The 143,176-nt window shown below is 52.7% G+C and overlaps 1 protein-coding gene, 1 long non-coding RNA gene and 1 other non-coding gene across 5 annotated transcripts; all 3 read right to left on the bottom strand.

Moving 5' to 3' along the window:
• Nucleotides 1-13,433: 13,433 nt before the first annotated feature.
• SHF (Src homology 2 domain containing F) lies at nucleotides 13,434-78,886 on the bottom strand. 3 transcript variants are annotated; one of them, XM_054043065.1, is made up of 7 exons: nucleotides 78,456-78,886; nucleotides 46,403-46,532; nucleotides 37,842-38,060; nucleotides 34,282-34,419; nucleotides 26,433-26,586; nucleotides 25,211-25,330; nucleotides 13,434-14,479 (listed from the first exon to the last, which is right to left on the bottom strand). In XM_054043065.1, the coding sequence occupies exons 1-7, from the start codon at nucleotides 78,855-78,857 to the stop codon at nucleotides 14,293-14,295; spliced, it is 1,350 nt and encodes a 449-aa protein (XP_053899040.1). In that variant the 5' UTR covers nucleotides 78,858-78,886; the 3' UTR covers nucleotides 13,434-14,292. The 3 variants fall into 3 exon arrangements, with proteins under 3 accessions (XP_053899040.1, XP_053899042.1, XP_053899041.1); XM_054043067.1 differs by lacking the exon at nucleotides 78,456-78,886 and adding an exon at nucleotides 77,976-78,082; XM_054043066.1 differs by lacking the exon at nucleotides 13,434-14,479 and having other exon boundaries at nucleotides 25,216-25,330; nucleotides 26,513-26,586.
• A 39,166-nt stretch (nucleotides 78,887-118,052) lies between these two features.
• LOC128844359 (uncharacterized) lies at nucleotides 118,053-122,482 on the bottom strand. The gene is made up of 2 exons (XR_008446465.1): nucleotides 122,360-122,482; nucleotides 118,053-121,403 (listed from the first exon to the last, which is right to left on the bottom strand). It is a non-coding gene; the product is annotated as an uncharacterized LOC128844359 (long non-coding RNA).
• Nucleotides 122,483-126,738: 4,256 nt separating this feature from the next.
• Nucleotides 126,739-126,810, bottom strand: TRNAH-GUG (transfer RNA histidin (anticodon GUG)). The gene has a single exon. It is a non-coding gene; the product is annotated as a tRNA-His (tRNA).
• Between the last annotated feature and the right edge of the window lie 16,366 nt (nucleotides 126,811-143,176).

Genomic DNA, 143,176 nt, shown 5'->3' on the forward strand with positions numbered 1-143,176 from the left:
GGGATAGGATTTATTTCTGGCCTGCTGCGGGCAGTGCAAGTGGCAGAGTCTGAAAAGCCAGTGCATTGGCAATCAGATTTCTGTGGGATTGATGTCTGCTCCAACTTACTGATCAGTTACCCCTCCAGAAACCCCCTTCCACCATCTCCAACCCATCCCTTACCCCTCTACCCCTGAGATCGTATCCCACATCCAACCCATCCCTTACCCCTCTGCCCCCAGATCCCCATCCCATGTCCAACCCCCAGGGCTGCTGGGGGGGCAAGTGGGGCAATTTGCCCTGGGCCCCACAGGGGCCCCCACGAGAATATAGTATTCTATAGAATTGCAACTTTTTTTTATGGAAGGGGCCCCTGAAATTGTTTTGCCCAAGGCCCCTTGAATCCTCTGGGCAGCCCTGTCCAACCCATCCCTTACCCCTCTGCCCCCAGACCTCCACCCCCATGTCCATCCCATTCCTATCCCTCTGCCCCCAGACTCCTGCCCTCATGTCCAACCCATCCCTTACCCTTCTGTCCCCAGATCCCTGCTCCCACATCCAACCCATCCCTTACCCCTCTGCCCCCCCAGACCCCTGCCCCCATGTCCAACCCATTCCTTACCCCTCTGTCCCCAGACCTCCACCCCATGTCCATCCCATCAGTTACCCCTCTGCCCCTAGACCTCGCCCCCATGTTCAACCCATCCCTTACCCCTCTGCCCTCAGAATCCACCCCCACCTGCAACTCATCTTTTACCCCGCTCTCAGACTCCTGCCCCCACAACCAACCCATGCGTTACCCCTCAGTCTCCCCAGACCCACCCCCGACATCCAATCCACATCTTACCCTTCTGTACCCCCGATCCCTGCCCGCATGTCCAACCCATCCCTTATTCTCTGCCCTCCCAGGCCCTGACCCCACGTTCAACCCATCCCTTATCCCTCTGTCCCCAGACCCCTACCCACGTCCAACCCATCCTTCACCCCTCTGTCCCTCCAGACCCCCGTGCCCATGTCCATCCCATCCCTTACCCCTTTTCCCCCAAACCCTCGTCCTGCATATCCAGCCCATCAGAGTTGGGAGGCTGGGAACAGTTATATTAACAAACATACAAGTATCACAGCAGAATTGCTAGTGCGGTGTTCCTGGCAGCCAGCAGCAGCGCAGAAGGAAGGGTGGCAATGGGGCGCTAAGTCTCCTGTGAAAAGCGAAACTGACAAAGTTTCTTCAGGCCGTCTCAGTATTAAACACTAACTGTTTTAACCAGTAACTTTTCTGCTTATAACAATCATTGGATAAAAATGTGTTTGTCTTAATTTAAAATGGGTGAGAAATGGTTCTGTCATTTTAAACGATCAGGTTATACATTTAAATATAAAAAATGTGGTTTTGATTTATAACGAGGGTCGCACTCAGAGGCTTGCTGCGTGAAAGGGGTCGCCGATCCAATATGTTTGAGCACCACTGCTCTAAGCGCAGCTTGCCACCTGAAATGGGCTGACCCAGACCATTGAACACAACACTGCATTGGATTAAACAGTAAAAGAAGTTTTTTCATAAAAGAAAGGATTTTAAGTGAGTACAAGGAATGAGGCCTAAAAGTCCAAAATGGTGACAAGAAAAATAAAGATTCAACACTTCCCAGTGCCTAACTTAACAAACGTGAAGTCCTTACCACTTCTTTCCAACATTACTATGGACCACACTTTTTAGGCCAGGGCCCCTCCACCAAAGTCCAAGAGCTGTTTCTTTTGTCTTCGGTGCAAAGAGGGAGGTGGACAGGGAGAGTGATCCCTTGGCGTGTTTGCCCCTCACTTTTGTAGTTCAGCCCCCATCATGCAGTTCTATCCAGCTGAGCAGGTGCCATGGCGTCTAGTGAGGAAAGATGCTTCCTGCTGTTTTCTTTCACCTGTGTGCGCCGCGGTACAGATTTTCTTTGTCTCCTTGCTTTACTCTCTCGCTGACTCAGGACTCTGTTTACAATTTATATGCCAGCTGAGGGAACCACACATTCCTTTGTTTGAGACCTGCTTGACAGTTGTGCCTAATCAGGGCTACAAGAGTTTGAACATGTCCCTTTAATATTTTACGGGGGGGAGTTCATAACTTTACATATAGTGTTGCTACATACTTTCACCATGATATTATTGACCAGTGAGTTGTTAGTTTTCAGATGATGATGCACGAAGCATATTTGGTACAATGATGATTACACTAGTGTGCAGGGTGTGAATACAGGAGTGCATTTGGTCACTGTGGTGTATTAGCACAGTCCATTGGTAGGGATGGGAATTTTGGGAGAGAGCTGGTCTCTGGGACCAGTGTCCCCTGGAACTATCTCAGATTTGATTAAGTTTATTCACCTAGAAATTACCTGAGATCTGGATGGCCAGCTGCTTGGCCAGATCCTCTTCCAGCCTACACAGCCCTTCCTGCCTCGTCCCAGTCACAGCACCTCCTCTGCTCAGGGCTGGCTCCAGGCATCAGCTGAGCAAGCAGGTGCTTGGGGCGGCCAAGGGGAAGGGGCGGCACGTCGGGCTCTTCGGCGGCAATTCGGTGGAGGGTCCCTGTCCCTCTCGGAGGGAAGGACCTGCCGCCAAATTGCCGCCGAAGAAGAAAGCGGCGCGGTGGAGCTGCTGCCGATCGCGATCACTATCGCGGCTTTTTTTTTTTTTTCGCCGCTTGGGGTGGCAAAAACCCTGGAGCTGGTCCTGCCTCTGCTTGACCATGACCGTTCCTGCAGCCCTATCTGCCTTGGCCCCCTATCCTGACACCAGTCTAAGAGGGACAGTGCGTCAGGATCCCAGCAGCACAATCTGGGTTCCGCCTGCCATATCTGTTGTCACAGAGTCACAGGGTCTGGTCTATGCCCCAGCCTGTCACCAGTCTCCTGTGAGTGACCCCTCTAGTACGCCAGGCCCTATAGACCCACATGGTTCCACCAGGGCAGGCTGGTGGCCTCCAAGACTGGGCCTTCAGCACCAGCGTTCCCTGCCTCTCCATGGCTCCCTGCAGCGAATCCAGCCAAGCCAGACCGCTGCGGGAGGTCCCCTTCAGGAGGTGATAGACTCTCAGTGTTTACAGCAACACAGGAAGATTTTGCAAAACATGGGAACCATTTATCAGTCACTTGGCTACAGAATCTGATGGGCCTTGGGTTAGCACAGAGAGGCAGAAGTTAAGCCACAGTCCAGCCTGGTCAAACCAGTGCCATGATGGGCCATCCAAGCTGCGATGGACTCCAGGTCTGGCTCGCGCTCGCTGTTCCCCCTTTGTCTGGACACCCTTCTTGGGGGCTGAAATTCCTGGGGTATGGCTGTGCGAGCCCCACTGAGCACTGCTCCCTGCCACTCTGGGATATTTAACTGATGGGAAATGCCACCCTGGTGCATGAAGAGCCAGGCCAGGCACCCCAGGAGCAGCGCCAGGGTTTTTGCCGCCCTAGGCGGCAGCGCTTCTCCTCAGAGCATTCGGCGGCGGGGGTCCTTCCGCTCCGTGTCTTTGGGGCGCTTCGGCAGCGGGTCCCGGAGCGAGTGAAGGACCCGCCGCCGAAGCGCCCCGAAGACGTGAAGCAGAAGGACCCCCGACACCGAATTGTCGCCCCCCAAATCCTGCCGCCCTAGGCGACCGCCTAGGGTCGCCTACTGGAAGCACTGGCCCTGAGGCACCCCATCCTGTTCAGAACACGCACATCCAGAACAGGAACAGACGAGAAACCTCAGCCGTTCCATAATGGCCTTGAGCGGGCATGAGGCAGACATGCTGTGTCCAAGGAGGGTGTATGTCCCAGTCTCCACTGCCATAAAACTCTAGCCACAGCAGTGCAGTGGTTAAGGAATTCAAGGAGCTGGAGAAGCAATTTCCAGCATATTTGTCACTCCTGCTGAGCCCAACCCGCTGCACCACAGAAATCTCCCCATACCCTTCCCTCTGACACCCTGTCTGTAATATGGGGAAAGTGTAAGTGTGGGGGGGGGGGGAGAGCACAAATAGAGACACACTTTTTGGATGAGAGCCCACAGCTGATTGGCCCAATTTTGCATGCACAGCACTTTGCGACCCTGTACACACTGTCCTGGCCTTGCTTGCACAGGTAGGAGCTCGTTGGACCCAGGGTGCTGGCTGGCTGGCTCCCAGTCTGCAGTGTTCTTTGCATGTGAAAATGCAAGGACTGTGCAAACACAAAACTCTGCATGCTCAGACACGCCGGCACGGGTGGGGCTGGGAATCTGCGCCAAAGAGTGGCAGGCTAGAGACACTGAATGAGTAGGTCATGCGAGCAGGAGCTGTTACTGGTGAGCACCGAGGAGTTTAAAGATACTCAGTGGAAACTGACTAATACCCTTGTCCCCACAGCAGCCCCACAGGCCACTCCCCCGATCACCTGCCAAGAGAAGGACCCCTGAGTTCCTTCCTCTTCGCTTCCCCGTCCCTCTCCAGGGAGCCAGAGCCATCATGTACGAGAGAGGAATTTAATAGCCAAAGTACAGCAAGTTCAGAGTTAAGGTTGCCCTGCAGTGGCAGCGCGTGCTGGAAGCTCCCCCGGCGCCCATACTGTGGCCCTGTCCCCACTCAGCCTCTTCCCCTCTGAGGCCCTGCCCAGAGTCCACCCCCCGCTTCACCCCAGGCCACACTCACACTTAGCCCCCTTGCCCTCTCGCCACATCCCTCCTCTCCTCCAACCCCTCCCCCAAGACCCCCCTGCCCGCTGCTTGCTGAGTTGCTCCAACCCCCACCTCTGAGAGCCCCCCGCACCTGCCGCTAACCGCATCCCTCCCCCCCTCCTCTCCTCTGAGCCCCTGAGTGAAGGAGAGGATGGACTCAGCAAGCGGCGGGGGCCTCAGCAGAGGTGTGGAGCAGGGATGGGAATAGGTGGAGCTTGGGGGAGCCATGGGGGAAAGCGTGAGGGGGCCTTGGGGTGGAGCGCAGGTGGGGCCACCACAGCCCAGGTGTCCGTGCTCTTGACACTCTCAAAAGCCATGGGGCGGCAACTGTGCCGCAGGGGAGGCTTAGCCTCCCCTGGCCTATTATACCTGCTATGTTGCCATAGCAATGTGAACCGTGTCCCTTGCATGGCCCTGCTCCTTACCCAACCCTGGGCTCCGTCACTACTCCTAGGTGATGACTCTGTTTGCTAAAGGGGGGTTAACTCTCCAGGCCCGCAGAGCCATGGCAGCAGCTGTCCAGGGAGTGTGGGAAGGCTCAGTCAGCACTCAGTGCACAAAGGGGGAATGCTGGGTGTATGTGTTGCTTAGTCATGAAAGCAGCCAACACCCTTCCTCAGCAGGATCAGCTGGAACATTGTCCTGTCCCCTCCCCCAGGAACAATCCAGGGACTCGCTCAGATTGCAGGGGAGAAACAGGCCAGGCCAAGTGCAGCCCCCCACCCCCCAATTCACTGCACTTCACCAGGGACCAAGAATGCTTTGAATCAGCCCTGGGGCCCAAACTCAGCACTGGGAGCATGAAAAAGACCTGTGCCAGCCCCAGCTGTTGGGGGGTAAGAGCTGCCCAGTCCAAGCAGCGCATCCCTGTGTGCCTACATGCTGCGCCCCGGGCTGGGTATCTTCACGGCCACAGTGCCACCTCTCTATGAAACTTTGTAGTGAAGTTGACGGGACAGCCCAGCCTGTGGGAGTTTGGCTGGGCTCCAGCTCAGCTCCCTTTGACTTCAGAGCCATACAGTCCTGTGAGACCCTTCGGGCTGGATGCAAGCAGCTCACCTCACACCGGTGACCATGAGCAGCTGCAGCGTGATTCTGGGGGCACATGCAGAAAGGCCAAGAGTGTTCTTGGCAGGGCTGGCCATCGAGGCGCTCGGAGAACTTGGACTCAGAGGGCTCCCCACTCATTAGAAGAATCCCCATGATGAAACACATCCCTTTGGTAACCGCAGGGAAGAAGCAGGCAGGCTGGGGCTCGTTGGCTGTCAGGGAGGGTTTGCTACTCATCTGAAGGGTCATGGCAGATGTAGGGCCTTTCTTTGCAGATTGATGCACTAACCAATGTGGACCGCAATGCCCCCCGACCCCGTCCCCAGATGAAGCCGTGGAGCTACAGGGGAAGCCCCAGTGCCCCCAACCCCGTCCCCAGAAGAAGCTGAGGGGCTACAGGGGAAGCCCTCATGCCCGACCCTGCTCTCCAGCAGAAGCACTGGGGATGGCAGGGGAAGCTGTGGCCTTTCACTACCTACTGTGGCCTCAGGGCCGGGGAGCTCTCACGCCGCCGTGCTGCAGCCTGGGACTATGGGCGGGAGGGGTTGGGAAGGAGACAGAGCTTCTATGGTCTTAAGCCCACAGTGGGGGGGCAGAATGGGGAGACACTGTGTGGAACAGGGGCAGAAAGGGTGGTGCTGTGGGAGGGGCCCCCCCACTTGCTCTGGCCCAGGGCCACAGGAAACCGTAATCCTCCTCTGCACGTGGCTGAGGCTGGGAGCTGCCCCAGGGGGGCAGAAGGGCTGCTCTGAGAGTTGTTACACACTGGGGTTCCTGCTGGTCCCCCGGCCCCATAGCAGGCCCTAGCACAAACCCTGCTGCACTTGACCTCTGTACAGCCTCCGAAATGCTATAGCAGCTCCCGTGGCTCAGACTGTGCCTGGCTGGGTGGGCAGAAGCCATTTCCCTGGAACCCCAAGGGATTTTTGCCCCAAAACGTGTGTCTGTCCATGCTCCCTCAAGGAAGTGGGGGGCTGTTATATCAGCCTGCAGGCACCCAGGGTGGAGCCCTAGGCTGACCACCTTGCACTACAAAGACCCATCACCACCTGATGAATGAGTTTACTGTTCCCCCCAGAACCCTCTGGGATTCCTTCTTCCCTGCTCCTTGCTCAGTGTCTGCAGCTCTGGTCAGTTTAGTGTCCCCCCAAATCTCTACCCAGCACTCAGAGCCCTCACACACACACTGTGCCAAGCCCGTGGCGCCCTTCATGTCCATGTACGGCAGCTGGACTGTGCAGAATGATTCATCCACACGCTTTTGTGTTGGGCTCCTCGGCTCTCTGCCATCAGAGCAGCTTCCGTTCCTGGGAGGGTGTGGGGCCTGGGGCGGGGGGGTTGACTCATCCCAGAGGCAGTGGGGTCAGCCTCTCTTCCCTGCAATTGCAGCAAACCCACCCGCTAGCTGCTGCCTTGATTGTAGAGATCATGGGAGTGGTGCCCCTTATGTCACTCCCAAAGCCAGATCCCATCCCATGCATGTACCAGTACCCAATGCAACACTCAGGGCTGAAGCCACAGGGGACACCCAGAGATTCATGGATGGCTTCTGGCCCACTCCTCCTTGTGCCTCCCTGCCCACCCAAATCCAAGATCCTGCCCTCTGGATCAGCAGCGCGAGCTCTGGCCGCAAGCCACCAAGTCATTCTCATGCTCAGGGGTCAGCGTGTTCAGCTAGGACAGGGGTAGGCAACCTATGGCACGTGTGCCGAAGGCGGCACGCAAGCTGATTTTCAGTAGCACTCACACTGCCCAGGTCCTGGCCACCGGTCCGGGGGGCTCTGCATTTTATTTTAATTTTAAATGAAGCTTCTTAAACATTTTAAAAACCTTATTTACTTTACATACAACAATAGTTTAGTTCTATATTATAGACTTATAGAAAGAGACCTTCTAAAAATGTTAAAATGTATTACTGGCACACGAAACCTTAAATCAGAGTGAATAAATGAAGACTCGGCACACCACTTCTGAAAGGTTGCCGACCCCTGAGCTAGGAGGTGGGCGGTAGGAGACCCAGGTTCAAATCTGCTAGTCTTCACCGGGGGGATTATACCTGCGGCTCCACACATGAGGTAAGTGCTCTAACCATGGGGCTAACGGCTCCCAAGGAGGCCACTACCTGGCAGATCATGTCCTTGAGGCCCAAACTATGCAGCAAATTTGCCAACAGTTTGAGGTCAGCCACAGCTGCATTTTTCAGTGACTAATTATTTTTCTGAAAAACTGTTGCCCAGCTGTAGCGTGGCCCCTGCTGGCACACTCCCTGCGCCTCTCCCTGCAGTTTGGGTGCATTCACCAACCCATGCCCTGCCAATGCCACAGCTATGGCAGGGACAGTGCACCCTGGCAGCTGGAATCTGCTGCCCTTTAAGAGCCATCTGATTTTTCACTCTTTATCCCACCCATGGTTTGTTATTGTAAGGTTGCTGATGATCTCTAAGCTGCACATACAGGTTTGTTATTGTAGGGTTGCTGAGGAGCCCTGGGCTGTGCACGCTGGTTTGTTATTGTAGGGTTGCTGATGAGTGCTGAGGTTTTGCCGATTTCATTTTACAAGAAGACTAGAAGCGTGTGCTGAGGGCAAACGCTACGTTAACGAAGGACAATGTGGGAGAATGGGCAGGCTGCCCTTTGAGCTGTCAGTTTCCAGCTGGGAGTTTTGTGAGCACAACGTCCAGCCTCCAGACAGCACCTGAGACCAGCACCTGCCATGCAGCTCCAGGGACTGGCTTGGCCAAAACTCTGTGCTCTGGGGCTGGCTCTAATGGCTCAGCCTCTCTTGAATGGCCTGGCTGGTGACCCTTATGCTGCTGGGACACCTGGCACCAGCTGGCCCCCAGGGAAGGCCAGGACAGTAGCATAGCTCACCCAGTATCAGCTGGTAAATCCAGGTGCTGGTGTCAGGAGCAATATTTGCATATTGGTCTAGGCAATAGCTCGTGTCCCAACAGCGCCATCTGTTGGGGTCCCCTGCACCAACACCGTCAGACTCCCACCAGAGAGCAAAGGGAACCACCAGTCGCCACAGCTGGGATATTCAAAACTTGTGGCTGGCTTGTGCCAGCTGACTCAGGCTCAGGCTAAGGGTCTGGTTCATTGCAGTGTAGACGTTCAGGCCCAGGTTCTAGGATCCTGCGAGGTGGGAGGGTCCCAGAGCTCGGCCTGCAGCCCAAGTGGGAACATCTACATGGCAATTAAACAGCTTCTTAGCCTGGGCCAGCCATGGGTGTCTAACCCCAGGCAGTTCAGCAAAATTTGCAGGGGGGTCCTGCAGCTGCCTGGCCCAGCTGTGTGCGTGTGTGTCAGGAGTGGGGGAGGGGGTCAGCAAATCAGTGACTGACTTGCCCAGATGGTGGAGGGAGTGTCAGTAACTGACTGACTCTGATTGGGGGGAGAATCAGGGACTGACTAGCCTATGTTGGCAGGGGGAGGGGGGAAATCAGGGACTAACTGGCCCATGGTGGTGGTGGTGGTGGTGGGGGGGGGAATCAGAGCTAACTGGCCCAGGTTCGGTGTGTGGGTAAGGGACTGACTGGCCAAGGAGTTTGCATTTCTGTCCCAGTGTCCTGCCTCCTGCCCCATGTGCTGGGCACCCAGACTGGGGCTGTGCAAGGGTCAGTGGGGGCTGCGACCTGCCGCTTGTATTTCTGCTTGTCTTCTCCCATGGCACTGTCACTGGAGCAGGACTCTGCGCATGGGATGTGGAGCAGAACTCCACCACGCAGTGTGTTTGACATGGACACTTACCCTGCTCACCCACTACAGCCCGTTTCCAGGCAGAACAACTGCAGCTGCCTCGCCCCGTGTCCCTACCAGATTTCTGAGCATGGATGAGGTTGGCTGCTTCCTCACGTGGCTGTTGCTATGCTGCCTGTACTCTCTAATGCCCGTACGGCCCCACAATGCATGGTCGCGGGTGGGGGCTCGCGAACATTGACTGGGATTCTCTGCCATTTTCTTTCCTAGATACCAAAGCCAGAAAGCCCAGGGTGACCATCTAGGCATGCCCAGCACAAGCCAGAGACTCTTCCCAGGGATTCCTACATCCCCCTCAAGAGCTAAAAAGAGGCCCAGTCTTCACTGAGCGACCCCACGTGATGGAGACTCCCAGTGTTCCTAGGGGAGCTGCTCCAGTGCTAAATTCCTTTCCCTGTTCAACATTTGGGCCTTGTTTCCCATTCAAGTCCATCCAGCTTCACCTCCCAGCCGCTGGCCCTCACTCTGCCTCTGGCCGCGAGATTAAAGAGCCCTCAGCTGCTAGAAAGCTTCCCCCCGCTCCCCATGTGGGTACATGTCTCTGCTGAGCTAACCAGCTGGCGCTCCATTAGTCCCTCACTGTCCATTCTGGTTTCCCACCACCAGGGCCAGCTCTGGCTTTTTGGCCACCCCAAGCAAAAAAAAAAAAAAAAAAAAAAAAAAAAGGGGGCGGCCAGAACGGCAAAGCAAAAAAAAAAAACCTGCGGCGCGGCCAGAGCGTGGGTGCAGGGACCGGCTGGGGGGGGGGAGAGGGAGCAGGCAGGAGAGAGAGAGAAGGGGGCGGCCAGGGCTACAGCAGGGGTGCTGCCACGCGGCCCCTCCCGCTGCGCCCCCTCCTGCCGCGAGGACTCCGCTCCGGTCGGCGGGGAGGGAAGAGGACTGCCCTGCAGGGCGCTCTGGTTCTCCGCGCCGCCGCCCTACAGGGCAGCTGGAGCGGAACAAGAACAAAAAAACAAACAAAAAACAACGGGGCGGCCAGAACGGCAAAGCAAACAAACAAACAAACCTGCGGCACGGCTGGAGCGCGGGTGCAGGGGGACCGGCTGGGGGGGAGGAGAGGGAGCAGGCAGGAGAGAGAGAGAAGGGGGCGGCCAGGGCTACAGCAGGGGCGCTGCCACGCGGCCCCTCCCGCTGCGCCGCCTCCTGCCGCCTGCCGCGAGGACTCCGCTCCGGTCGGCGGGGAGGGAAGGAAGAGGACTGCCCTGCAGGACGCTCTGGTTCTCCGCGCCGCCGCCCTATAGGGCAGCTGGAGCGAAACAAGAACAACAACAACAAAAAGCGGCCATGCCGCCCTAGGATTGGGCAGAATGCCGCCTCCAACAATCTGCCGCCCCAAGCACCAGCTTGCTCAGCCCTGCCCACCACCTCTCACTCCCATGGCTCCCTCAGCAATTTGTCCCTGTGCTCTTTGAAGTGCCGCATGGAGGTCAGCATCAAAATGTTCTCTTGTTGGGAAATGGTGATTCATCAAAGCCAACTTTCTGTTTCAACCAAACTTTCTCAGGGCCAGAATGGAATTTGTGGGCAAAAACTTTCGAGATGCACCCCAGATGAGTCAACAGCTCTGCCTGATTTGGAGTAAGGCCTTCAACCTGGGGTTCCCATGTCCCAGGCAAGCACTGGGCTGCAGAATCATTTGCTGCCTTTTGCTTGTGGCCAATGACTATAGAGTGATTTACACAGGGAACAGCTTCAACAAGAAAGATTTAGCTCTATAGCCCGGTGGTGCATGGGGTATGGAAGATGCAGGTTTAAATCCCTACTCTGCCTGATTCAGAGGAGTTCACGGGGCTATTGGCCATGCTGGGGTAGTTTGCTGTGACAAATTCTGATGCAGAACAAAACCTCAATGTTTTTTGTGAAGCAGCTGTCTTATTTTCCAAGCAGCGCTTCCCAGTATGGGTCTCCCTAACCCCTTGGTTGGAGGGCACACCAGCTCCCTGCTCTTGTTCGGCATTCCCTTGTTAATGCAGCCAGCTCTCCCATGTGGCGGGAGCTCATGTTCAGCTGTTTGCAACAATGGCTCTTTTCCATTGTCCCTGGTGTCTGGGATCCAGGCCCCCATTCTGCAGGGATGGTGAGCATTCCTAGATGGATGACCTTGCATTTGGCTCTCTTGAGACACATTTGTGTCTAGCTTGCTGGGCTCACTAGAACTGGCCAGTTATTGCTGTTATTTACCACCTAACTAACCTCAGCGTCAGCTGCACCCTTTGTCAGCCATGAGTTGGTGTTTCGATGAAGATATTAAATAGCACTGGACTGAGAACACACCACCAGAAACACCCCAGCTGTCAATTCTCCATTGACCATGTTTGGGGATCTCTCAGCTTACTCCAGGTAACATGGGCTACAATGTTTGGAGCCAGCTGCTTCCGCAGGCAGTTGTGCATGCTCGGTCCCACAAACATTAATTGCTCCTGGACAGTAAGTGCAGAAGGACACAGGCCCTGTGGGAGGCCAGGTGACGAGGGACCAGCTGTCCCTATGGGCTCATGGTGATGGAGGTGGGTGTGCCCCGGTCCCCTGCCTGGTCCTTGCACAGTACCTAGATGAATGCTTGTGTTCAGAAACAATCATCAGCTTTGCTGCTTGCTGTACCAGTGATGAGCAAGCTGCCCATCTTGACTGTGTATCTATCGGAGCCCAGTCCATCAGCCAGACAGCTTCATTGCCATTCACCAGCTTCCTGTGCAGCGAGCCACTAGCCGAGCGGGGTGGGGAGGAAGAGCCTGGAGAGCACTGTGGGGGCTAACTCATTGCCCTGTAGCGGGTGGTTGCAGGATTGGGGTGGGGTGGGCAGAGAACCCCCTGCTCCAGCACAGGGCTCTGGCAGGGGAGGGGTCAGTACCAGACAGCCCCCCCCCCAGATCCCTGCACTGCCCGTGACTTTGCATGCAGTCGAGCTTGCAGTGGTGAGGAGACTGGCATCAATCAGTGCCACAGTCAGGAGACCCCTGATGTGCCCAGCATGGGATCTGCCAGCCCAGGACTGCCCTGCCCATGAGACAGGCCAGAAACCCCCTTGCATCTCCCAGACCCAGAGGCTGCAGTGGAGTGGGGTCCTTCCAGAGTTCACCCCCATCTGTCCCTAGCCACCCCCATCTGTGCCATCTTGATCCTGGCTGGATGTGGGGTGGGAGGCCCATCTTGAGGGGGATCTGGGAGGGCACAGTGCTGCAAAGGATGAGGAGTGGGACCCTTGGGCCAGCAGATGCAAGGAAGTGTCAGTCATTGCAAAGGGTGGGCTCAGCCCCCCAACCTCCAACCCCGAGAACCCGCCAGGGGCTGCATCTGCAGAGGTCAGGCTGATGCGGTCAGGTGCTTCCATAGCAGTTTGGGCCCTATCTCCCCAGGCCAGGCTGGGCACACACCAGGGCAAATCCTGCACCAGATGCACATACCTTTTGGTCTGCCCCATGCTTGGGGGTTGCTCCTCAGCATGGACCTGGCTGGAGCCTGGCTCATCCCAAGCTTGGAGTTTGCTCCTGCTCAAGCCCCACTGAGGACAGGCTGCAAGGTGTCCAGGCCATCTCCTGTCCAGAGTTGGGTCTCCTGGCCAGCAGCCCTTGGCTCCTCTCCATCCCCACAGCTGGAACAGCTGGAGGAGCATGGCCCTCGGTCCTGGGGGGGAGGACCCTCGATGCTACGGGGCCAAGTGTGCACTGATGGTGAGACAGGCCTGAGCACTGGCCCTGTGACCCAGGCCTTGCCACCCTCCAAAGGGAAGGGCCGGGAGACTCCCACTTGGGCAGGTGACGCTGCAGGAATAAATCCCCCCGCCCCTCCTCAGCCCCAAACTGGGGGAACAGACTGCCACGCAATGTCAGGAGGGGCAGGCTGTGTCCCTCAGGGGAGGGGCAGTAACCTTCTCACAGGTGTTCCCTCCCAGCCCAGCTCCCCAGGAAGCCCCATCATTTGAGACCCCATGAGCTGTAGCTGCACAGGTGGACGCGAGCACTGCATCTCACAGGGAGGGTGGCTGGCACCTTTGCATGACTTTATTGGGTGCTGGTACAGCACACTCAGTGTGTACATTTGGCCAAGGAGGGTGGCGGATTGTCCCGGGCCCATGGACCCAGTTCTGCAGTGAGCTGTGCCAGCCGGCCACCTGTCCTGTCCCACAGACCAGTCCTCCTCCAACAACCTCTTCCATGGTGAAACAGTCTCACAGTGGCAGCCCAGCGGGCTCGATCTGGCTCTCAGGAGCAGGCCCAACACCCCCCACCCCTGCTCTTATTCCTGCTGTGGAAAAAAGTGTTAGGAATTCTCTGTGATATCTGAGGGAGATCAAGGCATACACAGCGGGCACATCCCCTCAGCTCCTTCACACTCCCCGTAGGCAGGCCAGCGCTGCCAGGGGCCTCAGCACCTCAGGAAAGGGGCCACTTACCTGCCTTAGCAATAAATTATCTCCCAATTCCCCCCTTGGTCCCTGGGACTCCACCAAAGCCCAGGCCCCTGTTCTTTTCCCAGCCCTGGAAACGGAAACCGTGGGAGCCACCGGGGCCAGGCCTGCAGGCAGGAGGAGACCGGCGAGAGGGTGGTGGACACAGTGATAGTCGGACCTGGCCCTTTCCATGGGGTATGTACACAAGCTGGTCCCAGAGAAGGGGCGCATCCCCTAGGGTTTGGGAAGCGCCATACCGTGTTGGCAAGAAGCCAGAGTGCAGCTAGTGGTCCGGCCACTCCCAGCGCCGGGCCCAGAGCCAGCTGTACCAATGAGTCTGTACTTTGGCCAGCTGTCCAGAGCCCTTCCTTGGCTCTGCCTGGGAGAGCTGCGCGCATGCCAGGCCCAAGCTGGGTGCTCCCTGGGCACCTCCCTGCTGCACAGCAGGCTATAGGGTTCGGATAGCCACTGGGTAGAGCAGGGACATGTGCTCAGCCCCCTTGATGGGCAACTTGTGGCTGGTGTAGTGGTGGATGATCTTGGGCACACTGTCAAACAGGGGGCTGTTCTGGCCCAGCACGTATTTGTTCTCCTGGGTGCGGGAGAGTTTCATGTGCATGAAACCCTGGCTGCTCCTGGGGGGAGAAAGAGACAAAGCCAGGATTAGAGCGGTGCAGTGCCACCCCCCTGCTCTGCCCAGCACCAGCACAGCATGCCATCCACACAGCTCACTAGTACCACCTGGCCCTGCCCCCCAGCGTGGGACCGTAGTGCAAAGGAGTGCCGGGGCACTCAGCATCGGGGGGCTGCCGAGCTCCACTCACCAGGCTGCATCAGCCCTGGCTGGCTGCTACACCTGCAGCCCCCACGCAGCACTAAACTAACGCAGAAAACAAACATCCCAGTTATCGGGAGTTCCTGCCTGCTGGCCCCCTGCAGCAGGGTCCTGGGTCCAAGGGCCACTCCTCATTTGTGCCAGGCCTGTCGAGCAGCCGTCTGAGCCGAGGGTGCCTTAGTACACCAATGACACCAAACAGGACTTTTGGGTTCAGGCAGAATCTGCACAGCCTGGCGCCCAGGCAGCCTCAGCAGGTACTGAGGAGCAGGGCTTCGCCAGGAACACAGAGCTAGCAGCACTTTGGAAAGTAGCCAATTCCCTTGTCTGGATCCCCGGGGGGGATCTAAGCCCTCCCGGCACCTTCCCACAATCCTCTGCTCCCTCCCCGCTGTTGGTGATTGGATTACAGTAGCTCCCAGGGGCCCCATTGAGGACCAGGCCCTGGGCACTGGCCAGACACCACTCCCTGCTGTGAGAAGGGTTCTGCAGGCCCACGGGCAGTTGTATGGCCCAGCGGCAGAACCACTGGGTCCTTACTTGCTGTGGGACAGCATGCTGATGGGCACATGCTCTCTTAGCATTCAGGGAGCTCTCTGCGAGCTCTGTCACCTGCTGCCCTGCTGTCCACGACCCCCTCCCCCAGTAGGAGTGGGGAGCGCGCAGTCTGTCACTGCCAGCCTGAGGCCCGCATGCCAGGAACACCTTGCCCGTTCTGGGCAGGGGCTTCTTCTCTTTGGGCCTCAGCCTGACCCAGAAAGCAGGTCCTGTCACGTCTCCGCTTCTTGCCTAGGCCTGTGCAAAATCCCATTAGCCTCCCTCAGGAGCAGCGAGGGCCCAGCGCCGGCTGAGCCACGTGGGAAGATAATGCCACAGCCGCTGATTCCAAGTGACGGGCTAATGGCCCTGTTGCTATTAATTTGTGTCTCCGAGGAGAGCCACAGCCTGTCTGCAGCGTCTGGAATGCACATTACCGCAAAATATTGATAGCTTACGAGCAGCCTCAGCGGCTAGGCTGAGCCATCTCCAGCTCTGCGCTGCGGCCAGTCCCCTCCCCCATGCCGCCGGCACGCAGCAGCTGCGACTCAACCGGAGGCCGTGCCCGCGATGGATTGATGGCTGCATTAGTGGAATGGGTTTCAAATCCATTTGCAAGCTCAGGAGCTGAGCCATTCCAGGGTGGGGGCTGCGCTGCTGCAGTGACTGAGCTGAGGAGGGTGGCTCCCAGGGAGGGGAGGCAGGAGAGGCCTGAGGTGAAGCCCAGCTCCGTTCCATGCACTGCACCAGCTGGGGCTGCACCAGTCCTGCAGGAAGCACTAATGCCCAGCCCCTACTCTGCCCGCCCGTGGATCATTACAGCACTCCAGGCACTGACTGCCTGTCCACATTCGCTGTGCCTCCAGCTGATGCTGGCTGCTCTCTGCCCAGCTCCAGTCAGCCTGGGGGCTGCTCTGAGCTGTGCCAGCGAGGCATGGCCCCTAGGGACTGTGTGCCAGCTGGGGACTGCCGCAGTCCTTTGTGGGCAGGGGGTGTGAGGAGGGAGGTGGGGAAGCAGAGCCTGCCAGCTGGGGACTCACCCACGCTGCAGGGCAGAGCAGAGCCACTCTCCCTAGCCAGGTTCTTAGACCATGCAAAGCATTATGGGAGCTGTCTGGGCACTACTGGGAAACCCAGCCCCATGCACCTGGCAAGCCACTCTCCTGCAAACCGTTGGTGCTGCGGCGGGGCAGTGGAAGTGCAGCAGGAGCCCTATGTGAACACACCGAGCATACCCAGCAGCAGCCCAGCAGTGCGGTGGAAGGTGCTAAGTCCCAGCCCCCCCTCCTCCCCCAGCTCCGCTCGAGAATTGTGCAAGGGATGCTCAGTTTGCAAAGGGGTATCTTGCCCCTCTCCTGCAACTCACAACAGCTGCAGCTTCCAACCAATGCTGCTCAGAGCCGAGCCTGGACAACAGCAGCCTGAAAGGCGAGTATGGGAACTTTACCCGCGATGGAGCCCAAAGCACAGCAGTAACTGCAGAATCGCTGGTGCTCCCTAGAGGAGCAGGCAGCAGCAATCCCTGCCCTAATAGCTCCTCAGAGCCAGGAGCTGCCCCCCGACCGGGAAACTGACCCCGGCGCAGCAGAGCGACTTGTGCCAGGTCACATGGATGGCTCCAAAGGGCAAGTTCTCAGCCGCCCACCCTCCCTCCAGAGCTGACCTTCCTCTTCCCTCGGAGGCTCCCAGAGGCAGACAACAAAACCCACTTGTAGGGGTGAAACAACTCTCATGTGAGGAGCCCAGCTCCAGCCTGGGTGTATGGGGGAGACCCCTACTAACACCTACTGCAGCTGGAGCTGATGTGTGGATTCCTAGATGTTAAGGCCAGAAGCGACCATTGTAACCAACCAGAGACTGTCCCCAGCGAGCCCTGCATCCAGCCCAGAATGCCTGGCTCAGCAAAGACATAACCCCAACTACCCTCTGCCCATGCCTGGATCCCTGCTGGCAAACACGGCGCAGAGGGTCCCCAGGACATGGGCAGGCAGCGACGCCAACGCCTACCTCTGGCACAGGGTACCTGTGTGTGTGTGTGAACATGGGCTCCGGCTAACCACATGGGTTATTCCAAATGGCTCATACAAACTGCCTGCTTAATTCCTGATGGAGGAGATTGGGGAACAGAAGGCAATGGATTAGGCCTGCAGGCAGCCATCCCACACAGTGACTTCCAGATACCTCCGTGGGGACTGACAAAGGGAGCAAAGAGCAGGGCTACGGCACCGGCTGCTGAGCAGGGGGAGCATTCCTGGTGAGCCCCTGCGTGGGGGCACATGGAGGAACGCCCCAGGGGTCAGGGCTAGAATCCATGGCATTCAATTGGTCACAAGAGCAACTTCCCATCTCTCCCACTGCCAGCAGACCCTCACTAGCCCCACTGCCCCTCACCAGGCTCTGCAGCGACTCACTGGTCAGCTAGGGGCCCACTCAGCCAGCCTGCCACTGACCCCAGAGCCAGAGGGGAGAAGGAAATCCAAGCACTGAATGCCCCAGGGCTCCAGGCAAGAGTCAGGCCAGAGGAGAGGAGTGGTGCAGCCTGGAAAGCAGGCGGCCAGGGAGTCCATAACCTCGATTCTGCCCAGGGCTGAGCACTGGGGTCTCTATACAGCCGTAGACACTCCAGGCAGGAGGAAAGGGATTTCACTGGCCAGGTAGGGAGCCACAGCCAGATGTTGAAGGGTAACACATCCAGGGCACATGCTGGGGACCGCTTCTGATGCTCAGGGCACTGAGCTAGAGGAAGAGGCACCCAGCCCCGCAGTGACGTGCCTGTGTTGACTGGACCACATGGGCGTTCAGGCAGAGATCCCGCTGCAGAGATCCCAAAGGAAGCCTGCTGGGAGGAGCTAGATAGGGCCTGCCCAGCGATAGGGCAGCTGGGTGCCCCAGGTGGCTCGAGATTCAGCAATTCCAAGGCCAGCGAGCACCACTGTGACCATCTTAGCCGAGCCCTCCCCCGAATCCATTCTTGGAGCAGATCTGGGCCCCTCTCTAGGGTAATGTCCCACAATTGGTCACCGTCCAGTCCCAAGCTGTCCAGACAGGCCCAGTGCGAGGAGGAGCTGAAGTAGCAGCAATGCTCCAGGGAAGCCCAAGGGATCGGTGGCACATTACTAGGCCGTTTTCCCACCCCACCAGTGAGAAGAGCCCTGCTGCTGGGTTCAGAACAGGAGCCGCTGGCAGCACGCACAGGGCAGTGAGATGGCTGGAGCCCTGCTCCCCCTCCAATGAACAGCTCTGGGACAAGTGTTAGCAACACAGAGCTGCTCGCTGCCAGCAGGCACGCCACAGCCCTGCTGCTGCCAGTCACACTGACTCACCAATGCAAGCAGACCAGAAAGACACCAGAGTCCTCCTGGCATGTGGGCTCACTGTGGCCAGCTCCGATGCTCCAAGCAGCTGAGCAGGGAGGGAGTGACTTGGAGTTCAACCCCTCTGGGGGGGTCTCCTTCCCCTGCCTGGCCCCTCAACAGCCAGAACAGAACAATGCAGCTTGGCAGAGTGGCTTTATTCTGCACCCCGGCCTGCATGATGGCACCATCCCACAGCATTGGATGGGGCTGGGCAGGGCTGCAGCCTTCCTCATGCTAAACAGCTCCGCTCCCACCCCAATTCACTCCCCCCTTGCAGGACCTGGGGAGCTGCGCTGCCCCATGCAAACACTAGAGGTAGCCCCCTGCATCATTTGATTGGCTTCAGGCTCAGGAGGCCACAACTGGCACTGGCAGGGCTTTCGTGGCTGCCTGTGCTCGGTGCTATTTGCTCATACTCAGGCCCCGTGTCCCTCCATTCAGCAGGAGCTGGGAGTTTCCCCTGACTCGGGGCACTGAGACTGTATCAGAAGCAGGCAATCTCGCAGGAGCTGGCAGCACTAGCCCTGCAGTGTACTGCAATGGCATAGTGCATGGGGCCCAATGCAGGAAGATGGACATTGCATGTGGAGCCCCTCGCCTCACACACGAGGCCCCCTAGCTCTGTCATGCTTCAATCGCCACACTGGCCCCACCTGCCCTGCAGGGCTCATACAGTCATAGATTTGAAGGCCAAAAAGAACCATTGTGATCATCTAGTCTGACCTCCTGTACCACACAGGCCAGAGACCAGCCCCAAAATAATTCCTAGAGCAGAGTTTTGAGAACAGCTAGTCTTGACTGAAAAATTGCCAGTGATGGAAAATCCACCACAACCCTCAATAAGTGGTTCCAGTGGTTAATGACTCTCGCTGTTAAAAATTTACACCTTATTTCCAGTCTGAATTTGTCTAACCAACTTCCAGCCATTGGATGGTGTTAGACCTTTCTCTGCTAGATCGAACTATCCATTATTAAATATTTGTTCCCCACATAGGTACTTATAGACTGTAATCAAGTCACCCCTTAACCTTCTCTTTGTTAAGCTAAACAGATTGAGATCCTTGCATCTATCACTAGAAGGCAGGTTTTCTAATCCTTTAATTATTCTCATGTTTCTTCTCTGAACCCCTCTCCAATTTATCAACATCCTTCTTGAATTGTGGGCATCAGAATGCACGCAGGATGCCAGCAGTGATCACAGCAGTGCCAAATACAGAGGGAAAATAGCTTCTCAACTCTTACTCAAGATTCCCAGGTTTGCACATCCCAGGATCACATTGGATCTTTTGGCCACAGCGTCGCACTGGGAGCTCATGTCCTGCTGATTATCCACCACACCCCCTACGATCTTTTTTCAGAGTCACTGCTTCCAAGAATAGACTCCTCCACCCTGTAAGTATGGCCTGCATTCTTTGTTCCTAGATGTATCCATTTACATTTAGCTGTATTAAAACACATAATTTGCTGATGCCCAGTTTAACAAGCAATGTAGATCACTCTGTATCAGTGACCTGTCCTCTTCATTATTTACCATTCCCCCAATTTTTGTCTGCAAACTTTATCGGTGAGGATTGTGTGTGTTCTTCCAGGTCATTGATAACTATGTTAAACAGCATAGGGCCAAGAACTGATCCCTGTGGTACCCCACTGGAAACACATCTGCTCGATGATAATTCCCCATTTACAGTTACATTTTGAGACCTATCAGTTAGCCAGTTTTTAATCCATTGAACGTGTGCCATGTTAATTTTATATCACTCTAGTTTTTAAATCAAAATGTTATGTGGCAACAAGTCATATGTCTCACAGAAGTCTAAATATATAATGTCAACATTAATATCTTTATCAAGCAAACTTGTAATCTCATCAAAAAAAGACATCAAGTTAATTTGATAGGATCTATTTTCCATAAACCCATATTGATCTGCATTAATTACATTACCCTTCTTTATTTCATTATTAATCGAGTCCCGTATCAGTCGCACCATTATCTTGTCCAGGATCAATTCAGACTCACAGACCTGTAATTACCTGGGTCATCCTGTTTACCCTTTTTAATAATTGACACAACATGAGCTTACTGCCCTATGCTCCAAGACTTATTGCAAATCAACATTAAAGGTTCAGCAACCTCCCGAATCGGCTCTTTTCAAACTCTTGGCTACAAGGTATCTGGACCTACTGATTTAAAAATGTCTTACTTTAGTAGCTGCTGTTTAACATCCTCCAGAGATACTAGTGGAATGGAAAGAGTGTTCTCACCACCACATGATGAGACTATATCATGTTTTTTCCCCAGATACAGAACATAAATATTTATTGAACACTAGGGTTACCATTCGTCCGGATTCCCCCGGACATGTCCGGCTTTTCGAGCTAAAAATAGCGTCGGGGGGAATTTGTAAATGTCTGGACTTCCCCACCCATCCAGAGCATGCGCGGCTAACAGAGCAGCCGGCCTGATGGTGCCACTTATAATAGGCTCTGACAGGCAGAGAGAGCCCCTCCTCCACCTCCCCTGCAGCAGAGATCACTCCCTCCCTCCCTGCATTCGCCTCTGGCAGTCTGGAGCTCCTCCCCCACTGCTGCCCAGCATGCCGGGATGAATGGCTCAGGCCGTTCCTGAGCAAGTTCACAGAGACATTAGGCGAAGGCCAACAACAAGAGGGCCAGGGGGTCAGAGAAGGGGCAGGGAGGTTTTGTAGGGGGCAGTCAAGAGATGGGGGGGGTCGGGAGTTCGGGGGGGGCTTTCTGGGGGTGGGGGTGTGGATAAGGTTTTGGGCAGTCAGGGTACAGGTAGGGGGTAGGGTCCTGGGGGGCAGTTAGGAGCAGGGGTCCCAGGAGGGGGCAGTCAGGGGACAAGGAGTGGGTGGGCAGGGCTGTCAGGTGGCAGGGGTGGGGAGAGGGATCGGAGCAGTCAGGGGACAGGGAGCAGAGGGGTTTAGATGGGTCGGGAGTTCTGGGGGGGGCTGTCAGGGGGTGGGGAGTGGTTGGATGGGGCATGGGAGTCCCAGGGGTCTGTCTGGGGGTGGGGGTGTGGATAAGGGTTGGGGCAGTCAGGGTATAGGTAGGGGGTAGAGTCCTAGGGGGCCAGTTAGGATGGGGGGAGGGTCTCAGGAGGGGGCAGTCAGGGGACAAGAGGCAGGGAGGCTTAGGTAGGGGGTGGAGTCCTGGGGGGCAGTTAGGGGCAGGGGTCCCAGGAGGGGGCAGTCAGGGGACAAGGAGTGGGGGGAGGGTTAGCGGTTCTGAGGGGGGGGAGTGGGAGGGGCAGGGGCGGGGCTAGGGCAGGACAGGGCGGGGCTAGGGCGGGGCTCCTCCCGTCCTCTTTTTTGCTTGCTGAAATATGGTAACCCTATTGAACACCTCAGCCTTTTCTGCATTATTATTGATAATTCTACCATTTCCATTTAGTAATGGACCAGTACCATTGTCAGGATTCTTTTTGTTCCAAATATTGTTTTAAAACAAGCTCTTTCTTATTGTCCTTAACTCTTCTGGCCATAGATTTTTCCTTGTGTCTCTTGGCTTCCCTTATCAATTTTCTATAATTCCTAACTTCTGATTTATATTCATTACTATCAGCTACTCCTTTCTTCTATTTTTTTTATATAGGCAGCTGTAAAAATATTTATTTTTATTTTTTACAGCTGCCTTCACTTTCCCTCTAAACCAGGTTGGTTTTTTAACCAGTTCAGCCTTCTTTCCTCAATTGTGAGATTGTGGCTTTTGGAGCATCTAGTCAGGTGTTTTTAAATGATTCCCAATTATCAGTCATATTTTTCTGATTAAATTCTTCCTCCCAGCTGATTTGGCTCATAATTGTTTTCAGCTCTGTGAAACTGACCCTATTAAAGCACCAAAGTATGTGTGTGTGTGTGTATATATATATATATATATCACTGATCTGGACTTTATTTTGCTTGCACATTATAAACGTGATCAAGTCACGATCATTTACAACTAAGCTACCATTAAGTCTTAGTTCTGTGATCAATTTCTCTTGAATTGTCAAGATGAGGTTTAATACAGAATTCCCCCGTGTTGACTGTAACACTTTCTGTGTTAAGAAATTATCATCTATAATGTTTCGAAATTCCAAGGCTGTTTTATATTGGGACCATGAAAACTCCAGTATTCATCACTCAAATTGAAGTCCCCCATGATCACCAAATGTTATCCCTACACATTGTAGACAGGTGCATAAGGAGCCGGTCCTCCTGGTCTCTAGTGTGATTTGGTGGTCTGCAGCAGACACCAACTAATATCTCATCCTGTGCTTTATCTGTTAGGACATTGATTCATAAGCATTTAAGATCATTTTCTTCCAAATTATCAGTGACTCAGAAACAGATAAAGCCATTTTTGACAGAGTGCCCCTCCCCCTCTCCCCACTTGAGCCGTCTTGTACAGGTTATAACCGTTGATTTTTAACATTCCAATTGTGTGACTCATCCCACCAGGTCTCAGTAGTACCAACTAAAATCAAAGTTATGCTCATAAATGAACAATTCCAATGTCTCTTGTTTGTTTGCTCTTTGGTAGAGCGGTCCAGCGCCGCTCTGTTCTCTCGGCCGTCCACCCGGCAGAACTCTCAGTCCCACTGCTTTCCCTGGCACGAGGCACAGCAGCCAAGGGTCAGGGGAGGCAGGTTGTGGAGCCAGAGCTACTTTGCATGGTGCCATGGGGTTGCGAAAGCACCTGCTGTACTAGATGGGGAGCGAGGCTGGGCAGGGAGCCCTCCCCAAAGGAGCCAGCACTGGGTGCTTCAGATCGCTCTGCCCAGACTCCATCATGGCTGGTGGCACCAGAGACCCCGATCCAAGCAGCAAAGTCATCCCACAGGCAGGGATGCTGGGGTGGACTGATGACAGAGAGTCACTTCTGGAAGCACCCCCCACAGTCTCCTGTGAGGCCAAGGAGTGCAACAGACCATGTGCTGGCCACTCTGCCCTGGGCTGCATGCAAGGGAGGGAACTGAGCACTTCCGAGATGTGTCATAAGAGCGGCCATACTGGGTCAGACCAATGGTCCATCCAGCTCAGTGCCCTGTCTTCTGACAGTGGCCAATGCCAGGTGCCCCAGAGGTAATGAACAGAACAGGTAATCATCAAATGATCCATCCCATTCCCATTCCCAGCATCCAGCAGTCACCTAGTGCATGGTTTTGTATCCCTGATCATCTAGGCTAATAGCCATTGATGGACCTAGCCTCTATGAATTTACTGAATTCTTTTTTGAATCCAGTAATAGTTTTGGCTTTACAACATCCCCTAGCAATGAGGTCCACAGGGTGAGTGTGCATTGTGTGAAGAAGTACTTCCTTTTTTTGTTTTAACCCTGCTGCCTATTAATTTCATTGGGTGACTCCTGGTTTGTGTGTTATGTGAAGGGGTAAATAACACTTCCTCATGCACTTTCTCCATCCCATTCACGGAGTGCGTGCTGCATGTGACAGGCCCAGTCACAAGGGAACTCAGCAAGCCCCCTAAGACAGTGGCTGTGCGGGCAGATCCAGGGAGCTGTTTTGGCCCTAGGCTATCTTGTAGGAGGCACTGCCCAGACCCCAACGCTGTTAGAGTGGAAATAAGGGGTACATTTTTAACAGTGAGAATAATTAACCATCGGAACAACTTACCAAGGGGTGTGGTGGATTCTCCATCACTTTCAACTTTTCAGTCAAGACTGGATGTTTTTCTAAAAGCCACCTGGCATGGCTCCCTCTCCACCCAGCACAGCGCTGAGCTCACTGCCCTAGAGGACAGCTAAAGGGGTGGGGTGTTATAACTGAAAGGCCTGAGGAAGGCGGGGGAGGGATGCCAGGGATGGTTAAAAAAGCTGTCTGTGCGTGCACATCCATGTGTCTATGTGTGTGTGTGCACGCGTGTCCGTGCGTGTTTCCATGTGGAAGTACATGTCAATAATAACAATACACGCTAATTCGTTTGCGCCTCCTGCTTTACTGAGCATGTTGTTCTCCCTACTCTTTACACCCATACCGCCATCTGTTCTGGGGCTTTCTTCACTCCCCAGAACAGCAGCACTCCCAACCAAGAATGCAGTGTCCCGGGGTGTGTGCATGTGTGTAACGAAGTGGGAATGTTCTTAATGTCTTCTCTGAATACCGTGTGCGTGCCTCAGTTTCCCCTATTTGTTACTCAAGTGTTTAGGTGGCGGGATGAGTGTGTATGATCATTGCAGTGACCCCCAGAGGGCAAGTGTGACTGCTGGCTTGCCTGAGACACTAGGTGCCGCTGGTGGTATCCGTGCAGAAAGGCCCATCCTGCAGGCCTGAAGCAGCAACTCTCCTGGGAGCTCACTGAGCCATGTGCTGACAGCACTGCTCTCATGTGCCTCCACATACCCAACCATTCTGAGACAGCGCCGCCCTGGGGACAGCTGACAGCAAAGGGCAAGGACAACATCACGGGAAAGGGAAACAACAGCCTGGCTTCCCCTCCCCTCCCCTCCCGCAGCCCCACGCCTGGTGCTTCCCCGCACAGGGGACAGACACAGTTTGGTACACACAGCAGCAGCCTGGCCAACCACTGGTCCTGCAGTCCCCCATCCCTCCCCGTACCCTGCTCCAGCACTTCCAGTGGGGGAAGGCCCTGCCCGATAGCCTGGCCAAGCACACTCACTTGAGGGAGAGAGAGAAGTCATTCTTGCTGGTCTCGCTGTTGCGCACCAGGTAACTGGCCTCCTTGCACAGCCTCAGCAGGGTCTCAGCATCCGTCCGGCTGATCGTCCCATGGTACCAGCTGTCAGGGGAGAGAGAGGCTGGCTCAGGGGCACTGCCCAGGCATGGAGGGATGCGGTGATGACAGGCAAGCCAAAGCCACAGCAAGGAGCAGGAACAATTTGCTGCAGAACACTGGGGTTCTCTGCGTGGATCTTGCAGCAGCAATATCAGTGAGTGCCCTGGTGGGATCTTATGCATGCTGATGCCCAGGCCCTGTGTAGTGAGCTGCGCAAGGGAGAGGAGAGCTGGGGGGCAGCGGACTGGGAAAGGCTGGGGACAGTGCCGCACAGCTCCAGGAAGGATGGATGGGTGGCTGGCAGCACGACTCTCTAGTCTCACAACAGGCTGAGGGAGGCAGAAGGGAAGGATGCATGGAAGGGGACAGGCTGTGAGGAGGGGTGGAGGGGAGCGCTATGGTTCCCAGGAATAGAGAACATGGAGTGGGGCTGGGCATGAAAGGAAGTGAAGGAGCTATGGAAAGACGTGGGGGGGAAGCAGGGCAGGGTGGTGGGAAGTGGGGCATGGCGGTGGGGGGAGCAGGGCACGGCGGCGGGATGTAGGGCGAAAACGGGGCAGGGCAGCGGGAGGGAGCGGGGCAGGGTGGAGGGATGCAGGATGGGGAGTGGGGCAGGGCGGCGGGGGTCGGGGGGACTAGGGCAGGATGGCGGGAGGGAGCAGGGCAGGATGGCGGGAGGTGGTGGGGGAGCAGAGCAGGGCGGCGGGACACATAGGGGGAGCTGGGCAAGAAGGAAGCAGGACAGGATGGCAGGGGCAGGAAGGAAGTATGGCAGGGCAGCAGGGTGGCAGCACACAGGAGCAGGGCAGGCTTGCGGGAAGCAGGGGGGAAGCAGGTCAGGGTGGCAGGACGCAGAGGAGAGCAGGGCAGGGCGGTGGGAGGAAGCATGGCAGGGTGGCTGGACACAGGGGGCAGGGAAGGTTAGGGAGCATGGCGGGAAGGCCACTGTTAGGGTTCCCTTGTGCTCAGTCATGGTCCCGTGGCCTGGGGAGCTAGGGGCCAGCATGACGGATTAATGGCTTGGCCAGTGCCCAGAGGCCAGGCCCGCAGGAGCAGCAGGGCCGGTTGGGGTGCTGGTGGCGTCCCTGCCCGGTACAGGACTCACCACTGGCTCTCCAGAGGCAGGGTGGGGTTGATCCTCTCCCCGAGGGCCGGGCTGGGCTCTGTCTTGGGGTTCCCACTCACGTGTCTGTTCGCAGTTCGGGTCTTCTCCTCCCTGCTGGGCGACGAGTGGCCATGCCCTGGCCCCTCACAATGGCCTGGGAGAGACAGACGCAGGGTCAAGGGGCAGCTGGCACACCCTGGGTACCGCTCCCCTCCCGCGTCCTGCTGCCCTGCCCAGCTTCTCCCCCACGTCCCACCGCCCTGCTTCCCCACAGTGCCATTCTGGGGCACTGAGCCAGCCTGCCAGTCCTGGCTCACAGGCCCCAGTAGGGACAGCGTTGCTGGGTGTCCCCTGCACACTGAGTGCTGCACCGGGCCTGGGGGCATGAACCCCCACACAGGCCCTGGGGCACATGTATGCCAGTCCCCATAGAGATGTGCTGCAGAGGGTTCTGTCTGGGGAGGAGGCGGCACATGCTGCCATTATCAGCCTCCCTGCAGGCACAGGGGAGACGCAGGCCCTGCACAGTGCACCACCGAGAGGGTGCAGTGCAGCTGTCCCCCGTGCCAGGCCAGCCGTGCCCTTGCTCTAGTTTCACACTGCTGTCTGCAGCAGCACCTGCACCCACATTGCAGTTTGCAAAAAGCCTAAGTTCCAAATGTATTTTCTTTCTTTTTTGTTTTTAATAAAATTTACCTAAGAGGTTTGGGCACATGTTGTTTAATTAGCTGGTGGCAACACCTGATTTCCTTTGTTTTCTTTCTCAGCCCTTCCCTGGAGGAGGGGTGAAAGGGCTTGAGGGAACCCCACAGGAAGGAATTTCCAAGTGCGCCTTCCTGGGTTCTAAAAGGGTTTTTTGGGTGGTGGCAGCATCTACTCATCCAAGGTCAGAGAGAAGCTGTAACCTTGGGAGTTTAATACAAGCCTGGAGTGGCCAGTATTAATTTTTAGAATTCTTGCGGGCCCCCACCTTGTGTACTCGAAGTGCCAGAGTAGGGAATCAGCCTTGACAGCTCCCCCAACACAGTTCAATTACACAGCCCCCTCCAGCTGCACTCACCGCCCACGGCTCATCCTCCCCACAGCCCCCTCTGGCCACACTCACCCCACACAGCCCCCTCAAACCGCGCTCACCCCCCACACCTCCATCCAGCCACGCTCAACGTCACAGCTCAGCCTGTCCCTCCCCTGGCCACCCCCTCCATGGCCCCCTCCGGCCTCGCTCCCCCGCCCGCCACGGTCCCCTCCAGCCATGCTCACCCCCCACGGCCCCCTCCAGCCATGCTCACCCCCCCCCCCCAGCTCATGCCCCCCACAGCCCCATCCAGCAGCGCTCACAGGGCCTGTGTTTTTGCAGCAGTGAAGCTACAAGTGAAAATCACAACCACAGACCAAAGCTGCATTCTCTCTCTCTTTGCTGTTTTTTTCTCTCCCCCTTAGTGTGTGTTTCTCTTGTTCTGTCTTCTAGGAAGCAGGATCAGACTTTAACCACAGCAGCTCCAGCCCAGCTCAACTAACTTCTTCTCCGTCCCCAAAAAGACAGTTATTACCAGCTTTGATACCATCTAAGAGACTGCCAGACACGGGGGTTTCTCGCTAAAAACTCTCTCCAGTGACAGGGAACAAGGGATGCTAAAATAAAAGCCTGATTTAATATTGAGAGGGAGAAGACGGGGAGGTAATACCTTTTACCAGATCAACTTCTGCTGGTGAAAGAGACACGCTTCCAAGGTACACAGAACTCTTCTTCAGAAGTTGGTCCAATCAAAGATATTATCTTTACATTTCAAAGGCTTTAACTGTTTTTCCTTCTTTTTTGTCTCTTTAATAAAAGGATAAAAAGGATTTGTAATGGTGCTTTTGCTGTGCTACGAAGTAGGCTGAGGTCTCTTTATCTCCAAGCCCTGAACTTTGTTTGATGCTGTTTAATGCTGGACAGTGACTGGGTTAATACCTTTGCCCCATATATTCCAGCTAAATCAGTGGTTCCCAACCCACGGGCTGCTTGCGGCCCAATCAGCACACAGCTGCGGCCTATGTGACATCCTTGGGGCCATACAGGTAGTGTATATATATATATATATATATATAGTGAGACTGCGGCCCACATAACACATAGAGAGCTGCGTATGCGGCCCACAATGGTAAACAGGTTGAGAACCACTGATTTAAATCAGTACAACAGGTTCCCCTGGAGACCCTACCAAAACTCATGGGTTTGTATCCTATGCCCATCTGGGAGCCTGTGCCCCACAACTCTCTGGGGAGCACTCATTGCTCCCTCTGCTGCAAGCCAGAGGATGAGTAGGAGGGAGGGGAGGGCAGGGCAGAGCCATGTGCAGTGGGATGGGTATGTCCAAGGGGGTGGGACATGCTCCGAGTCCCCCTCTGCACTGCAATGGCAGTGAGGATCTCAGCTCCAGGCACTCCCAGGAGCCCCTGCTGCCTGCTCCTCACTGGCAGCCAGAGCTGCTGGGAGCGTCCCAGTAGCTTATGGGCCTTGGGTTATGATGTGCTTGGGAGGAGGGAGGACCTGTCCCATGACCTGCTCCCAGCAAGATCATTTTTTCCTCTAGCCTTGCCACATGCAACTTTGCCCCTCCCATAGCCATCCCCAATGCCCCCACAAAGATCATTTCCCAGCCTGTCGCTTTGATCGTGTCATCCTCATCTTTACATCCCTCCATGGGCTGCCCCGTCTCTATCGCATGAAAAATAAGCTACTGGTCTTCACTTTCAAGGCCCTGCACGATCTAACCCACCCACCTGTAGCTCTCACTCTCTAGCAAGATGTCAGCTCCCGCGATGCCGGGCTCCATCGCACCACTTGTTACATTTTCATACAAGCTGCTTGGTGCCCCTCTTTCTTTGGAGTTTGTGATTTACACCCACGTGTTCACACCAATATAATGATTTTTGCACACAGTAGCATTTGAAAACTCATCATTTCCTGGTCAGCGTCACCCCAATAAAACGTGTGTGGCAACATTGTATGTGATGTTCTAAGATTCCCCTGTGTGATCAAAACTCATACAGCAGCAAACTGGTCATGCAGGCCTGTCTTGGCCCAAGGAGTGTGTGTTTGCCTTAATTTGCATTTAAACAGAGGCACCAAGCAGGAAGGGAAAACAAAGGAAGCTCAAAACAGGTGAAAAAGAAACAGCAGGGAACATCCTTCCACACCGACTCTTTGTCTCCTAGTGCCCAGCTGGAAATGTTTTTCAAGAAAGGGACTGAATCTATAAAAAGATGGGGGCTAGCACCCCAAGAGACCCTCCCACTCCCTGCCCATTGCATTCTCTGCACCTGAGAAGACAAAAGGAAACAGCCATTGGACTTGGAAGCAGGTGGTTTCTGACCTAAAGAGTTTGGTCAGTAACCTTGATGGAAGCATGTGGTGAGAAATTTTGCTTGAATTTAATATAGCTTGTTAAGTTAGGGCCTAGGAAGCATTTTACCTTTATTTTTCTTGTAACCATTTCTGATTGTTGTGCCTCATACCTGTCCTCACTTAAAATCTCTCTCTTTGTAGTTAACAAACTTGTTTTACTGTTTTATCTAATCCAGTGTGTTTAAACTGAAGTGTCTGGGTAACTCTATTTAAAATAATAAACTGGTATATTATTCCCTTAAACAGACTTGAAATATGTGTACCGTCCAGCAGAAGACTGGGCAATAAAAGACATACATTTCTGGGGGGAAATCCAGGTCTGGGGGTGTACTGTGTTGCAATTACACACAGACACTCAGGGTGTGGCTTGCACGCTGAAAGGCTGTTTGTGAGTGGCCCAGGTGGAAGCCACTTCAGCAAGGCATTACAAGGCACTCCAGGGTGCAGGGCAGGGGCGACACAGCCTCCCACTAGTCTGGCTGTCAGAGTAGCTCCCCATAAACATCCCCTCCTGAAAACTCTCCTTTGTCATGATGCCTCCAAAAAACTAGACAACAGCCAGGCCATGGTGTGCTGAGCTCACTGCCCATCATGCTGCCTAATACACTGTTTCCTTGTGCTCCCTCATTGGTCTGTTGGTATCCAAAGTAAGATATAAGTGGGAAAAAGGGGGAAATGAAACCCATATCAATTAGAATTCAGCAACGGCAGAAAATTAATAATTGAAGCTAAGGGCATTAGGGAAAAATCCGTGGCTGGCAAGGGTAAGGACAATAAGTTTTTAAACTATATTAGCGACAATGAAATCCTAGCACTGGTACAGGCCCATTGTTAGCTAGATATGGGAACGTTCTTTACAATGAGACAGAAAAGGCAGAAGTGTTCAAGAAATATTGCTGCTCTCTCTATTTGGAAAGAAGCAGAATGACCAAATACTTTCTAGTCCATTAGTAACCAAGGAGGACGTTAGATAATATCTACGTAGTCCTGCCTTGAGTGCAGGGGACTGGATTAGAAGACCTCTTGATGTCCCCTCCAGTTCTATCATTCTACTAGGGATAAACATTATTAAATTAGCAGGTCTGGATCACTTGAACAGCAGAGTTCCAAAACAGCTGATTGAGAGGATCTCTGGCCAACTGATGTTAATTTTTAATAAATTTTGGAATACTGGGGAAATTCCAGAAAACTAGAAGAGTGCTAATGTTGTGCCAATATTAAAAAATGGCAAGCAGGATGAGCCAGGTTACTATGGAATGGTTAATACTGCCAAATGAAAGTTATATATCAAAGAACAATGAGTGCAGGCCATGCCTACAGAATGGGGGACTATATCCTAGAAAGCAGTGATCCTGGAAAGGATTTAGGGGTCATAGTGGACAATAACTGAACGTGAGCTCCAAGTGTGATGCTGTGGTAAAAAGGGCTAATGAGATCCTGGGATGTATAAACAGTGGAGTAATGAGCAGGAGTAGGGCAGTGATTTTTACCTCTGTACACAGCATTAGTGAGACAGACACTGGAATACAGCATCCAGTTCTGGTGCCCACATTTGAAAAAGGATTTTGAAAAACTGGAGAGAGTACAGAAAAGAGCCACAAAAGTAATGAAGGATGGAGAAAATGCTGTTCAAGGAGAGACTTAAAGATCCCAATCTTCTTATCAAAAAGAAGATTGAGAGGTGACTTGATTATGGTGTATAAGTACCTTGCTGGGGAGAAAAGACTGGATACTAAAGGGCTCTAGAATCTAGCAGACAAAGGCAGAACAAGAACCAATGGCTGGAAGCTACCAGACCAATTCAGAGCAGAAATCAGGCACAGATTGCTAACAGCAGAGTGAGTAGCCACTGAAACAAACTAGCACAGGAATGTTGGCATTTGTCTCTTGAGGTCTCCAGATCTGGTCTGGGGCCTCTGGGAGATGGTTTAGCCCAACACAAGTTATGGGGTTCAATAAAGGGGGAAATGTACTGGCTGGTGTTATATAGCAGGTCAGTCTAGCTATCGAATGGTCCCTTCTGGCCTTAAACGCTATGAATCCACAAATCTGTCATCTCCTGTCTTAGTCTGTAACTGTGCGGGCGAGGGACCATTTTTTCCTACTTTCACAGCTTTTCAGGCTGGCGGGGGGGACCTTAGATCATCGAGTCTGATCTGCTGTATAACACACAGCAAGTTACCCCTGCACTGAGCCCAAGAACTATAGTTAGATCAAAACATGTCAGTCCTCAGGAGGCTAAATGGTTGTGAGCCACAGCAGAGAACAGGAGTGCTGAGGCGAAACAGTGTCTGAGGCCCCTGCAATGGTAGGGAATTGGTTAGGTGGGATATGCTCAGATGATGCTACGCCCCAAAGTCCCTGCCAATCTGACCTGGGAGGAAATTCCTTCCTGACCCCAATCTGATCACCCTGAGCATGTGAGCAAGACCCGCTGCCCATGCATCTAAGAAAGTGCCACCTCAGAATGCTGGTCCACCCCATCCTGTGCCCCAGCTCCAGCTGTGGCCAATCTCTGGTGCTTCAGAGGAAAGTGAAATAAAATTCAGAATACGTGGAGCCAATTGTGCATGTGGGGAAAATATTCCTTCCTGACCCCTGGCAGCGACTGGCTGAAACCCTGAAGCATGAGACTGGGTTACAGCACATAGCACAATGGGGTCTTGGCCCGTAACTGGCACTCGTGGGCACTAGGGCAACACAAATCAGAACAACAACTTTTCCCTGCCAGCACACTGCCCCTTGTGGGGGGGGACAGCAGCTGTTCTGCACCCACTGCCCCATGCAGCCCAGAGCCAGCTTTTTGCCTACATTTCTGACAGCCCCACTGGGCATCTGCGAGAGGCAGGAATGAGCTTAGAGCCACCCCAGAAATTGGCCGGTTAGTGGACATTATTTCCTCACAGGATGATTCTCGCTCCCCTCGCCTCCTGAAGGTTCATTATCATTACCCAGCAGCACAGCAGTGTTGCACAGGTGCTCTATTGATCGCCCAGCCATGACAAGATTCCCCTTTGTACTCTCCTGACACACTGGTCCTGGCAGCCCCACCAGTGGCGCAGATCCACAGGGAGCAGGACTGCTCACAGGATCAGCCTCCTCCACCACCACTCGGAGCGGGGTTTGGGAAGCCTGGTCCATCAGTGCCATCCTGCAGCACAGCACGGCAGATTCCCCACACACCCCTGCAGGAACTAACCCCCACTTCCTACCTTTCTTCTGGGGAATTGGACAAACACTGCCCTTGTCCACACTGCCAAGCGCGACCAGGGTTCACTCTGCACCAGCCCGACTAATTCATGGCAGGGCCCTTCAGCCACGCTCAAGCTGTCCTAATCCATCTCCACTGCTATGCCTTCTGTTCCCAGCACAGCTACCAGAACAGTGCATTCTGGGGGATTCGGACAGGGCCCCAGCAGGCCAAGGAAGCAGCTTGGTTTGATCAGTGTCAGTGCGGGCTGCCTGTCTCAGACCAGAGCACTGGGCACGTCCAGGGGCGTTTGGGGCACGTCTTGCTGCAGCAGTAGGTGCTCCCAGCATGCTGGGTTATGAGCACTACAGCCGGCGTTGGACGCTGCCCGGCTTGCGGAGTCCCAGGTAGTGGGACTGTGAGGCTCAGTCCCAGCCCTGATCCTCCCATTGCAGCAGGGCGGCCCACCTGGGGAGGACGGCTCTGGCACCTTTCTGTACCAGACCTTCCTTTGGTCTCTCCCTCCTTCCTGGCACAGGCTCAGCAGCGCCAGGCACAACGGGGTTGCCCCTCATTGGCTGGGGGCATCAGAGTTACCCAGTCAGTAGGACAGCCAGGCCTGTGTGCCCTGAACACGGGCCACAGCCCTAGAGGCCCTCCCCAGCACGTACACACCCAGCTGTCACAATGACCCTGCCCCTCCCCCGGGCGCTGCGTCCCCCTGGCCGTGATCCCGCCCCTCCCCCGGGCGCTGCGTCCCCCTGGCCGTGATCCCGCCCCTCCCCTGGGCGCTGCGTCCCCCTGGCCGTGATCCCGCCCCTCCCCTGGGCGCTTCGTCCCTCTGGCTGTGACCCTCCCCAAGGCGCTGTCTCCCACCCACATACCATCTCCTTTCTGAATCTCATGTTCACTCTGACGCCACTCAGGTCTGGTTCGGGGTCTGGGACTGCACTATGCACCCAGCATTATGGGCACTGTGCATCTGGCTTCCTGGGGGTTGTGGTCTGTGCCAGGCAGCATGGGGCCACACTCTGTGCTGCAGTGTGCGCCCCTGTCAGGCACTGCACCCCCTCCCTCCGCAGCGTGTGGTTGCTGCCAAGCAGTAACTCAACCTCCATATCCAGCTCTTGCTGGCACCATTAAGGACATCCTGCGAATGGGTGTGTGTGGGGGGAACCCACACTGGCTAGAGCTTCCCAGCCACCCCCCTTCCCCCCACCCCCGGTTGTGGGAGCGCATGGCCCTGGGCACCGTTGAGGGCAACCCACCGTTGGTGTCTTCGTGGCTGTGCTGGGGCTGGCCGGGGTGCGCAGGGGCGTGGGCCTCGCTGTCGGGGGGGCTTGCACCGCTGTCAAGCTGTCCCACAGGGGGAGGCCATGGCAAGTCTTTGATCACTTTGATCTCAACTGGACAGAGGAAGCAGAGAGAGAAAGAGCGCGCATGAGCTGGCTGGAGTTGTCCTGGCACCCAGGGTCCGGAGGAGGTGGGCAGGAAATGGTGTGGGGAGAGAGGAGGGTTGGGGGAGGCAGCCACATGGCCATTCTGAGTCCTCACATGCCCTGCCCCACACTTGGCTTCCAGCTCCTCTCTGCAGGCTGGCACTCCCAGGCTGGTCAAGGCTGCAAACCAGTGTGCAGGGCATGCCCAGATGGAGCAGGGTGGAGACACAAGGGGAGTCACGGGAGATACCTGGATCTTCCTGCTGCGCCGAGGGGCCGGGGCCCATGCAGTCGCTAGGGCGGCGCTATACACACCTGAGAGTCCTCAGCAAACTGCCCTGCTGCACCCACAGCCTGGCAGCAGCTGCCCCGTTACAGACCAGGGCAGGGGGGCTGCCCAGGCAAGGGAAGAGCCAGGGACAGATCGTTGGCGTCCCAGCACACCACACATCTGGCTCTCGCAGCACTGTGGCTCCTGGGCGGGAGCGTCTGGCCACCCAGACTCAGTGTCCCTGGCTGAGCCCCCCATCCACCTGGGCTCTTACCAGAGAGCAGGGGACACCCAGACCCTAAATCCCATTCTGGACAGACGCAGCGCCCCCTGCACTGCACCCACCCCTCCCAATCACCTCATCTTCCATGGCAGCCTTGTGGCCTCTTCCAGAGCTCAGCACAGACTCCCACAAGCCCACCCCTCCTCCCACCTGGCTGGCGCCCATCCGCATTCCTACCATGCTCCCTCTGCTAGGGCCCTGCCCCCTCCACAGCTCAGCAGCTCCCAATGCAGCCAGCCCCTGGAGCACTCCTGTCTGCCCCTCCCACCTGCAGCCCAGGCTGGCCACTGGCCCCTAGCTCCGTGCTGGGGAGGCGGGGGGCACCTGACTCCCTGGGCTCCCTCCCCTTGGCCAGTACCACCCAATTCCATCTCAGCACCTCTTGAATCCTATCTCAGAGCATGGCCATGTCCCCCTCTCCTCAATCTCCCGGCTGGCCTCCCCTCTTCCCAGGTTCTTCCTACCCCAACGCTCCCAGATGGCCAAGGGGGATTGTGCTGTGGTGCTCACGGCTGGTGCATGGCTGCTGTGGGCCAGCAGAGTGGGCAGCAGGATTGGCGGCACCCCAGCCCCGAATGGTGCCCCCCCTCCGGGGACAGTGCAGTGGCCCAGGAAATGTGGCCATGCCCATGGGATGGCTCTGGGTTAGTGCCGAGCCCTCAGCTCCTCTGGGGTGCAGAGCCTGGTGCTAAGGGAGTGAGCACAGAGCAAGCATTATCACACACACTGAGCTCAACTGAGCGAGCAGAGCCCCGGGGGATGTGCCACAGCAGCTACTGCATAGTACGGGACCAATCCCCTCCTGCCACCCCAGGCTGCTGTTACAATGTGCCATGCCAGCCCCAAATTGCTCCTCCAGATAATCAGGGACAGCAGCAAGCCAGCCCATGCCCAGGATGCCAGCCCCTGCATAGCCTGGGCACAGGGGAAACTGCCCCACCCCTTCTACTGACATCTCTGCAGGGGGCTTTCCTTGGGGGGTTCTGTCCAGGACACTGGGGCATGGGTGTACAGGCAAGTGGGGCCCAGCTCCCTCCTGCCCCTGGGTTGACAGGACTGCGGGGAGCGGTGGAGGGGACTCGCCCAGCCCCTTGGCTGCAACTGGCATGAGGAGCAAGGGACATAGAGGCCCCATCCAGCTCCACTGCCATGGCTGGCTGGTTGGAAGGGAGAGGCCCCATGTCCCCCACCCCAACACAGTGCACAGGGAGAGGTGCTTGCAAAGCCAGGCAGGAAGCGCCTGATTTGAGGTGTTTGAGTGGGCAGGACAAGCACTAGGTTATATTCTCAATAGGGGGCCAGCCTTCCCCCTCCCTCTACTTGTAGGACTCAACCCCCTGTGCCCCTCTTAACAATACCTATAACAAAGCACCTGCCTGAGGAATGAGATCCTTGCCTTGACAGCATGTTAACTCTGGTGCCTAACAATGGCCACTCAGACACTGCCTGTGGGATGCTTCACTGCTGGCCACATGATGCCAGGATTGATTCATTTAGCACTAGCACCAGCTCGGTGAGTTTGGGCCCTGCCCCACGGACGCATGCTGCCTGATGGAAAGATGGCGAGACAGGGCTTTGAGACCACCCCGGCAGAGCTGGGGAGTAGAAGGGGAGCCCAGAGCTGTGACAGCAGAGGGCTTTGGGCTGGGATTGCTGGGCACCAGCAGAGCAGATTCCCACCCCGAGCAGGAGCCAGGAGCTCCAGGGCAGGGCATGCAGCGAGGCACCTGTTCTGCCCATGCTATGGGGAGTGGGACGGGTGCAGGCCCAGTGCCAAGGGGAGGGCGTCACCCCACTGCCTCACCAAGGCCTGGTGGAAGAGTGGGTGTCTGCCAGGGAGACGGGCTGTGTGGACCCAGAGAGAAGGGGATGGGGTTTTCAGGCAAACCCAGGGAAGCTGGGGAGTTTCCAGCAAAGCTGAGTGCAAGAATCAGTGTGGCTGGTGCTGAGCCCCAACCCTGGCTCATGCCCGATGCCACTGGCACCCCGCGGCAGAGAAGGGTGCCCAGGCCCACGCAGCCTTGGTCCCCATCACTCACTCACACGCCCTGGCACAGCTGCAGCTAAGATAAGAGCCAGACAATTAGTGAGCGCTGCTGGGGGAGCCGGGCGCTAATGCGCTGCATGGATTTCCCCATTAGCCAGCCCAAATGCGATCAATCCCCAGCAGGGAGATAAATGGGGGGGGGGGGGGGAGGAGGGAAGCTGGGACTCCCAAACCAAAGGCCCAGAGACAGCCCAGGGCAGCGGCTCCAGGGCAGGGAAGCCCAGGAGGGGGAGCTGTGGAGGTCCTGCCCTTGGGGCAGTAGCACTATGCAGGGAAGAAGGGAACAATAAGATGGCAGTCAGCAGGGCCCAAGGGATCTGCCACCTGCCCCCGCATTAGGGGCTGAAACTCTGGGGTCCGTGATCAGCCAGGCGGAACATGCAGGAGTTGGTTCCCAGGGAGGCCCAGAGCAGACAGGCAGCTTCACCACGGACACTGCCAAACAGTTTCCGTGCCAGGGCCCAAGTCCAGGATTCCCATGCGAGTGGCACGGATGCCCATGCCCCACCGCTGGAGGGCTCAGAGTCACACCAGGAAGCCTGGACACTGAGTCAGGCAGCAGAAGGCAATGAGTGTGCATGTGAGCCCAGGGGCAGGGCAGGGCAGGCTAGGCTGGAACTGCCCCATGCCACACAGATGGGGAGGCCACGGGAAGCCCCTAGGGATGGGGTTCCTGGAGCATGAGACCCAGGGGAGTACTGGCAGGGTGAGGCCTTTCCAGTGTAGGGCCCCCGCCCCGCCCAGGGCAGCTAAGCCCCATGCCAGGGCCCTACCCCTGCCACCCTCACCTGCAAAGGCCTTGGAGATGCGCTCCTTCTTCCACTCCCAGGGCTGGTCGTACTCCTCGGGTGGGCGCTCATCATCCTGGGGCAGCCGAGACTCCCGGGGCCGGGCACAGGATGGGCGCTCGCTGTCTGGGGGTAGCCCATTGGGCACCGGCTCATAGGGTGTGTCGTACAGGGGCAGCGGCTGGCCAGGGGCCTCGAGGGAGCCCTTCAGGCGGATCTCTGGCAGGAGGGAGAAGGGAGAACACCATGAGCTCCTTTCCAAGCCCTGACCATGTCACTGAAGGGCTGAGTGCCCCGCCCCGCATGGCACAGGGCTCTACTACTGGCTGCAGTCACAGCTTGCCAAGTCCCCTCCACGCTGGGCCAGGGCTGACACCTGCAGTGCCAGGGTTGGGGCTGGAGACACAGACAGAGACCCAGACGGCATGAGAGACATTGGAGACATTTCGCTAAACAAGACCGAGTCTCAGAACCTGCCAGCACATAAGGGAGTTACCTTTGACATGCCTGGGTGCCCTGAATGTCCCTGTGACCCACATCCCAGCCCCTGATCCCAGAGTTCCCATGCCCCAACCTCGCTTCCCATAATCCCCAGCCTGCAAGGCAAAGAACCCTGCACACACCTTCCAGAGAAGCCAGGAACTGTAGAGAGGAATGACTGGCCCTGGAAGAAGAGTCAGGGTTTTTTTCCCATAGATTCTAAGGCCAGAAGGGACCATTGTGATAATCTAGTCTGACCTCCTGTATAGCACAGGCCAGAGACCTGCCCCATCATAGTTCCTAGGGAAGATCTTGTAGAAGAACATCCAGTCTTGATTGAAAAATTGATAATGATAGAGAATCTACCACGACCCTTAGTAAGTAGTTCCAACGGTTAATGATTCTCACTGATAAAAATTTACACCTTATTTTCATTCTGAACTTGTCTAGCTTCAACTTCCAGCCATTGGATGGTGTTAGACCTTTCTCTGCTAGATTGAAGAGCCCACTATTAAATATTTGTTCCCCATGTAGGTACTTACAGACTGTGATCAAGACACCCCTTAACCATCTCTTGGCTAAGCTAATCAGATTGAGCTCCTTCCATCTATCACCACAAGGCAGGTTTCTAATCCTGTAATCATTCTCCCGGCTCTCTAACCCCTCTCTAATTTATCAACATCCTCCTTGAATTGTGGGCACAAGAACTAAACACAGGATCCCAGCAGTGATTTTATGTTTTCTTCCAGGTTATTGATAATGATGATAAATAGTGTAGGGCCAAGGACCAATCCCCTACTAGAAACACACCCAACTGACAATGATTCCCCGGTTACAGTTACATTTTCAGACCTATCAGTTGGCCAGCTTTTAATTAATTCAATGTGTGCCATGTTATTTTATAGCTTTCTAATCCAAAGGTCGTGTGGTGTCAAGTCAAACGCCTTAGGGCAGTCTAAGCATGTTAACGTCAACACCGGCACCTTCATCAACCAAACTAATGATCTTATCAAAAAAAGATATCAAGTTAGTGTGACAGGGATCTATTACCCAGCGAGCAATCCCCTGGGGATGCCCAGCCTTCACTAGTGTCAGTGAATCGGCACCTGGCTCTCCAGGCAGAAGCATGGGACAGCCCTGATGTCACTCTGTGCAGAATGACACGTTCATGTCAGACCATGCCGCCCATCTGTGGCGCTGGGAACAGGGCCAGGGGCACAGCTCGAGCTTCAGGTCTCCCCGCGGCGCAGGGCAAACGCTGGCTACCAGGGGTTTGAAATACACTTGTGGCCCCTGCCCCTTGGCTCTAGTGCTCTCTCTGAGGTCAGAGGTGGCACGTGCACCACTATGGAGCGTGGGCAGCCGCGCGGCGGGCAGGCATAGCCGTGCCAAGCAAAGTGCACCTCTGCTTTCCCCTACCCCATGCCAGGCCCAGGAGCGGCTGCAGATTCAAACAGGGAGGCAATTCTGGACCTGTCAACAACGCTACAAGGTCCCAGACTCCAGAGCAAAGGTCCCCGTGTAGATGCTCCAGGGCATCTGGGGCACAGTGACCAGGGGCAAACAGTGCCAAGCAGGCCCCCAGCCCAGGCTGCTCAGCACAGCGCCAAGGGGCAGAGCTCTGCCAGGGAGGAGGAGAGGGGCCTATGTCCCCAGTGTGCTTGCAGTTGCCAGAGTGAGTTCACCCCAGTGGAACCAGGAGTGTGTCTGGGCTGCAGGAGACAGGCTGGGTAGGGGCAGCAGGCGAGAAAAGGCCTGTGCAGACAGGTGAGAGGGACCAAATGAACACAGAGCAGCTGTCTCCATCTCCAGCCAGCCAGCGCCCCGCATGCAGCTCCCTCCCCCCGTTCGCCACCGAGCACTGCGGGCAAAGGCAACAGTCGAGTTTGCCCCATGTCACCAGGCAGCGCTGACTGACCATGTTAGCCAAAGCACCCCCAATAAAAATCGCTGACAAAGTTGCCCTGATTTATTAAGTTAGTATTAATTTGTCTTATGAATTAAAGTAGTAAATGAGATGGATTTGTTTCAAAATCATGATGCTCTGTTACAAGGCTGCTTGTTAGAAAATTATTCAACAGTCTCTGTGCTGTTTCCTCTAATTGCTTAGTAGACGGATGTATAGTTGTTCTTTGTATGAGTGAGGTATGCAAGGATGTGAGTAAATAAGAGAGGCCAGCTGAGCAAATGGGCCTAATCGCAAGAAGAAGGGAGTGAGAACATAAGACGCGGCGTATTGCCTTATCCCCTTTTAAAAAGATTCTGTGTGCTTCTTATAAGCATAACAACCAGGGCTGCGCGTGGAACGGGGGTCTCCCTCATTGCAGCACAATCCTGGTACATCACAGTGCAGCGTATCAGTCCATGGGGCCCTGGGACGAAGTAGGAATGTTCTTAATGTTTTCTCTGAATACTATGTGTGCCTCAGTTTCCCCTATGTATTACTCAAGTATCTGTGGTGGGATAAGGGTGTGTGATCGTTGCAGAGACCCCGAGAGGGCAGGTGTGATTGCTGACTGGCTGCCTGGGCACAGAGAATGGCCAACACTCTGTAACCCGATAACTGATGGCCGGGCCCGCTCCTCTGCAAGGAGCCAGCCGAAGGTGTTGGAGAACAAAAAGACCAGGTGACCTAGTTGCCCTGGAAAGAGACAAAGGATGGAGGCAGGGAAGCTGGGCATGACTGAGTCTGGGCTGGGGGAAACTGGTCAGTCTCCTGGTTTGGGACGGGGAGGGCCCCCCAAGATGGACTTTACTGAATATTTCTGTGCTAACAAGATCTGTTCTACGCTATGTTCCCGTTGACTAATAAACCTTCTGTTTTACAACACTGGCTGAGAGTCACTGCTGACTGTGACATTGGGGTGCAGGTAGGGTGATCGGGTGTCTGGTTTTTGACCAGAACACCCGGTTGAAAAGGGATCCTGGCGGCTCCAATCAGCACCTCCCACTGGGCTATTAAGAGTCCGGTTGTCGGTGCTGTGGCGCTAAGGCAGGCTAGTCCCTACCTCTGGCTTTGGCTCCGCGCTGCAACCTGGATGCGGCCAGCAGGTCCAGCTCGTAGGTGGGGGAGCCACAAGGCTGTCCCCGCCCCGAGCACTGGCTCTGCACTCCCATTGGCCAGTTCCTGGAGCAGGGAAGGCAGCGAAGCAGTGAACAATCCCAGCAAATGGCAAAGAGGGCAGAAGACCAGAGGAAAGGGATCATGGGGCCAGACAGGCACGAGTGACAGATGGAAGCGGGACCGAGGTGGAGGGCCAGACAGGGGCGAACAGAGATGTGCCAGAAAGGACACTGGACGTGACCCAGACAGACCCGTTTGCTGGAGGACACAGGGCTCTCTGATCTGGCCCCAGCCCCCCAAACAAGCCAGGTGCTACAAAGCACAGTGGGTACCAGGCACCCTGGTCACTCCCACAACCACACGGGGCAGACAGGGCCCCCCGTCCAACGCCGCAAGGACAAATCCTGGACAATGATCCCTCACTTTCACAGACCTTGGGAGGCAGGCCAGTCCTCGCCCACAGACAACCCGCCAACCTTAAGCATATTCTCACCAGCAACCACACACCGCACCATAACAACTCTAACTCAGGAACCAACCCATGCAACAAACCTCGATGCCAACTCTGCGCACATATCTACACCAGCAACACCATCACTGGACCTAACCAGATCAGCTACAACATCACCGGCTCATTCACCTGCATGTCCACCAATGTTATATATGCCATCATGTGCCAGCAATGCCCCTCAGCTACGTATATTGGCCAAACTGGACAGTCACAAGAGGATAAAGGAACACAAGTCAGATATCAGGAATGGCAATATACAAAAACCTGTAGGAGAACACTTCAACCTCCCTGGCCACACAATAGCAGATGTAAAGGTTGCCATCTTACAGCAAAAAAACTTCAGGACCAGACTCCAAAGAGAAACTGCTGAACTCCAGTTCATTTGCAAATTTGACACCATCAGATCAGGATTAAACAAAGACTGTGAATGGCTATCCAACTACAGAAGCAGTTTCTCCCCCCTTGGGGTTCACACCTCAACTGCTAGCAGAGCACCTCATGCTCCCTGATTGAACTAACCTCGTTATCTCCATACTGATTTATACCTGCCTCTGGAAATTTCCATTACTTGCATCTGAAGAAGTGAGGTTCTTACCCACGAAAGCTTATGCTCCCAATATTTCTGTTAGTCTTAGGGCAGGTCTTCACTACAGGGGGGGTCGATTTAAGATACGCAAATTCAGTTATGCGAATAGCGTAGCTGAATTCGACGTATCGCAGCCGACTTACCCCGCCGTAGGGACGGCGGCAAAATCGACCTCTGCGGCTTCCTGTCGATGGCGGTTACTCCCACCTCCGCTGGTGGAGTAAGAGCGTTGATTCGGGGATCGATTGTCGCGTCCTGACGAGATGCGATAAATCGATCCCCGAGAGGTCGATTTCTACCCGCCGATTCAGGCGGGTAGTGTAGACCTAGCCTTAAAGGTGCCACAGGACCCTCTGTTGCTAATTACAACCCAAACACCCCCATGTTGTGGCATGTTGCTGCTCTGAAGACTGCACGCTCCCAGCCATTGGCTGGGCAGAGCAAATTCTCTTCCTCCTTTTTGCCAGAGCATCGGTCACGCCAACAGCGCAGGAGGTATCACGAGAGCACCAGGAGAGTGCTGGTTCTCTGCAAGGCACTGGGCCTTGTTTGGATCTGACCCAGTGAAATAGTTGACTACGCCACTCTTCCAGCCTGCGGCCACAAGGATCCCACTCAAGAGGTGCCCGCTCCGCCTGAACCTCAAGGGCGATCTGCGCAAACAAGACCACTCGAGAAACCCTAGTCGCTGTCTGTATTGGCACGTGGTCCCATTTACTGAAAAACAAGGGCCGATGCTTTGGAAACAGAGAGCGCGAACAGATGGCGCTTCCCTGGAAGAACATATGCTGGGGCGCTTGCCAAGAAGAGAATTCCCCCTCCAGGTCCCATCCTTGAACCCCCGCTGCATCTCGCCGGCGCTAGCACAAAACAATTTCCCCTCCCAGGAGCAGTTCAAATGTTCCCAATCTGTGTGGGGCTAGGAAGCCACCTGACTGCAGTGCAGCGAGAAGGGCTGGAATACACACTGGCACGCAGGCCCAGCATGCTATGAGCACCGTCCATAGGGGGTCACACACTCACTGGCCTCTCCTGAACCCTGCTTTCAAACTATAAGCCTCCCTGACCCTAGTTCCCAGGGGTCTGGCGGCCCGTCTTCTGGCTGTTCAGAAGGAGCAGGAGGGTCCATCCACCTCCAACCCCAGCCAGCAGTGGCCCATGCCTGTGGGACTCAGGGTCAAACTACCATCATTCCTCCTGCTGTACCTCATCCTTCAGTCTCAGCTGAGCACCCGTCCCTCGCCAGTCCGAAGGGGATGCTGCCACTGCCAGCGGAGCAGCACTGGGAGGGACACACCCAGCACCAGTCACACAAGGCAGATCTCTCAGTGGTCTCCAGCTGTGACGAGACACCTCCACCTTCCTTTCAGGCTTCCCGACACCTCTCCCTCGCCAGCAATTCTGCAGCTCTGCAGGTCCCTTCACGGCGCCTTCTCCTGGCCACATGAAGGGCCCTAACCCGGGGAAGCGACCACAGCTGGAACCATGACACCATTAACGTCCATGGGAATGTCCATTGCCCTTTTTCATGGCATGAAGTGGGTGAGTTTCTGAGATCCTGGCATCGGGGGCCAAATGCATGTTATTGACCCTGCCCAGGTGACCAGCTACGCCTAGTAGGACATGGACCAACACCCCTTTCTCTAGATGAACTCGAAACCCTGGAGGGGGAGAAAATAACAGGCATCTGGGTCCCAGCAATGGCCCTGTGTGACACTTGTCAGGGTTACCTCAGATCTGAGATGAACTGCTACCATCTACTCACAGCAGGAGGGAGCCCGTCTATGCCCCCCCAAGGAAACTCTCCCCAGCCAATGGCTGCAGGCAACACAGGCACTTCACTCCAGGCTCTGTGAGCCCCCCTCTTTCTCTCTGCAGGCTAGCAATGTACACCCCCCTGCTCTGTTACACTCGCATGGCCAGTCCCCCTTCTTCTGGGCGCCCGCAAGCTACACCGACCCGCTGCCTCCACAGAAGCAGCGCCCCCCATTTCACCAGCTTCCGCTCAGTTCAACATCTCCTCAGCACGAGGCACTCAGACATCTCTCTAGTGACGTTTGCTTAAGAGATCTCGAAGTGCAGATTCAAAATAAAGGTGAGGAAAAGATCTGGACAAATCAGGCTCCAAGTAAAAGAAAAGCGTAAGACGCAAACTAGCGCCTCCTCTTATTAACAAGTTCCTTTACTGTCTGCTCCAGGATTTCTCACCCCAACCGGTTCTAAACAGCTCGTGTCTGCGAGGAAGCTGGGAGCCAGCGCTCCTGAGATGGCTCTCGCTGGCAAAGTCACCTCAGTGGAGAATGCCTTGTGCTCTTTGTCTCCTCTTACACAGTGACAGACCGGTGTCCTTCGACCCGGGGTCGATGGGGGAGATATTCTACGTTACGTAGCTCTAAAATTGTTGCAGCTTTCGGCAGAGACTCCACCCAGCCCCTTCAGTGACACACTGAAAACACGGCTAGATCCAGGGGTAATATACCCACCTGGGCAGGTCTGTGTCACTCCCCTACACATGTTGGGAACCCCAAGAGCTTACAGCTGCCACCCTCCTGTGCATTGCTTGGGCAGCAGCCCATGTTCCCTGCCAGCAGCACCGATACCTGTTTCACCAACATGAAAGCAGTTGGATACTGACTGGGAGCAACTGGGAGCTGGGGCTTCGTCACGGTAACAGCCATGCTCATCCCCTCAGAGGAGGACCCTTGTGTTGATACCTGGAGCTGCAGCTCTGGGGGTGGGGGAGGGGAGAGAGGACAGCACAGCCATGCAGGGCAGTGGCCTTCTGCAGCCCCTGCTGCTCATCCCAGCTCTGCCCCATGAACTTCCACCCACGCCTGCTGCTCATCCCGGCTCTGCCCCATGAGCCCCCCACCCGCCCCTGCTGCTCATCCCGGCTCTGCCCCATAATCCCCCCACCCGCCCCTGCTGCTCATCCCGGCTCTGCCCCATAATCCCCCCACCCACCTCTGCTGCTCATCCCGGCTCTGCCCCATAATCCCCCCACCCGCACCTGCTGCTCATCCCGGCTCTGCCCCGTGAGCCCCCCCACCCGCCCCTGCTGCTCATCCCAGCTCTGCCCCATAATCCCCCCACCTGCCCTTGCTGCTCATCCCAGCTCTGCCCTGTGAGCCCCCCCCCCCCCCCCCCCACCTCTGCTGCTCATCCCAGTTCTGCCCCATGAGCCTGCCAAGCCCGTACTTGCTTGTCGCCCAGGCCAAGAAACATTGCTCCACCAACTGCAGCTGGTCTAGGAATACATCCAGGAACATCTGCCTAGGTCCATGTGTCTCCCCTGGGGGTAGCTGTCTGGGGTGGCACCGTCATGGTGATCGACAATCCCACCCAACGGCACCCAGCTGCAGGATTGGCAGGGGTTGGTATCCCAGCGCCCAGCAGAGACTCCTGTGTGCTGCTTGCAGCTGTTTGAACATGGCCTGGGCTCCTGGGAACCAGATGAATGATGGGATGCAGCAGGAGGAACAATGGGAGTTTGTCTCAGAGTCTCACACAACGCCGGCAGGCACCCCGCAATGTGTGAAAACTACCCAGAATGCACAGAGCCTGGAAGCAGCACTTTGCCTCTTCCCCTCCCCGACTCCGAGTGCCCTGTGCCTGTACCAAACCAGCACCGCACTGCATGGACACAGCAGTCCCTGTGCGGAGTGGCTGAGCAGGGCATGCCTGGCAGCACGGGCTCTGCCCATCAGGCTAGCTATAGCCGTGGTAGGAAAGTCGTGCGCCAGATCAGGGCAGCTCCCCCTGCAGCGAGGGCCAAAGTCTATGCAATGCCAAGGACCCTTCTCCCCTGCAGCCCAGCACAGGCCCTTGTCCCAGGCTGCATGAAGAGAGGTCAGCAGGGACAGCCTGGAGCCAGCGAAGCTCAGCAGCACCACTCCCGTGGTACAAAACACTCCCCTTACCGGCCATCATCTTCTGGGCCTCGTAGGGCTCCATGTACCCATCGTTTTCTGCCACCTTCTCCTGCCCCGGCTGGCCACTGGCTGCTTGCTTGGCATCGAAGGGATCCGCATAGTCCTCGAGGACAATCACCTGCCAGCAGGGAGAAGACAAGAAGGGTTAGAGACCTGGACCCCGCAACAGCCAGCCCCCCTCTGCCTAGCATGGACACTGCCCAAGGAGTGGGTAAACTCCTCAGGCTGGGTAAACTCTCTACGCCCGCACAGGTCACAGAGAGAGTGGCGAGCCTCAATAAATATGCTCATGGGCCATTGGCCAGAGAGCTGCTGAAATGTCCGAGTCAGTTCCTGGCTGATGGACAGCTGCCCTCTCCTGCTTCGTTCCAGCTGCCTGGCATTTCTCTGCTGAAGGTCGCAACCTGCCCCTGCCTCTCAGGCCCACAGGGTCTCCCACCTGCCATGGGAACCAAGCAGGGTGGGGCAGTGTGTGCGTGCAGTGTAGGATGAGAGTGGTTCATACCAGCTCTGCTGACGGTACATGGGATCAGGCAGCTAGCCGCCGGAGAGGGTCCCTGGGGAGGGGGAGGGACAGGGGCTGGCCTCTAAATGATCAGTGTCCAGCAGAGCTCCCTACAGTGTCTCAGTGCCCACGGGGGGATGGGGGCAGCAGAAAAGCCTTGGAACATCCTGTCCTCTCTCCATCCCTGCAAATCCAGGGAACTTCTACCCAAGGGCTTGGGTCCTTCCCACTGGCTCCACCGCCCCAGTACTAGTGATGTGGGGAGCTCTGCTGAAGAGAGGCCCTAGCTCACACCATTAGCCACGATCCTGGCTCCAGGGAAGTCACTGGCCAAATGCCCAAGATGTCCCTAAGCTCTGCTTGGAGCAGACTGAACCTCTGTCCAGTATGGAGTGAGCTGCTGAATGAAAGGGGATAGGGGGCCTGGGCAGGTCTGCATGGCCTGGAGAATGGCCAGCAAAGTGCTCAGCGCACCAGGGAGCTAACGGGTCATGGATCAGGAACCGCCGAGAGCACAGGCACATTCGTGGGCAGAATACGCCTATCACCCACTGATCTGGGCAAATGGGGCACTCCCACCTGTGTCTGGCTCTGGGCCAGGAGCCAGGCTGGCTCCATGAACCAAGCAGCAGGGCAGATCGGGACACCTTGCAGCCAGACTGCATTCCCAGACGCCAGCCAGAGGCCCCAGCCATGGGAACCATCCAGCTTTTGTCCCCCAGCAATCTGGCTTGGAGACCAAACAGATGAAGGCACTTTTATTAATCAGATGCTCACTGATGACACAACTGTCAATCACACAGCACCAGCACTGGGCTTTCCCAAGCACACTCACTACAGCGCTTATCTGCCTGGGGGTGCGCAAAGCTGGGTTACTGACTGACCTACCACAGGGGCTGCAGCACCAGGAGCTGGGCAAGTTGCTTCCCACCGACTACCCATAGTTATGTGCAAGTCTGGAAAGATACATGTGCACGCACACCTTGCCGCTGCCTCACAACAGACACAACGCACAGTCCTCCTGCACACACTGGGGGGCAGGCAGCTCCACATCAAGAGTACTGCAAACACCAGTTAGGAGAGGTGGCACGTCAACAATGCTCTCGATGGGTATTTTCTAGGGCTCCCTCCAGACCAGCTTTGAATATCCCAGCATTTGCACCACTTTGGGACAAGTAGGTATGAATTGGCTTCATGACAAAGGCAGCAGAGCCCGTGAATGTGTTTTTATTTGCATCCCTGGGTAGCAAGAAGGTGGGAGATGTGGGAGCTCCCAGACCCGGAGTTCTGGATAACACAGACCAGAGAGCCCACAAGGGGTGGGGAGGGTATTCAGAAAGACAGTCCAAGAGTTTTATCTGCAACAGAAGAGATGGCGGGACACCCAGGAACCAAATTACAGGGACAGAGCCAAAGAACCAGACAGACAGAGCCTTGCCAAAGGGCACTCCTAGCAGCACCTGAAGGGCAAGAACAGGTAAGAGATAGGGGAATTACAAGGGGGTTAACTGGGACTAATGGGATGGATTTGAAGCTGCGAACCTTTAGGCTAATTAGCAAGGGGCGCTCTGTGCCAGGAGGCTGCAGACAAACTGCTCTAGGCAAGTAATGGAAGCCCCATGGCGTGGGATCCTTAAATTCAGACAAGCCAGTGTGCTGTGAGGCCGGATTCTGCCCTGGGCTCTGGCCAGTTTAGGCATCGCCTGCTACTTGGAGCAGGCCCCACCGCACTAGCCCCTCAGGCAGCTGTGGAACATGGCAGCTGCCACTTGTGGCCTGCACAACAAAACCAACAGCTGCCAAGCCCAGGCAGAGCTGAGGGCGTGGGGGCCACAAGCCTCGCTCCTAGACGCAGAGATGGGGGAAGACGCTATCTTAGTGTGAGGGAGGGGACAGGAGCCTGAGCCCCAGCATTATTGCTGGCAGGGGCTGAAAGCCCTGGCTGTCCCCTCCCCTCTCCTCAGGGTGAGGCTCTTGCAGAGCTCCACTGAACACTGCACCTGAAGGGAGGGCTGCTGCACGGCACAGAATCCCTGCCTTGGCACATACAGCCTGGGTTGGGGCAGGGGAATCCCAGGCTGAACGAGGGGCTGCAGACATGCCATTCTGCTCCAGCCACTGCAGGCCCCCGTCTCCTTCTCCCCACAGGCTGGCAGAACCCACTGCCCAGCGCACACAAGACAGGATCCCAACCTGCCAAGGTCTGTCTGCAAACTGCTGCACAGAGCAACAGGCCCACTGGGAACTCCCCCCTCCACAGAGGCCTTTGCCAAGAGACAGAACTGGAGGGGGGGGCCTATGGGGTGAAGGGCAGGGCCCAGGTCCAGGCTCTGTGCCCAAAGACCACAGGTGCAGGCACAGCCAAGAAGCGAGTTGAAGCAGCCCTGGATGGGAAGGCACATTCGTCCCCTTAGCCCCTGCACCAGGCTCAGCACCTGCACATGGGGCCTGAGTAGCAGCCACACCCCCTTAGGCTATAGCCTCAGCGGGTATGGCTGAGCCCAGAGCAGAATCCGATATCTGTGGCACATCCAGACTGGCACTGATAATGGTGTTAGGCAACTCAGCTACACCCCTCCGCCAAACTCTAGCCTAGCCAGACTGAAGCCAAGCCCTGACAATGAACTGGGCTGGGCTGTGGAATCACCCCACCACCGCCCAGGAAAGGGTGGAAGCCCCCACCCTTGTCCCCAGCACAGGAGACCTGCAGTGACACACTGCAAGGCCCAGGCCTGCCCAGACCCAGGGAAGGTGCGTGAGGTGGGAGCTGATGGGTCTATTCCAACTCTGGATCTTCAGCCCGCATCCGCCCTGGAAGCCAGCCAGTGCCCCCAGACATGGCACACAATCTCCCCTCCTCAGACACCTGACACTGGGATCTCCCATCATCCCAGGCAGAGGCTGGCTACAGGGGTCACACCAGTCCACGCACAATGCTGCACTGGCTTGCTCCAGGAGGCACATGGCCGCTTTGGGAGACACCCTGGATCTGCCCATAGGACCAGGATTCACGATGGCTCAGGCAAGGCCATGCCCCTCCAGGGGGGTCTAACACAGGGTCCTCAGATGTGGGCTGAGCACAGGCCAGGGCTCTGTGCTCGAAGTCTGGTTTCCTGCAGAGCCTTCCTTCAGTTAGAAGCCCACACTCAGCACTGTCAGGACCCTGCCCCATCCCTTTTGTCCCATGACCGGATGCCTCTGAAGACCCCAACAAAAAGTGACCAGCCCCAGGGCCAAAAGGCCACACACTCCCAAGCCCAGATGGCCCCAACATCAGTCTGAAACCCCGCCCTGTCTCAAACCTGCCTCATCTTCCCACACCATGAATATGACTCGTCCTCCCACTTGAGATGATCGAACCCCATTGCCTCCCACCTCGGGGACCGTGCCGCCATCTTCCCAGCTTCCCTGACTCCTCCATTGTCCCCTGCGAGCTGTGCAGAGTGCAGGGCAGTATCTGACCTGCCTTGCCACCTCCACTGGCCCTCCGAGCATGATGCGCTTCATTTCCACTTCTCATCTTCATCTCCAGGTGCAGCACGCACTGGATCTCCTGTGGTATCGGCTCTGCGCGGTCATCCCAGCCCCACAGCACTCACTGGATCTCCTGCGGTATCAGCACTAAGCAGTCACCCCTGCCCTCTGTGCGCAGTGTCATATTTGTTTCAGCATTTCCACTTCAGATAGTTCTCTCCCTAGGGACCAATGCTGCATTCAGAGGATACATGTGGACGAGGCCCCTGGGTGCCGCAGCGCCATCCCACGGTCACTTGCTGTGTGACACAGGCCTGGGCTAGTCACAGAGTCAAGTGCATTCATTATAATCTGTTTAAAACAAAACCTTTTCCTCCTTCCTGTCCTGTGAACCGAGCAACAATAGCCAGAGCCTAGGAACACAGCAGGAAAGTGAGCAGGGCCCCATGGATGGGAATACCTCCCATGCTGTCCATTCTGAGCCCTGCAGCTCCTACCCTACCCACAAAGGGCCCCCAGCTCACCATGGGATTCACCCGCCCCAGAGCGCACTGGGACATTTGCATTAGTGCAGGAAATGCGTTTTCTGTCAGTGCAGGAATGTGTACATGCACACATATTTGGTCAGTGATGTGGCAAAACACAACAAAAAGGAGGCTGACAATTTATTATTATTATTATTATAAACAATATCTTACATTTCTCTAGTGTTTTCCCTGCCAGACTATCCTAAAGCTCTTTACAGAGAACAGTCAGGAATCATTCTACTCACAGCTATGGTTGCTGCAATGCTGCCATGCCTGGGGAGGAGCACAGCCGCTCTTTAGCAGCACACAACATCTCTGAATAATCGGCCACACGTACATCGGAATGGAAGCTTGCGGCTCAGCCGCATGGCCACAAGTGGTCGGATGGAGCTGCAGCAGGCTCTGGATCTAGAGCATCCGGGACTCACTCTGTCTCTATCCAGAGAAGCAAACTTTGGCAGGAACAGCCCCCATTTTTTGTTGGTGGACTGAGGTGGCGATTTCACTTCAGAACTCTTGCGTGAATACCATCTGGTCCTGGTGACTTATCACTGTTTAATTTATCAATTTGTTCCAAAACCTCCTCTAATGACACCTCAATCTGGGGCAGTTCCTCAGATTTGTCATCTAAAAAGAATGGCTCAGGTGTGGGAATCTCCCTCACATCCTCTGCAGTGAAGACCAACGCGAAGAATCCATTTAGCTTCCCTGCAATGGCCTTGTCTTCCTTTAGCATCTTGATCGTCCAGTGGCCCCAATGATTGTTTCGCAGGCTTTCTGCTTCTGATGTACTTAACATTTTTTGCTGTTAGTTTTTGTCTTTTGCTAGTTGCTCTTCAAATTCTTTTTTGGCTGGCCTAATTATACTTGCCAGTTTATGTTCCTTTCTATTTTCCTCAGTAGAATTTGACTTCCATGTGACAAGTTATGTCCCTTTGGAAGTCACCTGCTGTGCTGAGATACCACTGAGTCTACCTGTTCTGCCAGCATAGGCCCCCTTTAACCTGTCTTGCTGAGCCAGGCTATTAAAGCCTCTTCTAACATACACACAGGCAGGGCCACACCCAGCTGCAGATCAACTCTGGGAAGATTCAGCTTAAGGGACTTGCCCCAGCACTCAGGTGTCCACCTCCCTGGGAGTGCAGACCCAAAAGGTATATTATGAAATTTGCCTCCTTCCTCAATTTTCGCCTCCCCCATACCCCAGTTACAAATTACAGAAACTGGGTTATATTATAAACAGAACAAATTTTATTAACTACAAGGCAAATTTTAAGTGGTAAAAAGGGTAGACAACAAAACAAAGATTACTAAGCAAATGAAACCAAACACACAAACTAAGCTAGTTTCACTAAAGAAATTGGTTACAAATATTATTTCTCACCCAGATATTGTTGCAGGCAGATTACAGAAAGTCCTGAAAAGCTGCTGCACTGGTCTCCCTCGTGAGACCTCATGTATTATTACTCACAAGCTAGACGCCCTTCCAGCTTGGCTTCAGCCCTTCTCCCCTCAGTTCAGTTTTTGCTTCCTGGTCTTTTTCAGTGTCTCTTTGGATGGGGAGGCAGAGAAGAACCACGATGATGTCACTCCCCTGCCTTATATAGCTCTTGTGTAAGGTGGGAACCCCTTGTCTTCTAGTGGAAAACCACTGGCATTCCAAAAGGGGAGGAGGGCTATCCAGTTCCAGGTGACTCGGACCCTGGTCTCAAGCATTCGTAAAACTACAATACCCACCTGGGGAAGTGAGGAAACAGATTGACAGAGCAAGACGGGTACCCAGAAATCACCTACTACAGGACAGGCCCAACAAGGACAATAACAGAACACCACTGGCCATCACATACAGCCCCCAGCTAAAACCTCTCCAGCGCATTATCCACGACCTACAACCTATCCTGGAAAATGATCCCTCACTCTCACAGACCTTGGGAGGCAGGCCAGTCCTTGCTTACAGACAACCCCCCAACCTGAAGCAAATACTCACCAGCAACTACACACCACACCACAGAAACACCAACCCAGGAACCTATCCCTGTAGCAAACCTCGTTGCCTACTCTGTCCCCATATCTACTCTGGCAACAGCATCAGAGGACCCAACCACATCAGCCACACCATCAGGGGCTCATTCACCTGCACATCCACTAATGTCATATATGCCATCATGTGCCAGCAATGCCCCTCTGCCATGTACATTGGCCAAACCGGACAGTCCCTCCGCAAAAGAATAAATGGACACAAATCGGACATCAGGAATGGTAACATACACAAGCCAGTAAGTGAACACTTCAATCTCCCTGGTCATTCTATCACAGATTTAAAAGTCACTGTCATTGAACAAAAAAACTTCAGAAACAGACTTCAAAGAGAAACAGCAGAACTAAAATTCATTTGCAAATTCAACACCATTAATCTGGGCTTGAATAGGGATTGGGAGTGGCTGGCTCACTACAGAAGCAGCTTTTCCTCTCCTGGAATTGACACCTCCTCATCTATTATTGGGAGTGGACTACATCCACCCTGATTGAATTGGCCTTGTCAACACTGGTTCGCCACTTGTGAAGTAACTCCCTGCTCTCCATGTGTCTGTATATAATGCCTGCATCTGTAGCTTTCACTCTATGCATCCGAAGAAGTGAGGTTTTTACTCACGAAAGCTTATGCCCAAATAAATCTGTTAGTCTTTAAGGTGCCACCAGACTCTTTGTTGTTTTTGTAGATACAGACTAACACGGCTACCCCCTGATACTTGACAACATGCAAGGCACTAAATTTAGCCGTATGGAGTGGAAATCCATCAACCTCAACAAAAAACTTGCACAGATACAGACAGACATCATCTTCCTCTCCAAATGCAAACAGATGGACATCATACCAAAAGGACTGAAGGTAAAAAATCCATTGCAATCAACATACTACACTGAGTATGGTGAGAGACTGTGCCACACACTCTCAAAGAAACTGAGGAACCACCTGATCAGCATCCTGTACAGCAGACAGGAGAAGATCAAGAATGAGCTCTCAGAACTGGAGACTCTCATACAATACCAGCCTTCTACACAAACTTCAACGTGGCTGGACTTTACAAAAATGAGACAAGCCATTTACAATGCACATTTCACTTCTCTACAGTGGAAAAAGGACTGTAAGCTATCTAAACTAATACCTGCTACTGGGGGCTATAACAATGGTACCCTCAACTCATCTAACAACATTGTCAATCTTTCCAACCACACACTTAGCCCAGCAGAAGAGTCTGTCCTATCTCGGGGACTCTCTTTCTGTCCCACCATCCCCACGAACATGATACAGTTCTGCGGTGATTTGGAAGCCTACTTTCGTCGTCTCCGACTCAAGGAATATTTTCAACGCACCACTGAACAGTGCACTGACCCACAGGAACCTTCCTACCAACACTACAAGAAGAGGAACTCTGCGTGGACTCCTCCTGATGGTCGAAATGACAGACTGGACCTCTACATAGAGTGTTTCCGCAGACGTGCACAGGCTGAAATTGTGGACAAACAACATCACTTGTCCCATAACCTCAGCCGTACAGAACGCAATGCCATCCACAGCCTCAGAAACAACTCTGACATTATCATCAAAGGGGCTGACAAAGGAGGTGCTGTAGTCATAATGAACAGGTCAGATTATGAACAGGAGGCTGCCAGGCAACTCTCCAAGACCACATTCTACAGGCCACTATCCTCTGATCCTACTGAGGAATACCAAAAGAAACTACACCATCTGCTCAAGAAACTCCCAGCTACAGTACGGGAACAAATCTACATGGACACACCCCCAGAACCCCGACCAGGGGTATTCTATCTGCTACCCAAGATCCATAAACCCGGAAACCCTGGACGCCCCATCATCTCAGGCATTGGTACTCTGACAGCAGGATTATCTGGCTATTTGGACACTCTCCTCAGACCCTATGCTACCAGCACTCCCAGCTATCTTCGAGACACCACCGACTTCCTGAGGAAACTACAGTGCATTGACGTTCTTCCTGAAAACACCATCCTGGCCACCATGGATGTAGAAGCACTTTATACCAATATTCCACATGAGGATGGACTACAAGCTGTCAGGAACAGTATCCCTGATGAGGCCACAGCAAGCCTGGTGGCTGAGCTTTGTGACTTTGTCCTCACCCACAACCACTTCAGATTTGGGGACAACTTATACCTTCAAGTCAGTGGCACTGCTATGGGTACCCGCATGGCCCCACAGTATGCCAACATTTTTATGGCTGACTTAGAACAACGCTTCCTCAGCTCTCGTCCCCTAGTGCCCCTCCTCTACTTGTGCTACATTGATGACATCTTCATCATATGGACCCACGGAAAGGAGGCCCTTGAAGAATTCCACCTGGACTTCAACAATTTCCACCCCACCATCAACCTCAGCCTGGACCAGTCCACACAAGAGATCCACTTCCTGGACACTACAGTACAAATAAGTGATGGTCACATAAACACCACCCTATACCAGAAACCTACTGACCGCTATACGTACCTACATGCCTCCAGCTTCCATCCAAGACACATCATACGATCCATTGTCTACAGCCAAGCCCTAAGATACAACCGAATTTGCTCCAACCCCTCAGACAGAGACAAACACCTACAAGATCTTTATCAAGCATTCGTAAAACTACAATACCCACCTGGGGAAGTGAGGAAACAGATTGACAGAGCAAGACGGGTACCCAGAAATCACCTACTACAGGACAGGCCCAACAAGGACAATAACAGAACACCACTGGCCATCACATACAGCCCCCAGCTAAAACCTCTCCAGCGCATTATCCACGACCTACAACCTATCCTGGAAAATGATCCCTCACTCTCACAGACCTTGGGAGGCAGGCCAGTCCTTGCTTACAGACAACCCCCCAACCTGAAGCAAATACTCACCAGCAACTACACACCACACCACAGAAACACCAACCCAGGAACCTATCCCTGTAGCAAACCTCGTTGCCTACTCTGTCCCCATATCTACTCTGGCAACAGCATCAGAGGACCCAACCACATCAGCCACACCATCAGGGGCTCATTCACCTGCACATCCACTAATGTCATATATGCCATCATGTGCCAGCAATGCCCCTCTGCCATGTACATTGGCCAAACCGGACAGTCCCTCCGCAAAAGAATAAATGGACACAAATCGGACATCAGGAATGGTAACATACACAAGCCAGTAAGTGAACACTTCAATCTCCCTGGTCATTCTATCACAGATTTAAAAGTCACTGTCATTGAACAAAAAAACTTCAGAAACAGACTTCAAAGAGAAACAGCAGAACTAAAATTCATTTGCAAATTCAACACCATTAATCTGGGCTTGAATAGGGATTGGGAGTGGCTGGCTCACTACAGAAGCAGCTTTTCCTCTCCTGGAATTGACACCTCCTCATCTATTATTGGGAGTGGACTACATCCACCCTGATTGAATTGGCCTTGTCAACACTGGTTCGCCACTTGTGAAGTAACTCCCTGCTCTCCATGTGTCTGTATATAATGCCTGCATCTGTAACTTTCACTCTATGCATCCGAAGAAGTGAGGTTTTTACTCACGAAAGCTTATGCCCAAATAAATCTGTTAGTCTTTAAGGTGCCACCAGACTCTTTGTTGTTTTTGTAGATACAGACTAACAGGGCTACCCCCTGATACTTGTCTGCATGGCTGTGGCAGTCATTGCTCCTAGACTGTCTCCAGTGTCCACAGGAAGACTAAGCTTTTTCACAGTCCATTGTCTCTGCTAATGGCCCATTAGCTCTGTCTGGCTTTTCCATTGTTGTACCTGAAGGGCTGGTTGGGGTTGACACCCAAAGTAACACATTTGAAATACAGATACATAGTTGACAGGTTTCCCAGTGGTAGCCCTGTTAGTCTGTATCAGCAAAAACAACCAGGAGTCCTTGAGACTTAGGCCTTGGCTACACTCGCGGATTCACAGCGCTGCCTCGGCAGCTCTGTGAAGCGCGAATGTAGTCACGCCGCCAGCGCGAGAGAGCTCTCGCAGCGCTGCAAGTACTCACCTCTCCGAGGGGAATAGCTTGCAGTGCTGCGAGCGAGCGTGCAGCGCTGCAGGCGCTGATTATACTGGCGCTTTACAGCGCTGCACTCGCTGCGCTCGGGGGGGGGGGGGGGGGATTCACACCCCTGAGTGCAGCAAGTGCAGCGCTGTGAATTGCCAGTGTAGCCAAGGCCTAACAAATTTATTTGGGCATAAGCTTTTGTGGGCTAGAACCCACTTCTTCAGATGCATGGAGTGGAAAATACAGGAGCAGGTATAGCACATGAAAAGATGGAAGTTGCTTTACCACGTGTAAGGTCAGTCTAATGAGACAATTCAGTTAACAGTAGGATATCAAGGGAGGAAAAATAACTTTTGTAGTGGTAATGAGAGTGGCCCATTTCAAACAGTTGACAAGAAGGTGTGAGTAACAGTAGGGGGAAATTAGGTTTAGGTTTTGTAATGATCCAACCACTCCCAATCTTTATTATTCAGACATATGTGATGGTGTCCAGTTTGAAAATTAATTCCAGTTCTGCAGTTTCACGTTGGAATCTGTTTTTGAAGTTTTTTTGTTGAAGAATTGCCACTTTTAGGTCTGTTATTGAGTGCCCAGGGAGACTGAAGTATTCTCCTACTGTTTTTTTAATGTTATAATTCCTGATGTCAGATTTGTGTCCATTTATTCTTTTGCGCAGAGTCTGTCTGGTTTGGCCAATGTACATGGCAGAGGGGCATTGCTGGCACATATCACATTGGTAGATGTGCAGGTGAATGAGCCCCTGATGGTGTGGCTGATGTGGTTAGGTCCTATGATGCTGTCCCTTGAATAGATATGTGGACAAAGTTGGCATGGGGGTTTGTTGCAGGATTTGGTTCCTGGGTTCCACATCCATGCAAACTGGTCTGCAGCAACGCCAGACCTCACCTTGCTTTCAGATCTCAAGCTCCGACCCTGGCCTGACTCTGACCCTGAGTCTTGTCTATTGATCCTGGCTCTAGCAATTACCTGCTTGCTGACTGTCATCTCGTGATGACCTTCGATTTGCGGACACCAGCTCAGCAGTGCCTACTAGGCCAGACTGCTTACACTCCAGTCCATTACACGAGCAAAGCCAGGGAATGGGGCGTGAGCAGGCATCCAGCAGAGGGATGCTTCGTGTCAGCATCAGGGTCACAGCACTTGGGAGCAACAGCAGAGACAGCATGAGAGTAAAGGGGGTTGCAGGAGCCCAGCAGGGCAGGTGCCTGTAGCCTTCAACGCTAGTGGAGGGGCGAGTCAAAGGCAGAGCAATCCTCACACCCGCCACTGCAGGGTGCCTCCTGCCTATGCCCATGTGGCTCTATTTGCCCTGGGCAGTGCCTGCACAAGCCAGGCTGTGAACCCCAGATGCAACAAGGGTCCCTGGGGCTGGGGCAGGGGCACCACAGCAGCTGCTCCACTGGGGAGCCTGAAGCTAGGCCAAGCAGGCAGGGCCAGGCCAGGAGGGAGGGGGCAGGATGAGTGCCTGAGGAGCTGAGGCTTATCTCAAAGCTGCCCCCTTGCCTCAAGGCAAACACCCTGCCTGGCACAGGCTACCCGGGTGCCAGAAGGTGGAAGTGACTGACCCCCGAGCCCTGCAGCACTCCAAGAGCCTGACTGGAAACAAAGCAGTTGGGGCGGTACTTACCATGAAGCCTGACACAGCCTCTCCCCCATGGAGGGAGCTGGACTGACCAGGTGGAGCCACCCAGCAGTCCTCAGGAGCGGAAGGGGCTCCATCTGCCTGGGGGCGGCTGCCTTGGGAGCCACCCCATGCTCAGACACAAGCACTTCCCAGCCTCCTTTGTGCCTGGCCCATCACCGGCTCCCCCAGTGACGGAGACAAGCAGACACAGCTACCAAGGCCAGTCAGTCAGTTCTGGGGCTGAGAGCAACTTTGCTGGGAGGAGAGGGAGAGGGGAAGGGTAAATCTCCAGCGGCCTGCACCTCCTGGCTCTGAGCACACAGGGCCCTCTGCAGGGGGAATAAAAATCAATGATTTAAAGAAAATAATTTTTTTTTAAATCAGATTTTTTTATTTTCTCATTTAAATGCTAATAATTTTTTCTTTTTAAAAATAAATCTGTTTAAAATGAAATCAGAATTTAATACAAAATATGATTCGGCCTGAACTTCTTATAACCTCTTAAAACGTGTAATAAAAAAAAAAAATAAAAAAAAAATAAATAAATAAAAACACGAATCCATGAGCCTCTATGAAAACACTGAGTTGAAAGCTGCCTTTCTATATAAAGAAATAATCAGCGGGAAACACCTCACTTTTGAGGTCAAGCTTCATAAATAGGGCGCATAGGTCAGCCTACATAACTTTGCAGCCTGTCTCATTTTCAAGAGATTTTGGTGAGACTAGGAAATTTAAGCTCCAGTCACTTTCACTCTGGCATATTTGAACATTTTCCCAGACTGACCTCAATTAATCAGTTTAATTCACTGACTACAGTTAACCCCTCTGTTTCATAAATCATTTAGTTGTAAACATGAAACATGTTTTGATAAGAGAAGTCGATGTATCCAAAACTCTGAAGATTGTTTTACTTAAAAATACATTTTATATGCCGTGTTGTGTGTTTAATTAAATTCCAGTTACCATGCTAACACAGCTAGATGTGATATCATGAGCAAAAAGTTCATTATCTAGTAAATAAGCATATACCATTTCCCAACATACTAAAAATTAACTAAAAAAGTTAAGAAGAATGAAATTATGAAGCTATATAATTGCTTAAATAAATGTACATAGTTATAGTGCACTCTCCTAGATAGTAAAAAGCTGTACCAAATCCAGCATAAAGGCTCTATTTCGCTGTAAGTCAACACATTTCGATAGTTATAGCAACCAATGAGCATGCACCGTTCTTTAGAAAATAACTTTATACAAGTAACTGACGCACAAATGGAAATGATGATTTAAATCAATCCAGTCTGGCCCTCTGCCAGCAAGCTGAGCTAGCTCTCCAAGAACAGCCAGCCTCTGGCTTGCATCAGGAGGCAGGAAATTTGCTATCATTGTTCTCTGGCAGCTCAAAGCCATCCTAGGAACAAGCAGCGTACGGCACTTCCTAGCACAGCGCCTGCCCAGCCATGCTCTATTTACAGCCATTTCCTAAACGCAGGGCTCCCAGCTGGCTAACCAGCACAGAGCTGAGCACAGCCCACAGAGCTGAGCAGCACGCAGCTCAAAGTAATACGGGGAAGAAACCCATGGCTCAGCTTGCCACTAAGAAGAGACCGGATTTACCACAGCTGCTGGGCCCTGGGACCATAGCCACAGACTCACCACGATCAGAGCTGGAGTAGGGCCCACAGTCAGCTTATGGGGGCAGGGCAGGAATGGGCCGTAAGGCTCATTCCCCAGCCAGGCTAGAAATTGCTAGAGTCAAGCAGCTTCCAGCCATTGCACAGGAAGCACCATGGGTACTCAGCAGTGCCTAGAACCCAGGGCTGTGGGAACTGTGCCCAGACAGAGGAGCCTGCGTGTCCCTGCCTCATCTGCTCCACAGACAAGGGGTGGCCTGAGATGGTGCTGGTTCTTTCGCAGTCAGCAGGACAAAGCACAGTGCTGGTCAGACCTTGACTCCTGGAGGCCAAAGCCCAAATCACTAGCACAATGAGGTGGGGAGACCTGCCAGCCACACAGGATGTGTGAGCATGGATCCTTAAAGAACACGCAGAGGCTGATCCACCCTCTCACCATTAGGGGTCAGTGAGACAAGCATGGGGGCAGGTTACCCCACATCTGGTGCACTCCCTCTGCAGTTGCTGGCGCAGGCTACTGAGCTAGATGGACCTCGGGTCGGATCCAGTCTGGCGATTCCTGTAGCCCTAGAAACAGGGCTGAGTAACAGGGGTGGGGAGTTATATCTTATAAACGTGCATCCCGTTCACATCAGATGTGCAAATACACAGAGACCCAAACACAATCCCCCTCCCTCTGTTACACACACACACACACACACGAGATGTCTAACCGTGCTGTAATCACATACCCGACTGCAATGTGCACATGCACGCGCTCTCACAGGCAGGTATATGTGTGGACATGAAAACATACAGATATGCGCACGCCACACAGATGGGCATGGACAAACACTGACACTCCCAGAAGCAAGCGTTTACACACAACCCTCACTCTGCCTGTGCTCCTAGAGAGTGAATCTTCCTTGATCAGCCTTCGGGAGGAAGCACAGGGCTGGGGTTTCCCAGCGCCCTTGGGGCTCTGAGAGCAGAGACATTGCATTTGCTTTGTGGGAGATGCTCAGGCTGTTTGGCTCACCCAGGCCACAGCGGCATCTCAGAACTCTTTATGGTGGCAGTAAAGTTACAGCCAATAAGGCAGCTTCCTAGCAGGGAGAGGAGCCACATCTGTTTTCTTGAAAGTTCAAAGCCTTTCCTTTCATGTTAGCAATAAATTGTCACGATGAAAGCCAGGAAGGCAGGTCAGGGGCTTAGCTGTGAGCAGGGTGGGGGAGGGGATGCAGTGTCTAGGCAGGCAGGCTCCAGGCCCACCTAAAAGCTGTAAGGTTCAGAACCCCCATCTCCTCAGGGATGTCCTGGACAGCTGCTCTGAACAGGCCCGCCAGCCTCAAACCCATCATGAGCATCGAGTGTCACTGGCAAATGCAAACCTCAGCAGAGACTCAGAGGTACACAGATTCAAAGGCCAGAATTACTCTCCCTGTTAAAAATTTACACCATATTTCCAGTCCAAATTAGTCTAGTTTTAACTTCCAGCCATTGGATGGTGTTAGACCTTTTCCCTACTAGACTGAAGGGCCCACTCAAATATTTGTTCCCTGTAGAGGTACTTATAGACTGTGATCAAGTTACCCCTTAACCTTCTCTTTGTTAAACTAAATAGATTGAGCTCCTAGAGTCTATCACTAGAAGGCAGGTTTTCTAATACACTAATCATAGTCATGGCTCTTCTCTGAACCCTCTCCAATTCATCAACATCCTTCTTGAATTGTGGGCACCAAAACCGGACTCAGCATTCCGGCAGCAGTCCCACCAGTGCCAAATACAGAGGTAAAATAACTACACTTCTCCACTTCAAGATTCCCGTTTATACATCCCGGGTTGCATTAGTTCTTTTGACCGCACGGTCACACTGGGAGCTCATGTTCAGCTGATTCTCCACCACAACCCCCAAGTCTGTTTCATTCTGTAAGTATGACCAACATTCTTTGTTGCTAGATGTATCCATTTACATTTAGCTGTATTAAAACGCACATTGGTTGCTTGTGCCCAGTTTACCAAGCAATCCAGATCGCTCTGAATCAGAGACCTGTCCTCTTCATTATTTACCACTCCCCCAGTTTTTGTGTCATCTGCAAACTTTACCAGTGTTTTCTTCCAGGTCACTGATAAAAATGTTAAATAGCACAGGACCAAGAACCAATCCCTGTGGGATCCCGCCAGAAACACACAGGTTTGATGACAATTCCTTATTTCCAGTTATGTCTTGAACCCTATTCGCTAGCCAGTTTTTAATCCATTTAATGTGTACCATGTTAATTTGATATTGTTCTAGCTTTTTTAATTAGAATGTCATGTGGGACCAAGTCAAACACCTCACAGAAGTCTCAATCTATTACGTCAACACTTATCTTTATCAACCAAATCTCGTTACAAAAAAAATATATTGAGTTAGTTTGACAGGATTTATTTTCCATAAACCCATGTTGATTTGCATTAATTACATCACCCTCCTTTATTTCATCATTAATCGAGTCCCTACCGCACCATTAACTTGCCCAGGAGCAGCGTCAGGCTGATAGGCCAACAGTTACCTGGGTCATCCTGTTTACCCTATTAAACCCCTGGCACAACATCAGCTTTCTTGCAGGACCCCATCTTGTGCTTTATCTGTCAGGGCATTGATCCATACACATTCAAGATCGTTTTCTTTCCAGTTATCACTGACTTGGAAACGGTGATGCCATTTTTGACACAGAGTGCCACTCCCCCTCCCCTTTTGCCTGCTTGATCCTTCATAAATAGGTTATAACCATTGATTTTACCATTCCAATTGTGCGAATTGCCCTGCCAGGTTTCAGCAATACCAGCTCGATTGAATTTTTGCTCATAAATGAGCAATTCCAATTGCTCTTGTTTGTTACCCAGGCTCCTGGCATTGGTGTACACACAATTCAAGAATTTCCTCTCTTCGTGTCCTTTGGTTACTTAATTAATTTTGTTCTCAAGTCTCGATTTTGTGCTGAGTGCCCATTTCTTCCCTCTCTTACCCTCTCCTTTTGCTATTAGTTTAACCCACACCTGACTACTCTAGCCAGCCTGTCCCCGAGGAGATTGGTCCCCTTTCTACCGAAGTGGAGGCCATCCAGCCTATACAGACCCCTTTCCCTAGAAGGTGGATCAATTCCCAGAGAACTAAAGTTCTCCACCCCGCACCACTCACCGGGCCAGGGTTTACTTCCAGAATCTCCAGACATGGCAACTGTGGCATGATATGCCCCATTCCTCCAGAACCTCAACAGCAGGGAGACACAAATATAAGAGGAAAGACCGTGGCTTCCTCACCCCCTTCAAGGGCACACTCCAGCCCTTCTACTTCATCCCCAACTGATACCCAAAGGCTATTCGGATCCCACCTTCTGCACACTGTTGCTCCAACGTAAAGTTGTAGCAGTGCCCTCAGCAGCAGGAGAAAGAATTACATCCCCACCGCACGGACCGTGGGGCAGTCAGTCAATATTGACACGACAGCACACAAGGTCACTGAGGAGGTTAAGTGTGACCAGGGGAGTGGCCGTCTAACACTTTCACTGTAAACACTCCTCAGGAAGTATTTTTGAAGACCTCTGATGCCTCCATGGCTTGCACCAGGGCTGTGAAATTCAGCAGAGGGATAGCCCTGGGGTCAGGGAGGTGCCATTTACTGAGCCCACCTAAATCCAAGCAGATTGGGCTGAGTTACCAGCTGCTGAAAATAATCATTTCTCATCTGCACTGTGCTCGCTCTAGCTTGGACACGGCTTGCTGCCAAAACCCTTGGGCTCTATTAACCCTGCACACACACACATGCACACCTGTGCACACACACTGTCACTGAGCTGCACAGAGCACCTCCAGAGCGCTTCACAACCCTAATAATTGAGCAAAGAGTTCATACCCCACTGAGCAGTTACCAAGCTGGGAATAGAATCCAGGAGTCTAACACGGCAGCCCCACTCTCTACAGCTTAGCCACCCTGTGTCTCAGACACATCTGCCAAATCTAAGTGTGGGGCTATGCTGCCTGTAAAGGAGGGCTACTTGTGCAGATGTAATCCAGTCAATGTGTTGTGCATCTTCTCAGAGTGGCTGATCCACAGAGGATAACAGACTACTCCTGCAGCCAGCTACTGGAGTTAGTGCTGTATCTCCAGTGGTAAGAAGTCTATGCTGAAGGTCCAGAAGGACCAGCCTTACTGATGGGAGCAGGAATTTCAGCTGCAACAGAAACTGGTTTGGTTTTGGGGGGGGGGGGGGGGGGGAGGTTTAAACTAGGAAATTACACACAAAATCTATGTTAAAAAGTTATTTAAATTTAAAGCCGAGCATTTGCAGTTAGGAAATGCCAGAATGTAGGTTGCCCATTGAACTTTAATTCAAATCCTTGCTTGCATGCATTATGACAGCCTCTAATTACATGATCACAGACTATTCTTTGCAGAGGCCCCCTGCCTCATTCACTACGCAGGCTGGAGCTGCTGTGGGGATGAATCAGGGCTGTGTCGTGAAGGAGGCTGTGTCCTGTAGGACCCCTGCCACGTCTGTTGCAGAAGTTGGAAGGCGTGTAGTGAACAAAGTGCGGGGTTGAAGATGAGAAAGGATGGCCTCATGGCTGTGGCAGATGAATGCTAATGAGAACTGGATTCCATCCCTGCCTCTGCCACAGAGCTCCTGTGTTACGCTGGGCAAGTCACTTGCACCAAACTTTTCACGGGTGATGAATAGTTATGTGCAGGAGTGGCAGAAGGTCCCTAAAAGTGGGGGGCCACTGGCACCCGAACTGTGGCCCCACCCCGCACACCACCCCTTCCCCTGAGGCCCACCCTTGCACTGCCCTGAGACCCCGCTTGTGTGCTGCCCCTTCTCCCTAAGCTCCCACCCTAGCATCACCCCTTCCCCAGAGGCCCTGCACCCATGCCACCTCTTCCCCCCAAGACCCTTCCCTCCACTCACTCCGCTCTGCCCCCTCCCCTGCGTCGCTCGCTCTTATGGCCGGTAAAAGTGTGTGGGGGGACATGGCCCCCTGGTTCCCCCTGTTCTGGTGCCCCTGGTTGTGTGTGCCTCATTTATGGGCATCCAACTCAAGTCACCTGGGGGGGGGGGGGTCTGCAGGAACGAGCACAGAGCTTGGAATCAGGAGGCCCCAAGTTCAAATCCTGCCTCTCACTGGCCTATACCATGGCTTCACGCACTTGACTTTGCCTATCTGTCCGCACCCCCTCTGTCAAATGAAGATGGCCCTTCCTCACCTGCCTCTGAGGATGAGGGTTAATTAGCCTCTGTCTGTATAGGGTGAGGAACTGCTTACTGCTCTGACACACCAGGCCCTCAATGCCACCTGTTGGGTACTCAGTCACTGAGTGTAGTGAAATGTAGTGAAAACATGCACCTGAATCTCCATCTGCAAGTGTCCCATCTGGAGGAACCCAAATCCACCCCCCTCCGTGCACACGCGCGTGCCCACACACACACACACACACACACGGGTGTTGAGAAGTTACATCCATTGACACCTGAGCTGCTCCGATCCTGCACAGATGAGCAGCAACCCAGAGAAGCCCAGGAGACAATGGAGGACAATCCCCCATTCTATGCGGGGTTTGCAGGGGGTGCAGTACACAAAGCAGGGGCCTCACATCACATGTCAAGGAACCAAAGAAATCCTGAGCTTTAGCCCCATTCCTTGAGCCCCACCCATCCTGTGTGCTGGATGAGGCAAGGGTCCCGCCAGTTACAGACCATATCACAACTCTGACACACACGGGGGTCAAAGGAAGATTGTCTGGACAACTGCAAAACTGGCATTTTCCCTAGGGCTTCGTGCCCTGCAGGGTGTTCTTTCCTGCATGCAGCACTGCTGGCATGTAAGACATCATGCACACATGAAGAACCGGAGTGGGGCTGTCACTCCACTGACTAGCCGCACAGGAGGGCGGAGGTCCAGATAGCTCGGCTCCCAAGTGGCAGCCGCACACGACTGCCTCCTGTTACTGGTACGTGGTGGCATGCTGCTCAGCTCCTGTTGGTGCTGGGACGCTGTCTCGGCCCGAGAAGCTCCCATGCTTCGGAGCATGCTGCGGAGGCTCTGCAGGAGCTTGCAAAAGCCCAGCCCTTCCCCAACACATGGTTCCTCTCTGAGCCCAGCCCTGCCACTATTCTCTTACTTAACTGGCCTCTCAGAGTTGGTAAGACAACTCCCACCTGTTCATGCTCTCTGTATATATATATATATATATATATATATATATATATATATATTATCCTCAATATATGTTTCACTCTATATGCATCCGAAGAAGTGGGCTGTAGTCCACGAAAGCTTATGCTCTAATAAACTTGTTAGTCTCTAAGGTGCCACAAGTACTCCTGTTCTTTTTACTATTCGGGGAGCGTGCTCAGAGCTGGCCCGGTCACAGCGCTCCTGGGCTGAGAGACAGGGCTGGCCCCGGGTCAGCTGTCTGCAGCCATGCCAGGACAGTTATCCAGCGGTGGGGACGTGGGCGCTGCTCAAAACCGCACAAGAGAGACGTGATTTCCTCACCCCAATCTGGCTCCCAGCCAAGCGGGGAGAGCACCGGACTCTGGGCGGTGCACAGGATTTGCTCCTCCCTGATGAAGACAGGACCAAGAAGGTGATGCCCACTCTCCACAGAGCCCCCTTGGGTCTCAGGCTTGTCAACACTGGAACGTTCATTGGTATTAAGGCCGGGGGTGGGCTTAAAGCACACCGGCTCTTCCAGGACAGCCCCACATGCAGACAAGCCCGCAGGGTCCCACGGGATCTGTAGCTGGGCTCTTATGTCATTAGGCGCTTTCGAAACAACACTCAGTCTGTTAGGGTGTATAAACGTGTGCGTGCTCAGCTCCGTTAGCACAACAGGCAGCCTAATCTTGCTCGGGTACTTACATTCACTGTGTGCAAGAACAAACCAAACCAGACAGAGAGACGAGACTGAACATTAAATGTGTATTTCACACACACACACACCATGACACAAATGCACAGGCTCACACTACCACACACACACACACACCAGGCCTGTGCACATGACAACGCACACATCTCGTCACCCCAACGCACACAAGCAGACTGGTTTGTGCACTATTTTCGTCAATACCTGGGAATTGAACTAGGAACCTCCAGAGCTGCTACAACTTGAGATGGAGAACTGGTCTCCTTAGCTGGGGCTTTAATAACTCACATCCTGTGCGGATCGGCACCGAGCAAGACGTGGACCATGCGTTCACCAGGGGTTACAGGCGCAATCCAACCAAACACACAGATGCATATATACTGTAGCACCCTAATGTGCACACACACACACCACATTCAACACACATCATACTTGAATGCACACCACAGTGCACTTACCAACACACACACACACACACACACCAGGGTTGTGCACACACCCCAACATACAAACTTATGCAAACATTCAAATAAAAGAATTTCATTAATTGTGAACAAGTGGCTTGTGTGAAAGTCTGGCCTACAGAGGGGATACGGAGGGGTGGGCTGGAAGAGCGCCAGCATGCAGTGGCTGTAGAGCACGCAGGGGTGCACGGGGCTGCAGCTGTCTTGAGTAGGGGGCTTTGTGTCCTAGCAGCAGAGGTCAGAAGTAAGGTTGCCTGTAGAATCTGAACTACAAATGTCCTAACTGCCGGCTCTCTGCAGAACTACTGCTACTTCCAAAGGTCCGTGCCAGTTCCCTGATAGACAGTCACCCACTTGGCGCCCAGTCCAGGCAGCCCTGGATACAGCCACCCTTCGCACGGAAAGCAGGATTTTGTTTTAAGGATGCTGGCCAGGAGGGTGGGCAGTCAGACTTGTAATGTCAGAGGATTAGCACACAGCATTAACCACTGAGCAACTCCCAGAGGTTTAGATCCCTGGGGAACGGGCAAGAGTGCCCTTGGCTCTTCAGAACCATCTCTGACACTTCCCTTTTGGAGCTGACATTTGTTACTGTCAGCCTTAGCCCAAAGGGGAGCCGCAGAGGCAAGTCGGAAGAGAAGCCGCTGAGCTTTTCAGAGCTGGGGAAACGCAAGCCCAAGCTGCTGTCTGCTCCGAAGGCCATGTCTCTAGCAGCGGTCCCCCTGGAGCAGCTAGTGTTCCTGCGTGTGCTGTACGATCACGTAGTGTACACATGCTCAGGGAGCCGTAGGAACTGCAGCTTTTCGCTTTGGGGGCAGGTAAAGCTCAGCTGTGAAGGAGGCCGGAGGCCGGCTTTTCCACGCAACGCGGCTTCTAGAGCAGAAGGGTGCCGGGGAGCATTGCCCTGGTACCATCACCACAAGCCAACAGAGCTTGGGTCACAGGTGGGGCTCAGCTATTGGCTGATGAAGTCGCATGAGCCTATCAGTTAAAATGAAGCTGCCCATAGAAGCAGGTAAGGGTGCAATGGGAGTAATGGCCTGGCAGGTCCCTATAACTGGGCCTGGGTCTTCCCTGGGCGGGTCCTACACAGCACACCCAGCCACAAGGGTCCCTGCACAGCTGGGCCTTGCCCCAGCTGCTCACCTGTGGCACCCACGGGCCCAGGGCAGCGCAAGAGAGACAGACCAGACAGCCAGAGACCCTTGTCCCCCTCCCTCTCTGCATAGCTCCAGGACCAATCCTGGCCCCTCTGCTAGGGGCTGAGCTCAGCAAGGTGACCAGGGCAAATCCAGCCAGCCACGCTCCCCAGAAGGGGCAGAAAGGGAGCAGCACTGTAGTGAGCTCAGCTCCAAGCCAAGAACAGAGGGGGACATGTACCCAGCCCCCCAGCACCAGAGCCCTAGTGCAGACAAGGCTCCAGCAGCCGTCAGAGCGCGCTCTAAGCCTGCTCAGCACCAGTCTGCACAACGCAGTGTGAGAGATATCAGCCCCTTATCTACAAGAATGTTCCCACCTTCGCTACCTCCAGGGAGCTGCCCCAGAGGAGTCCCCTCAGAAATAGGTCTAGTGGAGACAAAACTGGGAGGGCCCCACTCCCCGAGGGCAGGCATCCCCAGTGCTCAGGGTGGGGGGCAGTGGTTTCAAGACATAGCTTCTCCCACAGAGCCACCAGATCACAAGCCATCAAGGGAAACAGAATAGCCCAATGCTAGGAGGAGTCAGGACTCCTGGTGCTATCCCCACTTGTGCCAGCGACTCACCGTGTGACCCTGGATGCAGCACTTCACTCCTTTGTGCCTCAGTTTCCTCATCTGTATAAAGGGGCCCATGACACTGGCCCCACAGCACGAAGAGAACACAGGAATGCTTGCAATGCACTTTGAGATCCTCAGAGGGGCGAGGCTAAAGACAAGCAGGATAAACCTGCCCCTGCAGACAGCAACCTGCCGCACCGCTCCCAGAACCTCTCTCTTGTGTGCCCCCCACTGGCAGCATCACACCATGGGCCAGAGGATACCCAGGATCCTCCTGACATGCCCAGCACCACCACAGACATCTCCTTGCGAAGAATGCCCTCCCCCAGCACCAGGCAGAGTCATTCCCTGTGGGCAGCACTAAAGAGCCAAGCTGCTATTCACAGCCTACCAGGGCAATTGCTGTCAGCAGCCCAGCAAGCACCCCAGAAGCCAGCATCCCAAAGGCCGCATGAAGCCAACATCTCAAAAGCCGAGAGCGAGGGTGTTTCTGAGAGAAATCTCCACCGGTTACTGGAGCAGGGCTGAGCCAGGTCCCCTGCTCCCCCTCCCCACTGCATGGAAGATGTCTCTGGCAGGCCATGCAGAGCTGAGGGAGGGTGAGGTCCTGCTTCGAGCTGCAGAGCAGGAAGCAGCCTGTAAAGCCCGCCCTGCAGCTCGGAGGACAGGCTGCATCCCACACAAGCACAGAGTCCGACCGGTAATTCTGCATTATGCAGGGAGGCGAGGCGGCTCGCCTGGGGGCAGGAAACTGCACCCAGCTTACCAGGCAGAGTGGGCGAGCTATCGCATTCCCCGGAAAAGCACATGCTGGGCACAGAGAGGCTGCCAGGCTGGTGCCCTCTACCCACAGACCTCCTGAAGGCCCAAGTAGCCTCTCCATAACCAATGCCAACTACACACCTTCCAGCCGAATGTCTGCCACCTCCAGCACTGGGGCTGCCAGACCTGCCTGCAGAAATAACCCCCTGGCCCCACGCACATCCTGAGCAGTAACTTTTCCAGTGCTTAATTTGTGCCAGGGCTGAGCCCCGGCACCACTGGGCTTGACAGTTCGGAGCCCCGGCACCTCTGGGCTTGACAGTTCGGAGCCCCGGCACCTCTGGGCTTGCTGCATCAGTTATCAATGTAAAAAACCTGCTTGAGCCCTGGCACCTCTTTCGTTACAAGATAAGCGCTGCCTGACCCAAGGGCTGATGGGCATAGCTGTTGCTGTTGCACACGCATGCCATCACTAGTGACACACAGCGTGACTCACTAGCTAGTGACACGCTGCACTCCTGAGATGTTCTGTCCCTCCCCGCCCAGCACTTCCTGCTCAAGGCCCCCAGGGTGGCACAGTGCGCCCTATGCAGTCACAGCAGAGCCAGTGCTGCCAAAGTGCTCTCACCAACCTGCCCAAGGCACAGCTCCCAGACCACTTGAGCCTCTTCCTGCAGCTCCAGCACTGCAAGCGGCTGCATTGGCCATGCTCAGCCAGGCCTCTCAGCCCCACTCCCACCTGCTGCTTGTGATTATCGCTCCCCACACGCAGCCCAGCTTCCTCCTCAGGTCCCTTCCTGTCCTCCCTGCTCAGCAGGCCTGTGGATTTCATTAGCGAGCAGCTCACTCTGTCAGCTCCTTAACGAAGATGTTAAACAAGCCCCGAGTGAGCTCCAAGCGACCCCTGCAGCAGCTCGCCAAGCGAATGTCGTGCATTGCCATTAGCACTGTGCTGGCTTCACCCCACCTCTGCTGAGCCCTCATCTGCACTTGCAGGCCAGCTGATCAGACTCCATCTGCCAGAGCAGCTCTTCTCAGCCTGCTCCTGTTCCCTCTCCCTCACCTCTGAGCCAAAGTCCTGGAGCAGGACATAGCATGGACCATCCAGGGCACTAAGAAACACTTCCATCAGCAGACAAGGAGGATGGCCCAGTGATTAATGCACTGCCCTGGGACACAGGAGTCTTGAGTTCAGTTCACAGCTCTGCCACAGACATCCTGTATGATCTTGAGCAAGTCACTTAGTCTCTCTGGGTCTTAGTTCCCATCTCTGAAATGGGGACTCCAGCCTTGGGAGGCAGGGTGGAGCTATACACAGGTGAATGCATAAAGACTGTGAGCAGCTCAGACACTTTGAGAACGTGGGCCAGATAAATACCTCCCAGAAACAGAAAGCCCAGAGCCTTAACTGCATCAATTCCAAGACAGACTCCACCCCCGCCCCCACCCAGGATTACAGTCACACTGATCTGAGCCTGCCTGCTGCACAGAGGGCAAAGCCCTATCAGTCCAGGGAGAAGCCGAGATGAGGCACGTGGCCACAGGCTCCATGCCAAGGCCCCATTCCCTGCTGGTTTCCCATTTCCCTTACTCCTGCTGATTTGCCTGGTGTCTCATCCAGCTTTACAGCCTCTCCCTGCAGAGAAGAGAGTCGGGGGTCAGAGCAGTGGCATAGCCAGGTCCTAAGTGCAGGGGGAGCAAACATAAAAAAGGCGCCCCCCCTTGGCTCCTCCTCTGGCCACGCCCACCCCTTGGCTCCTCCTCCAGCTGCTCCGCACACACACACCCCCCGGCTCCTCCAGCCGCTCCACGCCCCCAACTTTTGCTCCTACAGCCACACTGCAGCCATGCTGCGCTCCCCCCCCTCAGAGGGGCTCGGTCCAGGGGGAGGGGGCCGGGTGCGGTCTGTCCCCGTGGCTCGGGCGGGGAGCTTCCTTCCAGCTCGTCTCCTCCTAGGCTGGGAGCAAGTGCCAGACTCGCTGTCCCTCCTCCCCAGCAGGGGCTCAGGCAGAGCGGGCTAGCAGCGAGGGCTAGCTGGGGCTGGCCGCTCCCCCCAGCAGAGCAGCAGGCACAGCCTTTGGGGAGGCCAGAGGACTCCTCATGGCGGATGTGGGGGGAGAGCCGCACGGCTCTGGCCCCGTTCCGGGAACCGGGGCCGCCGCCCTGGGGCCTGAGCTGGGCTGGAGCCATTGGGGCCAGGGGTGCTCGGCTGGCGCCGCTCAGCCAGGGCCAGGACTGGGCCGGTGCCGCTGGGGCCCGAGCTGAGCCGGGACAGAGCCGCTGGGGCTGGGACTGGCGCGCTTGGTCGAAACCGGGACCAGCACCCCGGGGTCCAAGCCGAGCCGGGCCGGAGCCACTGGGGCTGGAGCCGCCGGGGCCAGGGGTGCTCGGCCAGCGCCGCTTGGCCAGGGCCAGGACCGGACCGGCGCGCTCAGCCGGAGCTGCTGGGGCTGGGGCCAGTGCCCTGGGGCCCGAGCTGGGCTGGAGCTGCCGGGGCCGGGGGTGCTCGGCCGGCACCGCTTGGACAGGGCCAGGCCCGGGCCCGGGCCCATGCGCTCGGCCGGAACCGGGGCTGGCGTCCCGAGGCCCGAGCCAGGCCAGAGCCACTGGGGCCGGCGCGCTCAGCCGGGGCCAGAGGGAACCGCTCAGCCAGGGCCGGACTGGGCCGTGCCGCACCTCCCTAGAGCCCTCCTCCTTGCGTCCCCGTCCCCCCCAGCTTACCTGCTGCTGCCGGCCTGCCCCTGCTTGTTTTCAGACTTCCCGCAAACATCTGATTCAGGGGAGGGGAGGGGAGGAGGGGGAAGTGAGCTAGGGGAGGGGTGGACAGCTGCGGGGCCCTTTTAGGCGTGGCCGGCCCTGCTCAGGTGCCGCTTCTGAAAAATGTGATGAGGGGAAGCGGCTGCTTCCCCTGCACCCCACTAGCTACGCTACTGGGTCAGAGCCCTGGGCAGTGGGCTCAGTTGTGCAGGGGATCGAACTACACCAAAGCATGTTCCGTGGTCTTGCCTTGGTGAGAAGCTGCCATGCTGGACAGGTACCCAAGTGACCAAGCCCAGTGAGGGGTCCCCCCCCCCGTGGGGGGATTCCTGTGACTGGTAACACTGTGCTCCAGAGAGTAGGATTCGGGCAGGACCCCTCGTCCCAAAGACATGAAGGAATCTCTCATTTCTCGTCAGCCCTAAGTACAGGTCCTAATTCCCAGCCCTCATCTGCAGACAGGGTACAGCAGTGAAAGAGCCGGTGGGGGTGCTGTGATCCATCAGAGTGGATGGGACAGCACTGATGCTGTGGGGGCGCATCACCTTAACTCTACAGCTTCCCAGTCTCTGAAATCCAGGTACTGTTTTCGTGCATTTCTAACCCCTTCTGGCTCCCGTGACCGACTCTGGCCCAGGAGTCACACCGAGAACACATCTCAAACAGGACTTCTATTTAGAAATGTACATCTGGGGCTTCTGACACAATATGCAATGACCCACGAGAGTCCCGTAGTGCCAGCTCTAGCCATGTGTTTCAATGCCAGGAGTCGCACACAGAGAGGGATGGGAGGCTCTGGTTAATAAGAGCTTGTGATTGTACAGATGAGAGTCAAGGTTTCTCCGGGCTCCCAGGCTGGAGCACCTTCCTGGTGTTTGGTAGAGGAAGACTGGTCTCGCTGGCACTCACAGAGCTATTTGTGGCTACAAACCCCATCTGGCCCTGCAGAGTCAACAGCTTTTCACTGTTTAGGTCTTGGAGCTGGTTCTTGGTGTCTGGCACTGGAGCTCAGCAAAGACAATGCCTTCCATAGGCACTGCCTTCTGCTGCCCTATGTGGCCCCAAGAAAACAGCACAGGCAGCTATAATTTAGAAAACAGATCTGGGGGGAGGGAAGGGGGCTATGCTGCATTTCAGGACCCCCTTGACCAAACAACCCCAATTCACACGGCTCTCTGTCCCAGCCCTCGGGCTGCCACACCAGCTTGCTAACTGAAGCTGACATGCAACGTCGGATCGGAGTGGGGAGAAAATTGGGCTTTCAGCAGAAACATTGCTGCCTCCTTTCCTGCGGTGTCGCCACTGCTCCTGCTTAATAAACGAACCAGCCTGGGAAGGACGGGATTTCATTTTCATTCATGCATGCTGGAGACTTTTCCCCTCCAATCTTCCAGCTGGTTTCTGAGTTTATCTACCCAGGAAATGTAGACAAATGGACTAGAATATCGCCAGAGACTCCCCTCTCACCCCCACAAGCAGGGGAACCCTACATTCTGCAACAAGACTCCCCAGTGTTCTGGGGCACCAGGCCAGGGAGCCTGTGGCAGGTTCATTTAAATCAAAATGTCAGGTTTTAATTAAATAGGAAGGTGAATAATGCAATCAGCAGAGCACCCCCCTCATGTTATTTGGATATTAAATCAAATGCTTCTTACCCCGCGGCTCTCCACCTCCCCCCCCCCCGACACACACACACTCTCTCTCTCATACTGCACAGCCTAACTACACTGCAGCAATTGTTATGGGGTAATCAGGGAGGAAGTTTAGCTGAATGTTTCTGCTACAATGACCAGCACTGAAACAGTTAATAATGTTGACAATTAATTTGTCATCTTTAGGATAGAGACTTAAACTATCAAGAGGCATGAGGTGGCTCCCCCGTCTCAGACGATTGTGTCAGGCTCTCTGCAAAGTCAGGCAGATGTTACTGAACACGTAGTACTCAGGGCACCTTGTCAAGATTATCTTCACAACCAGGACTAAAAAGGGTTAGTTTATTAAAAAGAAAGCTCAGATTCGGGAGCAGTGATACCTGCAGTCTGAGCAACACTGCAGCCATGCTGTCATGTGATACAGTCCTGCATGCGCTGGCCTTCGAGCACAGCGGCAGTCTGAAACACCTCTGATCATTCACTCTGACTTCCTGCATCGAGAGGCCAGACAACCTCAACCAGTGAACCCTGTATCAAGCTCAACAGCCGGTGGGTGAGCAACTGTGGATCTTTTAGCGACAGACATCCAAACCTGCTGTAAATCAAGCGATCAAGAATCCACCACAACCCTGCTCCCATGGTCAATTGCACTCACCACTAAAAATATACACTGTATTTTCAGTTTGACATTGTCTAGCTTCAACTCCCAGCCTTTCTCTGCCTCTGGCTGCTAGATTAAAGAGCCCTCTGCTAGTGAAAGTCTCCTCCCCGCACAGGTGCTTATAGACCATGAGTTAATCGTCTCTTATCCTTCTCTTTGAAAAGACAGACTGTGCTTTAGTCTTGCATTATAAGGCAGATATCCTTTGCTGAACGCTCTCCAATTTTTCAACTTTCTTTGTGAAGTGTAGCCCCCAGAACCAGGATCCAGTAATGGTCTCACTAGTGCCATACACAGAGGTGATCTCTTCTCAGTATTCTGTTAAAAAATCCACTCCTCTCCCCACAGATTCACATGGGGAGCTCATGTTCAGTTGATTATCTATAATGATCCCTAAGTCTTTTCCAGAGTCCCTGCTTTCCAGGATACAGTCCCCTATCCTGTTGGTATGGCCTGCACTCCTTCGTCCTAGAAGCACGATCTTGCATTTGGCTGGATTATAATGCATGCCGTTTGACTGCACCCTGCTTTACTAAGCAATCCAGATGGCTCTGTCATAGGGACTGTCATTTACCACCCAACCAATCTTTGTTTCTCTGCAAACTTCCCCAGCAATGATAATTTATAAAGAAATTGAACAGCCCTGGGCCAAGAACAGACCCCTGCAGTGCCCCACAAGAAACATCCCACTCATTGCTGATTGTTCATTAACAAACAATTAGCGAGATCTATCAATTAGCCAGTTTTAGTCCATTTAAAATACACCCTCTGGATTTTGTAGAGTGCTTTTTAATCCAAATGACATGCGGTGCTAAACCCAAGCATGTTATTACATCAACACAGTTACCTCTATCAACCATACTTGTCATCCTGTCAAAGGGAGATATCAAGTTCATTTGACAAAAGCTGTCTCCCGTGAAGCTGTGCTGATTGACTTTAGTTCCGTTTACTGGCGGAAATCCCGTGTCAGCGGTTCCACGGCATAGCCCAAGACTGGTGGCAGGCTGTCCCAGCTTCCTGGCCCATTTACCCTTCTTAAATACTGACATGACTGTGGCCAGTGTCAGCAAGTCTCCTCCTGCATCCTCCCAGGGGTTTGAGGTTCTCTCTTCCCCAGCCTGGGATTATTTCTCCCCCACCCAGCCTGTCTGCTCCCTCCCATGTTACCCCAAGAGTTATTCTGTTGCTCCTGCTGAGCCCCATGGTGCAGAGCAGGGACAAAATGATGGAAGTCTCATCTCCCTGTGCCCGGGCAGTCCCTGCAAGATCAGAGATAGATGAGGCTGCCCTCCGGGAAGTGGCAACACACTGCTGGGGAGCATATGTAGGAGGCGTCAGAGTAAAGAGGGCAGGATAGTGGCGATGTCCTGCCTAATTCCAATCCCTGAGGAACTGGCACAAATGCCATGAAGTACAACACAGGACAAACTCCCCAACAATGTAGAGAATGAAGCTGTCCATCGCTTCGCGCCCGACACACTGCCTGGACAGAGCACTAACGCACCCGCCTGGTCAGGATCAAACAGCCCCACCGCACCGGCAGATGGGGCATGACACAGACGAAAGGGGGGAGCTCTTATGCTACCAAGCACAGATTAAAGGAAAACCAAAGTGTGACAGGCCGCTTGGCTCACTGCATGGGATAATGCTGACAGAGCTAACCGTGCAGCGCTGAACCTGCTGTAGGGTGTAAACCAGCACTCGGGCAGGGACAGTGCCTGTCTTTGCACTGAGTGCACTGCTGGGAACAAACAAGAATACAATGGGGATGGGAAAGGGGACCAGCACATGCAAAATCAGGGCTTCGTCTGCCACTACGCTAAGCCCGGAGGCCATGGGCCCAAGGCACTTGTATTTCATCCAGCACACTTGCACTTCTGGGGAATCTACCTGTTTAAGGCAAGGAGGTGGTGGAGGCTGCCAGAGACGCCTCTGCCTCACACAGGGAGCTGCTATTGACATTTGAGTGCAATGTTCTTGCTGTCAGGACAATGGATGGAAGGCGTGACACTTACAGCCCTAGCTCACACATAATGCTGTGAGCTATTTCGGCACAAGTACAGCTCTTAATGAGATCTCAAACAATGGGAGGCAGTGTCCCTCTGTGGAAAGGCAGCTCTCAGATTGCCAAAAGGAACCCCACTTGGCCAGGAGAAGCCTCTCGGCCAGGGCAACAGCCCTCAGCTCAGCAGCTGAAAGAGACAAAGCCATGCCCCCTCCACCACCTTCCTGTGCTCCAGGCTGCGCTCAGCAGCATATAGCAGGCACAGGGGGCTCTGGCAGCTCCAAGTCCCTCTCACAGCGGGCCCACGCGAAAACAGGCCTGGCCCCAAAGAAAATGAAGAGTTGTGACTGGTCAGGGACTCTGGAGTTAAGCCGATAAGGAGGGGCTGTTGCAATCCCTTCTCAGACCCACCTCTCTGGGCAGACCCGTGCATCACTTCCAACCACCAAGCCCACATGTCATCAAGCAATGACTCACTCTGAGCTCCTATCTGCAAAACCCCTCTGTGCAAGATCAGCTCCAGGCTGCGGTATCGAGTAGCCATTAATGGCTTACCCATGTGTGGCACCTATCCCACTCTGCTCCTGCCAGAACAGACCTGTGTCCCTGGCTCCAGTGCAGGCACATAGATGCTGGAACTAGGGGTGTAGCCACACCCCCCGGCTTGAAGTGGTTTCCAGCATATACAGGGTTTACAGTTTGGTTCAATGGCTCTTAGCACCCCCACTAGACAAACTTCTCCAGCGCCCCTGGGTGGGCATGCTGGGAGCACCTGGCAGGTCGGTGGAGCTCCTGGGTCTTTGCTTCAGAGCTGCTCTGCCTGGCGAGCAAAGAGTTAAGCAATCCTGCCGCTGTTGCAGTCTCTGACGGGAGGCGGCCAAGTTAGTGGAGGGTCCCCGCCGCCCGGCCGTGGCGGAGCAGGAGCGCAGTAAACAAACGCGCAGAGCAACATGTGGCCTAGCCCGTGCCCCCAGCTCGGCCTCCTTCCCGCAGCTCCCTCCGGCCGCGCACTGCAGCGGGGTCACCCAGGGGCGCTCGCTTGCTTGCTCGCTCGGGCGGGGTCCCGGCCGCAGGGACTCTCCGCCCCTGGGCAGGGCGCCGCGAGGGGCTCGCTCCCCGGGCACCGCAGGCTGGCTGCGGGAAGCCACGGGCGCCGCGCCCCCACGAGCCGGGCCCCTAGCCGGGGGCTCCGAGCCAGCGAGCCCCGCTCCCGCACTCCGCGGCGATCCTGGGCAGGGCGCGGGACTCTCACCTGCTCCGGGGCGGGCTCCTCGGGCGCCTTCTCCGCCGCGTCCACCTTGATGAGCCGGTGCTTGGGCGAGCCGTAGCGGGCATCGGGCGCGAGCCCCCCCGGGCCAGCCCCCGTGTAGGGGTCCTCGAAGTCCCGGTCCCGCTGCAGCTTGTAGGCGGCCAGGATGTCGGGCTGGGCCGCGGCCGGGCAGAGCGGAGCGGCGGGGGCGCCCCCCGGCGGCGGGGGCGGCTGGGGCAGGCCCGCCCGGTAGTCGGGCTTGGGCGGTGCGGGCGGCGCGGGCTTGGCGCTGCGGAAGCCCAGGTGCTCCCGGAGCCAGCGGGCCATGCTGCCCACGCACTGCGGGGCCCCCCCGGGCCCGGGCCCGGCGCGCTCCGAGCCGGCAGCGGCTCCGCTCAGCAGCATCGGGACGGGCGGACTGAGAGCGCCGAGGCGGCGGCGGCGGAGCCCGGAGCCCGGCGCCGGCCGGGGAGGGGGGAAGAGCGGGGGAGGCGGCCAAGGGAGGCGGCCAGTGCCACCTGCCGGAGCCGTGGCGCCTGCTGCACCGACCTGCGCTGCGCCCCGGTAGCCCGCACAGTCCTTCCTGCGTCCCCGGGCGCCCCCGGCTCTTGCGCCCCCCCAGTGCCTCCTGCACGCTTCTCTGCTGCACCCTTAACACCCCCCGGTACTTCCCTGCATGCCATACTGTACCCCCAGGTTCACCTGTGCCCCACACTGGTCCCTGCATGCCATACACCCCAATGCACTCTCCTGACCCCCTCCCCACATCACACCCTATCTATACAACTCTCATCTCTCACACTACCACCTCTAACCTACAACCCTCTTGTCCCTATGTACCCTACTGTGCCCCATCCTTGCATCCTCCAACACCCGGCTTCTTGTGCCCCCCTACATGCTCTGAACCCAAATACTGCTCTCCGTGACCCCTGCCTGCACTCTGGCACCCCCTCCACATCTCCCCTCAACCCAAAGCACCCCCCATCTAAACAATGATTGGTCCAGCCCCAGCACAAGGGCCACAGAGGGCCAAGGACAGTGCTAGGGGGTGGGGTGCAATCACCCACAGTGTTAGAAATGCTCCCTTCGCCACAACACCCCTCCCACTGTGTGCCCCATGCAGGGCAGCTGGCACTGGAGCTGCCATCTAAGGGTCCTGGTTCTGGCTGGGCCACTCTTCTGTCCCCTGGCCATGAGGTGGTCACTGTTACTCCAGGTGCTTTTGCCTTGGGGAGCTGGCAGGGCTGGTGACTCAGACAAGACATGACGCTGTTCCCTAATCCTTGGGAAAACACCTGACTTACCCAACACGCTGGTGAGTGAGGGACCAAGAATGTAGATCTCTGAATCACATGCTCAGTTTGGACTTGGAAGGGCTTCTGTAACTGCTCCAGTGATGCCTACTTGAGTCTGCCAACAGCCTAGTAAGCACTGCTTTAGTCACCTTGATGGGCGTTCATGCTGAAACCTAACGATGGAGACGTCAACCAAGTTAACTAGCAGTTTGCTGCTGAACACTACAGCAGAACACGCTTTTCCCATAACTCCAAACAGCCTCCCCAGAGCCACCCCTGTACCACGCTGCACCTAAATGCACAAATCTGCAACACATTGAAAATGTGGGAGCAGCATCAAAATAATTGGTCTGAAGAACAGATTACACCAGGGAGGTCTCACCGACTGCATCAATCACCTGCATATTTAGTTCAATCACAACTTGCAGCTGTGGACTTGCCCAAATCTGCATGCCGTTTGCCACACGGGAGCACCGCAGAATATAGACTCCAGGGGTCCCACCGCAGAAGTCACATTGGCCACAGAGTACAGGGGCCTTGTCTCTCCTTCAGTTCGAGAATGCAGGAATCCTGGAGCATGCATACACGCGCGCGTGTGCGCACACACACACACGCTAACTGCTTTGAAATGGGTTCTGTGGCCACATGCCAAGGCACACAGTCTTGCGGTGGGGCTCTGCAGAGGCACTGGCTTGCAGCAGAACTCCCTTGGGTGTGCCTCTCCGGAGAGCTGCCTTAAAGTGCTTCTCGAGACGCAATTGAAAATCAGTTTGATTTGATGGCATCCTTCTGGTGTCTGTGCATAGCACAAGAATACCATTGTTTGCCACCAATGGCACATGGCGTCTTCCCACGAGGGAGACCCAGAACTGAAATAGCAGATGTTGCAGAAGAGTAGAAATATGGGGCATCAGCAGCATTTTAGAGTTGCAGGGGGGCTGTGGGGGAGGTTTGAGGGGCATTGGCAGAGCTGAGGGGGAGCCCAGGGCTGGAATAGCAGAGGCGAATGTGGGTCTGGATTGAGGAGCACTGGCAGAGCTGGATGGATGGGAGCCCAGGGCAGGCAATACATACAGTGCAGAGATTAAGACAATTGGCTCAGGAGTGAGGAGCTGCTATTACAGACCCACCAGGGAAACTGGAACTCATCCTTTGAGTTTAGTAAGTCCCCTTCCCTGGTCACTGTCCCAGTGTGGGAGCTGGACTCAATAGAATTATTCCTGGATAGTTTGCACAGCCAGAGCCCCCTGATTCTCAGGAGAGGGACTCCCAGCTTGAGTTGGGATCATACTGGGGGTGGCTAGCCCCTCCCGCCAGCTGTGACACAGCAGCTACATTTCTATTTTTAGCATGCCAGCTGGATCAAAGCTAGTGGGTATATCTACTTGAAGTGGAAATTACACCTCCGCCTCGAAGCGTAACCACACTGGCCTGGTCTGCACTAGAAAATTAAATCGGCTTAACTATGTCACTCGGGGTGTGAAAAATCCACACCTCTGAGTGAATTAAACCGACCTAAACCCTTGTGTAGACAGTGCTAGTCAACAGAAGAGTTCTTCCATCCACCTAGCTACGGCCTCTCAGTGAAGTGCCTTACCTATGCCAATGGGAGAACCCCTCCTGTCAGCCTAGATACTGTCTACACTGAAGCACCGCAGCATTTCAAGAGTAACTAGCCCACCCTGAGACAGACCCAAGAGGTGCAAGGAAACCCCATGTGCAGGTGACACTGTCACACTGCCACCTTGTGGCCAATTTCACTCAGCCCAGAGAGACTTTATTGGCTGCAAAGCAAGCTAGACAAGTGCTGCCAAAGCAAGAGACCCTCTGTCAGCCCGCTACCCCCATTTGGTCATTTGCTGCCCTTAGAGGCTGATCCCCTGTCCAGGTGTCACTGGCCCCTGTCCTTCACCTGGCAGCAGGTGACCCCTAATGCAACGCCACATGCCAAGGCTGGATGCAGCTTTTCCTACTCACTCTTTACTGAGACATCTTGCAGTGCTTTGTGTTGGGATGCGGTATCTGTCTCAGTGGCCCTGCCTGCACAATGGCTCCTCTGGGCCCACACTGCACTTTGTGTCTCCCGCTCCCACCTCTGGGTGATGACCCCCGAGTCTGTATCTGGTGAGTGCCAGCCTCAGGTCCGCCCATCACCAGGGCAAGGTCTCTGCATGACAGCTCTGGGTAGTGACCTGGTGCCTGTCGCTGCTTTGGATTTGTCCCGATTGACTCCTGTGTGGATGGCTGAGGTGCTGGCCTGGCCTGGCAAGCGCCGTTTGGTGTTGCTTGCATCCTGGTTGGGGGCTGTGGGACCCAGGGAGCGATCAGCGCTGATACAGGGATGGGTCATGTTTCTAGCTGGACTCAGTTTCTGATCCCCTGGGGGGAATTTTGCAATGGAGGGGATGCATGCAGCTCTGGCTGAGATGGTCCCAGGAGCCAGGCGAGTTGACATGGCACAACCCCCCCCACCCAAATCACCCTACTCCCAAATTCCCTCTCTGCTTCGCTTTTCCCTCCCTCTTTCCCAGCTGTGTATCTGAGCCCCCCTCCGCCTCAGGGGGGCAGCTGTGTATCTGAGCCTATGGGGAGGGGTGACTGGGTATCTGAGCCCCTGTGAGGAGTCCGAGGGGCCCCATGGTGGTCACCTTTTGCTGGGGAGGGTGACTGTTGGCACCAAGCAGTAGGCATCACTGCTCAGTGAGACTAGGGGAGCTGGGGTCAGTGTGGGGTTGATAACAGGATAGCCTGAATTCCGCTGCCTTCCTCACCTGGCTAGGATACTCAGGGACACAATTCCCAATGCCAGGGCAGTACAATTTCACCAGAAAGGGGAGGTGCTGCAGGCAGCGGTTCATTACCCTGAAGGGGGCTCAGCTCTCAGGCATCTGGGATATGCTGCAGTAGCTCCCACTAACAGACTTGGCTGGCGGGAGACAGTCTCCACACCAGGCTCGGAGCAAAAGGGAGTCAGGCAGGGCCTGTGAGGTGATGCGGAGGGGCATGGGCCGGGTAATCAAGGGCTAGAAGGAGGTTGCCTGTGCTCCCTGCCCAACTGAGGAGCACTAATGCCCCAGTCAAGAGGGAGGGGCCAGGCTGCACTGACTGCAGAACCTACTTCCATCCTTTGCCAGGTCCAGGCATCCTTATCTGCACCAGCCCCAGCCCAGGCAGAGGGCAGCTCAGTGCAGAGACTTTCCCCTGGGACCTGCCACTCACCACCCAGCCCTGCATGGTTATGGTCAGGGACTGTGCTTATGCATTGATGAAGCTAGCACCTCCACTCCCTGAGCAGAGAGAGAGGCCCTGGCGGCTCCACATGTGCACAGCCTGCTCCGGCACGGGATCTGGTGTGTGGCCATGAGCCAGGGGAAGGCAGTGGGGGGGCCAGACTTGATGACCTCTCAAGGTCCGTTCCAGCCCTCCATTTCCATGAATCTATGATTCTAGATGCTGAGAGGACACACGCATTCCAATGCCAGCAGTGGGGGTGCAAACAGAGAAAACCACGCTCCAGGCAGCTGGGGAGCCCTGTCCCCCCAGGCTCAGCACCCCAAGAGAGGTAAGACTACAAAGGACTCTGGAGCTTGGGTGGGAGGGAGGAAGGTGGGAGCAAGGTTTTCAGGGTCGTAGGAGGCATGTATGTGGGCGAGGGATCACTCCTGCCCTCCTGTTATGGTACCTCCCCCTCATCTTCCCATGCTCACACCATCCCCATCCCTTGAGAGACAGGCATGGTTCAGCACATGGCCGAGGATGCTGCCTGGCTCACACGGGGCAAACCCACTGCAGTGTGCACTAGCTGGGCCTCCCCAGAGCAATCGCAGCAAAAGGTAGGGACACACTTCACATTTTGATTTTAAAAACTAGAATATAAAATTAACAGCACACATTGAATGGGTTAAAAACTGGCTAACTGATAGGTCTCAACATGTAATGGGGAATTGTCATCTAATGGGTCTGTTCCTAGTGGCCCTATGCAACTTAACATCTTTATCAAGGACTTGGAAGAAAACATAAAATCATCACCGATAAAGTTCGTAGATGACACAAAAATTGGGGCAGTGGTAACTAGAGAAGAGGACAGGATCTGGATCACTTGGTAAATTGGGCACAAGCCAACAATATGCATTTTAACACAGCCAAATGTCAATGTATACATATGGGAGCAATGTAGGCCATACTTACAGGATGGGGGACTCTATCCTGGGAAGCAGTGACTCTGAAAAAGATTAAGGGGGTGTGGTGGATAATCAGCTAAACATGAGCTCCCAGTGCGATGCTGTTGTCAGAAGAGCTAATGTGATCCTGGGATGCATAAACAGGGGAATCTTGAGTAGGAGTAAAGAGGTTATTTTACTTCCATATTTTCTCTGGTCTAACAGCTGCTGGAATAGGGTGTCCAGGTCTAGTGCTCACAATTCAAGCAGTATGTTAACAAATTGGAGAAGGTTCAGAGAAGAGCCATGGGAATGATTAAAGGATTTGAAATCCTGCCTTGTAGTGGTAGATTCAAGGAGCTCAGTCCATTTTGCTTAACACAGAGAAGGTAAAGGGGCGTCTTGATCACAGACTAAGTACCCACATGGGGAACAAATATTTAACAGTGGGCTCTTCAATCTAGCAGACAAAGGTCTAACTCCATCCAATGGGTGGAAGTTGAAGCTAGACAAATTCAGACTAGAAATAAGGTGTACATTTTTTAACAGTGAGAGTCATTAATAATTGGAGCAACTTACTGAGAGTAGTGGTGGAGTCTATCACTGACAATTTTTCAATCAAGACTGGATGTTTTTCTCAGAGATCTGCACTAGGAATTATTTGGGGGCAGGTCTCTGGCCTGTGTTATACAGGAGGTTAGACTAGATGATCACAATAGTCCCTCCTGGCCTTAGAATCTGTGACTCTGTGCCCATGGCTGAGGAATTCTGCATGGGCACACTGACCCCCAGGGCCATATCAGCTTTCCCTGGGCTCTGCCACTTCATCTCTCATTCAGAATTCTACTGCTTGCTTCCCCTCCCACCAAGACAGACCCACTGCACACACACTGTCCCTCTAACAGCATGGCACACACCTCCCACAAGCATCCCTTCTCATCACATGTATCTGCAGTCTTTAAACCAGTCCTGGCCCTGGTCTCAGGCCATATCCCCAGGGCTTCATCCCAGGAGGCGATGGTTTCACCCTTAGTCAGTTCTGGCCCCAGCTCAGCCTCCTGACAGTTCAGTTCCTTTCGGGTGGTGGGGGGGTTACCACTGTCCAGTTGTAGGCCCTTCCCCCAATAGCCTATGGGGGGGAGGGTGGGGGAAGAAATCTAGGCCTGCCCACTCCTCTGGGTCCCAGCCCAGGGACCCTAATAATAAGCAGCTGTGCACCACCCATGTCCCCTTAGCAAAACTACCTTCAGTTCCCTGGGCAGCTTCCCCATAGGCCCAGCCTTCACTGGTGCATTACCTTTAACTCAGGGCTCTTCTAAACTCAGGCCCAGCAGCCAGCCAGGCACTCCCTCTTCACGCCCCTAGTCCCTACTAGCACTGAGCTGTCCGTTGTGCTGCAGGTCCCTTTAGCCAGCCAGGAGCACCACCTGCACTACTCTAGCTGCAGCAAGAAACTGATCTCACACTAGCCCTGCAGCTCCTTTGGATAGGGCCCTCCTGGGCCCTGATTGGCTGCTCCCTGCAGCCTTTCTGATTAGCTGCTTCCCCTGCAGCCACTCGAGGCTGCCTGGAGGACTTCCCCTTTGCTCTTTTCTGGGGCAGGGTAAGGCAGGCCTCCCCTCCAGGAGGGGTCTCTGGACCTAGTCCATCCCATCACACCCACCCACAAAACCACTAAACTACTGCCTGCTTTACCAGCCAGCCAGCCACCCAATCCATCTCTCTCTCACACACACACACTCCATATCTTTCCAAGAGCTAATGGGTGCCCTGACGTGGGCCTGATGAATGAGGGTTATAAATAATGACACACAAGAAAGTGTAGATGGCACCAGGGGGCCTCGATGTTGTACTGGAGTGACCAGCCTGCCAGGGCTCTGGACATGTGGGAGTTGGACGGGGCAGGGAAGGCCCCAGTCTTGCTGAAGGAAAATGCATGTGTCCCCATTCTCTACAGTGACCAAAGCAGAGTGGTTCATCCCAGGTGGCAGCTTGAGAAGGTGCGATCTAGCCATCTCCTTTGGAAGGGGATGGAGTCCCTCTGGCTGCAGAGGGACAGAAGGGACATGGGAGTGTTGGACCAAACTGGCACAGTGGGCCAGGCCAGGGGTGCCAGCCCAACCTCCTGACTCGGAAAGCATCCTCCATAGGGCTAAGTGTGCCATAGCCTGCTGTGGGGACAGAAAAGGGGGAAGGGGAAGGGGCGCTCTTGCCAGCTCACAGCTGCCACCACTGTCCTCAGGGAGTGGGCACACCCCATGGCTTGGCCACTCTCAGCACTGCTGTCAGTCAGGTGGGAGGGGGTCCCCCCATTTTGCCTTTGAGAACATTGGGGTGCTCTTGCCTCATTGCTTTCTTCTACCTCTGCCCCATGGTCAGGCTTGGCTGCCTCCTGCCTTCTCTGCTCCTCCCCCACCTCAGGGCCAGAATCAGAGTATGGTGCTTCTGGTGGGATCCCTCCAGGTTAATCCACCCCACTAGTGGGAGCCCAGTGACTCCTGGCCCTGCCTCCTGGTCACTGTGACTATGATCTCCTTCCCCCACCCTGTTCTCTGGCTTGGGGTCAAAGTGGCACAGCCTGAGCATGTTCCAGTGGACCACCGTCTCTGGCTTAGCGGCAGCCTCTACTCGGATCCTGCATACCAGCCATTTGGGGTAGGGGATCCCACAGACTGTGTGTGGTTTGAGGCCTCAGGCTGCACCCAGTTTGGAGCACCTCTGCTGCTTGAATAGGGCCTGATCCCCCAGTGTCTATGGCTTGGCTCCAGTACGTCTGTCATAACTCTGTTTCTGTCAGTTTCGGGCTTGGCCCATGTTAGTGGCTAAGATCTGGTCTGGCTCACAAAGGCATTGGTGATGCTCATGGACCCATTCTGGGGCCCCTGGACTCTGGTTCCCTGCAGTCCCCAGTTAGATGCCCAAGGTGATGTCTATCAGCAGCCAGCCTTGCTTGCTGAATCTCAGGAAGTAGTGGATGTCTTTAGTGGCGATGTGCACCATACATGTAGGTCAGCTCCAGCAGGTAGGAAGGCCTATATCTCTACTGCATCTCTGACAGGGTCGTCAGCCCCGCTACACAGTGTCTGGTTGGCTTGCTCATTGCCTTGTGGGTGGTAGGTTGTTGTCCATAGCTTGGGCCTGCTGTGCAGACAGTGCAATTCTTTGAACATCTGTGACTTGAAGGGCGTGCCTTGGTCTGTGGGGCAGCCGTAGGACTGGACAAAGTCATGCTAGAAGACTTCTGTAGTTGCTCTGGCTGTGATCTCCCTGAGGGGTGCAGTGACCTGCTTGTCCTGACTTGAAATTTTTCCTATTTTCCTTCTTTCCTCCTTCTCACTTCCCAGTCCCCTACTTTTACTTTCCTCTTCTTTTATTTTACCACCTCACCTCCTACCCAGGCTCCCGTTCCCCTGCTAGCTCAGCATTTTGATTCTTCTTCTCAAACAGCTTTTTCCAGCTGCCCCTTCGAGTGGATTCCAAGTGCCCCCAGCTCGAGCTGCCCTCTCCTTGGCCATCTCTCTCCCCAGGAGAGCATTCTCTGCTGCTGCATCACAGCTGCAGCAGGTACTAGTGCCAGGGTCAGGGTTGCTACAGCTGACTGCCCCATCCTGGATCTCTAGGCCCGGCCTTTCTCTGTCACTGACTGCCCCATCCTGGATCTCTAGGCCCGGCCTTTCTCTGTCACTGACTGCCCCATCCTGGATCTCTAGGCCCGGTCTTTCTCTGTCACTGACTGCCCCATCCTGGGAGCTCCAGGCCTGGCCTTTCCCATTCAATGACTGCCCCATCCCAACTTTTGAAGCTCCAGGCCCAGCTTTTTGGTCACTGACTGCCCCATCCTGGGAGCTCCAGGCCTGGCCTTTCCCTGTCACAGACTGCCCAGTTCTGGGGCTTCAGACCCAGTCTCAGGCACCTGTAGGGTTGCCAGGTGTCCGGTTTTCAATCAGATCATCTGGTCGAAAAGGGACCCTGGTGGCTCCGGTGGCCATTAAAAGTCCAGTTGGCAGTGAAGCAGGGCTAAGGCAGGCTCCCTGCCTGGTGTGGTTCCGCACAGCTTCCAGAAGCAGCGACATGCCCCCCTCTGACTCCTACACATAGGAGCAGCCAGGGGGCTCCGCACATTGCCCTAGCCCCAAGCGCCAGCTCCGCAGCTCCCTTTGGCCGGGAACCACAGCCAATGGGAGTTGCAAGGGCAGCACCTGCGGATGGAGCAGTGCACAGAGCCGCCTGGCCGCACTTCCATGTAGGAGCTGGAGGGGGGACATGCTGCTGCTTCCGGGAGCCAATTGAGGTAAGTGCCGCCCGGACCCTGCACCCACTTCCATGCCCCAACCACTTGCCCCAACCCTGATCCCCCTCCCGCCCTACAAACCCCTCAGTCTCAGCCCAGAGCACCCCCTTACACCCCAAACCCCTCATCCCCAGTCCCACCCCAGAGTCTGCACCGCTAGCCGGAGCCCTCACACACCCCCTGCACCTGAACCCCCTGCCCCAGCCCAGAGCCCCCTCCTGCACCCCAAATCCCTCATCCCTGGCCCCACACCAGAGCCCGCACCCCCATCTGGAGCCCTCACTGCCCGCACCCCAACCCCCAGCCCAGAGCCCCCTCCCGCACCCTGAACCCCTCATTTCTGGCCCCACCCCAGAACCTGCACCCCCAGCCCAGAGCCCGTACTCCCTCCCACACCCCAACCTCTTTCCTCAGCCCAGAGCCCCCTCCCATACTCTGAACCTCTCGGCTCCACCTCCCAACCTGGAGCTCCTCCTGCACCCCAAACCCCTCATCCCTGGCCCCACCCTAGAGCCTGCACCCCCAGCCAGAGCCCTCACCCTTCCCACACCCCAACCCCCTGAGCCAGCCCAGTGAAAATGAGCAAGTGAGTGAGGGTGGGGAGAACGAGCAACAGAGGGAGGGGGGATGGAGTGAGTGGGAGGCAAGGCCTCAGACAAGGGGTGGGGCAGGGGCGAGGCAAGGGTGTTCGGTTTTGTGTGAGTAGAAAGTTGGCAACCCTAGGCACCTGTTATCTGAAAGATGGGGAAGGACTGGCTCTGTGCCATCCCCAGCCATGTGCTATCCCCAGCCCTGCAGACTTAGAACACAAGTTACTGATATTTGCAATTTATGCCTGTGTTATGTGTGTTCTATCTGCAGTTCTGCAAGCATGACATCCCTGGGGCAGAGGGCAGCGTGAGGCCTGTGTACAGGACAGATATATTCCTAAGTGGAGCATGGGTTCTGGTGCAAGAGGTGCATATAGCTGAACCCTCAGTAATTTCAACCATAATGTAATTAAATTTAATATCCTTATAGGTGGAAAAGGCCAAAGAAGCCCATCACTGTAGCATTTAACTTCAAAAAGGGGAGCTGCACAAAAACGAGGAAGCTTAGTTGAATGGAAATTTAAAGGAACAGTCACAAAGGTGGAATGTCTGCAGGTGGCCCGGAGACTCTGTAAAAACACCATAATAGAGGCTCAAACTAAATGTATAATCCAAATGGGGGAAAAAATCAGTAAGAGGGCCAAAAAAATGCCACCATGGCTAAAGAGCAGAGTAAAAGAGGAGGCTAGAGGCAAAAAGGCATCCTTTAAAAATTGGAAGTCCAATCCTACTTAGGAAAATAGAAAGGAACATAAACTCCGGCAAGTCAAGTGTCAAGTTATAATAAGGCAGGCTAAGAAAGAATGTGAAGAGCTATTCGGCTCTATTAGGCACAAACTAACAGCAAAAAATAAAAAAAATTAAGTACACCAGAAGCAGGAAGCCTGCCAAAGAGCCAGTGGGGTATTGGACAATGGAGGTGATCAAGGAGCACTCAGGGAAGACAGTCAATAGAAGGGGGACACCAGGATGCTCAACAGAGACTACATAGTGCTCTTTCTATAATCGTGACTTTCACTAGTCAACCACACACTGCAAGTTGGCAAAGGAGAGTGAGACTAATACAGAATGCACAGTATTTGCATTGCTCACACCACGCCTTGCAGAAAAAACGGAAGTCTTAGTTATCATTCTCACTATCACTGGTTGTCACCCTGGCATCATCCCTCCCAAGGCAGGCAGGCTGGGATACAGATTTGATAATGTGTTATGCTGATGCCTTTTCCTTATTTGAATTTCCACACCCCACTGCTTTTGGGGTGCTCTGTTTTTCATAGGCTAACTCATTAATTCCCCTTATACTCAGTAACATTTACCTCCCCTTATCATCATAGTAATAGGCAGTTACCTCAAGGAAGTCTCCAACTTTTCACCCCATCTGCAAAGGTCATCTTATGGTGTCTACTGATCTCTAACACACATTATTATCCAAACTCAGCAGCTGTTTTCAAACTATCAACCTGTCACAAACAGACATGCTTAGCAGATATTAACTTAATTTATATTTATAATATAGCTAATTTAGCCTAAATCCTAAAGCCTAATTTGGCTAAACTAAATATCTTATAGGACTAAGACCTCTAGGCCCTGTGTTACAACATGAATTAATACTTATATTTCACTTCTGTCTCCTAAATAAATCTGATCTCTTTTATCCTTGGCTACAAGTTGTCCCCCTTGATGGGCTGATTAGCTATAAAAAAAAACATCACACATGACTATATTAAGGCCTGGTTGTTTTTTGATGGACAAATAGAAGCATAGGGATATACCTGATAAATATGTGTTTGTGTGTATAAAAATTGCTTTGGGTTGGTTTTAGTGCTGTCGATTAATCGCAGTTAACTCACGTGATTAACTCAAAAAAATTAATCATGATTTAAAAAATTAATCACAATTAATTGCACTATAAAACAATAGAATAGGATACCAATTGAAATTTATTAAATATTTTGGATGTTTTTCTACATTTTCAAATATATTGATTTCAATTACAACACAGAATACAAAGTGTACAGTGCTCACTTTATATTATTATTTTTATTACAAATATTTGCACTGTAAAAATGATAAACAAAAGAAATAGTATTTTTCAATTCACCTCATACAAGTACTGTAGTGCAATCTCTCTATCATGAAAGTGCAATTTACAAATATAGATTTTTTTTTTGTTACATAACTGCACTCAAAAACAAAACAATGTAAAACTTCAGAGCCTACAAGTCCACTCAGTACTACTTCTTGTTCAACCAATCACTAAGACAAATAAGTTTGTTTACATTTATGGGAGATAATGCTACCCACTACTTACTTACAGTGTCACCTGAAAGTGAGAATAGGCTTTCACGTGGCAATTTAGTAGTCGGCATTGCAAGGTATTTACATGCCAGATATGCTAAACATTCATATGCCCCTTCATGCTTCAGCCACTATTCCAGAGGACATGCTTCCATGCTGATGACGCTCATTAAAAAAATAATGCGTTAATTAAATTTGTGACTGAACTTCTTGGGGGAGAATTGTATGTCTCCTGCTCCATTTTACCCGCATTCTGCCACATATTTCATGTTATAATGACCTAGCACATGTTGTTCATTTTAAGATCACCTTCGCCGCAGATTTGACAAAACAAGGTTTCTAAAGATAGCTACTGCACTCGACCCAAGGTTTAAGAATCTGAAGTGCCTTCCAAAATCTGAAAGGGATGATGTGTGGAGCATGCTTTCAGAAGTCTTAAAAGAGCAACACTCCAATGTGGAAACTACAGAACCCGAATAACCAAAATAGAAAATCAACCTTCTGCTGGTAGCATCTGACTCAGATGATGAAAATGAACATGCATCGGTCCGCACTGCTTTGGATCATTATTGAGCAGAACCCGTCATCAGAATGGACACATCACTCAGGACATCTAGGCTTCTGCAGAGGAGGAACAATGTCACGAGGCACCTTTTGCTGTGAGCCAGTTCCGATTTTGGCCTCCTCGGAGTACCTTGGATTGTTGTTAGAGACCTACAAGGACCCTGTCTTTTTCCTGGTACAACTTTAGTTAATTAGCATGGTAGATTTTATCCATCTCTCTTTTCCCACCTGTTCTTCTGAATGTATACACAGAGGAACTGAGTTTATCAATGATGTGGTAAAGCCCTCTCCATCGGTTACATAGCCATGCTTTGGCACTAATGTGATAAAAGCATGACCAGATCTCCAATTCCTCACTGTTTTTTGTCAAAGTAGGAGTTTGCCTCGCTTGGATTTTCACAATTTTAAACAGCTACATACCAATGCACTTTGTACTTCCGCTTGTGCAAGGATGCAAGTATGTATCCATTTTCTTAATTTGGAAGTAACTGGTTTGCCATAATTCCATTTTTCTTTTGGTCGTAACCTCAAAAAGGTGATTGGCCAAGTGAGGCAGCAGGAGTTACTCTAAAAGCCATTAAAATGACAGGAATTCCAACACCCCAAATTGCCATGGGCATTTATCAGCTTTCAATTTGATGATTGGATTTGTTCTTTCAACTATCTCTGAAAACTGTTGATGATAAGGGAAGTAGAACTTTTGTTAAATGATATTCTAACCAATAAAGTGGGGTGCGTTTTTTTTCTTTGATGTTATTTTTTATGAGAAACCTCAGAGAGAAAACATCAGAGCCTTAGCAGTGGCAGAAGTTGGGTTAACCTTTAAGGGAAAAGCTTTTACCCACTTTGAAAAAGAGATCCACTCTCGCATACCTTTTGTGTAAGAGATAGTGGTCCTATAAAATCAATTTGGAGGGTTTAATCGGTTCTCTGGTGTTTTTCAAAAGGAACATCTACACCGAGAGTTTTAATCGCTGAATTGGTTTTACAATATTTTTATTTTCCTTTTGCAGGGCTTTCAAATCAGGGACTGAGTCCTTTTGACTTCCCTTAACCAAAGACTTTGAAATGGGAGTGATAGGCCGGCTCACAAATGTGAGAGCCTGTTTACGTCACACCTCCTACATCCCCTTCTGGGAGCTAAATTAGCTTTATTGTTTGGCCATGTAGGTCCTGTGCTAAGACATTAGTTAATATGCTAGTTCACCTCTGTATCCTAAATATACCTGATACTTTTGGCCTTGTTGCCAAAGCCAAAAGTATAACTGGGTGTGACAAAGTGGGAATTTTTTGTAATATTTTTATGAATCCTGTGTGTGCCTCAGTTTCTCCCCATTACTTTGCATTGCTACCCAGTGTGGGAAAAAGGATTACATTTGCTTTCAGGGAAGACTAAGGTTTTGTCTACACTACCAAGTTTTTTTGCCAAAAACTGCCTTTTGGTGACAAAACAGTGAGTGCATATACACTGCGATGCAACTTTTGTTGGGAAAAATGCCCTATTTCAGTGACAAAATACTTCCATCCTTACGAGAGACTTTTTTCTTTTCCCGTCCCTCTATTATTGACAAAGAGCCAGTGTAGTCACCACGCCTGCTTCTATCGCTTTATTTGGCCTCCAGAAACTGTCACACAATGCCCATCCGCTCTGGTCAGCAGTTTGAACTCCGCTGCCCTGCAGCCAGGTAAACAACAATCTGCCCCTCCCTCTGGCAAGCCTGGGAATTTTAAATTCCATTTCCTGCTTGCTGGCTTGGCGTGGGGAGGTCTCATCGTGTCTTCCCAGGTGACCATGGCACCAAACACTCTCCTGCATGGACCACTGTGGAGCTGTTGGATCTGATCAGTGTATGGCGAGAGGATTCTGTGCAGTCCCAGCTGCGTTTGACCCATAGGAATTAGGATATCCATGAGCACATTTTTTGAGGCTTGTGTGAAAAGGGCTATGATCAGGACACGCAGCAATGCAGAGTGAAGATAAAGGAGCTGAGGCAGGCGTACCATAAGGTGAGGGAAGCAAACCGTCGCTCCAGTGCTGCACCTAAGACCTGCCATTTCTATAAGGAGCTGGATGGTATCCTTGGTGATGACCCCACCTCCACCGCCAAGAGCCCCGTGGATACTTCGGAGGGAATGGAGGCGGCGGAGGATAAGTTATTGATGAAGAGGTGGAGCTAGACGAGGATGTGGAGCTCCCGGCGGGGTCGCCCGGTGGGGCAGGCAGCCAGGAACGGTTCTGCACTCCAGAGGTGCCTAGCCAGTTTCAGTAGTTGCTCTCCGGCAAGCAAGAAGCAGGAGATGAGACGTCTGGTAAGTGGCTGTGACTTGTGCAGTGCAGAGGTGGGTTCAGGGCATAGAAATGGGGGAGGCTGGCTGTGATTCTGTGAGCTGGACATTTCCCTGTGTAGCTAAGCAGTGAGGGTGTTGATGCACACCGAGATCTCACGGGAATCCTCCAGAGAGATCTCCAGGAAAGTTTCCTGGAGGTACTCGGTAATCCTCTGCCGCAGGTTGCGTGGCAGTGCAGCTTTGTTCTTTCCCCCATTGTACAACACTGTCCTGTGTCATTCAGCAATCACTTGTGCAGGGACCAAAGCGGCATATAGGTGAGCTGCATATAGAGCAGGACGGAAGCGCAAACATGCAGTAGATGTACCCTGGTTTCCCTGCTTACCCTCAGCAGTGAGATGTCTGCTAGAATGATCCCTGCCTGTGGAAAAGTGTGGGAAATTTTTATAATTATTTCCCTGTAAAGCTGCACCGCAGCCCCTGCAAAGACTGTATGTTCTTCTGTCCAGGTGAAGCCCCCTTCCCCCCCTCCCTGGCCAACACTCACCATGTTTTGGGTGCTTGCAGAGATGTGTACCTGGCAAGGGTCAGTGAGAAAGTGATTGGTATGTTGCAAAAGGTGCATATAAGTGAAATGTTTCAATGTTGTGCTTGAATTTAATAATCCCGCTTCTGTGCATTGTTCCCTGTGCTTCACCAGATGTGGCCTTCAGGAACACCCCATGCACCCCTGCCAACCATCTCCGGCAAATAAGAAAGAGACCAAGACACAGCAAAAAAGACAAGTTCTGCGAGGTACTGCAGTGCTCCACTACAGAGAAAAGGGAATGAAAGGAGTGCTGGGCAGTCGAAAGGCAGAACAGAAAAGACAATCAAGCATTTGCTAGGGACACAACTGAGCAGATGATAAAAGTAATGGAGGAGCAAATAGAAATGCTCAAGCCTTTAATAATGCTGCAGAGTGAGCAGGTCTGGGCTCGACCTCCACTGCAGCACATGCACAGTTCTTTACCAGCCTCCCCACACTCCGCCCGCACATTCTTTTCCACTTTCTGGGACTCCTCAGTTTCCCCTTCACTCCACCCCCTCCCACAACTTTCACAATGACAGCTGGACCTACGCACAGTTTTGAGGGTCTGCCCTTTCCCAGTCCCTCCTTTCCCAGCAAGCCTCTGAGTTTTGGTGAGTGTCACTGTGCTTTTTTTTAATCAATAAAGGCAAAGTTTTATAATGGTAAATCATCTTTATTTTATTTTCTACAAATTCCCTTTGTAATCACTACCAGTACATGTACAGGCATTTTAATCATTTTCTTACTGGGATATGTGGCCCCAAATGTCAACATAGCCTCCTAAGAAAAAAACATGGAATGCACCATGGAAGCTACTCTAAGAAAGATATACGTTACTGCTGCTCATTGTCAAAGCTGAAGTTGCGTGACTTAAATTGATCCCCCCCCCCACCCCGAGTATAGACCAGGCCTAAGGAAGGCAGAGGGAGACACAGAACTTGAAAATGGAGTTCACTACAGCTGCTGGTGAATTGCTCTGGTTTGAACCAGAACAGCCTATGCTTTAACCTTCATTTATCTATGCTAACCTAAGGACATCCAGTGCCATGTTCCAGCGGACTAATAAATCCTACTGTTTTGAAAACGGTGTTTGACTATCACAGAAAATACTGGCTTGGTGCATTGGTCCCAGTGCTTAATTTGTAATGAAAGAGGTGCCGGGGCTCAAACAAGTTTTTTTACTTTCATAACTGATGTGACAAGCCCAGAGGTCCCAGGCCTAGGAACTGCCAAGCCCAGAGATGCCGGGGCTAAGCCCTGGCACAAATTAAGCCCTGATTCATAGGCACCAACTCCGTGGGTGCTCTGGGGCTGGAGCACCCACGGGGAAAAATTGGTGGGTGCTCTGCACCCGTCCGCAGCTCCCCACCCCAGCTCACCTCTGCCTCTGCTCGACCTCCGCCTCCTCCCCTGAGTGCACTGCTGCGTCCTGCTTCTCCCCCCTCCCTCACAGCACTTGGCAGCACAAAACAGCTGATTCACACGGCAAGCCTGGGAGGGAGGGGGAAGGAGGGGAAACACGGCATGCTTTGGGGAGGAGGGCAGGGATTTGGGGGGGATCCAATAGGGTCAGGGAGGAATTTAAGTCATTCCAAATGAAATATGATTTTGATCATATTACTAGCAGCCCGCGTTACCCACAAGCAAATGGAGAGGCTAAGAGAGGTGTACCTCTTACAACCAAGAAAATCCTATGACAGAAAGATCCATTCCTTGCTCTTCTGAGCTACAGATCAACACTGGTAACAGCTACTGAGTATAGTCCAGCACAATTCTTGATGGGAAGACAATTTAGAACTACTGTTCTGATTTGGTACAAGAACCTCTCTCCAAAGTGGCCAGACATGAAGAGTGTAGCCAAATTCGACAAAAAGAGCTTATGAACACTTTTACAATAGACATCACTCAGTTAGAGAGCTGCCGGGTCTAGAACCTGGTGACTGTGGTCGTGTCAAATTGGACGGAGACAAGGAGGGAGAACACCAGCAGTTGTCACAAAGAAAAATAATTCATCCCCCAGATTGTATGTTATTGAGACCAAGAGTGGAGAATTCAACAGAAACTGTCCACATCTACAGTTTATTCCTCAAAAAGAACCATCAGAGCAAACTCTACAGATGATGGATGCAGAAGAAGACTCAAAGATTCCAAAATGACCACAGCCCGTCATTGCACCTAATGGTCAGCCAGATGACAAAGCTGTTACACGTTCTGGTTGTGTAATTAGAAAAACAGTATGATTCAGAGACACTTAATAGACTGATACATACTGAACTTCAAAGATAGCATGAGTGTACATTTTGAAAAAAATTTGTAAATCGTAGGAATCGTGGGCAGCAGGTGGGATGTGGCAAGCAGCGGGGCCTCATGGGGGAAGAGGATGGAGGAGAGGAGGGATGCAGTGAGCAGCAGGGACCTCCAAAGGTGGGGGGTAGGGTGGAGTGGAGGAGAGGAGGTACTCAGCCAGGCAGCGGCGGGTCCTTGGGGAAGGGGTGGCGCAGGGACGGGAAGAGGTGGAGTGCAGGCAGAGCCACCATGGGCCAGGCGGCCGGCAGCAGGTCGGCAGCAGGTGCGCTAAGGCAGGCGTAGCCTATTATACCCACTGCCTACAGTAGGAATGTAAAACTCAAAGGGGAAGATGTAATGGAATGCTAAACTGTATAATGCCATTCGCCACTAGCTGGTGCCCTGTGTAGCATTCCTTATCTGAGCTGCTCATAGCTAGAGCCTGCAGTGTATTAAAGAGATCTTGAAGAGAACACACCTTTGTGAATCTTTCTCTGGGGTGGAAGCTCTGTTACCAGCCCACATGACAACCTGCATTCGGCTTCACTCTTTGTTAATGAAATATGGTGGCAGCGTCTCAGCAGCGAGTTCTCAGCAGTGCGGCAGCAGACAACATGAGCCAGGGAACTCGGTCTAAAGCCCCCTTGGCCACAGCCCTGGATTTTGCAGACACAAACCTAGTCCAGCAATGGTGGAAGCAGGGGAAGGAGGAGTTGGAGCTGTGCACACCCATGGCCAGGCAGGAGGACAACCACATGGTGGGAATGTGGCTGACAGAGTCCCATTAGCAAGATTTCCTCTGGGAACAAAGCATGCAGACTTTGCTATAATTGCTTCTAAACCTGACTCATGCATGCAGGGATAACTGCTCTCTGCAAACCAATGAAGGAAGCTTAATGCCATTCCTTGAGGTTCAAGATGATGGTTATAATTTGGATTAATTGGTAATAAACAGAGAGCTTCATTAATCACACTAGATCCACGGAGAGGTGACACATTGATCCCCTAAACTGCGGGCATTGATTGGAGGTGTTCAGCTCTCTGCTTTCCATTAATTTCTCTCTCAGGGCACCTGCAAACAAATTTGCCTGCAGCTAATCTCTCTCTTCTAAGGAGAACTGTGGGATTTGGAAGGGTCTCTTTACTCCTGTGTTCTGACAGTTACAAGCCCTCACTCTGATCCGTACAGCAGAGTAGTTAGGAAATTGTGAGCTTTACAGTATTCTGAGCTCCATAATCATTGCCACCGAGATTCACTGGCTCACGTCAGGCTGGAAGGAAGCAGAGCTTATCCAAGCATTGATGTAATGTGCCGAGACTTCCCAGCTAATTGCTGTGGAGTGCTCTGGGGATCCAGGATAAAAGCTCCTACAAAGGCAGAAACCTGGAGCTGCATCGCCTTTCACTGCTGTCCTTGTTGTGTGGGTTGAACATGTGGGGAATACTCGAGGATGAGCAACACGGAGGCCATTCACAGCGAGCTCCTGGACAACAGATTAGGGTGAACTGTTGAGCTATGGTGCTAAGATGAGCATGGTGGGAGGGGGGGAAATTAGGGCCCTATAGATAGCAGCCACGCCATGTCCCTTTATCTAAGCTGCACTGCTGCTCTAAGTTCCTGGGCCACTTCCCCATTGCTCTAGCACATTCTTCACCCTTCCTTTAGCACAGGGGTCAGCAAGGTGCACTGCATGTGGCTCATTGGCTGCCCCCTTGCGGCTCTTTGCAGGCTCTACCTGCATGCCGTGGCCCCACGCTGCTCCCAGAAGTGGCCGGATGCTGGCACATCTCTGTGAACCCCTGGCAGGGGGAAGGCAGCTCTGCATGCTGTCCCTGCCCCCAGCACCATCCTTACAGCTCCCATTGGCTGGTTCCCGGCCAACGGGAGCTGCGGGGTCAGTGCTTGCAGGCGCAGGCAGTGCACGGAGACCCGCTTCCCCCCTTCTCCCCAAGGGGCAGGCCGAGACGTGCTAGCAGCCAGCCGCTTCTGGGAGCAGCGTAGGGCCACAGTAGGCAGGCAGCCTGCCTGAGCCCTGCTGCACCGCTGGCTAGGAGCCGCCTGTGGTAAGCGTCTCTCAGCCAGAGTCTACACCTTGCACCCCATCCTGCACCCCAATCCCCTGCCCCAGCCCGGAGCCCCCTTCTGCACCAATCTCCCTCCCAGAGCCCACGCACCTTATCCTCTCCTGCACTGCAATCCTCTGCACCAGCCCAGAGCCGCCTCCTGTACCAAACTCCCCGCCAGAGGCCAGTTTATTCCATCTATTTTGTTTATTTAAATCATAATTTGTTTGTCACTTGCTGTATACCTGCTGTCTTTGTGTAAGTGTACAAGTAGCTTTGCGTGTGATGCGGCTCTCAAAATATTTTGGTCAAAGACAAAAACAAAAACAAAAAAATGGCTCTTCTTTGAAAGGCTGCCGACCGCTGCCTTAGGGCCTTGTCCTGGTGCAATCCCAACAGCCAGCCAGGAACTCCTTCCCATTCCCCTGGGCCTCTACCGGCATTGCTCTGTCCAAGGTCCTGTAGCTCCCTCAGCCAGCCAAGCACACTATCCACTCTCCTCCAGGTCCAGCAAGGAACTCATCTCACCGGCTCGGCAGTCTTCTCATACTAGCCAGGTGGGCCCCCATTGGCTGCTCCCTGCTGGGGCGGAGTGTGGCAGGGCTGTGAGGCCTCCAGCAGGGGCCTCTGGACCTAGTCGGCCTCGTGACATCATGGTTTAAAGACTTCAAGTCACAGAGACTCCACCATTTACACTAGTGAAAAACTGCAAGTGACCCGTGTCCCACACTGTAGAGGAAAGCAAAAAACCTGACGGTCCCTACCAGTCTGACCCAGGGGGAAATTCCTTCCCGACCCCAAATATGGTGATCAGTTAGACCCTGAGCATGTGGGCAAGACTCACCAGCCAGACACTTAGGAAAGATTTCTGTGTAATAACTCTGAACCCTCCCCATCAAGTGTCCCATCAGCGGCCGTTGGGGATATTTGCTACCATCAGTCGCAGATGGACCACATGCCATTGTAGGCAGTCCCATCCTACCTCCACTCCTTCGTCTTCTGTGCACGCACAGACCACCCAGAGACTCTCTACTGTGGTTTACTTACCGTTCCCTGCCACCTTTGCAGCTGTGTGCAGAACTTTATCTATGATAGCACATAATTCCTGTCCCCTTAGACCAAGGAGAGGAGGAAGGAGTGCTCTCCTGGGACTAGCTCTGAGATTCTGCCTCTCTCCCACCGCACCGTTTCTACTTTCTGGCCGAATGGCTTACTGAGCCTCGCAGCTCTTTCCAGCCCATCCCCACCCTGTCAATTAAGCACAACTGTCATCCTCAGGTTTACTCCCAGGCAGAAGTGGCAGAAGCTTCCTAAAAGTGGGGGGGCCACTGGCATCTGAACTGAGGCCCTACCCCCCCATGCCTCCCCTTCCCCCAAGATCCTACCCTTGCTCCACCTCTTCCCCCAAGACCCTGCCCCCACTCTCTCTTCTCCACTCCCTTCCCCCATTGCTCACCCTTATGGCCGGTAAAAAGTGGGAGGGCCATGCCCCCCCCCATTCCGGCACCCCTGCACTTACCGGAGCTGCGGTGAGCAGAGTGCTGGTTTCTCTGCCACAGAGGAGCTTTTATAGTGAGCACTAGACAGAGCCCTAAAGTCACTCATGTAGGGCAAGGATTAGGGTGAGCCTCAGTGTCACATGGGGGCCAATGCTGTGAGGAAAGGTGTCAGGGAGCATGGGGAAAGTCCATGGGTGAGCATGTGGGATGGGGTTGGGGATGCATTGTGGCATGCAGTGGGCCAGCTCAGAATGTGTACAGGCAGTGGTTTATCTTGAGCACGTAAGTAGCAGGTCGGGTGGGTGTGAGGAGCGGGTGAGGTTGCACTGTTGGGATGTGATGCTGAGAGGGTTGTGGGGGAGCAGAGCTGGTCAGAACAGGGAGTGCTCTTGGGATCAGCAGAGGATATCTGTGGGGTGAGGTGTCTAGGGGAGTGTGGGGCAGGGTTAGGAGCATGGGGAGCAGCTGATGAAGAGCACTGGGACAGCAGTGTCAGGTGTGAGGAGCAGGGTGGTGAGCACCTGGAAAGCTGTGGTAATGGAAGGCTGAATGGAGCATGTGGGGTGAGAATTGGGAAGCCCTTAGCCCCTCCCCCAGGGCTGCAGCTCAGCTCTGACTGCTCAGCCCTGTCCCACAGCCCTTCCTTGAGATTGTGACATACAGCATCGCTTCTCAAATACGATCTAATCCCCTATGGAACCCCCACTTCTCCGGTCTGGGAGGACTCTGCAGCTCATGGAACAGGCATGTGTCAGAGGAAATCAGCAAAGCAAGAACTCTCCACAAACTTATGGGCAAATAACTTTGAATAATGAGTCAATCTGAGAAAGTCCTAAGGTGTCCTGGGTTATTCCTGAGCAGAAAGAGGTGAAATCCATCAGCAGCAGCTAGACAGATCCAGCCCAACCTGGCTGTGTGAGCAGGGGAGGTGATGTTACTTTCATATGCAGCACTGGGGAGACCATTGCTGCAATACTGTATCACATTCTGGTGTGGCCACACCACAAAAAGGAGGCTGGGAAAATTGGAAAGGCTGCAGCAAACAGCCACAAGACTGAGTGGCAGGCTGGAAAAACAGCCTGCCAGGGAAAGACCGAAGAAGCTCAATCTATTTAACTTACCTAAGGGTATGTCTACACTACGAAATTAGTTCGAATTTATAGAAGCCGGTTTTATTGAAATCGGTTGTATACAGCCGATTGTGTATGTCCACACAATAAAATGCTCTAGGTGCTCTAGTCGGCAGACCGCGTCCACAGTACGAGGCTAGCGTCGACTTCCGGAGCATTGCACTATGGGTAGCTATCCCACAGCTATCCCACAGTTCCCGCAGTCTCCGCCGCCCCTTGGAATTCTGGGTTGAGATCCCAATGCCCGGATGATGCAAAACAGTGTCGCGGGCGGTTCTGGGTACATGTCGTCAGGCCCCTCCCTCCCCCGTCACAGCAACGGCAGACAATAGATTCGCGCCTTTTTATCTGGGTTAGTTACCTGGGTTACCTGTGCAGACAACATGGAGCCCGCTCAGCACAGCTGAGCTCACCGTCACCATATATCCTCTTGGTGCCGGCAGACGTGGGACTGCATTGCTACACAGCAGCAGCTGCTAACTGCCTTTTGGCGGTAGACGGTGCAGTAGACTGGTAGCCTTCATCGGCGATCTGGGTGCTGGCAGCCGTGGGGCTTGCCTTTTGGCAGTAAATGGTGTATTATGACTGTTAGCCGGCCTATTACAAGTCGGGTCATCGCACATTAGCAGAGTCTTCCCTGAGCAGCAGCTCGTGCAATAGGCCTGAAGACCATCGTCATACACCACCCCGTATTTGCTGCCAAGCACCCAGAAAGATGCCGAGGGCTATCAGTCACGCTGCACCGTCGTCTTAAGATGTAAAAAATAGATTTTCTCTGTATTCATTTGCTTCCCCCTCCCTCCGTCAAATCAACGGCCTGCTAAACCCAGGGTTTTCAGTTTAATCTTTGGGGGGGACCAGTCTGTGACAGTTGTTTGTGTCTCTCCCTGATGCACAGCCACCGTTCTTTATTTTAATTCCCTGTGCCTGTACGCCATGTCGTCACTCGGCCCCCCTCCCTCCTTCCCCTAGGCCGTCAGATACTACGTTTGCGCCACAGCTCGAGCCGCGAAGCGGTTCACGCCTTTTCTTTGAATTCTGGGTTGAGATCCCAATGCCCGGATGATGCAAAACAGTGTCGCGGGCGGTTCTGGGTACATGTCGTCAGGCCCCTCCCTCCCCCGTCACAGCAACGGCAGACAATAGATTCGCGCCTTTTTACCTGGGTTACCTGGGTTACCTGTGCAGACAACATGGAGCCCGCTCAGCACAGCTGAGCTCACCGTCACCATATGTCCTCTGGGTGCCGGCAGACGTGGGACTGCATTGCTACACAGCAGCAGCTGCTAACTGCCTTTTGGCAGTAGACGGTGTAGCATGAATGATAGCCGTGGGGCTGGCAGCCGTAGGGCTGCATTGCACCAGCCCCTTCCAGGCGATGGTATATTATGACTGGTACCCGTCGTCGTCGTACTGGAGTGGCTGTCAATCATGGCCACCTGGGCAGACATGCTACTGTCTCGATGATGACGGTTACCAGTCATAATGTACTATTTTCTGCCAATTGCCCAATATTGTCTGCTAAGCACCCAGAAGAGGCCGAGGGCGATGCTGGGTGCTGGCGGACGTGGGGCTGGCAGACATGGGGCTGCATTGCTACACAGCAGCAGCCCCTTGCCTTTTGGCAGATGATGGTATATTATGATTGGTACCCATCATCATCATACTGGTATGGCTGTCACTCATGCTGCAGCGTCGGCTGCCACCTTAAGATGTAAAAAATAGATTTATTCTGTGTTCATTTGCTTCCCCTTCCTCCGTGAAATCAACGGCCTGCTAAGCCCAGGGTTTCCAGTTTAATCTTTGGGGGGACCATTCTGTGTGACAGTTGTTTGTGTTTCTCCCTGTTCCTGTACCTGTACGCCATGTCGTCACTTGGCCCTCCCTCCCTCCCTCCCTCCCTCCCGCCCTCCTTCTCCTGGTCCATCAGATACTACTTTCGCGCCTTTTTTCTGACCAGGCGCCATAGCTAGCACTGGGATCATGGAGCCCGCTCAGATCACCGCGGCAATTATGAGCACTATGAACACCACGCGCATTGTCCTGGAGTATATGCAGAGCCAGAACATGCCAAGGCGAAACCCGGACCAGGCGAGGAGGCGATTGCAGCACGGCGACGAGAGTGATGAGGAAATTGACATGGCCATAGACCTCTCACAAGGCACAGGCCCCAGCAATGTGGAAATCATGGTGTCACTGGGGCAGGTTGATACCGTGGAACGCCGATTCTGGGCCCGGGAAACAAGCACAGACTGGTGGGATCGCATCGTGCTGCAGGTATGGGACGATTCCCAGTGGCTGCGAAACTTTCGCATGCGTAAGGCCACTTTCATGGAACTTTGTGACTTGCTTTCCCCTGCCCTGAAGCGCCAGAATACCAAGATGAGAGCAGCCCTCACAGTTGAGAAGCGAGTGGCGATAGCCCTGTGGAAGCTTGCAACGCCAGACAGCTACCGGTCAGTCGGGAATCAATTTGGAGTGGGCAAATCTACGGTGGGGGCTGCTGTGATCCAATTTGCCAGGGCAATGAAAGACCTGGTGATAGCAAGGGTAGTGACTCTGGGCAACGTGCAGTCAATAGTGGATGGTTTTGCTGAAATGGGATTCCCAAACTGTGGCGGGGCCATAGACGGAACCCATATCCCTATCTTGTCACCGGAGCACCAAGCCACCGACTACGTAAACCGCAAGGGGTACTTTTCAATGCTGCTGCAAGCCCTGGTGGATCACAAGGGACGTTTCACCAACATCAACGTGGGATGGCCGGGAAAGGTACATGATGCTCGCGTCTTCAGGAACTCTGCTCTGTTTCGAAAGCTGGAGGAAGGGACTTTCTTCCCGGACCAGAAAGTGACCATTGGGGATGTTGAAATGCCTATCGTGATCCTTGGGGACCCAGCCTACCCCTTAATGCCATGGCTCATGAAGCCGTACACAGGCAGCCTGGACAGGAGTCAGGACCTGTTCAACTACAGGCTGAGCAAGTGCCGAATGGTGGTGGAATGTGCATTTGGACGTTTAAAAGCGCGCTGGCGCAGCTTACTGACTCGCTCAGACCTCAGCGAAAAGAATATCCCTATTGTTATTGCTGCTTGCTGTGCGCTCCACAATATCTGTGAGAGTAAGGGGGAGACCTTTATGGCGGGGTGGGAGGTTGAGGCAACTCGCCTGGCCGCTGATTACGCGCAGCCAGACACCAGGGCGGTTAGAGGAGCACAGCAGGGCGCGGTGCGCATCAGAGAAGCTTTGAAAACGAGTTTTGTGACTGGCCAGGCTACTGTGTGAAACTTCTGTTTGTTTCTCCTTGATGAACCCTCCAACCCCCCCCCCCCGACCCGGTTCACTCTACTTCCCTGTAAACCAACCACCCCACCCCACCCTCCCCTCCCCCTTGCAGAGGCAATAAAGTCATTGTTTTTTCACATTCATGCATTCTTTATTAGTTCCTTACAGAGGTAGGGGGATAATTGCCAAGGTATCCTGGGATGGGTGGGGGAGGAGGGATGGAAAAGGACACACTGCATTTTAAAACTTTAACTCTTATTGAAGCCCAGCCTTCTGATGCTTGGGCGATCATCTGGGGTGGAGTGACTGGGTGGACGGAGGCCCCCCCACCGTGTTCTTGGGCGTCTGGGTGAAGAGGCTATGGAACTTGGGGAGGAGGGCTGTTGGTTACACAGGGGCTGTAGCGGCGGTCTCTGCTCCTGCTGCCTTTCCTGCAACTCAACCATACGCTCGAGCATATCACTTTGATGCTCCAGCAGACGGAGCATTGCCTCTTGCCGTCTGTCTGCAAGCTGACGCCACCTATCGTCTTCAGCCCGCCACCTCTCCTCTCGTTCATGTTGGGCTTTTCTCATCTCCGACATTGACTGCCTCCACGCATTCTGCTGTGCTCTATCAGCCTGGGCGGACATCTGCAGCTCCGTGAACATCTCGTCCCTCGTCTTACGTTTTCTCTTTCTAATGTTCACGAGCCTCTGCGAAGGAGAAACATTTGCAGCTGGTGGAGGAGAAGGGAGAGGTGGTTAAAAAGGACACATTTTAGGGAACAATGGGTACACTCTTTCATTACAAGGTCGCATATTTCGGCTTGCAGGCAGCCATCGTAGGCCACAGTGTTTTGGCTTTTTTAACCTTCTTAACATGCGGGAAAGGTTGCAAACAGCAGCGCATTTCCCATATCAAGGATGAATTGGGTTGTCCATTTAAAATGGGGTTTCAATGTAAAAGGAGGGGGCTGCGGTTTCCCGGTTAACATGCGGCACAAACACAAGTAAACCACCCCCCCCCACACACACACACACGATTCTCTGGGATGATCACTTCACCCCTCCCCCCCACCGCGTGGTTAACAGCGGGGAACATTTCTGGTCAGAAGAGCAGGAACGGGCGCCTCTGAATGTCCCCCTTAATAAAATCACCCCATTTCAACCAGGAGAGCTTTCTGGAGATGTCCCTGGAGGATTTCCGCCCCATCCCCATACACGTTAACAGACTTGCTTGCTTTTTTTTTGTAATGTTTACAAATATTTACAAAGTTACACTCACCAGAGGTCTCCTGTGTGCCCTGAGGGTCTTGGGTGAGTTCGGGGGTTACTGGTTCCAGGTCCAGGGTCACAAACATATCCTGGCTGTTGGGGAAACCGGTTTCTCCGCTTCCTTGCTGCTGTGAGCTACCTACAGTACCTCCATCGTCATCTTCCTCGTTCCCCGAACCGTCTTCCCTGTGTGTTTCTCCAGTGAGAGAGTCATAGCACACGGTTGGGGTAGTGGTGGCTGCACCCCCTAGGATCGCATGCAGCTCCGCGTAGTAGCGGCAAGTTTGCGGCTCTGCCCCGGACCTTCCGTTTGCTTCTCTGGCTTTGTGGTAGGCTTGCCTTAGCTCCTTAATTTTCACGCGGCACTGCTGTGTGTCCCTGTTATGGCCTCGGTCCTTCATGGCCTTGGAGATCTTTTCTAATACTTTTCCATTTCTTTTACTGCTACGGAGTTCAGCTATCACTGCTTCATCTCCCCATATGGCGAGCAGATCTCGTACCTCCCGTTCGGTCCATGCTGGAGCTCTTTTGCGATCCTGGGAGGACTCCATGACGGTTACCTGTGCTGATGAGCTCTGCGTGGTCACCTGTGCTCTCCACGCTGGGCAAACAGGAAATGAAATTCAAACCTTCGCGGGTCTTTTCCTGTCTACCTGGTCAGTGCATCTGAGTTGAGAGCGCTGTCCAGAGCGGTCACAATGAAGCACTGTGGGATAGCTCCCGGAGGCCAATAACATCGAATTCCGTCCACACTACCCCAATTCCGACCCGCAAAGGCCGGTTTTATCGCTAATCCCCTCGTCGGAGGTGGTGTAAAGAAACCGGTTTAAAGGGCCCTTTAATTCGAAAGAAAGGGCCTCGTTGTGTGGACGTGTCCAGGCTTAATTCGGTTTAACGCTGCTAAAGTCGACCTAAACCCGTAGTGTAGACCAGGCCTCAGAGAGGGTTAGGAGGTGACTTGATCTCTCTCTGTAAGTAACTACACAAGGATAGGAATCCTGACAGTAGTCGGCTCTTTTAATTTAACAGATTAAGGCATAACAAAACCCAAAGGCTGGAAGCTAAAGTGAGACAAATTGAGCTTGGAAATTAGGTGCACATGTTTAACAATGAGAGTAATTAACCATTGGAATGATTTACCTAGGAGTGTGGGGGAGTCTCTGTCTTTAGCTCAAGACTGGACGAAAAAAGAGCATACTCTCATTCAACCAGGAGGTATGGGTTCGATGCAGGATTTACTGGGTGAGATTCTCAGGCCCATGTGATACAGAAGATAAGGCTGGATGACCATCATGGTCCCTTCTGGCCTTGGAATCTGACTCTGCTTGACAAACAGTTGGTGACCCTGTGTCTGAAGGAAGCTATATAAAAGCAAAGTGCTTCATCACAATCCATAGCCATGTGCCAGACCAGCCAATTGCCAGATCCTGGCTAGCCCAACTCATGACAACAGCCCCTTTAAACTCAGTGTTGATGAGAGCTAGGGGAATGATGCACAGTCAGTGACTTATTGTTGCTTGAATTCGGTCTGTTTCTCTGCACACACAATCTCCACAAACTGATCACAACACTCTACCGGTTAATTAGTTACTGATTCTTTTAACTGTGGGATAATTGTGGTGAGTTCTGTGGCTATTCAAAATTCAAACTTTCTGAGCAATGTGGATTATCTGTAATAGATTCTCTGTGATATGCTATGTGGTGTGTCCTTCTCCCCTGACTGGGGCCTGATCTACATGTAAAAATTAGATTGACCTAGCTACATTGCTCAGGGCTGTGAAAAATTTTGCACGCTGAGCGCTGTAGTTTAGTTAAATTAACCCCTGGTGTGGCACAGCTGCAGTCAGGGGCGGCTCTAGACACCAGCAAAGCAAGCACGTGCTTGGGGCAGCCCATTTGCAGGGGCGGCAGGGATCCAGCATGGGAGCTGAGAACCAACAGGGGGCCCTGGGAGCTGTAGTTCCTTGGTTAGCTCCCTGCCTATAGAGCCAGCCCTAGAGCAGGGAAAGAACTACATTTCCCAGCATTCCCTTGGCCACTACCAACAGGAAAGAGGGGGAGGAAGTGAGGAAGCTGAGACCTCATGCTGCAGCCTGCTGTGAATGGAGAGCTGCACCGGGAAGGGTAGGGATACCATATTTTAACATTCAAAAAATAGGACACTCCATGGGGAGGGAGGGTAGCCCCACCCTGCCACCATCCACTCCCTCCGACTGCTCCCAACAGAAACTACAACCCATCCAACACCCCTGCTCCCTGTCCCCTGATCACCCCTCCCGGGACCCCTGCCCCTAAGTGCCCCCCAGGACCCCATCCCCTATCTAAGCCACACTGGTCCTTGTCCCCAACTGCCCCCTCCTGAGACCCCCCCCAACTTCCCTCCTAGGACCCCACCCCCTATCTGTCCCCTGACAAACCCCTGGGACTCCCATGCCTATCCAACTGCTGTCTGTCCCCTGACTTCCCCCCCCCGAACCCCTGACCCATCTAACCCCCCCTTCTCCCTGCTCCCGACTGCCCCCCCGAACCTCTGCCCCATCCAACCCCCCCTGCTCCCTGTCCCTTGATTACCCCCCCGGAACCCCTACCCCTTCTCCAAGCCCCCAGCCCCCTTACCGTGCCACTCAGACCAGCGTGTCTGGCTTCGCGCAGATACATACATACATGCTGCCATGCTCCCCTACGGAACCACAGCCCCCCCCTCCCCCCAGCACCTGCCTTCCAGATTAGAACACCTCAAAATTCAGGAGTGCTCAAGCTCAGTTTGGGCGTCTGTTACTTCATTTCTCCCAAATCAAATATACTGATCCACTGTAACTTGCTATAGAAAAAGTAGGATAAAATTGAGCAAGAAATGCTTCCCAGTGGAATTGCTATTTTTAACAGCCATTACCTTTTTGTTTGTTTGTTTGTTTGTTTAAAAGGAAGCCAGTGATATTGCATTGGCAAATTCCCCATAGAAAGAAAGAGTGGAACAAAAGAATAACAAAGGCACCTCAACTTTTCCTCATTTATGTAGGACAGTCTTATAATATGCATCCAGATATCCTCCAATCACACAAGCTGAAAATTGTTCCACTTTACTGCAGTTCTGTAACCATATGGGAACCAATCCTGTCTGTGTTCTGTGCACATCTAAAATTCCTGCTGAATGACCTGCCCTGGGAGAGAGTTACCAGTGACCCAGGGCTACGGCGGAAGGAGGGTGCAGGTGGGGGGAGGAGAGCCCAGGGCTGGGGCAGCAGGGGGGTGCGGATGGTGGGGGAGAGCCCAGGGCTGGGGCGGTGGGGGGTGTGGCAAGGAGCCCAGGGATGGGACGGAGGGCAGCCAAAATTTTTTTTGCTTGGGGCGGCAAAAAACCTAGAGCCAGCCCTGGCTGCAGTGCTGTGGCTGTAGTGTAGACATGGCCTGGGCGAACAAGCAAGCACTTCCACATGAATATGAGCAAGTGTTTCACCGCCCATTCCAAGAATACTTGCATACGCAGCTTGGAAATGTGCTTTCCACAAGTGTTTGGGCCAGGCCGATTCCACTGTTCCCAGGAATGGGAACCCAAATAAGAGGCAGTCATACCTGAAGCACATTTATTTAAAAATTCGGGCAAATTCTTGTGGACTTTTTTTACAGTCTTCCTCCCTTCCTGTCAACAGAGCTCATCACCCATTTAAGCAAAACAATGCTAATCGCCGGACTGTAGACATGACAAATCACCAAAGACACCGGCCTGTTCTGAGCCAGATACACAGCTCCTCATCCCATCCCCTTGGAACAACACTTTCCGCCTTGTTCTCCTCTCAGCACTACAGAATCAGCCACTGTGGCCATGACCCTGAGCTTCAGAGTGACTGCAGGGTCTGATCCATCATTTCATTAGCACTTGATGAGGTGTGTAGAATTGTAGAGAACTTCATTTCCACCCGCCTAGCGATGCTGTGCTGGAAAATGGCTGGTCTGCATGCCCACGAAGAGGGGTGACAGCTATGTAGGCATGACAGAATATGAGGTTTATGTTTTTATAAATGTGATGTGTAATATCGATGGTTCCTTTTAAGCATGTTCTCTATTTTTATCTATTTAAATGTTCACAGTTATTGGGAATTATGGGGAGTTAAACAATATTTATGTAAAGACAGTAGATGTTGCAATTCGAAAAGTTCAAGCTTTCTAACCTTTAAAACACAAATTGCTGACATCACATGTCCAAATAGACATTGTAAATATTCTTAAATCAAACTCTAAAAGGTTCTCAAGCAGCATTCTTCCTTTGCCTAGCTATGAATTTCAATGATTATCACTGGAAATCTTTTATCATCGGTTTGTGTGTGTTTGGTGAAATCAGTGTTTACTGACATTGCCCGATAAAAACTGAATCCTTCCAGGCCTCCTGATACGACTAGGAAACTGTGCAGGGCTGACACAAATAACAGGGAAAGGCCCGTTTCTCCATCACACCAGCAATGTCATTTTTGCCAGAGGGACATTTAGCTTATGAGTCCTGGAAGAATTTCAGAGGATTTGAGTCTACGCTGTCGGAGGGGGAAGAAGGTTTGCAGGAGTGTAATCCGTATTCAGTGCCCAAACATGTATGAAGCAGAGATATCACAATCCGAGCTCCACGACATTTCTCCACTGTGCCTCCTGGGACTGGACTCCTGTGCAGAAGAGCACAGGGGCAGACTGTGGTTGAATGTAGCCAGCTTGTCGCCCTGCTGACAATCTACCACGCTTTGCAGCCTGATTTGGGTTTGTGTTTCACAGCCCTGTCCCCGTGCTGAGGACCATTCTGATCAGGTTTTGGATCGCTACTGTTGTGCTGGAACTATGCAGCCTCAGCATTGCTGCAATGGAGGTTAGGCCTTTAATAAGTAGATGCATCAGCATCAGGTTCCTCCCTTCCCTTGGGCCAGGGAACGTCTTCCTGGTAATAACATGGGTGCAAGAACACAAAGCTGACAAGTAGGCAGCATGCCACTTTCTACTGAGTGCTAGAAACTGCCTTTCAGCTCAGCCCAGCCATGCCAGGAGTGAGACGGGCCCAGCACACAGAGCCACCAGCACTGCACTGGCACAGGAGCAGGTGTGGGGGAGGCAGGGCCTGGCCCCAGCTTGGGCCAGGGAGACACATAAACTGCACAAACAGTGAAACCAGGTGCAGAGAGCATGGAGCCCTGCCACCATCTCACTCCGCTGATGGGCGTGAGCACAGAGGCCTCCTGCTGCCCCTTGGCTCACAGCACCCCTGCTGGCCATGTCTCTTGGCTGTTGCTATCTGAGGCCTGGGGCACCTACCTTCTCTCCTAGGATGGCTGGTTGCAGCTGTAAAGGGATGTCCGATCTCATTAGTGCTGCCTCTGACGGGCGTCAGAGCAAGGAGCTGGCAGGGTAGCTAAACAAAGGCTGTGAGAGGGACCTTGCCGAGAAGGTACTGGCAGGCTGGCTGCTCACCCAAGGGCATAGTCTACACTGAGGCATGACACGCAATAGTGGAGAAGGTGCAGAAAAGAGCCACAAAAGTGATTCAAGGGCTGGATAAAATGCCGTACAGTGAGAGACTTAAAGCCCTCAATCTGTTCAGCTTATCAAAGAGACTGAGAGGTGACTTGATTACAGTGTACCATTACACGGAGAAAATAATGGGTACTAAAGGGCTATTTAATTTAGTGGAGAAAGGCAGAACAAAGACTAGTGACTGGAAACAGAGGCCAGACAAATTCCAATTGGAAATAAGGCACAGATTTATACCAGTGAGGATGGTGCTGGAACAAACTCCCAAGGGCAGTGATGGATTCTCCATCTTTGGAGGTCTCCAGATCCAGACTGGATGCCTTTCTCAGAGACGCTTTAGCAAACCCAAGTGACTGGACTCAATAAATGGTGACTGGGAGAGGTTCTCTGGCCTGTGACGTACAGGAGGTGAGACTAGAAAATCTAATGGTCTCTTCTGGCCTTAAACTCTCCGAAACTATGAATGATTGCTGGGTGTTGACCTAAGTCTCCCTTTCTGTACAAACCCCAAGAGACACCAAAAAGGAACCAAACAGCCCCTGACCAATTGGGAAGGGAGTTGTTATCAGGGTGCCAGGCTGCTCCAACACACACTAGTTTTTAGAAATGTGCCAGGTTCCAGACTCCCTGTTGACTTTGTTTCTCTAGCATCTCACTTGAAACCAACTTGAGTTCCAGTTGCTGGCTTCCCTGGAGGTCCCAGCACAGTCTGTCAGGTACATCTGCTCTTCCAGCTGGAGGTATAATTTCCAGCTCCCAAGCAGACATATCCGTGCTAGCTCTTATTGAGCTAGCAGGTTAAAAACAGAGTGTGCCCACAATGATGTGAGCAGTGAGCCAGGCCAGTCACCCTGAGTCTGTACCTGTCTGAGATGGTTGGTAGCTACTCAGCCGCTAGCCCTTCCCACCCCATGCCGCCATGGCTACACGCTATTTTTTGTGCACTAGCTCCATGAGAGCTGCAATGAGTATGTCTTCTTCAGCTGGGAATGACAGCCCCAGCTCCCAGGATAGATGTACCCTCTGGCTCTCGGCTCTGAGGCAGAAGGAGGAGGCCACAGAGGTGGAGTGGAGGGCCCATGGAGCTGCTGTCCAAGTCAGCAGTGGATTTCTAGGACCTTTAAGACATGGAGGGATGGGGGACGACCCCTCAGCTGTGAGTGGGGGAGCCATGTTTTGGGGTGAATGGGCCTGAGCTGTGGCCATCTCTGCTGCTCTCCCTTCTGGGCTGATGGGACGGGCTGTGGAGGCATATGTGCCCGGTATGTTCTCTCTAGACCTAGCAGAGGCATCAGTCATGGCTGTCACCCTAATAGAGACCTCTGGGCTCTGTCTGCTTCTCCCAGGGGAGAGAAATGAATAGCTGCCCAAGCTGCGAGATCAGGTGCAGGAGCAGGAGACTGGAGGTGGGAGTCGTGCTGTGGTTAATGGGGCTTGTCGGCACACCAGCCCAAAGATTGATGTTCCCGCAGCAGAGTGGCTGCGTTTCAGGGATGCCGCACGCTATGCTGTTGTTCCCTCACTAGGGCGCCTTTTAAATCTTGACACATGCAAACTACAAAACTTCCAGGTCTTGGAGTAAAGTGACAAAGCGAGGGGAAAAGAGCAGGGGGCTGCCCATTGCTGGATGGCTGCAAGCCGCTCTGCACAGGACTCTGTGTTACAGACAGCGAGTGAGGCAGAGCTAGGTACATTCATTAGCTTCAACGGCACCATGCAGGGGTCTGAACATTGCATCCCACCTGCCTTAGCTGTCAGCATACAAGCCCACTGCCCAGGGGCAGGGGAGGCAATGAAGGGGGTGGATGTTGGGCTCGAGAGAGCAAAGGTGGTGCCTGACTTTGCAGCCAGGCTCAGGTGCCAGGAGCACAGCAGGCTAGAAAGGGAGTGCAGAAATTGTTGCATGGAGCTCAGGGCCGGCTCTAGCTCTTGGGGATTCCCCAGGCTGAGAGAGGGATTCGCTAGCTGTCTCAGAACTGCCTGGGGTCAGACATTGCTTCAGTTTCTTTTCACTGCCATCCCCTGTTGTATTAATTTAGCTGTAATATATGGGCCCAAAGAGGCAAACATGTTACACAAGCCTGTGACTGTCTAGCATTAAACTGTATTACACAAGGTTCGGAGTTTATACAGAGACCCCAACCCAATGGCAAGCACACTGTGAAACATCACTGGGGAGAGATTTTAAAGAAGCCCCCATCTGAAAGTCTTTTTGATGGCCTAAAAGATGGAAATAACTGTTCCATTTGGGGAAAAGAGAAGTTAGTTGAGATGGAGTGGGGCTTTCATTGTTGCTGCTGCTGTTAAAATCTGCTCCTGCCTCCTAAAAGACAGAAAAAGACAAATGCACACAAAAGGGGAAAGAAGAGAACAGCAAAGATAGAAAATGCAGCTTCTGGCTCTGGTGTTGACTTTTACTCGCAACCTCAATTGCTGGAGAAACACAAGCCCAACACACGGTCTGATTGGCCACTCTGAGACCTGCCACACTTGTACCACTATCAGGCTGTTTAGGGCATTGCCTCTTACAGCAGTTGCAAATGTTGGCCTGCTAGGCCAGGCCCTTATTCGACACAAGGCAAAAGGAGACCGATAGGAAAGAAAATAAGGTGGGGAAGGAAAAGGACACATAGAGTGGGGGTGGGGGTGACAGTCTCACATCTTAAGTGATGTTCAGGATTTAGCTAAAGCCGGAGCAGGTAGCGACATCATCTGGGTCCTGCTCTCTGGCCCAGTCTGATGAAGACATCTCCCATGTTCTGGATGATGAAGGCCCAATTGTGTTACTGTGGATCCTGTGGCTTCAGAAGATGGTGGGGGTGGCACCCATGAAAGTGAAGCTCATTCCTCTCCTTCTTTCATCTTTTAACCAGCCAGCATTCACTTGTCACTTCCATCCATATTTGCCCCCAAAATTTCTCTTTAAAAAAAAAAGACCCCCAAAAGGTGTGATGGTTGGAACAGCCCAGCCCCTCATTATTTTGTCCATCTGTTAGGCCTAGTTTCCAACACACCAATTCTTGTCCATTGATTTCAGACCCACCCACCTCTTGTTTATCAGGTGTGATCTTAATACAGTCTTTGAGTTAAAGCAGGTGGCCTTTTTGGACTAAGTTGGCCTGTCATACCTTTCCCATCAGCCTTTGCTGTTCTAGGTCATTGTGACAGTGTGTAGCAGGGCGGTCACCCTGCTCCGGCTCAGAAAGGGGTAAAAGCCGGCCCTTGGAGAGGGCTAGGGCTGAAAGCAGCTGAGGGAGGTTGATTGGGTGGGCAGCCATAGGTGCGGCCACACCCAATTAGGGTCCAGCTGGCCCTGATAAAAGGGCTGGGAGCTAGGCAGGGGGAGTCTCACTCCAGTGGTGGAATGGGAAGGACCTGGCTGCTGGCTAGAGAGGGGTACCTCAAACAGAGCAGTGTTGGGGAACTCTGGCCAGACGAGTCCCCAGGCTGAGGCTGTGCTAAAAGGGCCTGTGGTGGTACTAAGGCTGCAGCAGTGCAGCCAGGCCAGGAAAAGGCACCAGGTTCAAACCCCCTTGCCAATGATGAGTGGCCAATTCAGACTACAGTTTGCCCCTGAGAAAAGGGGCTAGATGAAGACTGGCAGTCTGTCACTGAGGCAAGATGGGCTTTGGGGAATTGGGGTTCCCCAGGGAGAGGAGGATCCCTTAGTGTGGGGGCACAGCTGCAGGGCAGTACCCCAGATAAGGAGTACCGTGGGCCTAGAGCAGTGGTTCTCAAACTTTAACAACCTGTGAACCTCTTTCACAAAAATGTCAAGTCTCACGAACCCCCTCCTAAAAATGAATATTTCCAGGGATTTTCTCCTTTACCTGAGTATAAATTATAAAAGCAGTGATCTTGGAAATACACAATTTGTTTTTATGACATGATTATTACACACTATTCATTATTAATTATTATTTATCATTACAGTATTTTTTTTACATTATGAAAACGGCAACACTCTTCCAAGATCTCCCTTTCATAGCTTGTATCACTTTGAATAAGCCTGTTATAAGACAAGGCTCCTATGTTTCATCAAGGAGTATCAGATGTGAAACAGCAGGAAAGTATTTAAGAAGTCAACTCAAAGAGTTCCTCCTACACAAGCATTCAGGTCTTGAGCAGTCCAGGCAAACAACACAGTTACAACAAAGCTTAAATTTGTTCTTCATAATAATTTTAAAAACAATACTAGCTGCCTATTTCATTTTAAAAACAGCAAAAAATATCCACCTCCCCTTTCCATTTCTTATAAGGAGTCTTGAAGTTTAAATCTCAGTGTGATAGATAGCCTTGCTTTGATCTGCTTAGCTCTTGGAAATCTAGGGGTTCTGGGCTGCTGGCCCGGTGCTGCCCAGGATTTTTAGGGACAGCTCTGTCTGCCATTAGGGATTTCTTTCCCGAGAACCATCTGTAACATTTTGTGAACCCCCAGGGGTTCACGAACCCCAGTTTGGGAATCACTGGCCTAGAGGGATGTGGGGCCTGAACTAAAGGGAGAAGCAGGCGGCAGTAAGAGAGACACTGGCCAGCAGGAGGCACTCCGAAGCTGGAAGAGCTAATTCCCAGACCAACCCGCAGGAGGTGGTGTGCCAGTGAGCACTCCGCCATGCTACACCGTGTATGAACTCACACTCACTTTTCACAGTTCAGCTCACAATAAGGCTAACTGGACAGGCCCAATGATCACAACCACCGCAACCGTTGCTGACACCCCAACCATTCTGGTTCAGTGAGCACAAACCCTGCAAAGCACGAAAATGCCCTCTTAGGGCCATCCTTCCCTGGGCTGTACCCCCAAAGCACATGCACCCCCAAATCTCTAGCAGCCAAGTTTCCCCCACTCCCACTGCAGAGCCAGTGTAGCATGGGAACGTGCTAAGGGCAGCATGTGGTTGGGTGAGACACTGAGAGAGAGTGAATGGGGGGGAAGAGGGAGGTTGGACGGGCAACTGGAGCCCAGGAGGGGTGTGACTGCACCATGGCCTCTGGGCCATGCAAGCTATTGGCTGTTACTGCCGTTCCAAGAGCTCACTGCAGGTTAACTCCTTGGTGTATACAGATCCAGAGAGAGCTTGTCCTGCCACTCTGTAGCTCCTTGCCGTGAGATTCAATAGGAGCCTTCACAATTAATTTCCCCACCACCTGGCTCTGCTCCTGACACATCTCAGCCCATCTGTTACTAAGTCCTGCTGTATCCCAGCCCCGGAGTTCTTATAATGTGACAGCACCGCCGTGGCTATGTGATTTCTCCAGCTGCCTGGGTCTCATGTCCAAGTAGCAGCACATCTCTGTCAGCGGCGTGGCCAGCACTTATCTCCATGTCTGCCTTCCACCTGCTCTTTCATTTCCACTGTTTGCCAATTTCTCCTTATCGCTGCCACGTGTATCTCACTGGCCCCTGTTCCAGTAACTAAGATCTTTCTTTGGCTTCCAGAAGATGTTCCAGAGACAGCTCTGCCCACCTGTCAGGCCTGCAGGGACAGAGCAACCAGGGCCCAGTAATGCCTTTTAACCATTCTGGGCCCAGTGTGAGGTTTGTATACCCATCACAGCCTGTTGCAGGACGCACACACACACCCCGAGCCTGCTGCAGACTCTCCCCGCCCACCCAAGCCTCCTGCCACCACAGTGCCTTCCCCCTGAGCCTGCCCTACTGCAGGGCATTGTAATGAGTGGTACAGAGCTTTCCCCCACTCCATGTACTCTCTGATTGGCCTGGGGGAGGGGAAAGCTCCACCCCCTGGCATTCCCACCAGAACATTCATTCTATTAGGGGGACTGGAGAGCTGCAAGCAATTAGCTACCGCAGGCCCGACTTCCATTGGAGGACTGGTGTTTGTGCAGGAGCTGGGACCCAGGACCCCTTCCCAGCCCTGAGAGCCTCCACCTGACAGTATGGTGTAGGCAGATGTGCTCTGTGTTCACCATGGTCAACCTGGGCCACCAGGGTCCTGTGATCTGATGAGCACCCACCTAGTTACAGCAGCCTTTAAAGCCCAGTGGGCTGCACAAGAGATCTAACAGCTTGGATGTGGGTTCTGCCTGTGGGGCCAGAGGGGACTGAGCTGTGTCCCCAGGCCAGCCAGTCTGCTCCTCTCTTGCATGTGTGTTGCGGGTCAGTGCTATGGGGGCAGCCAAGCCCCACTTTGCACAGGGGGAGATCTGCATGTAATGATGCTGGTTCTGGCGGGACCCACCTGAGAGTGCCAATTCAGGACAAATTGCTTAAAGCAGGGCAGTTACAGCCCAAGGCTGGGGGTTTTCCACCTCTAAGGCAAACCAAACCAGCCAGACAGAGAGAACTTTGGTTTTACCGCACTGGCTAACCACAAGTCACACAAGCAATTCCCTTAAGACACTCCAGTTTCCCAGTATCACCACCAGTGCCACTCGTTAGGGAGACAAATGGTTATGAAAACCAATGCCCCAGTAAAAGAAAAAAGTTTCTCTCGATCCCAAAGGACCAAGCCCCAGACCCAGGTCAATATACAAATCAGATCTTACCCACAAATCATGCTGTTACCAATCCTTTAGAATCTAAAATCTAAAGGTTTATTCATAAAAGGAAAAAGATATAGATAAGAGCTAGAATTGGTTAAATGGAATCAATTACATACAGCAATGGAAAAGTTCTTGGTTCAGGCTTGTAGCAGTGATAGAATAAACTTTAGGTTCAAATCAAGTCTCTGGAGTACATCCCCAGCTGGGATGGGTCATCAGTCCTTTGTGTAGAGCTTCCGTTTGTAGCAAAGTCCCTCTAGAGGTAAGAAGCAGGATTGAAGACCAGATGGAGATGAGGCATCAAGAATTTATAGTCCCTTGCCATGTGGTCTTTGCTTTCTTTGTCCCAAAGATGGCTATCCAGCACATGGCATAGAAAAACCTTAGAGTTCTGTCCATAGGCAGGTCCTTACATACCTTGCTGAGTCACAAGGTGTCTGCCTTCTCTCAATGGGTCAGTTGTATAGCTGATGGTCCTTAATGGGCCATCAAGCAGGCTAGGCAGAGCTGACACCAACTTCTCTGGGATGTCACTCAGAAGCATAGCATAAGTTTGAAATACAGACAGTATAGAGCCAGCCAATACTTATAACTTTAAATACAAAAATGATACATGCATACAGCTAGCATAATCATAACCAGCAAACCATAAGCAGGTCTTAGACACCTTATTTGACCCCCTTTATACAAGATTTGGTGCCACTACAGGACCTTGGTTGCAACAATGATCTACACGGTCCCAGTTCATGTCAATAATGTCACAAGCCAGTCTGCTCCTCTCCTGCATGTGTGTTGTGGGTCAGTGCGATGGGGCAGCCAAGCTCCACTTTGCACAGGGGGTGATCTGCAGGCAGAGGAACGCCCCCGTGTGCTGGTCAGGGATGGGGAAACAATTGGCCCCTGGAGATAAGGCCTGGCACATAGCACAGGAGGTGGTTCCAGTCTCAGCTGCAGCAGGAGATAGGGCAGCAAGGCAGTTCCTCAGCACAGCTGGCAAATCAGGGAGCAGTGGGTGCAGAAAGCATCCCCGTGGGAGCCCCTGCCTGCTGCCAAGGGAGGGGGAGCTTGGCTGTGAACACACAACAGCAAATGGGCTCAGGATCAGTTTGCTCAATACCCAGCCCCAGGAGCTCCTAGCTCCCCCAGCCCCAGGGTGTGTATCTGACAGGCATCCACTGGCCATCTGTTATCACTCTGCCAGGCCTCCTGCCATGGGGTATGATGGATAGATGGAATCAGGGAAATGACACAGACATGGAGCAGCCCAGCAGGGCAAGGAGAGTGACTGCAGCCATTGGTCATGCCCCGCAGGTATGGCCAGTGCCTCTGGCTTCCACTGTCATGGCAACGCTGGGATACTGGTCCCCTGTCCCCTACACAGCTCTGCTGTTGCCAGGGCTGGGGAAGCAGCAGGCTGGATCCCCCATTAACCAGCCGGCCCACCCTGAACCCTCTGCTTTGGCTTCCAATCGCCACCGGCTAAGCTGCTGCCAACATAGTCAGTGCCCTTGAGGTCAGAGCTTCTGCTTGCTGAGGTGACTATTGTGGCAGACCCCAGCAGTGAGTTTGCCACGGGGCAGCGGCACCTGTGAAATCACAGGTGATTAGCCAATGTCACCAATTACTGGGAAGCCAATGCTAGTCCCAGTGCCCCAAACGAACCATTAAAATGGTATCTGAGGGGCTCTGGTACCCCAAAAGCCAGCACAAATCCGTTTGGAGGAAACAACAGCTCTGCCTAGGCTAACCCCTTTAGCCTGGGCACAGGGCAGTGCTCAGACAGGCAGGATGGAGAGGCCCTCATCTCTGCTCCTGATGGTACTGCCTAGCCCTGCTGTGCCCATGACTGGGGAAGACAGAGGAGCTCCAGAGGGACCAGCCCAAGTGAGGTGCTTGAGCAGCACGGTGGGAGGTGAACGACAGTGCTGATAGGTGCAGAGCAATGCCCATTGGAAGGAACAATCTGAGCCATACCTTAGGGCTCTCAGTGAACAGCGTCACCGCAGGGGGTGGGATATAGGATATGGCTGCGTGCGGGTGTGATGTCTGCACGGTGCAGGTGCATACCTTGCTAGGGGAGCTTGGGGGTGTGGTGCTGGGAATTCAGCCTGGAATGATGCTGGCACTGAGATGGTCACACACACCTGTGCGGGAGGCACAATTCATGCATGTGTTCTGGCTATGAAAGGGTTACAAACATAAGTAGAGAATGGGCTGAGGCTCAAACTGAGGCAGCTGCTGGGAAGTGACTGGTCTGTGCGCACTGGCTCTGAAAGGGTGACAGCTGCTGGGGAGGGCCTGAGAGCAGGGATGCTGTTGCCTGTACTCTAGGGCAGTGCTTCTCAAAGTGGTGGTCCGCAGACCGGTGCCAGTTCGCGAGCCATCGGCTGCCGGTGCGTGGCGAGTTTCCTCATAAGAGCATCGAATAGGATAATAATATGGCACCTGTCCCTGGCACATTGGAAAAAAAAAATTGCCGGTCCCCCACATCAGATAGCTTGAGAAGCACTGCTCTAGGGGGCAGGATGAATCCAGGAAGGTCTGTGTCACTGGGGTGGGGGCTCTGGGACGGCCATTTGAAGTCAGAAGGGTTTGGCGATGGGAGCAGGGATGCAGACCAACCCCCCACCTGCACTGCTCCTCTCTCCTGGCCCGGAGCAGCCCAGAGTTCACTGCAGATGCCCGGCAGCTGAACATTTCACAGGGCCGCTGACGAGCCGCTGCTCCTGTGTAAGTTGAAAGGAGCTTCTGCACTAGAAAGACAGGAGCTTCACACCTTTGAGCCAGGCAGTTGCGGGCTCTCAGGCTAGTGTCAGGGCCTCTATAGGAAAGCCAGAGCTATGGGACTTGCTTACATCGGTAGGATTTGCATTACTGTGGTACCCACATAGGCCGCACCATGCCAGGCCCTGCACAGACATAGGCTCTGCCCATGTGAGCTTCCAGTCTCAATAACTGAGCCAGGGCAGAATTATTCTCCCCGTTTCACAGATGGGGAGTGAAGCCCAGAGATGGATTTGCTCCCAGTCACACAGGGAGTCTGGCAGAGCTGGTGTAAGCAGGGGAATGGTCCCGCTATTTTGGGGAACTTTCCTGGCTTATACACTATCCCGGTGAAGTGGGCTAGCAAAAGGATCTGAGTCCTCGCTCCCACTTTACCCAGAGGCCTCCCTGCCCTTGAGGACTCCCCTTCCACTCTCCTGTCTGGCAGAGTCTTCATAACCCCAACAAGGCTGGGCCCAGGATTCCTGGGGGGCTTGACCCCCCACCTTGTCATGGTCACTTAGGACAGGTGCTAGGGTGTTCCCGCTCCGGGGTGCTCTCTCCACACTGGACATTTCCCTGACCCACTGATCATTGCCTAGAGTTCAAAGCAAATACAATGTATTAAAGAGCAATCAATTTTAAAAAAAATAAGGAAAGAACGGGAAAGGTGAAAGGAAAACCCATCACCCCACTCTGTGGCACGGGGACATTACAACCAGCTGTGGCTGGCAGGGCCGGATTAAGGCAGGGGCTTTAGGGGCTGCAGCCCAGGGCCCTGGCTCAAGGGGGGCCCCACAAAAATAAATCACAGGCAGCAATCTCCAACTCCAGGCTGCTAAAAGTCCTGCAGCGCAGTGGGGCGCTCAGGCAGGCTGCCTGCATGCTGTGGCCCCATGCCACTCTCAGAACCAGCCAATGGGAGCTGCGGGGGCAGCGCTTGCGGGCACAGCCAGCGCACGGAGACATGCTGTCCCCCTCCCTCCAAGGGTCGCAGAGATGTGCTAGCAGCCGGCCGCTTCCGGGAGCAGCGTGGGGCCACAGCATGCAGGCAGCCTGCCTGAGCCCTGCTGTGCTGCTGGCTGAGAGCCACCTGTGGTAAGCGCCTCCTGGCCAGAGCCTGCACCTCGCACCCCCTCCCGCACTCCAACCCCCTGCCCCCTCCTGCACCAATCTCCCTCCCAGGAAAAAGACTTGTATACAGGGGCGGCAAAAAATCTAATAGCCCCGGGCCCACAGGAGAGTTAGTCCGGCCCTGGTGGCTGGAATGTCAGGGCAGTTCACAGCCTGTTCCTCACACATTCCAGGCCCCTGCCCAGGCCCTGGCTGTGCTGCAGGGATGCTGCGGGTCAGACACTTGCTCTGGCGGGGCCGCGGGGGCCACACACCCTCAGGCTCTAGTTGGCAGGACCCTTTCCCCCAGTGTCACCTGCCACCCCCCGTCGGGGTTACAACTCCCCCTCCCCATCCGGTCTGCAGCGTCTCTTGGCTGGGGCCGTCTCCCTGGACTGGGCCCACTGCCCAGCCTCCCCCTCGCTCTCCGCAGCTGCTCACCGCACCCAGCCCCAGCCCCACTCTGCCTCGGCACTGCTCAGCTCCCTGGCTGCTCCTCTGGCCCCTCAGGCTCCTGCTCTCTCCTTAGCTGGGCCCCTCTGGCCAGGCAGCTCCAGCTCACACAGAGGACAGGACCCCCTGGCCTCCTGACTCCCTCATTGGCCTACCTGCCTTGTCAATCAGGCTGACCTGGAGCATTGGCCTCTCTCCATTGGCCCTGGGGACAGTCAGTCTCAGGGTCCTGATTTCTCATCAACCCTTCCCCTTCCTTTTGGCACTGAGAGAGTGCCAACCAAAAAACCCCACTAAGTTCCAGTAAGGGACCATGTCTCTGAGTGCCAGCCTGGCTGCCCTGTAGGGTGACCAGATAGCAAGTGTGAAAAATTGGAACAGGGGTGGGGGGTAATAGGCACCTATATAAGAAAAAGCCCCAAATATCGGGACTGTCCCTATAAAATTGGGACATCTGGTCACCCTACACCCCATCTCACACTCCTACGGCCCGAGCCACACAACTGGCTCTGTCATTTTGCTCAATCCCACAACTAAACAAGGGACAAATTCAAAGCACTTGGCATTGGCTAACTCTGCCTCTGTTGCAGAGTCAGGCCAGCAATGAGACCTTCTGCAAACCCCACCTGAAATAACCGAATCTCACCCGGATCTTCTGACCTGAGATGAAGCAGGGGGATGTTCCATCCAGAAAGAGTTTTGTTTGCACAGCTGCTTGTAAGCTAGTCCAGAGAACTCCCCACACAAGTCTCACGACTGCCCCAGACAGGCCAGGGTGGGGTGAGGGGGAAAAGAGGAAAGGTTCCTGGGTGACTGATTTCCAAGCAGAGTGAAATCAGTGACAGGATGAGAAATAATAAGGCAATCAAAGCAACTGGCCCACCACTGAGCAGAGCACTGCATGTGCTGGATCCATTAGGCTGGCAATACCCACTAGGGATGCAGCTGCTCTGATGTGATGTCAAGAATCCTATCCTAACTAGATGAAAGCGCCCCACACCCATGCCTGGCAGCGCACTGGCCGAGCGAAGCGCAGTCTGACACGCCATTCCGTGGCATTTCTCAGCTTGTCTGTGTGGAATAGGGACAGTAGCATCTGCACCTGAAGAAAGGAGCTGGGGAAACCAGTGAGGGGAAGTGGATGTGAGCAGGCCATGGGCATGAGAGAGACCAGGTGGAGGAGTCCTGTACTCAGAAGGCTGGGTATAACATAGAGAGAAGGGATGGACAGGGAGTGTCTCGCTGTGGGTTCGTCCCAGGCTCCACGCTGGCACCCTGATCATCCCTGGGGCTAGACATGTCGGGATTAACCAGAGTGATCACAGGGAGAAGAGGGGAAGGGGATGCATGCTGGCTCAGTTTTTATGATGGCTGGATGCCCAGCTGTTGGTGCAGATAGGGCAAATTTATAGGCCCAGTTATCACAACAGTGCACTAATTGTGGGTTCAATTGTCAAAAGTGAGTGTAAGTGCATAAGATGTCAAAACAACCAAGAACAGCAAATGTTAATGGGAAAAGGTATGAAAGGGAGACAGACTGATTTAATCCAAGCAAAAAGGCCTTCTGATATAACTCAAGGACTGTGTTAAGGTCATGCCTGGTGGACAAGAAAAGTGTGAAGTATCAGAGGGGTAGCCGTGTTAGTCTGAATCTGTAAAAAGCAACAGAGGGTCCTGTGGCACCTTTGAGACTAACAGAAGTATTGGGAGCATAAGCTTTCGTGGGTAAGAACCTCACTTCTTCAGATGCAAGTAATGGAAATTACTTGCATCTGAAGAAGTGAGGTTCTTACCCAAGAAAAGTGTGGAATCAGAAACCAGTTAAACAAAATTAGTTTGGTGGAAACTAGGCCTAATTGGTGGACACAATAATAAGGGGTGGGCTATTCCGCGCATTACCCTCTTTGGGGTCCTTAAGAGAGAAAAAATTGGCTACTGGAATGAACTTCACCATTATGACTGCCAGGCCCACCATCTCCTGGGACCCCGGAGCTTCATCATCCTGATCCTGAGAGATGTCCTGAGCAGACCAGGCCAGAGAGAGGAAGAATGTAGATGACATTGGCACCTCTACCAGTGTTGGAAGGTCACTAGGCACAGAGATGAAAGGGAGAAAGTCCAGTTCAGGAGGGCCAGGAAAAACAGATAGCAGGAATAGCCACAAAAGGGTAGGGGTGCTGGAACAATGTGCATAGTGGGGGGGGGGGGCTGAGAGCCATTGAACCAAACTGTAAACCCTGTATATAATGGAAACCAGTTCAAGCCAGGGTGTATGGCAGAACCCCTAGTTCCAGCACCTATGCAAAAGGATCAGTACCTAGAAAGAGGAAAGACAGTGGCATAAGGAGAAAAGAGGAAAAGTTCAAGGAAGAACAGTACAGTTAAACCAGAGGACAAATAAATAAAGAGTCTCCAAGTAAGCGAAGAAATTATTAGAAAAACATTGTTAGAAAACTGCAAGAAGAGTAAAGCAAGAATGAAATGTGAAGGAAATACGCTCTAATTAAAGAGAAACAGATTTAAGAAATAAGGAGGAAGTGAGCTGTAGTGAAAGTAAGAAATAGTAAAGACTCTAACACAAACCATCTGGCAGCATCTTAAGGTATACAAGGTGAAGTGCAGGAATAGAGAAATTGTCAGACAGCAAACGGCTTGTAAATCAGAAAAGAGCTGTGGCTAATTGTTCAATCAAGAAACCAATACATCACATCAAGGAATACATGTCTTTGTTTAAGCTGGAACTCAAAACAGCCAACACAGATTGCACAAGAGGATTGCTCGATTAGCCAAACTAACTTTTCCTCCAAACTCTGGGCGTACAGAGGCTGAAAACTGAGAAACTGAAAAGGCAAAGTATCTCCATTCTAGTGCATTGTATTATCTAATGTCAAAGTCTGTTATTTCATAAATGTCAATTGTTACCTACAAAGTGAGTTTTAATTAAGATATTACTTAATATACAGTACACAGCAGTAATAGTTTACAGTAGTTTATGGTGTGACCCTAATTAGCAGTTCCTGCTAAAACAACCAATTCTGATTTACGTGTGATTATTCCCCACCCCATTGATTTCTATTTTACCCCCAACTGATTGAGATCAAACATAATTTGGCCTCTAGATTGCCTCTGCCTCTCCTTATTGCTCTGATTCAGAACACCCCTCCACCAAGCTCCTTACACAGGAACTCCCCCTGCTGAAACCAATTGGCAGCAGCACAGGGACAGAGTCCACTGTGCACGGGGCCAGGGGCCACTCAAAACATAGACCACAAGTCCAGGAACCCAGGCAACATGCATGGCTGCAGCCTGGCATCACAGGCTTCCTGGATGCCAAACTTGGGTAGCACATGCACCCTCCACCCCAGAGCAGGCATTACACATCTGCACCAAGGCACCATGGGCACAGGCACTCCATGCCAAGCTGCAGGCAGCATTTGCACTTGTCTTGGGCTTCCCACACACAGCTCTGCCAGTGCCCCTCAATCCCAACCTGCAGTCTCCAGCCATGGGCTCCCTCACCAGCACAGCTCTGCTGCTGTCCCTCAGTCCCAACCTGCAGCTCCCCCTCTATCCCCGCCTTGGGCTCTCCCCACATATGAAGTTGAAATATCTTCCTAGCAGAATAGTGTTGGATCAGTGGAGAAACCGGCAGGGAGTTGGGCAGTGCCTGGTGACCTCAGCGCCATCATGGACAGAAAGCAGTGGGGTGTGGAGCCTGCAGGACAGCTCAGCGCGGCGCCAGCTGCTGCTCAGACAGTTGGTGCCACAAGAACTGGCATATAGTACCGGCAGCTGGGAACGGCTCACGCAGTCCTCTCCCCAGGTGTCTGGGAGGGGCTCCCCTTCCCAGCTGCATGGCAGCCCAGATGTGCCATGGCCAGGTCTCTGTACAGTATAGCCCTTGCTCAGGCCCTGCTTTATTAGAGCACTGGGTCCTCGCTCAGTCCTCCTCAAGGGAAGGAGAGGGCTGGGAGCGGAGTGGAGCCCTCCTCTGAGGTACAAAAGCCAGAACATTTGGGATGATCCTGAGCCCATAAAACTGGACAGTTGCACAGGGACACCCTGTGCACAGGGATCAGGCCACATCCATGGCAAGGGGCGGGCAGGGAGTGGTGCAGACTGGCCAGTGCCACCCTCTTCTGTGGCACTAGAGCTGGGGCTTGGGGACTGATGGGCCAGTGACATAGACACTGGCACTGTCCCCAACCTTGTAACAGGCTGGCTGTGCCCTGTATCCTCCAAACGCCATAATGGGCTGGCCATGCCTGGGTGCCTCCCATAAGAAGCTGGCGCTGCTGGGCTGCATTCCCCCCCCCCCAGTAAAAAACTGTGAGCACCCACATGCCGTGATATCGCTGTGACAGCGATGCCGTGACTCGGATTCGAACCGAGGTTGCTGCGGCCACAACGCAGAGTACTAACCACTATACGATCACGGCGAGCTACTGGGGCTCTGCGACAGCCGCCTGGCGCCCGCCCTCTTCAGAGCGGTGCTGATGACGTCATCATGGAGTGGGCGGACCAGCAGCTCCGCCCCTTGCCCCCTGCCCGTTCTGGAATAGCTATTGCACATGCTGCTTCCAAGGGGGCGGGGTCGTGCTCTATCCGCACGGAGCTCCTTGCAGTGACTGCGCATGTGTGAAATAGGGGTGGGCGGAGCAGCAGAGACGAAATCCTCCCTCGGCGCGCGCCTGGGGCACTCGGGGGGGTTTGCTGCTGAGAGTTGTGGGCATGCGCGCGCGTCCCCCATTAGCGGCTGGGCGGGTGCGTGTGTTCGTGGGTCCCACCTGCCGCTTCCCCGCCCGGGGGATGGACCGGACCGGACCGGACCCAGCGCTGTCTGCAGCCTACACAGGACCCGCACCGCTGCTGGCGGAACAGCCGCGCACACTCGCATATGACACAGTCGCACACCGTCCCCCGCAGGTACACACTGCACAGTCACATCTGCACCCTCCTCGCACACACATACACACACTCACTGCACGCTCACTCCTGGGCATACTCGCACGCAGGCGCACTCGTATATGTGCACACGCACACACATGGGCACACTCGCAATCACACACACTGTGCAGTCACATCCCCACACACCCTGTGAACTCACATCTATGCACACATTCATATCCACTGTACACACACACAGGTGCACTCACAGACCCCCTACACTACTCTGTGCACTCACACGTGGGCTCACTCATATCCTCCCCTGACATCACACATGGGTGCACTTACATCCACACACACCATGCACTTTCACGTGGGCACACACACACCATGCACTCACATGGGCACACTCACATTCATACATACAGTGCTCACACACATGCATCCCACACACTCACACATGGGCACAATGACATCCACACACACTCATACATCACATACACTTGCACACACTCACATCTGCACACACATGTACTCACCCCCAACCCTTCCCTGCTGTTCTCTATCACCAGGAAGAACAAAAAGCCCATTTCTGTCTCTCTCTGCAGAGTCCCTTCATCTTTGTGCTCTTTAAGCTCTTACCATTAGGACCTCCTCCACCTAAGCTCCAAGGGGAGATGGATCATCCCCTCACCCCATCCCCACCGCAGATGAGGTAACTGAGGATCAAACAGGTTGCATGGGATCACTCCTGCAGAGCTGAAAATTGAAACCAAGTCTTGTCTGTTTAGTCACACTGCCGTTTTGAATGAATATATGCCACGTCCATGTGCTTGGCTAGACTGTCTGTGAAACTGGGCTACTCCTGCCCACCTCCCTATCTGCATAGAGCACTACAAGCCCACAGGGGAAAGCAGCCTATGTAAATGCACAACGTACCACCCAGGAGCATAAGTTCCATGTACCAACCACTCCTGAGACCATGCCCTTCCTAGAGCCAGGAACTGAGTCTGGGAGCCCAGATTCCCAGCATTCTACTACTGCCTGACAAATAGCTGCACATGATAGAATTTCTCTGTTTATTCATTTTTCTTAAAAACAAAACCAAGGAAATTCTGTGTGAAAACTATATTAGAAGAACATTATTAAATACCAAAATTAAGGGAACTGCTGCATCCTTAATTTAAACAGTGTGATATGTAGGCCTTGCTGGAGCCCTAGCCGTAACTAAGTATGAGTATGAACCAGAGTCAAGTTTGGCAGAGCAGTAACACACCAGGTACTGGCTAACCAAGTAAGCACATTCCTGACTGGAGAAGATGGTACAAGAACACCCAGCATTCTCAAGTACCTACGTAAACAAATTCCCAAAAGATTGTACAGGAACACACCGACCCCTCAGAAGGATGGGATGACAGGATAATGGATGAGGATGTTTTATTCAAACTAACAGGTACAAGATATAAAGGTGATAACTAAGGCTAAGATTTAGTCACAGGTATTTTTAGTAAAAGTCATGGACAAGTCATGGGCAATAAACAAAAATTCACGCCCGTGACCTGTCCATGGGTTTCACTATAAATACCCTGACTAAAACTTCACAGCTCCTGGGGTGCCGCTGCTCTAGGGGGCCCTGCAGGCCAACCACTGGCCCCTGCTCTGGCAGCGGGGTCTGACTACCTCCCATTGCCTGCTTCTCCAAGGCCCCCATGGACTGCTGCTACGACGGCCTCTGGGGCGGTCCCAGGGACCGCTGCTGCTCTGGCAGCCCCAGGGCCAGCGGTACCAGCTGCTGCTCGAGCGGCCTCTGGGCCAGTTGCCTGGGGCCATTCCAGCAGTGGCCAGTGTGGCTGGCCCCAGGGCAGCTGCAGCAGCTGCCCAAGTGGCTGGCCCCTGGGCCACCCCAGCAGCAGCTGGTGCAGCTGGCCCCAGGGCTGCCCCAGCAACCGCCAGTGCAGCTGGCCCCTGGGCGGCCCTGGGGTCAGCTGCACAGGCAGCTGCAGCTGCGGAGGTCCCAGAAAGTCACGGAATCTGTGACCTCTGTGACAGATTTGCAGCTTTAGTGATAACTAACAATATCTGCAGTGTAATATGTAACTTGTTTGTGTGAGTGTATAAAAGGAGAAGTATTGGGACATTTTTGTATTGGCCAAGGGGACAGCTGACCGAGCCTTTACCTTGTCACTGGCATACATGTGTCAGTGTCCCTGCGACCCTTTGGACAGGGCGCTAGTACTGTGCATTGCTGACAACAAACCTGGCCAAGCACCTTTGCCACCAAACTGAGCTTGTGGTCTTTGTTTATGAATAACAACGAGGCCTTCTGAACCAACATGATTCATTCTCTGCTAGTGCAGCTAACGCCAGAGCTCCAAGAATAGCAGCACTAGCAGCATTAACAATTCAGCTGCATCAGCAACACTCCGCAGCACTAACAACATGATGCAATCTGTAATTATGTGATCATATATAATTTTTTCCACAGGACCTCTACCTCATTCCATGCACAGGTTGGATTGGGCTCAGAGCTCAAGGTAGCTGTGCGATATTTGTTTTTATCTCCCTCATTCAGCATGTGGCCCCTGCCTTGTTTATTGCCCACCCTGCAAACTCTGCCCTGAACATGAACATTTTTATTTCTTCGTGGGTTTTTGCTGGCACTCCTCCTCGCAATGTCCAAACGGCACCCACTTTAATGGATTTATCTTCACCACACCTGAGATGTATTCTTACCCTCATTTTACAGATGGGCAACTGAGACACAGAGCGATTAAGACCGACATTTGCAGTGTCTGCTCAAGTGGGATGCCTCAAGAGCTGAGGCTCAATTCCTCAATGCCTGCTGAGCACCCAGAGCTCCTAGTGCCTTCAATTTGAACTGAGTGTGCTCTGAACTGAAAACCAGACTCCCCCCAGCTTCTCAAACTGGGCACCTAGCTGTCAAGAAACTTAATTAGTGGTCACCTGGGAAAATGTTGGTTTAAGAGCATCATTGCTTAGCATCATATAGATGCTCTGGCAGAACCTGCAATAGACACCTGGCTGGTTCTTTCACCCTTTCTCTTCTAGCAGTCATTTGCCTTCTTCTCTACACACTATCCTAAGGCCAACAATCTCATTGATTACACAACCCCAGATTCATTCACTTAGCTTTAAGCATGTGAGTAGTTCCATTGACTTTCTTCCCTCCACTTGGCTAATGGGTGTTTTTATAGTGCCAAGAAAGAAAGTGTAACCTACTGTTTCAGTGTGGCTACATATCACTGGTAAGCTATTCTGCAATGACTCAAAAGCAGGCCAGGCTGTTAGGAACCAGGGTGAAAACCCCAAACTGGTTGTGAGTTCTATTCTTGTATTTTATCAAACGATTATCAAGCTCAAGCACTATAACAGCCTAACCAGGGAGTCAAAGACAATCCCCTTGGGTACTCCAATCTATCTTGCCACCCAGGTAAGCTTGCCTTTGTGATAGATGGTCCCTTACAACATAAATCACAACAATATTCCGGTCACTCCCAGTCCCAAGGACCAGTTACTTACCCCAGGTCAACTGCACTTTACATCTCACATCAAAGATAATGCTTGTAGCCAATCCTATAATAAATTATATAAAGATGTATTATATAGAAAAAGGAAACAGTTATTTAAAAGTTAACACAGGTAAACGTAGACAAACAAATGAGTTACAATATTAAGTTTCAAAAGTTAATAGAAACTTCTATAATAAGCAAGCTCTATGTGTCTCATAGGGTTAACCCAGGCTAAAATACTGGGGATCTCTTGCTTATGCCTAGAAAACCTTGTTCTCGAGAGTCCAAGCAGCATAGAGATAAAGTTTCTCCTTGTCAAGGATTTTTATTCCCTTTCCCCCCTTCTCTGACCTTCCAGTTCAGTTGATGGAGGGAACTTGCACGTCTCCTCTTTGATTCTTTGCTAGGCAGGAGATAACACCTCCTGTTGGAGATTAGTATTTCACACTAGTTAATGCTTTTCTCCTGTCTGGTGATTTACAGTTACAGAGGCTTGCAATGCAAACACTCAAATCCTAACTAATAACAGGTTTGTGACAGTAAGCACCCCTGTATTCACACCCTACACACCATTGTAATAATCTTTGTACAAAATATGCCTTATGATGTATCCTCTGAAAATGAATAACTCACTGATCATTAATATTCTTGTGTGATGTTGTACACAACATATATTAAAAGTTATGACTATACACTAGAATTATAACTAAAGTGTGGGTGAACCAGGTATGTCAGGGGGAGTTGTTAAACAAGTCTATCTTAAACAAAGGAATGTGTGTTTACCCTCAATTTACATAAAAGCAATAAACAGATCCATAAACAAGGTGTGGAAGCAAAGCTCACACTAAAAAGCGGGGGAGAAGACAGCATGGCAGCTACACACAGCAGGAGAGAGAATTTTGGTCTGGGTTTTACTTTTCAGAAGAATCCATTTCAAATGTTTACTGGTTTATAAAGCTAGGGTGGGGGGCAGGGCTGAACTTCAAGTGATAAGCAACTCAAACAACTGATTGTGTACAATATTACTGTCTTATAAAAGTGTACAGAGTGAGGTCTTCTGAAAGCTAATGATGCCCTGGTAATTAATATCATTGTGAAATGTCTGTGTTAACACTATATAAGGAATCATGGATACTCACCGATATTAGGCTGTACAGTCTGCCCAGATAGGAGGTAATGTCACAGTCATCCACCTGTCTCCCATGTAAATTAAACCTGGTAGAATCAGAAACAATGGAAGCCCCATTTACATAGAAATCATAGAGGGGGATGGGAGGCCCGCAGTAAGGTAAGAACAGCATGAGATCATCCTGTTTCTTGAAACAAGCTCATTAACTTTGGAAGATACAAGTAAGCACTGAAGCCATCTTTAGCATCCAGCACTAGACAGATAGGAGAACAGAGCCCCTGCAAGCTGAGAAAGATGGGTCCTTCAACCGAAGGTATGTCTACACTACGGGATTACTCCGAATTTACAGAATTCGATTTTTGGCAACTGATTGTATAAAGTCGAGTGTATGCAGCCACACTAAGCACATTAATTCGGCGGTGTGCGTCCATGTACTGAGGCTAGCATTGACTTCTGGAGCGTTGCACTGTGGGTAGCTATCCCATAGCTATCCCATAGTTCCCGCAGTCTCCTCCGCCCATTGGAATTCTGGGTTGAGATCCCAATGCCCGATGGGGCCAAAAACATTGTTGCGGGTGGTTCTGGATACATCCTCCCCCTCCCTCCAGGAAAGCAACGGCAGACAACCATTTCGCACCTTTTTTCCTGGGTGAACAGTGCAGACTCCATACCATGGCAAGCATGGAGCCTGCTCAGCTCAAGACAGCAGTCATGAACATTGTAAACACCTCGCGCATTATCGTGCAGTTTATGCTGAACCAGAACCTGCCAAACCAGGCAAGGAGGAGTTGGCTACGGCAGCGCACTGACGAGAGTGATGAGGACATGGACACAGAATTCTCTCAAACCGAGGGCCCTGGCGCTTTGAAGATCATATTGTTAATGGGGCAGGTTATAGCCGTGGAATGCTGATTCTGGGCCCGGAAAACAAGCACAGACTGGTGGGACTGCATAGTGTTGCAGGTGTGGGACGATTCCCAGTGGCTGCGAAACTTTTGCATGCGTAAGGGCACTTTCATGGAACTTTGTGACTTGCTTTCCCCTGCCCTGACGCGCCAGAATACCAAGATGAGAGCAGCCCTCACAGTTGAGAAGCGAGTGGCGATAGCTCTGTGGAAGCTTGCAATGCCAGACAGCTACCGGTCAGTCGGGAATCAATTTGGAGTGGGCAAATCTACTGTGGGGGCTGCTGTGATGCAAGTAGCCAAAGCAATCACTGAACTGCTGCTACCAAAGGTAGTGACTCTGGGAAATGTGCAGGTCATAGTGGATGGCTTTGCTGCAATGGGATTCCCTAACTGTGGTGGGGCGATAGATGGAACCCATATCCCTATCTTGGCACCAGAGCAGCCAGTACATAAACCGCAATGGGTACTTTTCAATGGTGCTGCAAGCACTGGTGGATCACAAGGGATGTTTCACCAACATCAACGTGGGATGGCTGGGAAGGGTTCATGACGCTCACGTCTTCAGGAACACTACTCTGTTTAAATGGCTGCAGCAAGGGACTTACTTCCCAGACCAGAAAATAACCGTTGGGGATGTTGAAATGCCAATAGTTATCCTTGGGGATCCAGCCTACCCCTTAATGCCATGGCTCATGAAGCCACACACAGGCAGCCTGGACAGTAGTCAGGAGCTGTTCAACTACAGGCTGAGCAAGTGCAGAATAGACTCATAGACTCTAAGGTCAGAAGGGACATTATGATCATCTAGTCTGACCTCCCGCATGATACGGGCCACAAAACCCGAGCTACCCACTCCTGGAAGAATTCTCTCCCTTGACTTAGCTGTAGAACTCCCAAATCATTATTTAAAGACTTCTAGTCGCTCAGAATCCTCCAGCAAGCGACCCCTGCCTCATGCTGCGGAGGAAGGCGAAAAACCTCCAGGGCCTCTGCCAGTCTACCCCGGAGGAAAATTCCTTCACGACCCCAAATATGGCGATCAGCTGATCCCTGAGCATTGCGGGCAAGATTCTCTAGCCAGACCTTCTGGAAAAGTTCTCTGTAGTAACTTTTAATATCCCATCATTGACCATTGTTATCGACCTATTGACTAAAATCACTGTGTCCCATCAAATCATCCCCTCCATAAACTTATTAAGCTTGATCTTAAAGCCAGAGAGGTCTTTCGCCCCCACCGTTTCCCTCGGAAGGCTATTCCAAAACTTCACCCCTCTGATGGTTAGAAACCTTCGTCTAATTTCAAGCCTAAACTTCCCGACGGCCAGTTTATATCCATTCGTTCTAGTGTCCACATTAGTACTGAGCTGAAATAATTCCTCTCCCTCCCTGATATTTATCCCTCTGATATATTTAAAGAGAGCAATCATATCCCCACTCAGCCTTCTTTTGGTTAAGGTAAACAAACCGAGCTCCTCGAGTCTCCTTTCATACGACAGATTTTCCATTCCTCGGATCATCCTAGTGGCCCTTCTCTGTACCCGTTCCAGTTTGATTTCATCCTTTTTAAACATGGGAGACCAGAACTGCACACAGTACTCCAAATGAGGTCTCACCAGTGCCTTGTATAACGGAACCAGCACCTCCCTATCCCTACTAGAAACACCTCGCCTAATGCATCCCAAGACCGCATTACATTTTTTCACGGCCACGTCACATTGCCGACTCATAGTCATCCTGTGATCAACCACGACTCCGAGGTCCTTCTCCTCTTCCGTTACTTCTAACCGATGCGTCCCCAGCTTATAACTAAAATTCTTGTTAGTTATCCCTAAATGCATAACCTTACACTTCTCACTATTAAATTTCATCTTATTACTATTACTCCAGTTTAGAAGGTCATCTAAATCTCCCTGCAGGATATCCCGATCCTTCTCCGAATTAGCAATACCTCCCAACTTTGTGTCATCCGCAAACTTTATCAGCCCCCTCCTACATTTGGTTCCAAGGTCAGTAATGAATAGATTAAATAAAATCGGACCCAAAACCGAACCTTGAGGAACTCCACTGGTAACCTCCCTCCAGCCTGACAGTTCACCTTTTAGAACGACCCGCTGCAGTCTCCCCTTTAATCAGTTTCTTATCCACCTCTGGATTTTCATATCGATCCCCATCTTTTCCAATTTAACCAATAAATTCCTCATGCGGTACCGTATCAAATGCTTTACTGAAATCGAGGTATATTAGATCCACCGCATTTCCTTTATCTAAGAAATCTGTTACTTTCTCAAAGAAGGAGATCAGGTTGGTTTGGCACGATCTACCTTTCGTAAAACCATGTTGTAATTTGTCCCAATTGGCATTGACCTCAAGGTCCTTAACTACTTTCTTCTTCAAAATTTTTTCCAAGACCTTGCATATTACAGATGTTAGACTAACAGGCCTGTAGTTACCCGGGTCACTTTTTTTCCCCTTCTTGAAAATAGGTACCACATTAGCTATTCTCCAATCAAACGGTACCACCCCCAAGTTTATGGATTCATTAAAAATTATCGCTAACAGGCTTGCAATTTCCCGCGCCAGTTCTTTTAATATTCTCGGATGAAGATCATCCGGTCCGCCCAATTTAGTCCCGTTAAGCCGTTTAAGTTTGGCTTCTACCTTGGATACGGTAATGTCAATCCCCACTCCATTATTCCCATACGTCTCCCTTCTACTATTCCTTGGCCTTTCATTAGCCTCATTAAATACCGATGCAAAATATTCATTTAGATATTGTGCCATGCCTAGATTATCCTTAATCTTCACTCCATCTACAGTCTTAAGCGGTCCCACTTCTTCTTTCTTTGTTTTCTTCCTATTTATATGGCTATAAAAGCTCTTACTATTGGTTTTAATTCCCCTCGCAAGGTCCAACTCTACTCGGCTTTTGGCTTTTCTCACTCCATCTCTACATGCTCTGACCTCAATAAGGTAGGTTTCTTTGCTGATCCCCCCCTCTTCCACTCCCTGTACGCTTTCTGTTTTTTCTTAATCACCCCTCTGAGATGCTTGTTCATCCAGCTCGGTCTAAATCTCCTGCCTACGAACTGTTTTCCCTTTCTCGGGATACAGGCCTCCGACAGCTCCTGCAACTTCAACTTGAAATAATCCCAGGCGCCTTCCGCCTTTAGATCCCTAAATATGTTAGTCCAATCCACTTCCCTAACCAGTCCCCTTAATTTATTAAAATTAGCCCTTTTGAAATCGTAAACCTTAGTCTCCGATTTAATTCTGTTAATCTTTCCATTTAGTTTAAACTGAATTAGCTCATGATCACTCAAGCCAAGGTTGTCCCCTACAACCATTTCCTCAACTAGGTCCTCACTACTCACCAGCACCAAATCTAAAATGGCATCCCCCCTCGTCGGTTCAGCAACTACTTGATGAAGGAATTCATCAGCTATCACATCTAGGAAAATCTGAGTCCAATTATTGTTACTAGCATTTGTTCCCCAATCTATATCCGGGAAGTTAAAGTCTCCCATGATTACACAGTTTCTGTTAGTATTTACTTCTCTAAAAATGTTATAGAGTTCCCTGTCCATATCCAGGCTAGATCCCGGCGGTCTATAGCACACCCCAAGCACTATCCCAGGGGAGGCTCTAGTAGTTCTTTTACCCAATATGAGTATTGCCCAGACAGACTCCGTCTTATCCATTCCCTCACTTACTATTTCTTTACAGTTTACCTCATTAATGACATACAATGCTACTCCCCCTGCTTGGTGGTAGAATGTGCATTTGGATGTTTAAAGGGTTGCTGGAGCACGTTACTGACTCGCTCAGACCCCAGCCAAACCAATATTCCCATTGTTATTGCAGCTTGCTGTGTGCTCCACAATCTCTGTGAGAGTAAGGAGGAGACCTTTATGGCGGGGAGGGAGTCTGATTACGCGCAGCCAGACACCAGGGCGATTAGAAGAGCACACCAGGAAGCGCTGCGCATCAGAGAAGCTTTGAAAACCAGTTTCATGACTGGCCAGGCTACAGTGTGAAAGTTATGTTTGTTTCTCCTTGATGAAAACCCACCCCCTTGATTGACTCATTCCCTGTAAGCAAACCACCCTCCCCCCTTCGATCACAGCTTGCTTTCAAAGGAAATAAAGTCACTATCATTTAAAAATCATGTATTCTTTTTTAATTGATTATAAACATAGGGAGAGAAATGACAAGGTAGCCGGGTGGGGTTTGGGAGGAGGATAGGAGGGAAGGAAAAGGCCACTTCAAAAGTTCAAAATAATGACAGCCTTTTGCTTGGGCTGTCCACTGGGGTGGAGTGGGTGGGTGCATGGAGCCTCCTCCCCTGCGTTCTTACACGTTTGGGTGAGGAGGCTATGGAACATGGTGAGGGGGGAGGATGGTTATACAGGGGCTGCAGCGGCACTCTGTGATCCTGCTGCCATTCCTGAAGCTCCACCAGATGCCAGAGCATGTCCATTTGATCCCGCAGTAGCCCCAGCATTGCATCCTGCCTCCTCTGATCTTCCTGCTGCGACCTCTCATCTCGAGCGTCCCTCCTGTCCTCACGTTGGTCCCTCCTGTCCTCACGTTGGTCCCTCCTGTCCTCACGTTCACTGGCATCTTTCCTGTACTTTGATACAGTGTTCTTCCACTCATTCAGATGAGCTCTTTTATCGCGGGTCAATTGCATGATTTCCGAGAACATTTCGTCTCATGTGCGTTTTTTCGCCGCCTTATCTGAGATAGCCTTCGGGACGGAGGAGGGAGGCTTGAAAAATTTGCAGCTGTGGGAGGGAGGGAAAAAAGGGAGAGAAGTATTTTAAAAGATACATTTTACAGAACAATGCTTATACTCTTTCACGGTGAACAATACTATTCACATTACATAGTACATGTGATTTTGGTACAAGGTCGCATTTTGCATCTTATATTGAGTGCCTGCGGCTTTGGTGTTAGAGATCACAGACGCAGGGCCGGGCAACAGAATTCGGCTTGCATGCAGCCTTGGTAAGCCATTGTCTTTCGGCTTCTGCAAACTTCATTAAAGCAGCGCCCTCCTTTCCCATACCAAGCAAAGCCCGTTGAGTGCTGTGGTTTTCGTGTTAATGTGTAGCAGCAGAAACCAAACTAAGCCCCCCGCACCACCCATCCAATTCTCTTGGATGATCGCTTTATCTCTCCCCCCACCACGTGGCTGGTATCAGGGAAGATCCCTGCTAGCCAAACGCGAAAAGCTCAGCGCCAATGCCCCTTCCCCCCCCCCCACCGCTTGGCTAACTGCAGGGAAGGATTTCTTTTCAGCCACAGGCAAACAGCCAAGTAGGAACGGCCACCTCTGTCCCCTTAATTAAATTCCCGTATTTCAACCAGGATACCATGAATGAGATCACTTTCCTGAGGATAACACAGCGAGATAAAGAACGGATGTTGCTTGAATGCCAGCAAACACCGGGACCATACGCTGCCAGGCTTTGTCATGCAATGATACCAGATTACTTGCTACTAGCATGGAGTGGTCAAGTGTCCTACCATGGAGGATGGAATAAGGCTGCCCTGCCCAGAAACCTTCTGGAAAGGCTTTTGGAGTACCTCCAGGAGAGCTTCATGGAGATGTCCCTGGAGCATTTCCACTCCATCCCCAGACACGTTAACAGACTTTTCCATTAACTGTACTGGCCGCGAATGCATCCCAAGTCCTCAGGGCAAATTAATAATTAAAAAACACTTGTTTTTAAACCATGTTTTATATTTACAAAGGTACACTCACCAGAGGTCCCTTCCATGGCCTCATTGTCTGAGATAACGCCTTGGGAGGGTTTGTAGGGTTGATAGGGTACTTCAGTCAGGCTGAGAAAAAGATCCTGGCTGTTGGGGAGAATGGAGTGCTGTGTGCTCTCCGCAAGCTCGTCCTCATCCTCCTCCTCCTCATCTTCCCCGTCCGCAGAATCCTCAGGCATGGCTGAGATTACCCCGTCCTCGGAATCCATGGTCAGAGGTGGGGTAGTGGTGGCGGTCCCCCCTAGAATTGCATGCAGCTCAGCGTAGAAGCGGCATGTCTGTGGCTCTGACCTGGACCTTCTGTTTGCTTCTTTGGTTTTCTGGTAGGCTTGTCTGAGCTCCTTAACTTTCACGTGGCACTGTAGTGAGTCTCTATGGCCTCTCTCCATCATGCCCTTGGAGATTTTTTCAAATGTTTTGGCATTTCGTCTTTTGGAACGTAGTTCTGCTAGCACAGAATCCTCTCCCCATATAGTGATCAGATCCCATACAGTCCATGCTGGTGCTCTTTTTCGATTCTCGGACTGCATGGTTACCTGTGCTGATGAGCTCTGCGTAGTCACCTGTGCTCTCCACGCTGGGCAAACAGGAAATTAAATTCAAAAGTTCGCGGGGCTTTTCCTGTCTACCTGGCCAGTGCATCCGAGTTCAGATTGATGTCCAGAGTGGTCACAACGGTGCACTGTGGGATAGCTCCTGGAGGCCAATACCGTCAAATTGCGGCCACACTAACCCTAATTCGAAATGGCAATGTCGATTTCGGTGCTACTTCCCTCGTCAGGGAGGAATACAGAAATTGGTTTTAAGAGCCCTTTATGTCGAAGTAAATGGCTTCGTTGTGTGGACGGGTGCAGGGTTAATTCGATTTAATGCTGCTACATTAGAACTAAACTCGTAGTATAGACCAGGCCCAAGAGGCGTTGAAGTCTCTGGTACAGAATACAGGTGAGAAACTTGTTTAGGCAAAGATCTTTCACCTAAGAAGACACAGGAAGCCAGCACTTTGTACTTTTGTGGAAGATCCTAACTGAGGGAAAAGTCAGTCATGGCTGGGAAGAATGACTGGAGCAAGAAACCACCTTGAACAAAGTCTGTATCTTGCTAAATTAAGTTTCAGACCTAATGAAATGTATTTTGCTTTGTTTTACACGCAACTCTTTCTCTCTTCATTCCTTAAACTTGAACTCACTTAATCCGGTGTATGTTAACAAATGTATTTCATTTTTACCATAAGCCAACTCAGGGCTGTGTTTAGAAGGAAGGGTGCACTTATCCCCAGTTAAGTTAATCATCTGTGATGTGTTTGTGTATCTATAAAGGAACACACGAACCATATCATTTCTCTGAACTGCCCAGGATTTGGCTGGACACTGCAGAGAACACAGTTTGGGGAAAATTCAGGACTAGGAGTGTGTTGGGGTCACCCTGCAAGTAGTAGCCCAGGTTGGTGGAAGCCAGAGTGGGGCTGTAGATAGGCTGCTGGGGTCAGAACTGCTGAGCCAGGGCTGTCTAGCTCACACTCAGGGAGTGACCAGAGGCTGGTTGTGAGCACCCCAGGTTGGGTGCTTCAACAGCAAAGCATTTGTGAAGCACTCAAGGTTCCAGGTAGGTGGTGACACAACCCCTTGCTGGTCTGGATTGCACCCCAGACTCTGACAATGGGATACAGATGTTATAAGTGAGATTAATGCATGGGACAATGTGCAAGCATTCAATAAAGTCTAACACTAAGCACATTTTTATAATTCTAATACCTATTTTAACAATACTAGCACATAGGTGAACAAAACTAATTCCTGCTATGTGTTTGTCAGTATTCAAGTAAGGCAAAGGGACCTTGGCATAAGATGGCACCTGGTTTGCCAGCATCACAGTCACCCTCTAGTGGGTTCACCACATAAGAGACTCTTCTGCTAGTTAAAGGAAGTCCCCCTTTAGCTCAAGGTGTAGAGGTCTGTGCTGTGGGTTAGACTTTTGAAAACAGCTAATTTTTAAGGTGCCTTATCTTGGGAACCCTTTGTTCAACTGACTTCAAAATGTCCTTATAAAGTCTTGTCCGGCCCCTTTCCAGACATTCCAATTTGCACACAACCTGCCTTTGCATGGAATTTTAGAGAAGGTATAAAATTCAGTTTTAAAATAGAAATTTAGTTGCAACTTGAACTATCAGAGCTTAGTGTCCCTCCCAGTGTGCTATTGGCAATGTGCACATACGCCCAGTGACAACTGCCATTGAATAGAGGATGTCTCAGTATTCCATGGGATGTGCAGATATGAATTTAAGAAAGTTGTATTTCATAGGCTCTGTAGACTGAAGGAAAAAAATGTGTGATGTTATATTGTAGATGTAGAACAAGGAGTAATGGTCTCAAGTTGCAGTTGGGGAGGTTTAGGTTGGATATTAGGAAAAAAATTTTCACTAGGAGGGTGGTGAAGCACTGGAATGGGTTACCTAGGGAGGTGGTGGAATCTCCTTCCTTAGAGGTTTTTAAGGTCAGGCTTGACAAAGCCCTGGCTGGGATGATTTAGTTGGGAATTGGTCCTGCTTTGAGCAGGGGGTTGGACTAGATGACCTCCTGAGGTCCCTTCCAACCCTGATATTCTATGATTCTATGAAATCCAGGGTGAGGACATACAACCAGACTGTTATAATTTGTAATGGGGGGACAGAGTTAAGATTGCATGTGCTAATTAGCATTTCCTAACTTGTAAAAGAGAGCTTAACCTATAACCTTAGCAGTTTCAGTGTGTTTCATATTGAATTTATAAAAAGAAAGAACATAAAAGCCAGGGATAGAACTGCAGGATGTAGAGCATTGCTGTGTTTGCACCAAATGACAATGTGTGTAAATTACAGAAACTTGAACTATTGGCTATGTGGCACCTGACCCCAGTGCTATGCATCTTAGGAGGCTGCAGCAGGAGGCTGCAGTGATCTTGCACCTTCTACAGCAGCTTTGGTGCTTCTGTGAGAAGAACAGCTTTTATGGGAAGACAGAAATTATATCAAATTAAAATACACCTCTACCCCAATATAACGTGACCCAATATAACATGAATTCGGATATAACGCGGTAAAGCAGCGCTCGGGGGCGGGGCTGCACGCTCCAGCGGATCAAAGCAAGTTAGATATAACGCGATTTCACCTATAACGCAGTAAGATTTTTTGGCTCCCGAGGGCAGCGTTATATCGGGGTAGAGGTGTAGTATATATTAAATGAGTTTCATATTGATAAGCTTCAAAGTAACTTTTCTCTATCAAGATGCAGATTCCAAAAGATACATTGTTTGACCAATAGCCCAGATCTTGAAAGAATACGTGTCTGTTTTTAAATGAGCAGAGAAGAATCTGGAAATGATTAAACTGATCAAACTTTAAAGTAATTTTTTTTCTGATGGATGAATGAATGTTGAGTGACAGGTTTAGTTGCTAGGGTTTTTCCAATTAGCTATTTTTTACAGGATTTTTACACTGTACTTTCAGTAAACTGTTGAAACAATGTCACCTTAAGACCCAATAAGACCACGCCACCTTCCTCAAAAATGCTGTCATGGATTTTTGATATTTTGGGGAGTCTGAGGTGGCGCCCCCTGGGGTCACAGACCTGTGGTGTGCAAAACACTGAATATTTTTGAAAATTGCTAATTTAAATGGGATTTTTCCAAGTTGACCATCAGTACGGATGACCTGAACATGATTGGACCAAGTCACATATTTCCAAGGTTGGCCTCGCACCTGATTTTTCCAAAGACCTTAGAAGGAGGTGCTACAAGGCAAAGCTGGTGAAACTCATAAATTGCAAGTACAAGAGAAGGCCAAGAAGCCTCCTCGCTTGGTGGATCAACAAACCACGTGAGGCCAGACGGATGTTCCAGAATCCCCAGGGTTTTCTTGGGGAAAGAAAGTCATGACATCAACAACCAGGCCATTCCAGCCATTGACCAGTCTCTTGGCACCTGAAGGAGGCCTGCTAACGCTGCATCAGCAGAACATCGACATCTGGCTCCTTGCCTGCAGCTCCATCTCCTACTCTACAAGAGTCTAGGAGACTATGAGAGCTGAAGAGTTCATGAGCCCCCTGTTATCTGAAGAACCTTATTTTTCCTTTTTCTATATTTATTAGCTGTGAGACTACCCAGCCTTTTCATATTCTTTAGTTTTACGGAGTGAAAGTGAAAATGACTGTGTGCATGCCATGTGCCTGGAATCACCCATAACATCTAGATGGGTAAGGTGCCAGAAAGAAAAGTTCCCCACAGCCCTAAATATTGTCCAATAAAGTTACTCTTTAATATGTGTTCTGTGACCTAGGATTAAAAGTCCTGAGAGACACAAAATTGTCATCTGCAGTGTCTGTTTAGAGTTGCCAAACTTCTGGTTATCAAGAGCATTCTGTTAAAGTCTGTATTATAATATCTCCATTGGAGGTGTGGATCGTGTGTGTGGGGGGTGGGGGGGAGGTGAGGAAAATGTTAGCTACCTGTCACAGGGTGCTCAACTCACTGCTGGGTGGCTCCCCCTTCTGGCGATTAGCTCCACCGGGTTCAGCATCTCCTTTTTTCTCTACCACCG

The sequence above is a fragment of the Malaclemys terrapin genome, chromosome 10 (genome assembly GCF_027887155.1).
Source record: "Malaclemys terrapin pileata isolate rMalTer1 chromosome 10, rMalTer1.hap1, whole genome shotgun sequence".
Taxonomy (NCBI): Eukaryota; Metazoa; Chordata; order Testudines; family Emydidae; genus Malaclemys; species Malaclemys terrapin.

What these genes read in the sequence shown, in the direction of transcription:
- SHF (XM_054043065.1), bottom strand. Translation starts at nt 78,857, where the DNA reads ATGCTGCTGAGCGGAGCCGCTGCCGGCTCGGAGCGCGCCGGGCCCGGG. An exon ending in CATCTCCAAGGCCTTTGCAG is followed by an intron (nt 34,420 to 37,841) that starts GTGAGGGTGGCA and finishes TCCTCTGTCCAG; the next exon opens with TTGAGATCAAAGTGATCAAA. An exon ending in CAGCCACGAAGACACCAACG is followed by an intron (nt 26,587 to 34,281) that starts GTGGGTTGCCCT and finishes TGTCTCTCCCAG; the next exon opens with GCCATTGTGAGGGGCCAGGG.